The following is a 144,179-nucleotide window of genomic DNA, read 5'->3' on the forward strand; positions in this document are numbered from 1 at the left end:
GCTTTCGAGTATTCCTTTTGTCTATAGAGCAACCAGGCAAGAAAACCCCCCTTGATCATCCCGATATCGCCTACTTCTTCTCTTTACTGGTTGCATTAGAGTAGTGTAGCTGTTACTTATTGGTTTGATCCTATACTGCTGCATAGCATGTCCTTGTTGCTATTGTTGTTGATACCTTACCTGCTATCCTAAATGCCTAGTATAGGATGCTAGCTTATCATTAGTTACCCTACATTCTTGTTCGCCTGCCATGCTATACTATCAGGTCGTGATCACTCAGGAGGTGATCACAGGTATATACATGCATACATATTATAGTTCATCGGGTTGGCTTGTACAGTACCCGCGAGTGATTAACGAATGTGGGGGCTTAAGGGACAGGCGGTTCCACTCCAGGTTATGGTGGACCTGGGTTCCCGACGTGCCCCCCCCCTGAGTGATACCTTTTGGCAGAGTGACAGGGCAGGTTGAGACCACCCAATAGAGAGGTGGGCCTTCTCCCTGGTCGTTGTCTGTGGTTGTTTCAAAATAACATGCTTAACGAGATTTGGATATTTGATCTAAGTCGTTCTTTTTGCCTATACGCACTAACCACCACATGGGACAAGATATGGGCAACCGACGTCGTAGTATCAACCGAAGCTTTCCAGACGTCAGCGACAGAGTGGCGCGAGTCGGGTTGGATCGTGTAAAGCACCTGCCTTTGAAATGGAGGTTGCCAGGTCTGCTCACTGGCCGCGTACACAATGTGCAGGAGTGCAACGGGCGATGGGCGCAAGACCCCTGCGCGCTTAGGATTTAGACCGGTGTGTTGACCTCTCTGTTAGGCCTGGGTATGGATGTGATATGTTGATCTTTCGAGGCCGGACATGATCCAGGAAAGTGTGCCCGGCCAGAGGGAACGAGTGTGTCGGGAAATGTGTTGCACCCCTCCAGGGAAGCTTATCTATTCGAATAGTCGTGTCCACGGTAACAGGACGCTTATAGTTGTATTCCGACCTCTGACAACTAGATCCTGATACTTAATAAAAACACACCCAGATAAGTTGCAGAGACAACCCGGTGATCGCTTTCCCACAGGGCGATGAGGGGAGAATCGGCGAGTAGGATTATGCTATACGATGTTAATTGATGCTATACTTGCTACTCTCTCATATATGCTTCAAGATGGAGGATGCCTGAAGCGTAGTCTTCGATAGGACTAGCTACCCCCTCGTATTCTTGCATTCTGCATTTCAGTCCACAGATACTACCCATTTAATTGGTACCGATGCATATGTAGTGTAGATCCATGCTTGCGAGTACTTTGGATGAGTACTCACAGTTGCTTTGATCCCTCTTTTCCCCCTTTTCCATTCTTCTTGGATGTCGCACTCAAATGGTGGATCCCAGGAGCCAGACGCCACCATCAACGACGACTGATACTACCCCGGGGGTGCATACTACTACGTACAGGCCGCTGACGACCAAGAGTAGTTTAGGAGGATCCTAGGCAGGAGGCCTGCGCCTCTTCGATCTATATCCATCTTTGTGCTAGCCATCTTATGGGAACTTATTTAACTTATGTTTGTACTCAGATATTGTTGCTTCCACTGACTCATTCATGATCGAGCTTTTGTATTTGAGCCCTTGAGTGCCCTAGCTTGTAATATGAAGCTTGTATGACTTTAATTTGTGTCTAGAGTTGTGTTGTGATATCTTCCCACGAGTTCCTAATCTTGATCGTACACGTTTGTGTGTATGATTAGTGTATGATTGAATCAGGGGAGTCACAGCAATGAACATGGCTTACCCATCTACTATCAACTATGGGATAAATTATACCTGCTTCTAGAAGCTTTAATATTTCAGTTCTTACCACATCCTTCATCTTAGGATTCAACCGTCGTTGATGATCAACGACTGGCTTAGCATCAGTTTCCATATTAATCTTGTGTTGACATAGACTGGGACTAATGCCCTTAAGATCATCGAGAGTATATCCAATTGCAGCATGGTGTTTCCTCAAAGGTTTAGTAATCTCTTTTCTTCAAGCTCTGAAAGGTTAGCATTGATAATAACAGGATATATATCCTCTTTTTATCAAGATAAGCATATTTCAATGTATCAATTAATTTCTTAAGTTCAAACACAGGATCACCCTTTGGTGGAGGAGGACCTCCAAGAGTTTCAACATGCAAATTATGTTTAAGGATAGGTGCTCGATTAAAGAATATCTCATTTATTTCATTTCTTTCATTCATATGCATATCATTTTCATGGTCTAACAAGTATTGTTCTAATGGATCAGTAGGAGGTTCTCGAATAGAAGCAAGACCAATTATTTAATCCTTACTAGGCAATTCTTTATCATGAGTTTGTCTATGAAATTTAGAGAAATTAAACTCATGAGTTATATCAATGAAATTAACACTAGTTGTTTCCTTATTGCAATCAATCTTAGCATTAATTGTATTCAAGAAAGGTCTACCAAATATAATGGGACAAAAATCATTTGTTGGAGAACTAAGAACTAGAAAATCAGTAGGGTATTTTATCTTTCCACACAAGACTTCAACATCTCTAACAATCCCAAGCGATGAAATAGTATCTCTATTGGCAAGTAATAGTAACATGAATGTCCTCTATCTCAGCAGGTGCAATATCATTCATAATCTCTTGATATAAAGTAAAAGGGGCAGCACTCACACTAGCACCCAAATCACATAAACCATGGTAACAATGATCTCCTATTTTGGCCAAAACAACAGGCATCCAAACAATATGTTTATTCTTATCTTTAGTATTAGGCTTAGCAATTCTAGTTGCTTCATGACAGAAGTAAATAGCATGCCCATCAATATTATCAACCAAGAGAGTCTAGCTACTCTAATTTTACTTTTCTTAACAACAATTGAAACTTTAGCATGTTCCTTAATCCTAACAGGGAAAGGAGGTTTGTCAATATAAGTAGTAGGAACAACTGGATCAACATTGTAAATGATAGTTTCATCTTTAACTATAATGGGTTCCTCAATATTTTATTCAATAGGGGATGATATTTAAAACACTTATCCTCAGGGAGATCAACTTGAGTAGCAAATGATTCACAAAAGGAGGCTACTATCTCAGAGTTAAGTCCATATTTAGTACTAAACTTATGAGAAGCATTAGTTTCCATAAAAGATTTAACACAATCAAACTCAAGTTTTATACCTGACTCTTTACATTTGTCGAATTCCCAATCTTCAGATTTGCGTTTAATTATTTCAAGAAGACCCCACTTGCATTCAACAGTTTTCTTCATAAAGGAACAAGTAGAAGAAGAATCGACCATGGATTGATCATTATGAGAAAGCTGAGCATAAAAATTATGTATGATAATTTATGTTGAGAGCTCATCATTGGGGCATGTGTACATCATGTACTTAAGCCTCCCCCAAGCTTGAGCGATACTTTCTCTTCCACGAGGACAAAAATTATATATATAATTCTGATCGCGATCAACCAGATACATAGGATACAACTTCTGATGAAATTCCAATTTCAACCGGTTCCAATCCGACATTCCAATATTATCACATAGCCTATACCATGTCAATGCCTTTACCTCCAATGATAAATGGAAAACCTTCTTCTTAACTCCATCCTCGGATAAACCTGCAAGCTTAAACAACCAACAAATTTTATCCAAATAGAATAAGTGCATATCATGATGTAGTGTTTCATCTCCTAGATAAGGATTAGCTAGCAGTTTTTCTACCATACTCGAAGGAAGCTCATAATAAATATTTGCAATAGGTTCATTAGGTTGAGGGGAAACTCTAATTTCTTCTGGTCGATTCGAAGATACCCTGAACAAACCCCTCAGAGGATTAGTTTCTATAGTGACAAGTAATAGTAAATTTCAGCATGTAATATAAATGTTTCCTTACCAAATTCCACTCACCAAGGCGCTTTACTCCCTGGCAACGGCGTTAGAGAAGAGTCTTGATGACCCACAAGTATAGGTGATCAAAGTCCTTTTAACAAGTAAGAATGTCAAACCAAATGAGGAGCAGAAGGAAATGATAAGCGGTTTTCAGCAAGGTATTCTCTGCAGGCACTGAAATTATTGGTAACAGATAGTGTGATAGCAAGGTAAATTGTAACAAGCAACAAGTAGTAACGGTAACAAAGGTGCAGCAAGGTAGTCCAATCCTTTTTATAGCAAAGGACAGGTCGAAACGTTCTATTATAGTAAGCAAAGTGTTCTCAAGGACACATGGAAATTTCATCTAGTCACTTTCATCATGTTCATTTGATTCGCATTCGCTACTTTAATAATTTGATATGTGGATGGACCGGTGCTTGCGTCCTGTTCTTACTTGAACAAGCCTCCCACTTTTGATTAACCCCTCTCACAAGCATCCGCAATTAGGAAAGAAGAATTAAGATAAATCTAGCCATAGCATGAAAAATATGTATCCAAATCAGCCCCTTACAGAATAACGCTTAAACTAGGGTTTAAGCCTCTGTCACTCTAGCAACCCATCATCTACTTATTACTCCACAATGCCTTCGCTTAGGCCCGAGTATGGTGAAGTGTCATGTAGTCGATGTACACATGACACCACTAAAGGAAGCAACAACATACATACCATAAAAATATCGAACATATACAAAATTCACATGATTACTTATGACAAGACTTCTCCCATGTCCTCAAGAACAAAAGTAACTACTCACAAATCATATGCATGTCTAAGGTCAGAGGGGTATTGAATATCATCAGGGATCTGAACATATAATCTTCCACCAAATAAACCAACTAGCATCAACTACAAGATGTAATCAACACTACTAGTAACCTACATGTACCAATCTGAGGTTTTGAGGTAGAGATTGAATACAAGAGATGAAGTAGGGTTTGAGATGAGATGGTGCTGCCGATGATGTTGATGTAGATTGATCCTCCCATGATGAGAGGGTTGTTGGTGATGTCGATGGCTTCAATTTTCCCCTCCGGGAGGGAAGTGTCCCAGGTAGAATCGCTCCGCTGGAGATAAAAAGTGGTCCTACCCAGGTTCTGCCTCAAGACGGTAGCGCTTCATCCTGAAAGTCCTCTCTTGATATTTTTTTCCTAGGTCAAAACCCTTTATATAGGAGAAGATGGGGGTCGGAGGCCTACCAGTGGCCCCACAGGTCACTACCTTGTGGGCTACTGGTGGGTCCCCTCTAGTACTTCTTTGCCGCAGTGTTTTTCATATATTCCATAAAAATTCTCCATGAAATTTCAGCTCATTTGGAGTTGTGCGGAATAGGTATCTGGTCTGATATAGCTTTTTTAGGTCTAGAATTCCAGCTGCCGGCAATCTCCCTCTTCATGTTAATCTTGCAAATTAAGAGAGAAAAGGCATTAGAATTGCATCACAAAGTGTTGTAATGATCAAAAATATTATAAATAGCAGTAGGAAAACAAGATGCAAAATGGACGTACCAAGGCCTATCCTTTCGATCCAGTGTCGTTGTTTTGTTCAGCCTTCTTAGGCAAAACTTGTCTAACTATGTTTGTACTTGGATATATTTGGTTTCGTGACTAATGTATTATGGGTCCTAGTGACCCTAGCTTGTAATATAAAGATTTATGTTTAAATTGATATCATAGAATTGTGTCGTGATATTAAAGTGGGTCACCAATCGTGATCATGCATGATGCATGTATGGTTAGTGCACGACTATAAATGGGGGTGTCACATTGGTGTTGACGAACACCACGACCATGCTGCCCCTCATCTTCCCATGTTTGTCCATAGGTAGTGGAGTCTGGAATCCATGTTGAGGGATCACAAATGGGCTAGATGTTTCAAAGTTGTCTGAATCGAGAAGTGTCTTTATCCCGAGTGTGATAAAAACCAATAACACTATAGTGTGAATATAGCTAATCAAGAAGTGTCTTGATATTATTGGTGTAATCACAAGTGTGTTCAAATCGATGACACTATACTATGAATATAGTTAATCAAGAAGTGTCTTCATATAATTGATGTACTCAAGGTGTAATGGAACCAATGACCAGTATTATGAATATAGTTTATCAAGAGGTGTCTTGATATAATTGGTGTGATCCCAAGTGTAATGAAATCAATGACATTGTATTATGAATAATAGTGCCATTTTCTCAGAGCAACAGGAATCAAGTTCTACAAAAACAGACACTACTCACACAAATATAACGAGGTTTTGAATGTATCAAAACTGATGACGCACTCTCTACCATGAGCAAAGCATGAGCAACACTGGATAGCGACAAGTGTTAGAGAGACTATGAAAACTAGATTATTGACTCTAGTGCAAGTGGGAGACTGTTGGAAATATGCCCTAGAGGCAATAATATTTTATTATTATAATTCCATTTTCATAACTAAGAGTTATATTTCATGCTATAACTTTCGTGATACTGGAATATGTGATCCAATGGAAAACTCATATGCATGTGTGGAATGATAAATGGTGAAGTATAGGTTCCTGGTCTTGCCTCTAAGACTGGCTAAAGTGTTGTTGGTGATCATGTTTTCCAGATCTTATGATATTGTTAAGTGTAACGATAGTCCTAAAACAACATTAAGAGTATGACGTTAGAAGAACGATCATATTGAATCGACCCAATTTGTTTGTTATACTTTGAGATAATATCATTTGAAATCATTTGTTATAACACTGAGTGTTAGCATGTGTTTTAGTTCCTCGGACTATGAAAGTTAGTAGTCACTTCCTATCATACGGTGGACTTTGGGGTTGCTCAAACGTCATCAGAAACATGGTGATCATAATGACAACTTACAGGTTCATTGTAAAGTATGATAAGGGACTAGATAACTCGAAAGTGGGATTTGCTCCTCCGACGATGGAGAGATATTCTTAGGGCCCTCTCAGTGTGACGTCATTCATCATTGTCTGGCCAGACACACGTGTCGTGGGAGAACACGATCATCTATGGGGCCACTTGCCACTTTTTTATTCGGCAAGGGGGAGATCACATTGCACAAAGATCAGAGACCATGATGCAGCCCGACGATGGGACTTTGGTGATTTTTACCCAGGTTCGGGCCGCTCGGAAGCGTAAAACCCTACTCCTCCTTTGGTGGATTGAATGGAGGAACACAATGAACACGCAACGCTCAAACCCAGCAAGATGGCCTCGGGGAGAGTTGTTACGTGTGTACAAGTGTGCAAGGGTCCGAATCCCTTTCTAGGTAGCCTTGGACCTCGTTTTATAGCTCAAGGGGTAACCACAATGGCAAAATAATCATTATCCTGTGAATGGATAGCTAACAGTGTGATGTGGAGCATCCCTCGTCCATCCACATGGACACTCCATCACCACCACAAGCACCGAGAGGACTAATCACAAGAGCACGTGCACGCACCATCGAGAACAAGGTCAATTCCTTCCTCTTTGTGTTTCGTTCGGATTCACATGAGAATTGGATTCTACCTCAAAGAGACATGTTATGCATTCTTAGGTACTTCAGAGATGATCGCGAGGAAGCATGGAGAAATCACCAAGTCCACCCGAAGACCCATACACACACGGAGAAGGAGGAGGAGGGAAGAATCGAGATGCGCGAAGGAATGGAGCCTCGGGTCACCTCAGGGGCCCGGCGAACTTGGCCCCGGGCGCTCGGCCTCCACTGCCTGGGCGCTGCCCCGCCGGCCCGGGTGCCCGGCGAACTGGCCCCGGGTGCGCGGCCCCCTCCCACTGGGTGCTGGTCCCTGCCACCGGGTTCCCGGGCCACACACCCCGGGTGCCCGTCCCAACTCGAGTCGGCCCCTGCCAAGTCCGGGTGCCCGGCCCTCTTCACCCCGGGTGCCCGGCCGCACCTGACCGCAGGCCTTTAACCGATCCGGGTGCGCGGACCCCTTTACCCCGGGTGCCCAGACCCCTCCGAGAGTGCGTGCGTGCACTATGGGTTTTGACCCTTGTACCCTCGTTTTTCCCTAATCTCGTCCTTAGCCTTTGAGTACTCATCTCCTAGCTCACTGGAAAGGTTAGCAAAGTATGTGATAGACACTAGAGAGCTTTCCTCCTTGTATCCCCTCCTCTTGCAGATCAAGCCCCCCATCTTGGGAAGAATCCTTGTGGATTTTCAAGGCCTCCTCTTGGAGAAGATCAACATCAAGACCTCATCTCCTAGGAATGGGAAGAACTTAACCCTAGTGCTACTTTCCTTGAATTGTTCTTGTATGCTTGTGGATGGATGTGTTATTTGGGTTTGTTTGAGTGATTTACTCCTTGTGTTCTTGTGTGTTCTTCCTCTTTCCCCCCTCCAAGTGTGAAAAGATACCCTCTAGGGTTTCACCCTACAACATCTTGGTATCATGAGCCAGGTTGATTCACATCTTGGAGTCCCATCCCCCCATTTTCTAGCTTGATTTTGTTGTTTTTCGTCCTAATTCAAAAATCCCCACAAAAATAGCCTCAAATTTTTTTCTTGCAATTTGTTGGATCTTATGAGATTTGGTTGTTTTGGCCCATGAATTTGTTGGTTGGCAAGTGGATCTAGCCCCTACCCATAAATCCCCACCCTTCCCACCACAAAATCCACCAAATTTGGCCATTTTCCAAAGATTTCCGCCCAAATCGGAGACCACCAGGTGCCCGCACCCCCGGGCCAATTTCCCCTGACCACCCGGGCACCCGCACCTCCCACCCCCGGGTGCCCGCACCCCCCCCGGAAACAGCCCAACTACACAACATTTTGGCCATGACTTTCACCTCCCAAGTCCCTTTTTTGGGTTCTTTAGCTCGTTTGGAAGCTCTTGACATCCCCTGTCCACATATTCATTACCACCACCATTTGCCCCCATCAAAAATTTCACCACAAGAACTCCCACCTTCCGCATTTGACCAATTTTGAGTTGCGGATTCCGTTTCCTAAGGTTCTTCGGCTACTTAAGAACGTGTGACATCGACATCACCGCCACTCATCATCTCCCCGGAGTCGTCTTCTCCAACAATCTTCACCATTGACACCGCTAACCGTAAGGAAGGACGGTAACCTCGACAACAGTTAGTTCATTTCATTGCAATTGCATTGATAACCCGAGCCAATTTGCGTCACTTATCCATCGACACTAGCGAGTTGAGAATTGTCGGGCCATGCTATATTGTGCACCGTAGTGATATTGCTATCATCATTGTGCCCTAAGTCTCTCCTGTGCATATCTTACATACTTGTGTCATATCATACTTGGCTCGAGCATCAAGCATAGTGGAAAAAAAGCATTTAAGCAAAAGAGGAGAAACAAAGAGCTTGTAAGCAATAGCATTGAGCCATTTTGCATCGCTACATCATCTTGGTCATCACATACATAGCATAGTTGGGATTGAAGATGACACATTTATCTTATAGGTTGGTGCACAAGCATATCTTGCCCATTTGAGCAATCGAGCTAGCGTCTCCCTAGCATCTGTATAGCAAGAGCATTTTTCCTTGGTTACACATCTTGAGCTCACTCCTTGGTTGTGTGGATCCCATTATCTTCCGCGTGTGTGTGTGTGTGTTCCTAGTGATATTGTTGGGTTTAATCTATTTGCTTTACTTGCAATTTTGTGAACCTTCTCGACCTTCTTGATATCTTGACTAACATTTGCTTGAAATTTTTGTGCCACCGTCCTAACCAAGATCCTCCATAAGCTTTACCTGTATAGGTGTGGGAAACAAACCCGGTACCAACTCTCCTATTGTGGCACTACATTGAGCGATACTTGATACATCCACAATCCTCGGAAAAGGTAACTTCGGTATTGTTCTCTTATTTTCCTACTCACTCCACTTGGTTATGATGGATAGGACAAGTTCTTCGGTGAACCCACTTTTCAAGGAGCAAGGTGACGATCACGAATATGTCACCAAGAACCACTTCTTCATCGCCCAACGAACTCTACATCAAGAAAGTGAAGCTTTGGGTGAGCGCCTCGAGCCACTCGCCACCGACCTTCGCCAATCGGAAGCAAGGAACCGCGATTACCTCGACGGAAAGCTCACCACACAAATGAAAGAATTCTGCAACATGATCGTAAGCCGCGGGTCTTCCATAACCTCTTTGCCAAGACGACGCCAATCAAGCCGCCTCTCAAGTCGTCAATCTTCAAACTACTCTTCGTACGATGAAAGTCCTCCACAAGCTCGCTTTCCTCGACGTGATGCCCCTCAAGATCGCCATGCTCAAGAAAATTCATTCCATGGCAATGGTTTGCAAGACCGAGTGCGAGCACGTGATAGGGCGAGACACCAAACTCAAGAGGCTGAGGACCAAGAGCAACCTCCACAAGTGCAACGTCAAGCACCTCAAGATGGTGATGCACTCCGACAAGCACAAGAGCGTCGTGAAGCAGAAGCACTTGAGCATGAAGCACAAGCACTCGAAGCACAACACGCACTCCGAGAGGCCACTAGAGCCGTTGACGAGCGCAACAACCAAGTGTGTGAACAAGAGGAAGCACTTCATCAAGTACGACAAGAAGAAGCCGCCCGACTAGAAGAGCAACAAGAAAGGCGAAACCAAGTGCATATGCCTCGAACTCCCCACGACAAGAATGACCCCAAGTGGAACAAGTGTTTGACGAACCTCCTCCATAGCAAGAGCGACATCAATACCGCCACTATGATGAAGAACTCCGCTACGGCAAGCTCAAGTTCACCATGCCCAAGTTCTCTAGAAGCAATGATCCCGAGGAATATCTCTCATGGGCATTGAAGGTCGACAAGATATTCCGTCTTCACAACTACGACGAGGAAAAGAAGATAGCCATGGCATCCCTTGACTTTCAAGACTACATCCTCATTTGGTGGCAACAAGTGATCGAGCACCGACAAGCAAGAGGCAAACCACCCATCACAACTTGGACGGAAATGAAGGATGTCATGAGAGCTCGCTTCATGCCTACACACTACACCCGTGATCTTTTCAAGAAGTTGCAACTCCTCAAGCAAGGCACGAAAACGGTGGAGGAATACTACCAAGAAATGGAAATTTCCATGATAAGAGCCAATGTCAAGGAAGATGACGAGAAAACTATGGCTCGCTTCTTGAACGGCCTCAACCACCCAATCAAGCAGATTGCCGACTTCCAGCCTTACTCCGACCTTCTTGAGCTAGTTCATCAAGCGACCAAGGCCGAGCGACAAGTGCAAGATGACTTCAAATACGCCAAGTACTCTTCTAAGACCTACCACTCTTACCCTCAAGCTCCCGCGACTTTGGCACCTCCTACCTCAACTAGAACACCACCAAGTATCGGCGACAAGTCAAGTTCCAAGAAAGTTATGCCTTCCTCGACTCGTCCTCCGGAAAGCAAATACAAATCCAAAACTCCCTCATCTTCAGCACCACCAAATGACCCCTTCAAGACAAGTTCTATCAAGTGCTTTACATGTGGTGGCCGAGGACACAAGTCCTTTGAATGCACCAACAAGCGAACCATGATCTTCAACGATGATGGCACATATGACTCTGGCAGTTAGGACAAAGTGCATTAAGTGCACTTTTACGTGTTGTGCTGAGGGTGAAACCCGGCAACCCTGTCGTGTCGCTTAGTCATCTTCTGCTTATCATCTTGACGCGCCTCTGGACGGGTGTCAAATGGGTGTGATCTGTCTTCTAACAAGTTGCCACATATTTAGTGGAAGCCACTTAACCACTTGGGGGCTCGACACCACAGCGATAAGTGACTTGCGTCGCTGTGCGATGAAGCGGTGGTGCCTTGGCGGGATTCTTGGTCCTGGTGACCCCGGCAGGTCTGCCGGAGTTATCCTGGATTTCCTTCCGAGGCGGTCTCGACCTGGCCAAGCTCTCTTGCTCGACAAGGGAGGCCTCCCCAAGGTGATATCTTGTTGTCTTGATAATCTTGATATGCTCCTTGATCTCATAAAGAGCGGCTTCTCTGGCTTGGCCTTGCTTGGTATGCTTGTGCTGGACATATGATCGTTAGCATGCCTGTGTATAAGTATGGTCAACGAACGACATGATAGTTGTACCGACAGGCGCCGCCGGGCCTGGCCCGTACGTGCCGTTGGGCATCATTGGGATAGGCCCAACAAATACACAGGTGGACACGTCGCTCAGGTTGCAGTAGGATCCATATCTTCTCTCTCGATATCTTCTTTGCTTCTTCATTAACCTGTGAGTGATTCAGTCCCCAGTTTTCCCACGAGTTGTGCTGAACGACGTGGGGCTACCCACGTAATGGCCCTCGAACCACCTATATTCACGGGGAGGTAACTGCCATTTTACCCATCACACTATCCCTGTCGTTTCTGCCACGTACGCCGCATGCATTGTGCAGGGTTGGTGGCGGGTGCATAGGGTGCAAGAATGAGTGCCATGGCAGAAAGCTCGATGCCATGGATAGGCGTAGGAGGATGGTCGGTGATCCTGGCCACTGCCAATGATGCAGACGGATTAGATTGGCGGAGAGTGGCGGTTGCCAAGGGGTAGTGGGGATCCATCCCTTGGCGGCTCTCCGCTATAAAAAGGGAGTGCAGAGGCGGGCGAAAGGACTCACCCACGCATCCCTTCCTTCTTCTAGAGTTCCTCTTCAACCATGGTGAGGGGGAGAGGGCACGATTGATACGTCTCCATCATATCTATAATTTTTGATTGTTCCATGCCAATATTCTTCACTTTCATAGACTTTTTGGCAACTTTTTATATTATTTTTGGGACTAACTTATTGATCCAGTGCCCAGTGCCAGTTCCTGTCTGTTGCATGTTTTATGTTTCGCAGAATATCCATATCAAACGGAGTCCAAACAGGATAAAACCAGACGGAGCTTATTTTTGGAAAATATGGAAAAATATGGAAGAAAAATCCACACGAGACGGTTCCCGAGGTGGTCACGAGGTAGGGGGGCGCGCCCTCTACCCTCGTGATCCCACCGTAAGGCGGTTGATGCTATTCTTTTGCTGCAAGAAAGCTAATATTCAGAAAAAAATCACGGCGAAGGTTTCAGGCCAATCGGAGTTACGGATCTCCATATATACACGAAACTGTGAAACAGAGCCAGAACAGAACGCAGAAACAGAGAGATAGATCCAATCTCGGAGGGGCTCTCGCCCCTCCCAAGCCATGGGAGCCAAGGACCAGAGGGGAAACCCTTCTCCCATCTAGGGAGAAGGTCAAGGAAGAAGAAGAATAAGAAGGGGGGCTCTCTCCCCCTTGCTTCCGGTGGCGCCGGAACGCCGCCGGGGGCCATCATCATCACCGCGATCTTCACCAACATCTCCATCATCTTCACCAACATCTCCATCACCTTCCCCCTTCTATATCTAGTGGTCCACTCTCTCGCAACCCGTTGTACCCTCTACTTGAACATGGTGCTTTATGCTTCATATTATTATCCAATGATGTGTTGCCATCCTATGATGTCTGAGTAGATTTTCGTTGTCCTATCGGTGATTGATGAATTGCTATGATTGGTTTGAGTTGCATGTTTTATTATTTGTGCTGTCCTATGGTGCCCTCCGTGTCGCACAAGCGTGAGGGATTCCCGCTGTAGGGTTTGCAATATGTTTATGATTTGCTTATGGTGGGTGGCGTGAGTGACAGAAGCACAGACCCAAGTAAGTAGGTTGTTTGTGTATGGGATAAAGGGGACTTGATACTTTAATGCTATGGTTGGGTTTTACCTTAATGAATCTTTAGTATTTGCGGACGCTTGCTAGAGTTCCAATCATAAGTGCATATGATCCAAGTAGAGAAAGTATGTTAGCTTATGCCTCTCCCTCAAATAGAATTGCAATAGTGATTACCGGTCTAGTAACATAGTCAATTGCCTAGGGACAATTCCACAACTCCTACCACCACTTTTCCACACTCGCTATATTTACTTTATTGCTTCTTTATCTAAACAGCCCCTAGTTTATATTTACGTGTTCTTTAATTTCTTGCAAGCTTACCCAAAAACACCTACAAAGTACTTCTAGTTTCATACTTGTTCTAGGTAAAGCGAACGTCAAGCGTGCGTAGAGTCGTATCAGTGGCCGATAGGACTTGAGAGAGTATTTGTTCTACCTTTAGCTCCTCGTTGGGTTCGACACTCTTACTTATCGAAAGAGGCTACAACTATCCCGTATACTTGCGGGTCATCAAGACCTTTTTCTGGCGCCGTTGCCGGGGAGTCATAGCGTGGGGTGAATATTCTCGTGTGTGCTTCTTTGCTTTATCACTAAGTAATTTTTATTTGTTGTTCTTAGTTGTTTTCTATCTTTAGCTATGGGTAGGAAACGCAAAACACCAAAAAACTTAGTTGTACCTACTGCTCCAATGGTTGAAGAACCACTCAAAATCTATCACACTACTGAAGCTTTTTTACTTGGATCATCTTCGATCCCTATGTGCTCGTGCTGAAACCCCAACTAGCTTAGTTGAGGGCAAATCTTTAGATGAGCATGCTTGTTATGTGTGACACCATATATCTGAAAAAGGGAAACTATTATGGGGTCAAATTCAACATTTGCAATGCTATGCTTGGAATTTATGTGAAATATATGATGTTACTTGTTGTTCTGAAGACCCTAAGAAACACCTACCCTATCAATGCTTGTTTAGTGATAATGGAATCGTATCTTCGTATGCTAAGGGTGTTTACAATTACTATGATGTTCAACAAATTGAAGAATTTGTTGCTTTTAAGGGTGCTTATGAAATTGCTTCTTTGATTGAAACGTATGATGCTACTTTTCACAAATCTGAAAATTTTGCCATACTTGAATATTGTTATGAGAATTATGCTTCTAATGCCTATGTTAAACAATTTATTGAGGAAGTCTCCGCTGTCCAAGAAGAGACTAATATTTACCAGGAAGCTATGGAAGAAGAAATTGATGAAACTGTGAGCTCATTGGATGAAAAAGATGATGAGAAGAGCGAATAACAAAAGGAGGAAGAGAGGATTGATCACCTGTGTCCACCTTCCAATGAGAGTAACTCTTCAACTCATGCACTATTTAATTCCCCTTCGTGCTTACCGAAGGATGATTGCTTTGATGATTGCTATGATCCCTTGAATTTCTTTGAAATATCCCTTTTTGATGATGCTTGCTATGCTTGTGGCCAAGATACCAATATGAATTATGCTTATGGAGATGAACTTGGTATAGTTCCTTATGTTATGAATGAAATTGTTGCTATTGCACCCACGCATGATAGTCCTATTATCTTTTTGAATTCTCCAAACTACACTGTATCGGAGAAGCTTGCACTTATTAAGGATTATATTGATGGGTTGCCTTTTACCATTGCACATGATGATTTTGATGAATATAATATGAATGTGCTTGCTGCTCCTACTTTCAATTATTATGAGAGAGGAACTATGTCTCCACCTCTCTATGTCTCCAACACGATAGAATTGCAAGAAACTGCTTATACTATGCATTGGCCTTTACTTGGTGTGCATGAATTGTTCTTTTATGACATGCCGATGCATAGGAAGAGAATTAGACTTCATCATTACATGATTTATGTTACTTTGTGCTCATTGTTAAATTACAAATCATTGTTAATTAAAATTGGCTTTGATATACCTTGGGATCCGGGTGGATTCACTACTTGAGCACTATATGCCTAGCTTAATGGCTTTAAAGAAAGCGCTGCCAGGGAGACAACCCGGAAGTTTTAGAGAGTCATTTATTCTGTTGAGTGCTTTCATATAGTTTAAAAACAACAAAAATAAAGAGGGGAACCCAAAACTTTTCAAAAAGAAAAGTGAAAGTGAGAGAGACGAGCATTGTGAAAGTGGGGGACGTCCTTGAACTTTGTTCATGCCCATGGGAACTTTGTGAATCTTAATTACAGAAACTTTTAAATAAAAATAATTATCCCTTGTACAATTCCATTGTATTATAAAAATAATGTGCCAAGGTTTGCCTTTAGGATGTTTACAATGCTTGTTGGTTTGTACGGTGCAGGACAGAAACTTTGGCTGTAGTGCGCGATTTTACATTTTTAACTGGAACGTCAATTGGTTCTGATTCCTTTTGCACTGTCTTTATATACAACTTGTTTATTTTTATTAATTTTGGTATAATTTTTGGGGTACCATAAGTATTGTGGATGTTCATATTTCTACAGACTGTTCTATTTTAGACAGATTCTGTTTTTGATGCATAGTTTGCTTGTTTTGATGAAACTATCAATTTATATCAGTGGATTAAGCCATGAAAAAGTTATATTACAGTAGACAAAATGCAAAAACAGAATGTGAATTGGTTTGCAATAGTACTTAGAGTGGTGATTTGCTTTATTATACTAACGGATCTTACCGAGTTTTCCGTTGAAGTTTTGTGTGGATGTAGTGTCTAATCGAGGATGTTTCGATGTGAGAAGAAGGAAGAGAGGCAAGAGCTCAAGCTTGGGGATGCCCGAGGCACCCCAAGTAAATATTCAAGGAGACTCAAGCGTCTAAGCTTGGGGATGCTAGGGAGGCATCCCCTCTTTCTTCAACAAGTATCGGTATGTTTCGGATTCGTTTCGTTCATGCATTATGTGCAAGTCTTGGAGCGTCTTTTGCAATTAGGTTTTTATTTTTCTTTTATGCACCATGCTGGTATGAGATAGTCCTTGGTTGATTTATAGAATGCTCATTGCATTTCACTTAAATCTTTTGAGTATGGCTTTATAGAATGCTTCATGTGCTTCACTTATATCATTTGAAGTTTGGATTGCCTGTTTCTCTTCACATAGAAAACCGCCATTTTTAGAATGCTCTTTTGCTTCACTTATATTTGTTAGAGCGTGGGCATATCTTTTGTAGAAAGAATTAAACTCTCTTGCTTCACTTATATCTATTTAGAGAGATAACAGGAATTGGTCATTCACATGGTTAGTCATAAAATCCTACATAAACTTGTAGATCGCTGAATATGATATGTTTGATTCCTTGCAATAGTTTTGCGATATAAAGATGGTGATATTAGAGTCATGCTAGTGGGTGGGTGTGGATTGTAGAGACACTTGTGTTGAGGTTTGTGATTCCCGTAGCATGCACGTATGGTGAACCGCTTTGTGATGAAGTTGGGGCATAATTTTATTTATTGATTGTCTTCCTTATGAGTGGCGGTCGGGGACGAGCGATGGTCTTTTCCTACCAATCTATCCCCCTAGGAGCATGCGTGTAGTACTTTGTTTTCAATGGCTTGTAGATTTTTGCAATAAGTATATGAGTTCTTTATGACTAATGTTGAGTCCATGGATTATACGCACTCTCACCCTTCCATCATTGCTAGCCTCTTCGGTACCGTGCATTGCCCTTTCTCACCTCGAGAGTTGGTGCAAACTTCGCCGGTGCATCCAAACCCCGTGATATGATACGCTTTGTCACACATAAGCCTCATTATATCTTCCTCAAAACAGCCACCATACCTACCTATCATGGCATTTCCATAGCCATTCCGAGATATATTGCCATGCAACTTCCATCATCATCATATACATGACTTGAGCATTCATTGTCATATTGCTTTGCATGATCGTAAGATAGCTAGCATGATGTTTTCATGGCTTGTCCATTTTTTGATGTCATTGCTATGCTAGATCATTGCACATCCTGGTACACCACCGGAAGCATTCATATAGAGTCATATCTTTGTTCTAGATATTGAGTTGTAAGTAAATAAAAGTGTGATGATCATCATTATTAAAGCATTGCCCCAGTGAGGAAGGATGATGGAGACTATGATTCCCCCACAAGTCGGGATGAGACTCCGGACTTTATGAAAAATAAAAGAGGCCAAAGAAGCCCAAATAAAAAAAAGGCCAAAGAAGCCCACCAAAAAAAAGAGAAAATAAAAAATGAGAGAAAAAGAGAGAAGGGGCGATGTTACTATCCTTTTACCACACTTGTGCTTCAGAGTAGCACCATGTTCTTCATAGAGAGAGTCTCCTATGCTTTCAGTTTCATATACTAGTGGGAATTTTCATTATAGAACTTGGCTTGTATATTCCGATGATGGGCTTCCTCAAATGCCCGAGGTCTTCATGAGCAAGCAAGTTGGATGCACACCCACTTAGTTTCAGTTTGAGCTTTCATACACATATAGCTCTAGCACATCTGTTGCATGGAAATCCCTACTCACTCGCATTGATATCTATTGATGGGCATCTTCATAGCCCGTTGATACGCCTAGTTGATGTGAGACTTTCTCCCTTTTTGTCTTCTCCACATAACCTCCACCATCATATTCTATTCCACCTATAGTGTATATCCATGGCTCACGCTCATGTATTGCGTGAAAGTTGAAAAAGTTTGAGATTATTAAAGTATGAAACAATTGCTTGGCTTGTCATCGGGGTTGTGCATGATTAAATACTTTGTGTGATGAAGATAGAGCAACAGCCAGACTATATGATTTTGTAGGGATAACTTCCTTTGGCCATGTTGTTTTGAAAATACATGATTGCTTTATTGGGACACTCGAAGTATTATTGCTTTTATGTCAAATGATAGACTATTGCTTTGAATCACTCATGTCTTAATATTCATGCCATGATTAGACATATGATCAAGATTATGCTAGGTAGCATTCCACATCAAAAATTATTCTTTTTTTATCATTTACCTACTCAAGGACGAGCAGGAATTAAGCTTGGGGATGCTGATACGTCTTCGTCGTATCTCTAATTTTTGATTGTTCCATGCCAATATTATTCACTTTCATATACTTTTTGGTAACTTTTTATATTATTTTTGGGACTAACTTATTGATCCAGTGCCCAGTGCCAGTTCCTGTCTGTTGCATGTTTTATGCTTCGTAGAATATGCATATCAAAAGGAGTCCAAACGGGATAAAAACGGTAGGCGCTTATTTTTGGAAAATATGGAAAAATACGGAAGAAAAATCCACGCGAGATGTTGCCCGAGGTGGTCACGAGGTAGGGGGGCACGCCCCTACCCTCGTGAGCCCACCATCAAGCGGTTGATGTTATTCTTTTGCCGCAAGAAAGCTAATATTCGGAAAAAATTCACGGCGAAGGTTTCAGGCCAATTGGAGTTACGGATCTCCATATATACACGAAACGGTGAAACAGAGCCAGAACAGAACGCAGAAACAGAGAGATAGATCCAATCTCGGAGGGGCTCTTGCCCCTCCCACGCCATGGGAGCCAAGGACCAGAGGGGAAACCCTTCTCCCATCTAGGGAGAAGGTCAAGGAAGAAGAAAAAGAAGGGGGGCTCTCTCCCCCTTGCTTCCGGTGGCGCCGGAACGCCGCCAGGGGCCATCATCATCACCGCGATCTTCACCAACACCTCCATCATCTTCACCAACATCTCCATCACCTTCCCCCTTCTATATCCAGTGGTCCACTCTCTCGCAACCCGATGTACCCTCTACTTGAACATGGTGCTTTATGCTTCATATTATTATCCAATGATGTGTTGCCATCCTATGATGTCTGAGTAGATTTTCGTTGTCCTATCGGTGATTGATGAATTGCTATGATTGGTTTGAGTTGCATGTTTTATTATTGGTGTTGTCCTATGGTGCCCTCTGTGTCGCGCAAGCGTGAGGGATTCCCGCTGTAGGGTTTGCAATATGTTTATGATTTGCTTATGGTGGGTGGCGTGAGTGACAGAAGCACAGACCCGAGTAAGTAGGTTGTTTGCGTATGGGATAAAGGGGACTTGATACTTTAATGCTATGGTTGGGTTTTACCTTAATGAATCTTTAGTATTTGCGGATGCTTGCTAGAGTTCCAATCATAAGTGCATATGATCCAAGTAGAGAAAGCATGTCAGCTTATGCCTCTCCCTCAAATAGAATTGCAATAGTGATTACCGGTCTAGTAACATAGTCAATTGCCTAGGGACAATTCCACAACTCCTACCGCCACTTTTCCACACTCACTATATTTAGTTTACTGCTTCTTTATCTAAACAGCCCCTAGTTTATATTTACGTGTTCTTTAATTTCTTGCAAGCTTACCCAAAAACACCTACAAAGTACTTCTAGTTTCATACTTGTTCTAGGTAAAGCAAACGTCAAGCGTGCGTAGAGTCGTATCAGTGGCCGATAGGACTTGAGAGAGTATTTGTTCTACCTTTAGCTCCTCGTTGGGTTCGACACTCTTACTTATCAAAAGAGGCTACAACTATCCCGTATACTTGCGGGTCATCAGCGGTCGACCCCCAGTAGCGGCCACAAGGGCTTCCTCTAGGCACCGTACCCCTGCCCCCATTGGTGATGTAGGGGAGGGTCCAGTGCGCAGGGTGGAGCCGCAAGACACGGTCGTGGCTGGCATGGTGCTTGGGGCCGAGGGGGACGCAGCGGTAGCGTGGCTGCTCCCCCTCCAGTCGCCGCAGTTCCTATGGATGGCCACGTCAGGAACACGCCACTGGAGTTCATCATTAGGCTGCGCGAGGCCCCGCGTCGCCGTCTTTTTCTTCCCAGTCCTTTTGCAAGGGTGATGGACCTTGAACAACCGCACACACTGAAGTTGCACATGAGGGGTTGCTGTAATGGCAACATGTGGGTGGATGTGGAGTTCCCCACACCTCACACCATGCTTCTCTGGCTTGGCTGGAAAACCTTTGCTCGTGTCCATAGCTTGGCGGAGGGGCATGTCCTCCATTTTAAATTAATGGAGGCTGACTTGCTCTCCATCAAGGTCATCGGGTGTTTGGGTGCTCGCATAGGGTGTTGCGCGGAGGGCTCGACCGATGAAGAAAGCTCCTCCTCAAGTGATATTGGAGAGCAGGACACCGATGGGGAGGACGATGATGCCAAGCAAGAGGGCGGCGGCTCGGACTCCAGCTGATCGCCGGACGCACCGTCACCGTCAGCTAGGCACTAGCAGCACCATCATCTGAACCTGGCCTTTTCCCCGGTAGAGCGATTTGTCGGGGGTGCTAGGCATGGATGCCTTCGCCTCCGCAAGCTGGACCCTGGCATGCCTCCTCATGGACTATAGCTTCGTCTTCCCTGCCGGTGTCCCTCCTGTCATGTTCCTCTGGTCCTACCGGTGGTGACAGGGCATCGCCTAGTCGCTCCTTCCGTCCGTCATCTTCGTCTCTGCCCTCCCGATCTTGTCCGGCTGCGTCCCGCGGGCCCTGACGAGGTCAGGCTGGGCTTCTGCCCAGGCGCTCCTTTTGCACTCTTCACCTCCCACTATAGCTCCCAGGAGGAGAGGGACAAGAAAGGCATTATGGGGCACTTATCTTTTTTCAGTCTAAAACATGTAGGCACTTGCCAAACTTTATCTTAAATTATGTAATCTTCCATCCACGCATGTACTTTGTATGATGTGTACATGTTAATCCACGTATTAATGAAAAAAGAAATGCTTGTCTGGTAATTGTGCATGTATTATGTCCATGTTGAGGAAAGATCCATCAATACTTTCAAGTAAACAAGGGTTCCCGACAAGACATCTTTCCGGTTCCTTCCATTGCTACCACTGGATCCGGCCTGACAGGTCAGGAGTGTGGAAGGGAACTAGCCCCTCGCCAACCCCCTCCAAATGCAACTACGACCATCCCGACTGGAGTGAATCTTCAAATCAAAGGAAGGGAGCACATATGTTGAGGGTGGCGATATTTTTCTACGCCCAAGACTTTCATACAAGGACACAATTACGGATGGAGAGGAAAACTTATCTATGTTTGTTCTTCTTCTTATTGCTATGACAAGGAGTTGCGTCGACCGATATACTAGGCCGCTCTCACTCCTTCCCTCCCAGGATCTCATTCGCGGTAGGGGCCCTGTTGATACTACAGGGAGAAGACAATAGCATATGATCTAACTTATAGAAAAATCATAATTAATAAACATGCATGCAAGTTTTTTTAGATGTCAGCGCTTTGTTTTATTAACTTTGCACAGGGTCTGCGCCTGGCTTTGTACAAAGGGTTACATGCCTAGTGGCAATGCTTGTACAAAAGGTGGTTGCCGGGAACTAAGCCCGGCAGCCGCGCATTGTGATTAGAACTTACGAAGATGCTCAATATTCCATGAGTGTTGCACTTGGATGTCATCTTTGGTCTCCAGATGGACCGCGGTAGGTCTGGTGACAAATACTACCTGGTAAGGGCCTTCCCACTTTGGTGTCAACTTCTTAAAACCTTTGGCGGACTGAACACACCTAAGGACAAGGTCACCTTCCTCAAGGCTCTAGGCGAGGACCCTGTGGCTATGATAGCGGCGTAGAGCTTGCTGGTAGCATGCAGCACGCACAGCAGCCCAGAGACGATCTTCCTCGAGGAGCACATCATTGTCATGCCGTAGCTTCTCCCACTCTACTTCATCGTAGGCAAGTACTCGAGGTGACACGTACATGAGTTCCATGGGGAGCACTACATCTGCCCCATATACTAGGGAGAACGGAGTCTCGCCGGTAGCTCGATTTGGTGTCGTTCTGAGGGACCAAAGAACCACTGGCAGCTCATCATTCCAACACTTACCGCACCTGCGCAACTTGTCAAAAGTTCTCGTCTTGAGCCCTCGCACCACTTCAGCATTCATCCCCTCGGCTTGCCCGTTGCTTCGAAGATGAGCAATAGAGGCGAAGGAGACCTTGTTCCAAGGCTTTGGATGCATGGCATAAAGGTGCGGCTCGTGAACTGGGTGTCGTCATCGGTGATCACTCTGTTGGGAACTCCAAAGCGGCACACCAATCCTTTCAAGAACTTGATAGTTGATTGATGTAACGCCCCAAGACCGACGATCCAGAGGCCTTCCATGTATTTTGAGTTTCGTTGTGTGTGTTTTATTTATTTGTTACATTCATCATGTCATCATTTGCATTGCATCGGCACTCCGTTGCCGTCATGTTTTAAAAACTTGCATTCGCTCGTCGTTGCCATTTCTCCCTTTGCCTTCATCACCTCTCTTAGACCCCCTTGCTTGCTCGCCCGAAACTTCTCCGAACCCGACCCGCTCTGTTGTTACCAATGGATTCGGATCATCCCCAAACATCTATAAGATATCTTCGTTTTCTTAGTTGGACTCCCTAACCCATTTATTCCGGACCGCCCAATCGTGATCGGAGGATCCAAATCATCACCAATTTCGTATATATATAGACACCTAACCCTAGATGTCGTCCCATCCGTCAAATCCTCCCCTGCCCAGTCGGCCGCCGCCACCCTCTTCCTTGGCATCGCTCCCGATCCAAAAATCCACCAGCCAACCACTTCTCCTCGATCCAAATCCCCCCCGACCACCTTCCTTGTTTTCCGCGGATGCTCACGCCTCCACCAGACCCCTCCTGTCCATCCCTCGACCCACTCCACCCGAGGCCTCCTGCCTCCCTAACACCCTCGCTCCACACCGCAGCCCGCAGCTTCGTTTGAGGTCCAGATCGGGAGGAACCCGAGCTCTCGAGCAAGACCGAGCTCCCCCATCTTTGTGCACCGCCGACGACCACGAGCACAGCCTCGCCGGAGCCCCAGCAGGAACTGCTCGTCGCCCCTCTCCTTCCTCCCGTTCTTCTTCTCTCTTTGCTCTAATTTCCCTCTCTTCCTCATGTTCCCCTGTAGGAGCACCATACAATGGCCACCGTCCCGTGCCGTCAGACCTCGATGAGAACCTCGCCTTCCCACGCTGGCATGCCTGGCCTCTTCGCCGTGCTGTTCCCTACTTCTGCGTGCGAGGACGACTAGCGCCAAGTCCCTGCACCCCAGTCTCGTCCCTGCCTCCAGGTCGCCGCTCCACCGCCGGAGACCAAGCTACCGCCGTGCCTGACCCCTGCCTCGACCTGTTGTTGTTCCTGTTTTTCAGAAACGAGTAGAGCAGCTCGCCCGACCCCTCGCCCGTTGACCGATCCGGCTGGGTCACAGCCACCCCAGGCCCAGCGCCCCCCTTCTGGGCTCAACTCACCACCGACTGGGCCGAGCCCATGGGTGAGCAGCCTTCCAGCCCCTCTGCTCTGTTGGGCCAGTCAGATCCGGCCCGTAGTTATTTTTTTCTGCTGCTGTGAATTTGTCCAATTATCCAGAAAACTTCATGTTTACAGTTTGAACCATGTTGTTCATGCATATAATAAATCACCAACCATGCATGGGTTTAAAATGCTTTGTATATGTAAAATGCTTAGGATTTCATCTAGTTTCATAATTTGCCACTTTCATCCATGCTTAAGATGTTTAAACTTGTTGTTTGTTTAATTTTGCATAAATGCCATGTTAAAATGATTTATTTCATAAGTAAATAACCGTAGCTCCATTTTAAATAAACTTTATATGTAAATGGGGTGGAAAAATGCCTAGTTTAACATGGTCCACTTCATTTTGCTGTTTAACAACATTAAAATCGTGGTTAGGGCAGAACAGTAGCAAATTTGAAATATGCATATGAGGATTTACTGGAATTGTTGTTTTTTGTTTCCGGCCTCACTTAAACTTGCCTAAATAGTTAGTTCAATTATGTTTCACCTCTTGCCATGTTTAACAACATTTAATATTGTTGGGTACATAAACGAGAGAAAACTAAATAAATGGATGTGGTGTTTCGTCAATATGCAACTCCTTGCATATTGAGCTCCACTTAATTTGTAGTATTATTTGTTGCACTTTGCCATGCCATGCCTCTTTAAATGGACATGCATCAGACTTGTTTGTGCATCATTCCATGCTTATGCTTGCTTGTTTATCATGTTGTTTGCTTCTTTCCGGTGTAGCTTCTTAGTTCCGGTAACGTTGCGATTGTGAGGATTTGTTCGACTACGCCCGTTCGTCTTCTTCATGGAGTCGTTCTTTTTCCTATCGGGATTTCAGGCAAGATGACCATTACCCTCGATATCACTTCTATCTTTGCTTGCAAGTTGCTTCGTTCTATCGCTATGCTGTGCTACCTATCATTTGTTTATCAAGCCTTCCAAGTTGCCATGTCAGCCTCTAACCCACCTTTCAGAGCAAACCGTTGTTTGGCTAAGTTACCGCTTTTGCTCAGCCCCTCTTATAGTGTTGCTAGTTGCAGGTGAAGTTGAAGATTGCTCCATGTATGAACATGATTATGTGGGATATCACAATATCTCTTATCTTAATTAATGCATCTATATATCTTGGTAAAGGGTGGAAGGCTCGGCCTTATGCCTGGTGTTTTTGATGAGGACATGACTACCTTGGATATGACCAAAAATATTGCATATATGCATATTTGTCAGGTGATTTCTAGTGCAAACTATTCAATAATCTATTTATGTTATCCAGAACAAAAATACTTCACACACTTTTGTGTTTTGTCTAATTGCAGGTGTATGGGACATTTGTACAATCCACATATGAAGATAAGGAAGAAAGAGATGTTTATTTGCTGTCCAAAAAGTTCTCTCACGTCACTTTTGGCCCAAGAGAAGATAGAGTCCAAGTCTCTCACGTTCTGGATTCAGATTCGGACTGCACAGACATACCTGACTCAAAACGCACACCAGTTTTTCATACGGACTCCGAATTGGGTGATTCTTTTTTTGTTGGAAACTAGATTTCATGCACTTTCCAACCCAATTGGAATCACCTTCAAATTCGTCCGGAGCGTTGAGTTGTGAACGAAACAATCTGATGCTGCAGCAGAATCCGAGTCAAACTACAAGTCCAAAGATGTTACATCACCTCCACTTGGGACCATTGGCCTTGTACGACCTAGATTTGGTTTTAGGCTGCCTTGGGACGTCTTCCCACCTCCTTGGCCGCCACCCCTTGCTCCTATATAAGTAGATCCATCTAGTAGCTTTTCCTTGGGATTTGTTTAGTTAAAAGTTAGCCATTGCAACTTCGTGTACTTCGTTTGTGTCCAACGACCAGACCAAGACCGCTTACGGATCCCCACCTTTATCAATACTTCATATATATTCGCAATATTCAGATTGCTTTTATCATATTCTTGTTCGTTCTTCGATTGCTTGCAGGAATAGACCTTCGTGGTCAGGTTGATCGTGCTCCGGCGTGGTCAATAACCTCAGGAGATTGGTTTAGCGATTGCTAAGGCGCAACGTCGTGCACGTTTGTAGTCGGATCATCAAAGTCCTCTCCACCAAATCGGTAGTATCATCTCATCGAAAGATCGGGACACCCCCACCTCTGCCAAGTGGTATCAGTTTTCAGGTTGCTCGGTGAGAATTTCCTAGATTAGATTTATTTTCTTACCTATTGTCCAAGAAAAAGCCACAAAACAAAAGTTAGATCTATTCATCCTTTGTCCTAGCCAGACTGAGCCTTTGCAATTTTCTTTTCATTGTTTGCATTATTGAATTATCGGTTGCATCGCCGTGTCGAGTTGCTGGTCTTAGTGTCTAGTTCCTTTAGAGTTTCGAGTTCTGTTCACATTAGTCACGCAGCCGCTGCATCATTATCCCATCTGCTGTCCACCATCCCATCCACCAATTTCCACCACATGCTACGCACTGTTTATTGTCATAATCATAGTTGAGGTCACTCACATCTTCGCCTGATCGAATCTGCATCTTATCTAGTTTGTCTTGGAAAGAGGGAGAAAAAGAAGATAAAGAAAAAAAAAAGAAAAAAGGAAAGAAAAAAAAAAGAAAAAAAGGGAGAAGAAAAAGAAAAAAAAGCGTGAGAAAAAAAAGAGAGAAGAAAAAAAATTGGATCTATCTAGAATCAATCTCGTACCTGAATTCGGATTGGAATCTGTTTTGCGCACTGTTCAGTAAAACAGGTGTATATTCCTTATACGAAGTCCGTTTTGGCTCCGTGTGTACTCAAATTGAAGATAGCGACGAGCCGCATCTAAATAGTTGCAGAAGCTCGTTCAATATTTGACACCTCAAAATCGGCTTCTAAATAGGTCTTTTTGCCCTCCGAAGTTCGTGAACACAGCTTGTTCCAATTTTTCAGGCCAGTTTTAGAATTCTTTGACTCCTCATATCAACTCGGAATTGAGTGATTCTTTTTGCATTGGAAAGCTTGAGTTAGTAGCATTCTTTGAAAGAATTTATCAGAAAATTGTCTCAAACTTTTCAAGAGGAAAGTTGGAGAGAGAGTTGTTGTATATCCTGCTTGGCAGTTGTTTTTCATCATTATCTTCACTGCCTTTGTGATCTTCACTTATATCTTGCTGTCAAGAGCTACTTAGTATCCTTCATTGATGCTAGTTGTGCTACGCCGTGACCTTATTAGTGTTCTAGGCTCGCGTCTCTAGTCTGGTCTAGCCTAGGACCAGCACAGTACCGTCGTTGAGCGTTTATTCAACATTGCATCTTTGAATTGATTATTGCTAATCTTTTGCTACCATATATAGCCAACCCAGCTCCACATATTTCTACACTGTGTATACGTGCGCTCCCCTGGCAATCGCTTTACTCAATATTCGGAGTTACTTGACACCGCTGGTTGCTGATCACCGCCTGCTGCATGGTAAGAACTTGTAAGACATTGATATTTGCTTTACTGTGAGCATTTTACCACCACATCCTAGTAGTTATAGGAACATTATTTTTGGGTTTTGTTTCTTGCTCTACTAATCGTGACAGGATCCAGAGTCAATTCATGGGCTTTGTCGATCGTGGGAGACGTGCCACCACCTTTGCAAATACCACAACCGTCACGAGAGGTGCACAAACATCCAAATGCACATGATCAGGTTAATGTATCTATACCACCATTTAATGGCCATTTTAAACCTGCTTTATATATTGAATGGGAGTTCGACATAAAAAATATATTTGCTTCCCATAATTTCAATGAACATAAAAAGGTTAAGGTTGCGGTTGGTTCTTTCACTGGTTATGCTTTGGTTTGGTGGAGTGAATATTGTCGGTTACACCCTGATTATATACCTACTACTTGGGATGATTTGAAACTTGCCATGCGACATAATTTCGTCCCTGCTTATTATACTCGTGACAAGATTAAGAAGTTGCAACACTTAAAACAAGGTAGTGAAACTGTAACAAAATATTATGATGATTTACAAACTACCTTGTTGCATTCCTCTTTAGAAGAAAGTGAAGATGATTTTATGGATAGATTTTGGGGAGGATTAAACCGTGATATTCAAGAGATACTAATTCATGAAGAGTGTTATCCTATGGACCATTTGTTTCATCTTGCTTGCAAAGCTGAACAGGAAATAAAACGACGTGTTGGCCACGAGGAGAACAAGCGCACGGTGCACATTCCAAGAGTTGATATGATTGTTCCTTCAACTACTAGGCATACTATGACAACCACATCCGTTGTTGTCAGGACTACATCACCTCCACCATGTGACACATCGCCCCCGAGAGTGGCTACATCATCTGAGTTGATCATAAGAGGTAATGACAAAGGTACTGATCTTCCATCTCTACATGAGAATGATGAATGCCTTGTCAATTTGAATGCACCATCTGATGAGCTACCCACTACTTTGATCACACCACCTATTTTAGAGGACTACGTTGATAATTTGACTTTGCCATGTGATCAAACAACTGAAATACCAACAATTTTGAGTGCACCCATTGAATTAACTATTGATGCAAAAGAACCAATGTTTAATCATTTTGATATGACCTCTAATCTTGGTGATGATTCTGTGTTGAATGACTTATTGCATGTTTGCTTATTTAAGCATGTTGTAGCATGTAAATTTGATGCAAGTAAGGTTTATTCACCAATGTTGGGATGGTTTAATGATGAACATTGTCAATCTTTTGAAATGAATAAGAGCTTCACTTATATGTGCAAACTGAGTTGCAATATTTTCATGCCTTCTACTTCTTGTGCTAATTTTTTGGCTTTAAATTTTATGAACTATGCAAGTTACTCATCTATTCATGTGTCATATATGCAAAAATCAAGGGAAGTAAAAATGGATGACATATACATATACAACATGTACACCTTGTCTCTTTTGTTAGCCACATTTCAGATTAAGCAACGCCGAGGACGGCTTTATTTTCAAGAAGGGGAGGATGATGAGTACATGACTACCTTGGATATGACCAAAAATATTGCATATATGCATATTTGTCAGGTGATTTCTAGTGCAAACTATTCAATAATCTATTTATGTTATCCAGAACAAAAATACTTCACACACTTTTGTGTTTTGTCTAATTGCAGGTGTATGGGACATTTGTACAATCCACATATGAAGATAAGGAAGAAAGAGATGTTTATTTGCTGTCCAAAAAGTTCTCTCACGTCACTTTTGGCCCAAGAGAAGATAGAGTCCAAGTCTCTCACGTTCTGGATTCAGATTCGGACTGCACAGACATACCTGACTCAAAATGCACACAAGTTTTTCAGACGGACTCCGAATTGGGTGATTCTTTTTTTGTTGGAAACTAGATTTCGTGCACGTTTCAACCCAATTGGAATCACCTTCAAATTCGTCCGGAGCGTTGAGTTGTGGACGAAACAATCTGATGCTGCAGCAGAATCCGAGTCAAACTACAAGTCTAAAGGTGTTACATCACCTCCACTTGGGCCCATTGCCTTGTACGACCTAGATTTGGTTTTAGGCTGCCTTGGGACGTCCTCCCACCTCCTTGGCCGCCACCCCTTGCTCCTATATAAGTAGATCCATCTAGTAGCTTTTCCTTGGGATTTGTTTAGTTAAAAGTTAGCCATTGCAACTTCGTGTACTTCGTTTGTGTCCAACGACCAGACCAAGACCGCTTACGGATCCCCACCTTTATCAATACTTCATATATATTCGCAATATTCAGATTGCGTTTATCATATTCTTGCTCGTTCTTCGATTGCTTGCAGGAATAGACCTTCGTGGTCAGGTTGATCGTGCTCCGGCGTGGTCAATAACCTCAGGAGATTGGTTTAGCGATTGCTAAGGCACAACGTCGTGCACATTTGTAGTCGGATCGTCAAAGTCGTCTCCACCAAATCGGTAGTATCATCTCATCGAAAGATCGGGACACCCCGCCTCTATCAGTTTTGTTCCGCTCTTGCCGCCCTAGTTTCCATCATAACGGTATTACGTTCCTTGATTTTGCGTTCCTTACGTGGTCGGGTTTATGGGAACCGGTTGACAGTTCGCTTTGAATAAAACTCCTCTAGCAAGGCCCAACTTTGGTTTTCTATTTGCCTACCCAGGACCTATATTTTTCCCTAGGGAGTTGCCCTCCCGAGGGTCATCTTTATTTTAGCCCCCCCGGGCCAGTGCTCCTTCAAGTGTTGGTCCGAACCGAGCGATGTCCGGTGCCCCCTGGGCAACTAGGGTCTATGCCAACCCGACGTCTGGCTCATCCGGTGTACCCTGAGAACGAGATACGTGTGACTCCTATCGGGATTTGTCGGCACATCGGGCGGTCTTGCTGGTGTTGTTTTACCATTGTCGAAATGTCTTGTAACCTGGATTACGAGACTGATCGGTTCTTCCCGGGAGAAGGAATATCCTTCGCTGATCGTGAGAGCTTGTGATGGGCTAAGTTGGGACACCCCTGCAAGGTATAAACTTTCGAGAGACGTGCCCGCGGTTATGTGGCAGATGGGAATTTGTTAATATCCGGTTGTAGAGAACTTGACACTTGACTTAATTAAAACGCATCAACCGCGTGTGTAGCCATGATGGTCTCTTTTCGGCGGAGTCCGGGAAGTGAACACGGTCTTTGTGTTATGATTGTGCGTAAGTAGTTTCAGGATCACTTCTTGATCACTTCTAGCTTCTCGACCATTTTGTTGCTTCTCTTCTCGCTCTTACTTGTGTATGTTAGCCACCATATATGCTTAGTGCTTTCTGCAACTCCACCACATTACCACTTCCTACCCATAAGCTTAAATAGTCTTGATCTCGCGGGTTTTGAGATTGCCGAGTCCTTGTTACTCACCAGATACTATCACAACAGTTGCACGTGCCAATGATACCAGTGCAGGTGATGCAGCTGAGCTCAGATGGGAGCTCAACGAAGATTTTGGTCGTTGCTATGTTTCTTTTCCGGATGATCAGTAGTGGAGCCCAGTTGGGACAATCGGGGATCTAGCATTTGGGGTTGTCTTCTTTCTTTTGGATTTGTCCATACACGGACCTATGTGTGTGCTTTGAATGATGTATGAATTATATGTTCATTGTGTGATGTGGCGATTGTAAGCCAACTCTTTATCCCATTCTTGTTCATTACATGGGATTGTGTGAAGATGACCCTTCTTGTGACAAAACCACCATGCGGTTATGCCTCTAAGTCGTGCCTCGACACGTGAGAGATATAGCTGCATTGTGGGTGTTACAAGTTTGTAATCAGAGCCATCCCCGACTTAGGAGCCCCCTGCTTGATCGAATCGCTGACGTTGTTGAGTCTAGAACAAAAAAAGTTGTGAGTCTTAGGATTATATATATTGGAGAGTAGGATTCTTTTTACTCCCGCTCTGGTGAGGCCTCCTGACGTAGATGTTTTGTCTTTCCTCTCCTCAAATTTCACGGAATTTGTTTTTAGGATCACGCGGGTATCTTGGGATTGTTCCAATATTCTTGTGATGAGAACATTGTTCTTGGTCATCCTGACATTTAGGGGTTGTGGCAGTGTCCCGAGGAGTTGAGCTCCGAGGTGTTGTCGTCACAATTTTATCATTGCAGTTCTGGAATACCTGAGCTTCGCCGACATCGAAAATCTCTTTTATGCAGTTGTTGGTGAGATAACCTCGAGGCCACCCAGTACTTGGGCGGGAGTTCGGGAGTATTGCCATAACTCGTATAACGGATGCTTTTCGAAGGTTGAGGTACACGATTTTCGGAGTTTTCTTGGTTATGTGTTGACGGATGGATACAACTGGATGTAGGGATTGTTAGTTTAGGTGAGATATATTGCTTCCCCTATATCCCAACACCGGATTGCATAACCAGAAAGTTTCGGCTGTTTATAAGTGGGAATTCAAGTATCTCATAGGGTATCTTTCCAACAGACACATGATACGATATGGGATCTATCATATGTTTGTTTCCGGCTTATTCTGCAAGCCAAATCCTTTGCTTTTGTTTTGGTTTGTGGTATTCGAGTTGCTTCAATGTCAAGTGTTGATTCCATACCTTTCCTAAATGGTGTTCTCGTATTCCTATGTGGATACTAATCCTTCTTGATCATCAAGGTTGTCATGTTAATTCTTTTTCAACCAGTGTGCTTCTCTTCAAGTGGATCCGATCACATTCACAAGATCACCCCTCTGTTTTTCCAACGTTGTTCGTTTCATCCGTCCCCAAGTTGCCTTTGTTTTCCCACCCTCCCACCCTTTTTCTTCAAGGACTCGGATTTCCTAATCCGTTATCCATTCTATTGATGTGAACTCTCGTCATCCTTTTCTTTCAAGTTTCGATCCGGTGAATTATCGCAAAGATGCTAAGAAAGCTTAGAATTTATCATTCTTCATCCTCATGTTCTCTCCGGTGGATTCAATTCAAGTTTTTGGTGTTGATCATATCCCTTTCCTTGTTTCTAATGCTTTCTCATGCCGGTGCACCTCTTAATCGTTCATTCTCGTTATTCATTTGTTCTGGAGTGCTGAAGATATCCCAGAAGATTCAAGTTTCTATTCATAATCCTTTCAAGCTATTTCGAGGTCTTACCTTATTCAAGCCATTTAATTCAACCGGTGCAATCTCTCTTTTCAAGCAATCTTTTCAATGGTGTTTCTTTTGAGTGGGCCCTAACCCACAGGTTTTTTCCAGGATCTTACCCGACTCTTCTAATTTATCCGGAGCGATTCCCAAATCCTTTGAAAGTTTGACATAAGAATGATTTATCATCAGTCAAATGTATCCTCCAAGTTCGCTTTCATATTCTTTTCATCGTTGGTTCAACATTTCTATTCTTCGTTGTTCTGGAGTGCCTCAATAATTCATGGTGGTGTTTCTTGTCGTCATTCTCGGATTTGAAGAACGAAGAAGAGTTTTTCCTCCAAATCCTTACCCATTCTTCCAAAGATTCATGGTTCAAGCTTGATGCCATCCTCTTATAATTGTTTTCAATCTTGAGAATTCTTTCATACTCGTTCTAAGCATTTCATGAGTTCTTTCCATTTTATTCCTACGAAGGCCATCTTTTTGGTTTTATTCGTTCTCAACGTTCAGCTCTCATCCCCCAAATTGTTCCGGTGCATCATTCAAGTACTCTCTAGTCTGCTTGTCATCTCTTCAATCTCTTCTATCTAAATTCACTCAAGTATGTTCGTTCGTTTTCTAATTCTTCCCGGTGTTTCGTTATCTTTCCTTCGGTCGTTTTCAGTTCTTACGGTGGTTTGTTTAAGATTCCTCTTCCTATGTTCTCATATTAATGTATTCGTTTTTTCAATCCTACCGGTGGTTCATTGAAGACCTTCCCAAGTTGAGCAATATCTCTCTTCAATCCTTTCTACGGGAATAAGTAGTATGCCAAATCCGTTGCTTGTCATCAATTAAATTTGATGAAGGATAAGCATACAATAAATCTTATTCTTATTTCCTCGAGGTGACTCAATTCTTTTTCCGGAGATTATTCATGATGAATAAATTCTTGATTACAAGTGATTCATCTTTCTTTCCGGAGTTGGTCATCATATCACATTCTCGGTTCGAGATGCTTCATCTTTCTTTTCAGAGTTCCAAGCTCTCTCAATTATCTCATCGCGAAGCTCCATATAAATCATTGCAAGGGTTCACCTTGTGTTTTCAACTTCTCTTTCTTTTTATCATCCTTTTATTACCAGAGTTCTTCACGAAGGCTATACATGGTGGTTCGTCAAGGGTTCTTTTCATTCTTCAATTGTTCTTCAAGATTTCTCTCGAAGTTATGATCTGCCAAGCTATACTCTAAGATAAACATGATGTTCAACACATGTTTTGTTTTGAGGAGTTCAAGTAATCTTCATCTTGCATTCCAAAGTGCAATTTTTCCTACCTTATCTTTTGAGGTGGTGTTAGGTCATTCTGGATAATTTCCCTTCGAGTTTCATGATTCACAAAGTTTTCAAGAGTGACATATTTAAATCCATCATTTTATCTTCGTTCAAAAGATCTTTTCAACCAATCTATCTTTTCGTTGGAGTTAACTTGTGTCATATTCCACCTAAAGCCTTCCCTAACGAATGTTGCTATTGTGGTGCTTATCAATGATCCAAGTTATCTCTCTATCATCTTGGTGAAGAAGTTTTCATCTACTTGTTGATCTCAATCCAATCAACTGTTTCCGTTAGTGGCGGGTTGTCACCTCATAATTTTGAGATGTGTTCTATAAGCCCACAACAAGCTTGTTCTTTTCGTTGTTAGTTTTCCAACAACTCCGTTCTAACCTTCTTGGAAGAGTGCTTTCCAAGATCATTTGTGGCAGAAGTTGGTATTTTCTTCTCCATTCCTTTATTCCAATGATCTATCTTCTATTTTTTCTTCTGGAGGCATGGTGATGTTGCTCTCTTCGAATCATCATCTCGTTTTGTCAAGATCATGTTCTTTTCCTTGCTAATCCATTTAACCGGTGTGTGGTGTTCTCTTTTCAAGTTCTTTCCATCTTATCAAGTTTTCCTTCTCTTTTCTACCGGAGTGCTGTCCAAATTCTATCATTCTTGTTCCTTGGCTATCACGTTATACCGGTGGTTTCATATTCTCTTTGGTTCATTAAGCTCTGGTTTCATGTCTTTCAACCTACAAGGTTCTCATAATGTTCCTTGTTCCTCTCATGTAACGGAATGTTCTCAACTTCATTCATCTCCGCCGTATTATTTCCTTGAAATTGTTTAACCTCTCAAGGTTCGTGGTTTCACTCTTTTGTCAAAGGAGCAACTTTGTTTTACCTCTTGCTCTTCCGCTTCTCTCCGGTGCCATCCTTAGATCTCGGGACGAGATCTCTTGTAAGTGGAGGAGTGTTGTAACGCCCCAAGACTGACGCTCCAGAGGCCTTCCATGTATTTCGAGTTTCGTCGTGTGTGTTTTATTTATTTGTTGCATTAATCATGTCATCATTTGCATTGCAACGGCACTCCGTTGCCGTCATGTTTTAAAAACTCGCATTCGCTCATCGTTGTCGTTTCTCCCTTTGCCTTTATCACCTCTCTTAGACCCCCTCGCTTTCTTGCCTGAAACTTCTCCGAACACGACCCGCTCTGTTGTTACCAATGGATTCGGATCATCCCCAAACATCTATAAGATATCTCCATTTTGTTATTTGGACTCCCTAACCCATTTATTCCATACCGCCTGATTGTGATCGGAGGATCCAAATCATCACCAATTTCGTATATATATATAGACACCTAACCCTAGATGTTGCCCCATCCGTCAAATCCTCCCCCTGCCCAGTCGGCCGCTGCCACCCTCTTTCTTGGGATCGGTCCAGATCCAAAAATCCACCAGCCAACCACTTCTCCTCGATCTAAATCCTCCCCGCCCACCTTCCTTGTTTTCTGCGGATGCTCGCGCCTCCACCTGACCCCTCCTGTCCATCCCACGATCCACTCCACCCAAGGCCTCCTGCCTCGCCTGACGCCCTCGCTCCACGCCGCAGCTCGCAGCTTCGTTTGAGGTCCAGATCGGGAGGAACCCGAGCTCTCGAGCAAGATCGAGCTCCCCCATCTTCGTGCAGCGTCGACGACCACGAGCACAGCCTCGTCGGAGCCCCAGCAGGAATTGCTCGTCACCCCTCTCCTTCCTCCCGTTCTTCTTCTCTCTCTGCTCTAATCTCCCTCTCTTCCCCGTGTTCCCCTGCAGGAGCACCAGACCATGACCACCGTCCGTGCCGTCAGACCTTGATGAGAACCTCGTCTTCCCGCGTCGGCGCGCCTAGCCTCTTTGTCATGTTGTTCCCTACTTTTGCGTGCGAGGACGACCAACGCCAAGTCCCTGCACCCCGGTCTCGTCCCTGCCTCCAGTTCGCTGCTCCGCCGCCGGAGACCAAGCTACTGCCGTGCCTGGCCCCTGCCTTGACCTGCTGCTTTTCCTGTTCTTCAGAAACGAGCAGAGCAGCTCGCCCGACCCCTCGCCCGTTGACCGATCTAGCTGGGTCACAGCCACCCCAGGCCCAGCGCCCCCCTTCCGGCCTCACCTCACCACCGACTGGGCCGAACCCATGGGTGAGCAGCCTTCCAGCCCCTCTGCTCTGTTGGGCCAGTCAGATCCGGCCCGTAGTTATTTTTTTGGTACTGCTGCGAATTTGTCCAATTATCCAGAAAACTGCATGCTTACAGTTTGCCCCCTGTTGTTCATGCATATAATAAATCATCAACCATGCATGGATTTAAAATGCTTTATATATGTAAAATGCTTAGGATTTCATCTAGTTTCATAATTTGTCACTTTCATCCATGCTTAAGATGTTTAAACTTATTGTTTGTTTAATTTTTCATAAATGCCATGTTAAAATGATTTATTTCATAACTAAATAACCGTCGCTCCATTTTAAATAAACTTTATATGTAAATGGGGTGAAAAAATGCCTAGTTTAACACGGTGCACTTCATTTTGCTGTTTAACAACATTAAAATCGTGTTTAGGGCAGGACAGTAGCAAATTTGAAATATGCATATGAGGATTTACCGGAATTGTTGTTTCTTGTTTCCGGCCTCACTTAAACTTGCCTAAATAGTTAGTTTAATTATGTTTGACCTCTTGTCATGTTTAACAACATTTAATATTGTTGGGTACATAATGAGAGAGAACTAAATAAATGGATGTGGTGTTTTGTCAATATGCAACTTGTTGCATATTGAGCTCCACTTAATTTGTAGTATTGTTTGTTGCACTTTTCCATGCCATGCCTCTTTAAATGGACATGCATGATACTTTATTGTGCATCATGCCATGCTTATGCTTGCTTGTTTACCATGTTGTTTGCTTCTTTCCGGTGTTGCTTCTTAGTTCCGGTAACGTTGCAATTGTGAGGATTCATTCGACTACGCCCGTTCGTCTTCTTCATGGACTCGTTCTTCTTCCTATCGGTATTTCAGGAAAGATGACCATTACCCTCGATATCACTTCTATCTTTGCTTGCTAGTTGCTTAGTTCTATCACTATGATGCGCTACCTATCATTTGTTTATCAAGCCTCCCAAGTTGCCATGTCAGCCTCTAACCCACCTTTCCTAGCAAACCGTTGTTTGGCTGAGTTATCGCTTTTGCTCAGCCCCTCTTATAGCGTTGCTAGTTGCAGGTGAAGTTGAAGATTGCTCCATGTGTGAACATGATTATGTTGGGATATGACAATATCTCTTATTTTAATTAATGCATCTATATATCTTGGTAATGGGTGGAAGGTCGGCCTTAGGCCTGGTGTTTTGTTCCATTCTTGCCGCCCTAGTTTCCGTCATACCATTGTTATGTTCCTTGATTTTGTGTTCCTTCCGTGGTCGGGTTTATGGGAACCCCTTGACAGTTCGCTTTGAATAAAACTCCTCCAGCAAGGCCCAACTTTGGTTTTCTATTTGCCTACCCAGGACCTATATTTTTCCCTAGGGAGACGCCCTCCCAAGGGTCATCTTTATTTTAGCCCCCCCGGGCCAGTGCTCCTTTGAGTGTTGGTCTGAACCGAGCGATGTCCGGCGCCCCCTGGGCAACTAGGGTGTATGCCAACCTGACGTCTGGCTCATCCAGTGTGCCCTGAGAACGAGATACGTGCGACTCCTATCGGGATTTGTCGGCACATCGGGCGGTCTTGCTGGTCTTGTTTTACCATTGTCGAAATGTCTTGTAACCGGGATTCCGAGACTGGTCGGGTCTTCTCGGGAGAAGGAATATCCTTCGCTGATCGTGAGAGCTTGTGATGGGCTAAGTTGGGACCCTGCAGGGTATAAACTTTCGAGAGTCGTGCCCGCGGTTATGTGGCAGATGGGAATTTGTTAATATCCGGTTGTAGAGAACTTGACACTTGACTTAATTAAAACGCATCAACCGCGTGTGTAGTCATGATGGTCTCTTTTCGGCGGAGTCCGGGAAGTGAACACGGTCTTTGTGTTATGATTGTGCGTAAGTAGTTTCGGGATCACTTCTTGATCACTTCTAGCTTCTCGACCATTCCGTTGCTTCTCTTCTCGCTCTTATTTGCGTATGTTAGCCACCATATATGCTTAATGCTTGCTGCAACCCCACCACATTACCACTTCCCACCCATAAGCTTAAATAGTCTTGATCTCGTGGGTTTTGAGATTGCTGAGTCCTCGTGACTCACCAGATACTATCACAATAGTTGTAGGTTCCTATGATACCAGTGCAGGTGATGCAACCGAGCTCAGATGGGAGCTGAACGAAGATCTTGGTCGTTGCTATGTTTCTTTTCCGGATGATCAGTAGTGGAGCCCAGTTGGGACGATCGGGGATCTAGCATTTGGGGTTGTCTTCTTTCTTTTGGATTTGTCCGTAGAAGGACCTATGTGTGTGCTTTGAATGATGTATGAATTATATGTTCATTGTGTGAAGTGGCGATTGTAAGCCAACTCTTTATCCCATTCTTGTTCATTACGTGGGATGGTGTGAAGATGACCCTTCTTGCGACAAAACCACCATGCGGTTATGCCTCTAAGTCGTGCCTCGACACGTGAGAGATATAGCCGCATTGTGGGTGTTACAATTGTGCGGCTATCTTTCTCACTCGCTCCACCTTAGGCCACATTGTAAACTTGTCAATTGCCACATACAAGAATTCAAAGCCCCCGACAGCGCGAGGGAAGGGGCCCAAGATGTCGACCCCCCAAACCGAGAATGGCCAGGACAACGGGATCGTCTGGAGAGCTTGAGCTGGCTGATGAATGTTCTTGGAATGGAACCGAAAGGCTTCACACTTGGTGACTAGGTCAGTTGCATCCTGGAGGGCAGTGGGCCAATAGAAACCCTTCGAGAAGGCTTTTTTGACCATGGCTCTTGATCCAATATGGGAGCCCCACACGCCCTCGTGTATCTCTGCCAACAGCTTCAGCCCATCTTACCGGCAAATGCACTTCAATTTCACACCGTTTGGCCTCTTTCTGTACAGTGTGTCGTTGACAAACTGATACGTGCTTGACCGTCGGGCTACTTTCTTAGCTTCTTCTTGATCTTCGGGAAGTTTTGATGTTTGAAGGAAATGGACTATGTGTTGTGCCCAAGTTGGAGCCTATGGCTCGACAACAAGGAGTAACGGCACCTCGTCGTTCAAGGGAGCGCTCATCCCGACCGCAAGAACTTGTGGTTCCACTGGAGGGTGCTGCTCACCAACCGAAGTAGGGTTGTCCCCGACAGCATCTCTACCAGCGGCATCGGGAAGCCTGATAACCCACAAGTATAGGGGATCGCAACAGTTTTCCAGGGTAGAGTATTCAACCCAAATTTATTGATTCGACACAAGGGGAGCCAAAGAATATTCTCAAGTATTAGCAGTTCAGTTGTCAATTCAACCACACCTGGATAACTTAGTATCTGCAGCAAAGTATTTAGTAGCAAAGTAGTATGATAGTAATGGTAACAGTGATAAAAGTAACGGTAGTAGTTTTGTAGTGATTGTAACAGTAGCAACGGAAAAGTAAATAAGCAAAGCACAATATGTGAAAAGCTCGTAGGCATTGGATCAGTGATGGATAATTATGTCGGATGCGATTCCGCATGTAATAGTTATAACATAGGGTGACATAGAACTAGCTCCTGTTCATCAATGTAATGTAGGCATGTATTCCGAATATAGTCATATGTGCTTATGGAAAAGAACTTGCATGACATCTTTTGTCCTACCCTTCCATGGCAGCGGGGTCCTAATGGAAACTAAGGGATATTAAGGGCTCCTTTTAATAGAGAACTGGACCAAAGCATTAGCACTTAGTGAATACATGAAATCCTCAAACTACGGTCATCACCGAGAAGTATCCCAATTATTGTCACTTTGGGGTTCTCGGATCATAACACATAACAGGTGACTATAGACTTGCAAGATAGGATCAAGAACTCACATATATTCATGAAAATACAATAGGTTCAGATCTGAAATCATGGCACTCGGGCCCTGGTGACAAGCATTAAGCATAGCAAAGTCATAGCAACATCAATCTCAGAACATAGTGGATACTAGGGATCAAACCCTAACAAAACTAACTTGATTACATGGTAAATCTCATCCAACCCATCATCGTCCAGCAAGCCTATGATGGAATTACTCACGCACGGCGGTGAGCATCATGAAATTGGTGATGGAGGATGGTTGATGACGACGACGGCGATGAATCCCCCTCTTTGGAGCCCCAAACGGACTCCAGATCAGCCCTCCCGAGAGAGATTACGGCTTGGCGGCGGCAACGTATCGTAAAACGTGATGAAACTTTTTCTTTGATTTTTTTCTCCGCGGAACGGAATATATAGAGTTGGAGTTGAGGTCGATGGAGCTCCTGGGGGCCCACGAGACAGGGGGGCGCGCCCCCCACCCTCGTGGATAGGGTGTGGGCCCCCTGGCCTTGATTCTTTCGCTAGTATTTTTTATATTTTCCAAAATTTATCTCCATGGATTTTCAGGTCATTCCGAGAACTTTTGTTTTCTACACAATAAATAACACCATGGCAGTTCTGCTGAAAACAACGTCAGGCCGGGTTAGTTACATTCAAATCATGCAAGTTCGAGTCCAAAACAAGGGCAAAAGTGTTTGGAAAAGTAGATATGACGGAGACGCATCAACTCCCCCAAGCTTAAACCTTTGCTTGTCCTCAAGCAATTCAGTTGATAAACTGAAAGTGATAAAGAAAAACTTTTACAAACTCTGTTTGCTCTCTTTTTTGTAAATATGTAAAGCCAGCATTCAAGTTTTCAGCAAAGATTATGAACTAACCATATTCACAATAACACTTAGGTCTCATGTTTACTCATATCAATGGCATAATCAACTAGCGAGCAATAATAATAAATCTCGGATGACAACACTTTCTCAAAACAATCATAATATGATATAACAAGATGGTATCTCGCTAGCCCTTTCTGAGACCGTAAAACATAAATGCAGAGCACATTTAAAGAGCAAGGACTGACTAAACATTGTAATTCATGGTAAAAGAGATCCAGTCAAGTCATACCCAATATAAACTAATAGAAATGCATGCAAATGACAGTGTGCTCTCCAGCAGGTGCTTTTTAATAAGAGGGTGATGACTCAACATAAAAGTAAATAGATAGGCCCTTCGCAGAGGGAAGCAGGGATTTGTAGAGGTGCCAGAGCTCGATTTTAAAATAGAGATGAATAACATTTTGAGCTGCATACTTTCACTGTCAATGCAACAACTATGAGATCTCGATATCTTCCATGCTACTTACATTACAAGCAGTTCCCAAACAGAATGGTAAAGTTTATACTCCCCCACCACCAACAAGCATCAATCCATGGCTTGCTCGAAACAACAAGTGCCTCCAACTAGCAACAACCCTGTGGGAGTTTTGTTTAATTATTTCGATTTGCTTTGATCTTTTTTATCATGGGACTGGGCATCCCGGTTACCAGCCATTTTCTCGTAAATGAGGAGCAGAGTCCACTCCCCTTGAGAATAACCCACCTAGCATGGAAGATACAGACAGCCCTAGTTGAAACATGAGCTGCTCGAGCATACAAAACAGAATTTCATTTGAAGGTTTGGAGTTTGGCACATACAAATTTACTTGGAACGGCAGGTAAATACTTCATATAGGAAGGTATTGTTGGGGAACGTAGCAGAAATTCAAAATTTTCCTACGTGTCACCAAGATCTATCTATGGAGAAACCAGCTACGAGTAGAAGGAGAGTGCATCTACATACCCTTGTAGATCGCTAAGCGGAAGCGTTCAAGTGAACGGGGTTGATGGAGTCGTACTCGTCGTGATTCAAATCACCGATGATCAAGTGCCGAACGGACGGCACCTCCGCGTTCAACACACGTACAGCCCGGTGATGTCTCCCACGCCTTGATCCAGCAAGGAGAGAGGGAGAGGTTGAGGAAGACTCCATCCAACAGCAGCACAACGGCGTGGTGGTGATGGAGGAGCGTGGCAATCCAGCAGGGCTTCGCCAAGCACCACGGCAGAGGAGGAGGAGGGAGAGGGGCAGGGCTGCACCAACGAGAGATCAAATTGCGTGTTATGGGCAGCCCCATGCCTCAATATATATAGGGGGGAAGGGGGCTGCGCCCCCTTTAGGGTTTTCCCACCCCCTAGGAGCGGCGGCCAGCCCTAGATTGGTTTTGGGGTGCGGCCAAGAGGGGGGGAGGAGTCCATCCTCCCCAAGGCACCTCGGAGGTGCCTTCCCCCTTGAGGACTCTTCCCTCTAGGGTTCCCTAGGTGCATGGGCCTCTTGGGGCTGGTGCCCTTGGCCCATGTAGGCCAAGGCGCACCCCCTACAGCCCATGTGGCCCCCCGGGGCAGGTGGCCCCACCCGGTGGGCCCCCGGGACCCTTCCGGTGGTCCCGGTACAATACCGATGACCCCGAAACTTGTCCCGATGGCCGAAACAGGACTTCCTATATATAAATCTTTACCTCCGGACCATTCCGGAACTCCTCGTGACGTCCGGGATCTCATCCGGGACTCCAAACAACATTCGGTAACCACATACAAGCTTCCTTTATAACCCTAGCGTCATCGAACCTTAAGTGTGTAGACCCTACGGGTTCGGGAGACATGCAGACATGACTGAGACGTTCTCCGGTCAATAACCAACAGCGGGATCTGGATACCCATGTTGGCTCCCACATGTTCCACGATGATCTCATCGGATGAACCACGATGTCAAGGACTCAATCAATCCCGTATACAATTCCCTTTGTCTATCGGTATGTTACTTGCCCGAGATTCGATCGTCGGTATCCAATACCTTGTTCAATCTCGTTACCGGCAAGTCACTTTACTCGTTCCGTAACACATCATCCCGTGATCAACTCCTTGGTCACATTGCGCATATGATGATGTCCTACCGAGTGGGCCCAGAGATACCTCTCTGTTTACACGGAGTGACAAATCCCAGTCTCGATCCGCATAAAACAATAGATACTTTCGGAGATACCTGTAGTGCACCTTTATAGTCACCCAGTTACGTTGTGACGTTTGATACACCCAAAGCACTCCTACGGTATCCAGGAGTTACACGATCTCATGGTCAAAGGAAGAGATACTTGACATTGGCAAAGCTCTAGCAAATGAACTACACGATCTTTTGTGCTAGTCTTAGGATTGGGTCTTGTCCATCACATCATTCTCCTAATGATGTGATCCCGTTATCAACGACATCCAATGTCCATAGCCAGGAAACCATGACTATCTGTTGATCACAACGAGCTAGTCAACTAGAGGCTCACTAGGGACATATTGTGGTCTATGTATTCACACGTGTATTACGATTTCCGGATAATACAGTTATAGCATGAATAAAAAGACAATTATTATGAACAAGGAAATATAATAATAATACTTTTATTATTGCCTCTAGGGCATATTTCCAACAGTCTCCCACTTGCACTAGAGTCAATAATCTAGTTCACATCGCCATGTGATTAACACTCACAGGTCACATCGCCATGTGACTAATACCCAAGAGTTTACTAGAGTCAGTAGTCTAGTTCACATCACTATGTGATTAACACTCAATGAGTTTTATGTTTGATCATGTTGCTTGTGAGAGAGGTTTTAGTCAACAGGTCTGAACCTTTCAGATCCGTGTGTGCTTTACAAATCTCTATGTCATCTCCTAGATGCAGCTACCACGCTCTATTTGGAGCTATTCCAAACAACTGTTCTACTTGGAGCTATTCTAAATTATTGCTCCATTATATGTATCCGGTCTCTCTACTCAGAGCTATCCGGATAGGTGTCAAGCTTGCATCGTCGTAACCTTTACGACGAACTCTTTTACCACCTCCATAATCGAGAAAATTCCTTAGTCCACTAGTTACTAAGGATAACTTTGACCGCTGTCCTGTGAGCCATTCTTGGATCACTCTTGTACCCCTTGACTGTCTCATGGCAGGGCACACTTTAGGTGCGATACACAGCATAGCATACTGAAGAGCCTACGTCTTAAGCATAGGGGACGACCTTCGTCCTTTCTCTCTATTCTGCCGTGGTCGAGCTTTAAGTCTTAACTTCGTACCTTACAACTCAGGCAAGAACTCCTTCTTTGACTGGTCCATCTTGAACACCTTCAAGATCATGTCAAGGTATGTGCTCATTTGAAAGTATTATTAAGCATTTTGGTCTATCCTTATAGATCTCGATGCTCAATGTTCAAGTAGCTTAATCCAGGCTTTCCATTGAAAAACACCTTTCAAATAACCCTATATGCTTTCTAGAAATTCTACATCATCTCTGATCATCAATATGTCAACAACATATACTCATCAGAAATTCTATAGTGCTCCCACTCACTTCTTTGGAAATACAAGTTTCTCATAAACTTTGTATAAATCCAAAATCTTTGATCATCTCATCAAAGCGTACATTCCAACTCCGAGATGCTTACTCCAGTCCATTGAAGGATCGCTGGAGCTAGCATACCTTTTAGCATCCTTAGGATTGACAAAAACTTTCTGATTGTATTACATACAACCTTTCCTTACGAAAACTGGTAAGGAAACTTGTTTTGATATCCATCTGCCAGATTTCATAAATGCGACTAGTGCTAACATGAATCCGACGGACTTAAGCATTGCTACGGATGAGAAAATCTCATCGTAGTCAACTCCTTGAACTTGTGAAAAACTCTTCGCCACAAGTCGTGCTTCATAGATGGTGACATTACCATCCACGTCCGTCTTCTTCTTAAAAGATCCATTTATCTCAATGGCTTGCCGATCATCGGGCAAGTCCACCAAAGTCCATGCTTTGTTCTGATACATGAATCCTATCTCGGATTTCATGGTTTCTAACCATTTGTCGGAATTTGGGCCCACCATTGCTTCTCCATAGCTCGTAGGTTCATTGTTGTCTAGCAACATGACCTTCAAGACAGGATCACCGTACCACTCTGAAGTAGTACGCATCCTTGTCATCCTACGAGGTTCAGTAGTGACTTGATCCGAAGCTTCATGATCACTATCATAAGCTTCCACTTCAATTGGTGTAGGTGCCACAGGAACAACTTCCTGTGCTCTGCCACACACTAGTTGAAGAGACGGTTCAATAACCTCATCAAGTTTCCACCATCCTCCCACTCAATTCTTTCGAGAGAAACTTTTCCTCGAGAAAGGACCCGATTCAAGAAACAATTCATATTGCTTTCGGATCTGAATTAGGAGGTATACCCAACTGTTTTGGGTGTCCTATGAAGATGCATTTTATCCGCTTTGGGTTCGAGCTTATCAATCTGAAACTTTTTCACATAAGCGTCGTAGCCCCAAACTTTTAAGAAACGACAACTTAGGTTTCTCTAAACCATAATTCATACGGTGTCATCTCAATGGAATTACGTGGTGCCCTATTTAAAGTGAATGTGGTTGTCTCTAATGCCTAACCCATGAACGATAGTGGTAATTTGATAAGAGACATCATGGTATGCATCATATCCAATAGGGTGCAGTTATGATGTTCGGACACACCATCACACTATGGTGTTCCAGGTGGTATTAATTGCGAAACAATTTCCACAATGTCTTAATTGTGTGCCAAAACTCGTAACTCAGATATTCATCTCTATGATCATATCATAGACATTTTATCCTCTTGTCACAATGATCTTCTACTTCACTCTGAAATTACTTGAACCATTCAATAATTCAGACTTGTGTTTCATCAAGTAAATATTCTCAACATCTACTCGAATCATCTGTGAAGTAAGATCATAACGATATTCACTGCATGCCTCAGCACTCATTGGATTGGACACATCAGAATGTGTTACTTCCAACAAGTTGCTATCTTGTTCCATCTTACTGAAAATGAGGCTTTTCAGTCATCTTGCCCATGTGGTATGATTTGCATATCTCAAGTGATTCAAAATCAAGTGAGTTCAAACGGTCCATTTGCATGGAGTTTCTTCATGCATATATACCAATAGACATGGTTCGCATGTCTCAAACTTTTCAAAAAATGAGTGAGTCCAAAGATCCATCAACATGGAGCTTCTTCATGCGTTTTGTACCATTATGACTTACATGGCAGTGCCACAAGTAAGTGGTACTATCATTACTATCTTATATCTTTTGGCATGAAAATGTGTATCACTACGATCGAGATTCAATAAACCATTCAGGTTTAATACTAATCTTGATGGTAGAGGGAGCGTGCGATGCTTGATCATATCAACATTGGAAACACTTCCAACACATATCGTCAGCTCACCTTTAGCTAGTCACCGTTTGTGCCGTAGCTTTTATTTTGAGTTACTAACACTTAGCAACCGAACCGGTATCCAATACCCTGGTGCTACTAGGAGTACTAGTAAAGTACACATTAACATAATGTATATCCAATATACTTCTATCGACCTTGCCAGCCTTCTCATCTACCAAGTATCAAGGGTAATGCTGCTCCAGTGGTTGTTCCCCTTATTACAGAAGCACTTAGTCTCGGGTTTGGGTTCAACCTTGGGTTTCTTCACTGGAGCAGCAGCTGATTTGCCGTTTCATGAAGTATCCCTTCTTGCCCTTGCCCTTCTTGAAACTAGTGGTTTCACTAACCATCAACAATTGATGCTCCTTCTTGATTTCTACTTTCGCGGTGTCAAACATCGTGAATACCTCAAGGATCATCATATCCATCCCTGATATGTTATAGTTCATCACGAAGCTCTAGCAGCTTGGTGGCAATGACTTTGGAGAAACATCACTATCTCATCTGGAAGATTAACTCCCACTCGATTCAAGTGATTGTTGCACTCAGACAATCTGAGCACAAGCTCAACGATTGAGCTTTTCTCCCTTAGTTTGCAGGTTAAGAAGATCGTCGGAGGTCTTATACCTCTTGACGTGGGCACGAGCCTGAAATCCCAATTTCAGCCCTCGAAACATCTCATATGTTCCGCGACGTTTCGAAAACATCTTTGGTGCCTCTACTTAAACCATTTAACTGAACTATCGTAGTTATCAAAACGTGTATGTTCGATGTTCGAAACATCCACAAACGACTTTTGGGGTTCAGCACACTGAGCGGTGCATTAAGGACATAAGCTTTCTACTGATCGCATAATCGCTACTATCAACTTTCAACTATAATTTTCTCTAGGAACATATCTAAACAGTAGAACTAAAGCGCGAGCTACGACATAATTTGCAAAATCCTTTTGACTATGTTCAGGATAATTAAGTTCATCTTATGAACTCCCACTTAGATAGACATCCCTCTGGTCATCTAAGTGATCACATGATCCGAGTCAACTAGGCCGTGTCCGATCATCACGTGAGACGGACTAGTCATCATCGGTGAACATCTTCATGTTGATCGTATCTACCATACGACTCATGCTCGACCTTTCGGTCTCCGTGTTCCGAGGCCATGTCTGCACATGCTAGGCTCGTCAAGTTAACCCTAAGTGTTTTCGCTGTGTAAAACTGTCTTACACCCGTTGTATGTGAACGTAAGAATCCATCACACCCGATCATCACGTGGTGCTTAGAAGCGACGAACTGTAGCAACGGTGCACAGTTAGGGGAGAACACTTCTTGAAATTTTGTAAGGGATCATCTTATTTACTACCGTCGTCCTAAGTAAACAAGATGCATAAACATGATAAACATCACATGCAATCAAATAGTGACATGATATGGCCAATATCATTTTGCTCCTTTTGATCTTCATCTTCGGGGATCCATGATCATCATCGTCACCGGCATGACACCATGATCTCCATCATCATGATCTCCATCATCGTGTCTTCATGAAGTTGTAACGCCAACGACTACTTCTACTTCTATGGCTAACACGTTTAGCAATAAAGTAAAGTAAGTTACATGGCGTTCTTCAATGACACGCAGGTCATACAAAAAATAAAGACAACTCCTATGGCTCCTGCCGGTTGTCATACTCATCGACATGCAAGTCGTGAATCCTATTACAAGAACATGATCAATCTCATACATCACATATATCATTCATCACATCCTTTTGGCCATATCACATCACATAGCATACCCTGCAAAAACAAGTTAGACGTCCTCTAATTGTTGTTTGCATGTTTTACGTGGCTGCTATGGGTTTCTATCAAGAACGTTTCTTACCTACGCAAAACCACAACGTGATATGCCAATTGCTATTTACCCTTCATAAGGACCCTTTTCATCGAATCCGTTCCGACTAAAGTGGGAGAGACTGGCACCCGCTAGCCACCTTATGCACCAAGTGCATGTCAATCGGTGGAACCTGTCTCACGTAAGAGTACGTGTAAGGTCGGTCCGGGCCGCTTCATCCCACAATACCGTCGAAACAAGATTGGACTAGTAACGGTAAGCATATTGAACAACATCAACACCCACAACTACTTTGTGTTCTACTCGTGCAAAGAATCTACGCAATAGACCTAGCTCATGATGCCACTGTTGGGGAACGTAGCAGAAATTCAAAATTTTCCTACGTGTCACCAAGATCTATCTATGGAGAAACCAGCTACGAGTAGAAGGAGAGTGCATCTACATACCCTTGTAGATCGCTAAGCGGAAGCGTTCAAGTGAACGGGGTTGATGGAGTCGTACTCGTCGTGATTCAAATCACCGATGATCAAGTGCCGAACGGACGGCACCTCCGCGTTCAACACACGTACAGCCCGGTGACGTCTCCCACGCCTTGATCCAGCAAGGAGAGAGGGAGAGGTTGAGGAAGACTCCATCCAACAGCAGCACAACGGCGTGGTGGTGATGGAGGAGCGTGGCAATCCAGCAGGGCTTCGCCAAGCACCACGGGAGAGGAGGAGGAGGGAGAGGGGCAGGGCTACACCAACGAGAGATCAAATTGTGTGTTATGGGCAGCCCCATGCCTCAATATATATAGGGGGGAAGGGGGCTGCGCCCCCTTTAGGGTTTTCCCACCCCCTAGGGGCGGCGGCCAGCCCTAGATGGGTTTTGGGGTGCGGCCAAGAGGGGGGAGGAGTCCATCCTCCCCAAGGCACCTCGGAGGTGCCTTCCCCCTTGAGGACTCTTCCCTCTAGGGTTCCCTAGGCGCATGGGCCTCTTGGGGCTGGTTCCCTTGGCCCATGTAGGCCAAGGCGCACCCCCTACAGCCCATGTGCCCCCCCGGGGCAGGTGGCCCCACCCGGTGGGCCCCCGGGACCCTTCCGGTGGTCCCGGTACAATACCGATGACCCCGAAACTTGTCCCGATGGCCGAAATAGGACTTCCTATATATAAATCTTTACCTCCGGACCATTCCGGAACTCCTCGTGACGTCCGGGATCTCATCCGGGACTCCGAACAACATTTGGTAACCACATACAAGCTTCCTTTATAACCCTAGCGTCATCGAACCTTAAGTGTGTAGACCCTACGGGTTCGGGAGACATGCAGACATGACCGAGACGTTCTCCGGTCAATAACCAACAGCGGGATCTGGATACCCATGTTGGATCCCACATGTTCCACGATGATCTCATCGGATGAACCACGATGTCAAGGACTCAATCAATCCCGTATACAATTCCCTTTGTCTATCGGTATGTTACTTGCCCGAGATTCGATCGTCGGTATCCAATACCTTGTTCAATCTCGTTACCGGCAAGTCACTTTACTCGTTCCGTAACACATCATCCCGTGATCAACTCCTTGGTCACATTGCGCATATGATGATGTCCTACCGAGTGGGCCCAGAGATACCTCTCCGTTTACACGGAGTGACAAATCCCAGTCTCGATCCGCATAAAACAATAGATACTTTCGGAGATACCTGTAGTGCACCTTTATAGTCACCCAGTTACGTTGTGACGTTTGATACACCCAAAGCACTCCTACGGTATCCAGGAGTTACACGATCTCATGGTCAAAGGAAGAGATACTTGACATTGGCAAAGCTCTAGCAAATGAACTACACGATCTTTTGTGCTAGTCTTAGGATTGGGTCTTGTCCATCACATCATTCTCCTAATGATGTGATCCCGTTATCAACGACATCCAATGTCCATAGCCAGGAAACCATGACTATCTGTTGATCACAACGAGCTAGTCAACTAGAGGCTCACTAGGGACATATTGTGGTCTATGTATTCACACGTGTATTACGATTTCCGGATAATACAGTTATAGCATGAATAAAAAGACAATTATCATGAACAAGGAAATATAATAATAATACTTTTATTATTGCCTCTAGGGCATATTTCCAACAGGTATGGTGGACTCATATGGAATAACTTTGGGGTTTATGGAGTTTGGATGCACAAGTAGTATTCCCTCTTAGTACAGGTGAAGGCTAGCAAAAGACTGGGGAGCGACCAACTAAGAGAGCGACAACAGTCATGAACATGCATTAAAATTAATCAACATCGAGTGCCAGCATGAGTAGGATATAATCCACCATGAACATAAATATCATGAAGGCTATGTTGATTTGTTTCGTGAACATGTGCCAAGTCAAGTCACTCAAAATCATTCAAAGGAGGATACCACCCTATCATACCACATCACAACCATTTTAATAGCATCTTGGCACACAAGGTAAACCATTATAAGCTCCTAGCTAATTAAGCATGGCATAAGCAACTATAATCTCTAATTGTCATTGCAAACATGTTTATTCATAATAGGCTGAATCAGGAACGACAAACTCATCATATTTACAAAAACAAGAGAGGTCGAGTTCATACCAGCTTTTCTCATCCCAACCAGTTCATCATATATCGTCATTATTGCCTTTCACTTGCACGACCAAACGGTGTGTATAATAATAATAATAGTGCACGTGCATTGGACTAAGCTGGAATTTGTAAGCATTCAATTCAAGGGAGAAGACAAGGTAATATGGGCTCTTGGTTAAATAAACAAGTATGCATATGAGAGCCACTAAACATTTTCATTACGGTCTTCTCCTCTTGACCCCCAAAGGAAAGAAAAGAAATAAAACTATTTACACGGGAAAGCTCCCGGCAAGCAAAAGAAGAATGAGAAATCTTTTTGGGTTTTCATTTAATTACTACTGCCAGCATGGAAATTAAACTAACTAATTTTTTTTGGGGGGGGGTTCTTAAGGTTTATCAAACACATGAAAAGAAAGATAGAAAAAGAAATTAAACTAGCATGGATAATACAATGAAAAAGTATGAACACCGACAACTAGAATAAGTGTATGAACATGAATGTAATGTCAGTGACTGTCGTTGTCAAAATCGGCGAATCTCGGGTAGGGGGTCCCGAACTATGCGTCTAGGCGGATGGTAACAAGAGACAAGGGAGACGATGTTTTTACCCAGGTTCGGGCCCTCTCGATGGAGGTAAAACCCTACTCCTGCTTGATTAATATTGATGATATGGGTAGTACAAGAGTAGATCTACCATGAGATCGGAGAGGCTAAACCCTAGAAGCTAGCCTATGGTATGATTGTTGTTCGTCCTACGGACTAAAACCCTCCGGTTTATATAGGCACCGAAGAGGGTTAGGGTTACACAGAGTCGGTTACAATGGTAGGAGATCTACATATCCGTATCGCCAAGCTTGCCTTCCACGCCAAGGAAAGTCCCATCCGGACACGGGACGAAGTCTTCAATCTTGTATCTTCATAGTCCAGGAGTCCGGCCAAAGGTGATAGTTCGGCTATCCGGACACCCCCTAATCTAGGACTCCCTCAGTAGCCCCTGAACCAGGCTTCAATGACGACGAGTCCGGCGCGTAGATTGTCTTCGGCATTGCAAGGCGGGTTCCTCCTCCGAATACTTCATAGAAGATTGTGAACAAAAGGATAGTGTCCGGCTCTGCAAAATAAGTTCCACATACCACCGTAGAGAGAATAACATTTGGACGAATCTAATCTGCTGATGTATTCCGCAACGCGACATCATGTTGCGGCCAAGCCTTTATTCGAATCGTTTTATTGTCCCATCTTAGTGCGTTTAGCGAGGCAGTTTCCTTGGCACGTCTTGTCAAAGCAAAGATCGTGTCCCCTTATTCCGGGATTCTCATCAATACGGGCGTGGGTAACCCAATCGTGCCCGTTGGCACGCCCCCTCTATCGAGGGCGAGTCCCGAACGGTCACGGGGAAGGCTCTTGGTATTAAACCTCTTTATAAAGAGACCAAGGCCCCGCTCCTTTCTTTCAATCTCAATCGAGTCCGCCCCTCGCCTCGAGTTCCAACACCCAAAGCACCAGATTCATGCGCTTCGGACCTTCGATGATGTCCGGCTCCAACCTGCAAGGCCGGTGGATGCCTTCCTCCGTTACGGAGGAAGACGTGCTAAATTTAAGAGATGCCAGGTATCTAACTGGCGAAATTTCGCATAGGCTACCTGCCCAAGGGCAGGTTATCCCCACTCCCAAGCCCGATGAAAGCGTAGTGTTCGCGTCTCACTTTCTTCGGGGGCTAGGCTTCCCGACGGACCCCTTTGTGAGGGGGCTCATGTTTTATTATGGGTTGGAATTTCGTGACTTGGATCCGGAGTCCATCCTCCACATCTCATCGTTCATTGTCGTATGCGAAGCCTTCCTCCGCGTTACCCCTCACTTCGGATTGTGGCTCAAGACCTTCAACATGGAGCCGAAGATGATCAAGGGGCAGCAGGCAAAGTGCGGAGGGGCTGTTATAAGCAAGAATGCTGATGCTCCATGGCCCGAGGGCTTTTTTCAAGAGGAGCTCGGCCTATGGCAACAAGAGTGGTTTTATATCACTGTTCCCTGGGGCACCAAATGGGTGGCACCACCTGCCTTTCGCTCGGGTCCTCCACCGCGGCTGGCGTCATGGGTTAATAAAGGACTTGACTGGGGGCCATCCAAGGACGTGCCCTTGTTGCAGGGCCGCATTCGAGACCTCCTAGAGAGGGAGATCACTCTGGTCGTAGTAGCACAGGTCATGCTGATTCGTCGCATCCTGCCCTGTAAACGTCGCCCCCTCCGCCTGTGGGAATTTAACCCGGAGGGACCACGAGCTCTCCAACATTTTACGGGCGTGACGCCCGTGGAGATGTACAAGCTTCTCTTCGGATCACAAGTGATGTGTCCGGACTTGACCGAGGACGCAAGTCTGAGCTGCAATCGCCCGGATACTCAAGTAAGTAGCCCTGTATCCGAACACACTATCCCGTATTTATTATGAACTTTGCCCTTTAAAAGAGTTGTTCCTTGAACATGAGTGGATAGCGAAGGCAAAGTTAATCAGGTGTCCGGCCCCCCTCCCTGAGACCATGCCGGATCCCGTGTTAACCAGGATGCTGGAGGTTGCGCCTTCGGAAGAGGGCGAAGGGGGGAACAAGGAAGCTACCGCCTCCGCGAAGGAGGCTGTTAGGAGAGGGGGGATCGAGAATCCCTCCCTCCAAGGGAAGAGGACCGCCTCTGAAGACCCGGAGACCATGGTCTCAAAGCGGGGGAAGAAATCTTCGCCAGAGGGTCCTGCGCCGAGAGATGCCTCAGTCGCATTATGCCCCCAAGGGGATCAGCCCTCTACCGAGCCGTAAGTAAAAAAAGGGGAGTTTATTTTAAAATAAAGGATATCCCTGCCCAACTTCGGATGAAGATGACCGAAATTACCTTGTAGTTCAGATCTCAGCCCTTCTCAGCAGAGCTCATCTTCGGGGGTTCTTTGTCCGGAGATGATAGAGAGCGAAACGCCTCCCCCTGCCGTACCGTCTAGTGAGGCGGGCGACCCTGAGGTGTCGTCGCAGAGGGCTTCTCCGAGTCCGGCGGGGCCGGAAGGCAGTCACATGTCCCCTCAAAGCCCTCCGCGTCCGGCCTTCGTAAAAGGCCATCGGACGAGTCCGGCACCACCTGGTGTACGGTCGAAGGAGCTGAAGGATCTGCTCGGGCGAGCGTCTATCTCTGAAGATCACCGTGCGTTAATGGGTGCGGTGATTGAAAGGATCTCATCCGCTAAGAGCGGATTACACGAAGCCATCAGAAGTTTACTGACAGGCTTTGAGGTACGCAAAATGATGTACCCTATGACAGTTCCGCATATAACATGCGCCCTGTGTACATAGTAGCCCCTGAGGCTCGGTGTGTTGTCAAAAAGGACAGCGCGCCGAGGATCATAATCCCAGGTATAATGTGTCGCCCTTCCTATGTAGGTGGCGAAGGGTCCGGTGGCTAGCCGGACTGAGGAATTTGCCGAACTAAAGTGGCAACTTGATGTGGCGGATGCCTACATCGCGCTTGTCAATAAGCGACTTGACGAGTCACAAGGTATGCAATTTCTCCGCGGACACCTAGTAGGGGAGCTTGATGCCCGTGCCTTACAACATGTATGCTTGATGCAGATGGTGCCGCTGCCATGGAGAACCTATGGGCGGAGCTCGCCCGGGCCAAGGAATAGGCCAGAAAGAGTGATGCGGCTACCTTAAAGGCAGCCGAAGAGCTAAAAGCCGAACAGGCTGCTCACTGTCGAAGCAAGAAGGAAGTGGCTGAGATGGCCGTGAAGTTGAAGAATGTTGCCGACCGCTGTAAGCTTCTTGAAAAAGAAGATCGAGCGGTGCAAGAGGACCTGAAGAAGGCCACTACCGAGGCCAAGGATGCTCGCTCTGCGATGAGAGCTATGAAGGAGGAGCTGCGTCAGGCCGGAGATATCGCGGCTGGAAAGCCCTTTCTACTGCGGAGGAAATTCGTGGATCCTAAATGTGCTCAGTTGGACCAGCTGTGGAGTTCGGAGGATGCTTATCTGGACTTGGTGGCAAGTGCCGTGGACGCGGCCGAACACTTCCGAGATCAAAAGGATCACGAAATGGAAAAGGTTTTTTGGTCGCAGTTCCATAATCTAGAGCGCCCCCTTCCATTAACCGATCGCTTGGCCGAATGGGCGGAGCTGAATAGGTGATCCGGACTTGCCATGAAGGATGTCGTGAGTCTTTTGTGGCCGAGAAGGCCCGAGCCGAAGAGTTATTTTGGCTTGGTGCAGCAGTTCCTTGGTGCGGTGCCGCATATCAACGCAATGAGGAGGTCGGCATGCATAGAGGGTACGCGGATGGCTCTTGCCCGTGTCAAGACATACTGGGTGGAGATGAAGGCCACCGATATTGCATCCCAAGATTCGGACGAAAGCCGAGTACCTGTCGAGCATTATTTTCAGGAAGTTCTGCAGGGCGCTCGTTTAATAGAGACGCAGTGCTCGAAGGATATTATGTTCGAATAACATGTATTATTGTGAAACAATATAAGAGCTTTTTATACTTGTGCCTTTCAAGAATTAAAATACCTCCTGTGCGGCCGCTAGTGTATATGTATATATAACCTGAAAGATGGCAGTCTTCGGCTTCAGCCCCCACGCATATAATGCGGGGGTGTTTGCGAAAAGGCGCATTTTCACACTTGATCCAACGTCTTGGTCCTATAAAGGAGGTGGTAGCGCAGCAAACTAGGCAACCGGACTATAATGCTTTATCACTTTCACTTAGCCATAGGAGTTTGATAGTGGGGCTACGACATAGCCCCTAGGGGCACCGCGCTCACCCGAATTTGGGGCACGTATGTGCCTGACCGGGAAACGGCCCTTCGTCAATGCGGAGGAATCCTATAGATTCCGACGGGTCATCAAGTGGTTGACCAGTCTCACGCTATATCATGACAGTCAGTTTTCGGCTTTCTCTACTAAGGTGCTCGCCTGGCCGAACCGGGGCACAATCGCAGTAGTTCTCCTGGTGCCGCCTTAGCCGATAGAGTGGAACGTAAGGCAGCAAAACACAGGAGCCAGGCAAACCAAACATTTGGCCAAAGACATGATTCGGAGCTGATGCATATAATGCCTAACTCGAGACGCCGAACACTCCCTAAGGTATTCAGTCTTTATGAAAATGGGCCGAACAATGCCTGTGGTAATAAGCCCCTGGTGTCCAGGTACGCGCAAAATTCTGACAGGGTCCATGCCAAAACGTCAGCCTCCTCCTTGGTTATAGCAAGAAACCAGGGGATGTGTATCAACAAGAGACAGTAAAAAAGGTTTACGCAGGGTCTTAATCTGAAAAGAATCCTTGTCACGGGTCCCTACTGCATGTCTGGCCTGTGTCTCTGTTGTGCCGTATCCTGGACGGGTGTAGCACGGTGTTCATCTGGAAAAGAGAGGAACTTAGTTGAAAAAGATCATGCGAAAATGTACGTTATAAAAAAACAAAGTACAATTCAAAGAATGAATAAAATTGAGCCTTATTGTCTCTTGTTGTACATGCGCGGAGCCCCTTGTATGTTTACGCCGGACTCGTCTAACCGTGTCCGGGGTCGGAACGACCTACTTAGGTGCTTTTCTTAGTGAAGCTGTTTTAGTATGTGGCTGTCAAGGCAGTCACACAATCTTTCGCGCTCAAGGAACACTCGATATTTCCCTTTAAGGAGATGACGCCTCGTGGACCGGGCATTTTAAGTGTAAGGGATGCATAATGCGGTATTGCGTTAAAGCGGGCGACAGCTTCGCGTCCTAGTAGTGCTTGATAGCTACTTGTAAATGGGGTGAGGTGGAAGGTTAACTTTTTGCGGCGGAAGTTGTCGGGTGAGCCGAACACAACTTCTAGCAGTAGAGAGCCCGTACAATGGGCGTATGGGCCTGACATTACCCCTTGGAAGGAAGTGTTGCTATGGCGAATTTTGGTTGGGTCTATCCCCATTTTGCGGATTGTGCCCTGGTATAGCAGGTTTAGATCACTGCCGCCATCCATGAGGACTTGTGTAAATTGGATTCCGTCAATTATCGGATCTAATATCAAGGCAGTCCATCCTGCATTCCGGATACTTCTAGAGTAATCCTGATGGTCGAATGTGATTGGTTTTAATAACCAGTTGCGGGACTCCTCTGGGATAGGCCGTGTGGCGCGTACCTCTATGGGCACCGCTCTATTTTTCCCTTTTGTCATGTAAAGTGAGTTTACTGCTTTGACTTCTTGCAGGAAATTCTTTTGTATTCCGGTGCTCTGCTTGTGGGGTTCATCATCGTCCTTGCTTGATGTGTCAAGCCCCTTGTATTCGGCGTTGAGTTTGACAGACTGCTTGAAGACCCAACAATCCCTGTGGGTATGGTTTGCAGGCTTCCTGGTAGTACTGTGGATTTGGCATATCTTGTCCAAGATTTTGTTTAAGTTAGATAGCTCGTCCCTGTTATCCTTAAGGGGTAGTTTTTTATGATTCTGCCGAGAGCTTTTGAATCCGGCGTTGACTGCCATGCTCTTCGCGCTGTTTCCCTTGGTCCGGCACTGGTCCTTGCTGCGTCGCAGTTTCCCGTTTCCATCCCTGACTTCGGATGTATTTGGGTCGCTGGTACTGCATCTTGCCAGCCAGCTATCCTATCCCACGCAAAAGCGGGTCATGAGGCTTGTCAATGCGGCCATTGTTCTTGGCTCTTCTTGGCCGAGGTGTCTGGCGAGCCATTCGTCTCGGACATTGTGTTTGAAAGCTGCTAAGGCTTCGGCGTCCGAACAGTCGACTATTTGGTTCTTTTTAGTAAGGAATCTATTCCAGAATTTTCGGGCTGACTCTCCGGGTTGTTGAGTTATGTGACTTAAATCGTCTGCGTCCGGAGGTCGGACATAGGTCCCTTGAAAATTTTCCCGAAAAGCATCCTTGAGCTCTTTCCAACTTCTAATGGTGTTTTCGGGGAGGCTTTTGAGCCAATGCCGGGCTGGCCCTTTGAGATTGAGGGGTAAGTATTTTATGGCGTGGAGGTCATCTCCTCTAGCCATGTGTATGTGGAGGATGTAATCCTCAATCCAGACTCCGGGGTCTGTTGTTCCGTCGTATGCCTCTATGTTTACGGGTTTGAATCCCGTTGGGAATTCATAATCCAAAACCTCATCGGTGAAACATAGGGGGTGTGTGGCACCTCTATATTTAGGTGTACCGTAGCATTCAGATACTTGATGTGTTGTATTGCTTACTAGAGCTTTCTTTCTTGGCCCGTAGATAGATCTAACTGGGCCATATTTTAATGCGAATCCGTATGCGGATCGCGTGCCGGCTTGTGTGCGGCTTCTTTTGCCATTTTGTGTTTGCCATGGGGTCGTCTATCCGACCGGGTGGTCTCCCTGCTTTTTGATTGCAGGGGCTCTACGGCCTCCTCATCAAATTCGGGCAGTAGTTTTCGCTTCAGGTAGCTCTTCGTTCGGCGACTCTCACCGTATTTGTCTGTGGTGTTGAGTACTTTGCTCCATCTGATTCGGAGCGCCTCCTCCGCTGTTTTGAGCTTCCGCTTCTGCTTTTTCAGGCTACATGCGGTGGCGACGAGCCTTTTGTGAAGGTTCTTTTGCTCCAACAGCTTGTCCGGCGTTAGACCGTCCGGACTGTTATCTTCACCGGGGATGGATTGTTTATCTAGGTTGCCCTGTTCGGACAGTTGCGATATGGCATGTTCGTCGTCCACCGGTTCGCCCTGCTCTATGGCTGGGTCTGCATGGCTGCTCTCTTTGTCGAGGCGGGGTTTTGAGCGGCGCTTATGTCGCCGTTTTGACTGCTTTTCGGGGGAATGATCCCTCATGGCGTCCCATTGTTCCTCGTCATCGGTTCCTTTAGGTGTGTCCACCATGTGTACATCGTGAGATGAGGTGGTTGTCCAGTGCCTTATAGGGTGCTGGTTCATGCTTATCTCCTGCATCGTCGTCCATACCGTCAATGTCTTCAGAGTTGAAGTCAAGCACGTCGTTTAAACTTTCGACAGTGGCTACGAAGTGGGTGGTGGGTGGGCTTTGAATTTCTTCGTCGTCCGCATTCCAACCTTGCTGACCATAATCCGTCCGGGGCTCTCCTGATAAAGAGAGAGACTTTAGTGAATTCAGGATGTCACCAAAGGGCGAGTGCTGAAAGATGTCCGCGATGGTGAACTCCAGGATCGGCGCCCAATCGGATTCGACCGGTAGGGGCGCGGAAGGTTCGGAGTCCTGAGAGGAGTCCGGCACCTTGGAGTCACGAGCTCCGCAAAGGACAAGGTTGGTGTTCGGCGCAATCGCCATAGAGATAGCAGCCCCCGAGGAGGTGTCCAGCCACCTGTCCTCGGTCGGCGCAGTCGGATCCGAACTAAGGGTCGGAGCGGACACTTGTGCGGCCTCCAGGGCACTGTCCAGCGGCAGAGCTAGATCATGCCCATCGTGACAGTGCGGCGCGCTCAGCCGTGGCTCGAGCCCGTCGAATATCAAGTCTCCACGGACGTTAGTCATATAGTTCGAACTTCGAAATCTGACCTGATGGCCAGGGGCGTAGCTTTCAATCTGCTCCAGATGGCCAAGCAAATTGGCCCGCAATGCAAAGCCGCCGAATACGAAGATCTGTCCGGGGAGAAAAGTCTCACCCTGGACCGCATCATTGTTGATGATCGGAGGAGCCATCTGTTGGGGAACGTAGCAGAAATTCAAAAAATTTCCTACGTATCACCAAGATCTATCTATGGGGAGACCAGCAACGAGTAGAAAGGAGAGTGCATCTACATACCCTTGTAGATCGCTAAGCGGAAGCGTTCAAGTGAACGGGGTTGATGGAGTCGTACTCGTCGTGATTCAGATCACCGATGATCCTAGTGCCGAACGGACGGCACCTCCGCGTTCAACACACGTACAGCTCGACGATGTCTCCCACGCCTTGATCCAGCAAGGAGAGAGGGAGAGGTTGAGGAAGACTCCATCCAGCAGCAGCACAACGGCGTGGTGGTGATGGAGGAGCGTGGCAATCCTGCAGGGCTTCGCCAAGCACCTACGGGAGAGGAGGAGGTGTCACGGGAGGGAGGGAGGCGCCAAGGGCTCAGGTATAGATGCCCTCCCTCCCCTCCACTATATATAGGGGCAGGGGAGAGGGGGGAGGCGCAGCCTTGCCCCTTCCTCCAAGGAAGGGGTGCGACTAAGAGGGGGGGAGGAGTCCATCCTCCCCAAGGCACCTCGGAGGTGCCTTCCCCCTTGAGGACTCTTCCCTCTAGGGTTCCCTAGGCGCTTGGGCCTCTTGGGGCTGGTGCCCTTGGCCCATGTAGGCCAAGGCGCACCCCCTACAGCCCATGTGCCCCCCCGGGGCAGGTGGCCCCACCCGGTGGGCCCCTGGGACCCTTCCGGTGGTCCCGGTACAATACCGATGACCCCGAAACTTGTCCCGATGGCCGAAACAGGACTTCCTATATATAAATCTTTACCTCCGGACCATTCCAGAACTCCTCGTGACGTGCGGGATCTCATCCGGGACTCCGAACAACATTCGGTAACCACATACAAGCTTCCTTTATAACCCTAGCATCATCGAACCTTAAGTGTGTAGACCCTACGGGTTCGGGAGACATGCAGACATGACTGAGATGTTCTCCGGTCAATAACCAACAGCGGGATCTGGATACCCATGTTGGCTCCCACATGTTCCACGATGATCTCATCGGATGAACCACGATGTCAAGGACTCAATCGATCCCGTATACAATTCCCTTTGTCTAGCGGTATGGTACTTGCTCGAGATTCGATCGTCGGTATACCAATACCTTGTTCAATCTCGTTACCGGCAAGTCTCTTTACTCGTTCCGTAACACATCATCCCGTGATCAACCCCTTGGTCACATTGTGCACATTATGATGATGTCCTACCGAGTGGGCCCAGAGATACCTCTCCGTTTACACGGAGTGACAAATCCCAATCTCGATTCATGCCAACCCAACAGACACTTTCAGAGATACCCGTAGTGTACCTTTATAGCCACCCAGTTACGTTGTGACGTTTGGCACACCCAAAGCACTCCTACGGTATCCGGGAGTTGCACAATCTCATGGTCTAAGGAAATGATACTTGACATTAGAAAAGCTTTAGCATACGAACTACATGATCTTGTGCTAGGCTTAGGATTGGGTCTTTTCCATCACATCATTCTCCTAATGATGTGATCCCGTTATCAACGACATCCAATGTCCATGGTCAGGAAACCGTAACCATCTATTGATTAACGAGCTAGTCAACTAGAGGCTTACTAGGGACATGGTGTTGTCTATGTATCCACACATGTATCTGAGTTTCCTATCAATACAATTCTAGCATGGATAATAAATGATTATCATGAACAAGGAAATATAATAATAATCAATTTATTATTGCCTCTAGGGCATATTTCCAACAGTCTCCCACTTGCACTAGAGTCAATAATCTAGTTCACATCGATATGTGATTAACACTCAAGGTCACATCCCCATGTGACTAACACCCAAAGAGTTTACTAGAGTCAATAATCTAGTTCATATTTACCATGTGATTAACACTCGATGAGTTCTGGGTTTGATCATGTTATGCTTGTGAGAGAGGTTATAGTCAACGGGTCTGAACCTTTCAGATCCGTGTGTGCTTTACAAATCTCTATGTCATCTCCTAGATGCAGCTACCACGTTCTATTTGGAGCTATTCCAAATAACTGTTCTACTTGGAGCTATTCTAAATTGTTGCTCCATTATACGTATCCGGTATCTCTACTCAGAGCTATCCGGATAGGTGTTAAGCTTGCATCGACGTAACCCTTTACGACGAACCCCTTTACCACCTCCATAATCGAGAAAATTCCTTAGTCCACTAGTTACTAAGGATAACTTTGACCGCTGTCCCATGATCCATTCTTGGATCACTCTTGTACCCCTTGACTGACTCATGGCAAGGCACACTTCAGGTGCGGTACACAGCATAGCATACTGTAGAGCCTACGTCTTAAGCATAGGGGACGACCTTCGTCCTTTCTCTCTATTCTGCCGTGGTCGAGCTTTAAGTCTTAACTTCATACCTTACAACTCAGGCAAGAACTCCTTCTTTGACTGATCCATCTTGAACACCTTCAAGATCATGTCAAGGTATGTGATCATTTGAAAGTACCATTAAGCGTTTTGATCTATCCTTATAGATCTTGATGCTCAATGTTCAAGTAGCTTAATCCAGGCTTTCCATTGAAAAACACCTTTCAAATAACCCTATATGCTTTCCAGAAATTCTACATCATTTCTGATCAACAATATGTCAACAACATATACTTATCAGAAATTCTATAGTGCTCCCACTCACTTCTTTGGAAATACAAGTTTCTCATAAACTTTTGTATACACCCAAAATCTTTGATCATCATCAAAGCATACATTCCAATTCCGAGATGCTCACTCCAGTCCTCAGAAGGATTGCTGGAGCTTTGCATACTTATTAGCATATTTCAGGATAGACAAAACCTTCCGGTTGTATCACATACAACCTTTCCTCAAGAATCGTCGAGGAAACAATGTTTTGACATCCTATCTGCAAGATTTCATAAATAATGCAGTAATTGCTAATATAATTCCAACAGACTCTTAGCATCGCTACGAGTGAGAAAGTCTCATCGTAGCCAACTCCTTGAACTTGTCGAAAAACATCTTAACGACAAGTCGAGCTTTCTCAATGGTGACACTTACCATCATTGTCTGTCTTCCTTCCAAAATCCATATGTACCTAACAGCCTTACGACCATCAAGTAGTTCTTCCAAAGTCTACACTTTGTTTTCACACATGGATCCTCTCTCGGGTTTTATGGCCTCAAGCCATTTATCGGAATCCGGGCCCACCATCGCTTCTCCATAGCTCGTAGGTTCATTGTTGTCTAGCAACATGACTTCCAAGACAGGATTACGTACCACTCTGAAGTAGTACGCATCCTTGTCATCCCACGAGGTTTGGTAGTGACTCGATCCGAAGTTTCATGATCACTATCATAAGCTTCCACTTCAGTTGGTGTACGTGCCACAGGAACAACTTCCTGTGCCCTGCTACACACTTGTTGAAGTGACGGTTCAATAACCTCATCAAGTCTCCACCATCCTCCCACTCAACTTTTCGAGAGAAACCTTTCCTCGAAAAAGGACCCGATTCAAGAAACAATCCCTATTGCTTTCGGATCTGAATTAGGAGGTATACCCAACTGTTTTTGGGTGTCCTATCAAGATGCATTTTATCTACTTTGGGTTCGAGCTTATCAACCTGAAACTTTTTCACATAAGCGTCGTAGCCCCAAACTTTCAAGAAACGGCAACTTAGGTTTCTCCAAACCATAGTTCATACGGTGTCGTCTCAACGAAATTATGTGGTGCCCTATTTAAAGTGAATGTGGTTGTCTCTAATGCCTAACCCATGAACGATAGTGGTAACTCGATAAGAGACATCATGGTATGCACCATATCCAATAGGGTGCAACTATGACGTTTGGACACACCATCACACTATGGTGTTCCAGGCTGTATCAGTTGTGAAACAATTTCCACAATGTCTTAATTCTGTGCCAAACTCGTGATTCAGATATTCATCTCTATGATCATATCATAGATCTTTTATCCTCTTGTCACGACGATCTTTCAACTTCACACTGAAATTACTTGAACCTTTCAATAATTCAGACTCGTGATTCATCAAGTAAATATACTCAACATCTACTCGAATCATCTGTGAAGTAAGAACATAACGATATTCACTGCATGCCTCAGCACTCATTGGACTGCACACATCAAAATGTGTTACTTCCAACAAGTTGCTATCTTGTTCCATCTTACTGAAACCGAGGCTTTCAGTCATCTTGCCAATGTGGTATGATTTGCATGTCTCAAGTAATTCAAAATCAAGTGAGTCAAAACGGTCCATTTGCATGGAGTTTCTTCATGCATATACACCAATAGACATGGTTCGCATGTCTCAAACTTTTCAAAAATGAGTGAGCCCAAAGATCCGTCAATATGGAGCTTCTTCATGCGTTTTATACCGATATGACTTATGTGGCAGTGCCACAAGTAGGTGGTACTATCATTACTATCTTTTGGCATGAACATGTGTATCACTACGATCGAGATTTAATAAACCATTTATTTTAGGTGTAAGACCATTGAAGGTATTATTCAAATAAACAGAGTAACCATTATTCTCCTTAAATGAATAACCGTATTGTGATAGACGTAATCCAATCATGTCTATGCTCAACGCAAACACCAAATAACAATTATTTAGGTTTAACACCAATCTCTTTGGTAGAGGGAGCGTGCGATGCTTGATCATATCAAGCTTGGAAAAACTTCCAACACATATCGTCAGCTCACCTTTAGCTAGTCTCCGTTTATTCCGTAGCCTTTTGTTTCGAGTTACTAACACTTAGCAACCGAACCGGTATCTAATACCCTGGTGCTACTAGGAGTACTAGCAAAGTACACATTAACACAATGTATATCCAATATACTTCTATCGACCTTGCCAGCCTTCTTATCTACCAAGTATCTAGGGTAATTCTGCTCTAGTGGTTGTTCCCCTTATTACAGAAGCACTTAGTCTCGGGTTTGGGTTTTACCTTGGGTTTCTTCACTAGAGCAGCAGCTGATTTGCCGTTTCATGAAGTATCCCTTCTTGCCCTTGCCCTTCTTGAAACTAGTGGTTTCACCAACCATCAACAATTGATGCTCCTTCTTGATTTCTACTTTCGCGGTGTCAAACATCGCAAATACCTCAAGGATCATCATATCTATCCCTGATATGTTATAGTTCATCACGAAGCTCTAACAACTTGGTGGCAATGACTTTGGAGAACCATCACTGTCTTATCTGGAAGATCAACTCCCACTCGATTCAAATGATTGTTGTACTCAGACAATCTGAGCACAAGCTCAACAATTGAGCTTTTCTCCTTAGTTTGCAGGTTAAGAAAGTCATCGGAGGTCTTATACCTCTTGACATGGGCACGAGCCTGAAATCCCATATTCAGCCCTCAAAACATCTCATATGTTTCGTGATGTTTCAAAAACGTCTTTGGTGCCTCAACTCTAAATCGTTTAACTGAACTATCACGTAGTTATCAAAACGTGTATGTCAGATGTTCGCAACAACCACAGACAACGTTCGAGGTTCAGCACACTGAGCGGTGCATTAAGGACATAAGCCTTCTATGAAGCAATGAGGACAATCCTCAGTTTACGGACCTAGTCTGCATAATTGCTACTATCAACTTTCAACTAATTTTTCTCTAGGAACATATCTAAACAGTAGAACTATAGCGTGAGCTACGACATAATTTGCAAAATCCTTTTGACTATGTTCAGGATAATTAAGTTCATCTTATGAACTCCCACTCAGATAGACATCCCTCTAGTCATCTAAGTGATTACATGATCCGAGTCAAACTAGGCCGTGTCCGATCATCACGTGAGACGGACTAGTCATCATCGGTGAACATCTTCATGTTGATCGTATCTTCTATACGACTCATGTTCGACCTTTCGGTCTCCGTGTTCCGAGGCCATGTCTGTACATGCTAGGCTCGTCAAGTTAACCCTAAGTGTTTCGCGTGTGTAAATCTGTCTTACACCCGTTGTATGTGAACGTTAGAATCTAACACCCGATCATCACGTGGTGCTTCGAAACACGAACTGTCGCAACGGTGCACAGTTAGGGGAGAACACTTCTTGAAATTGTTGTAAGGGATCATCTTATTTACTACCGTCGTTCTAAGCAAATAAGATGTATAAACATGATAAACATCACATGCAATCAAATAGTGACATGATATGGCCATCATCACTTTGCTCCTTTTGATCTCCATCTTCGGGGCTCCATGATCATCATCGTCACCGGCATGACACCATGATCTCCATCATCATCATCTCCATCATCGTGTCTTCATGAAGTTGCCCCGCCAACTATTACTTCTACTACTATGGCTAACGGTTAGCAATAAAGTAAAGTAATTACATGACATTTAAGTTGACACGCAGGTCACAAATAAATAAAGACAACTCCTATGGCTCCTGCCGGTTGTCATACTCATCGACATGCAAGTCGTGATTCCTATTACAAGAACATGATCAATCTCATACATCACATATATCATTCATCACATCCTTTTTGGCCATATCACATCACATAGCATACCCTGCAAAAACAAGTTAGACGTCCTCTAATTGTTGTTTGCATGTTTTACGTGGCTGCTATGGGTTTCTAGCAAGAACGTTTCTTACCTACGCATGAACCACAACGTGATATGCCAATTGCTATTTACCCTTCATAAGGACCCTTTTCATCGAATCCGATCCGACTAAAGTGGGAGAGACAGACACCCGCCAGCCACCTTATGCAACTAGTGCATGTTTGTCGATGGAACCGGTCTCACGTAAGCGTACGTGTAAGGTTGGTCCGGGCCGCTTCATCCCACGATGCCGCCGAATCAAGATAAGACTAGTAACGGCAAGCATATTGAACAATATCGACGCCCACAACTACTTTGTGTTCTACTCGTGCAAAGAATCTACGCAATAGACCTAGCTCATGATGCCACTGTTGGGGAATGTAGCAGAAATTCAAAATTTTCCTACGTGTCACCAAGATCTATCTATGGAGAGACTAGCAACGAGGGGAAGGAGAGTGCATCTACATACCCTTGTAGATCGCTAAGCGGAAGCGTTCAAGTGAACGGGGTTGATGGAGTCGTACTCGTCGTGATTCAGATCACCGATGATCCTAGTGCCGAACGGACGGCACCTCCGCGTTCAACACACGTACAGCTCGACGATGTCTCCCACGCCTTGATCCAGCAAGGAGAGAGGGAGAGGTTGAGGAAGACTCCATCCAGCAGCAGCACAACGGCGTGGTGGTGATGGAGGAGCGTGGCAATCCTGCAGGGCTTCGCCAAGCACCTACGGGAGAGGAGGAGGTGTCACGGGAGGGAGGGAGGCGCCAAGGGCTCAGGTATGGATGCCCTTAACTTCGTACCTTACAACTCAGGCAAGAACTCCTTTTTTGACTGATCCATCTTGAACACCTTCAAGATCACGTCAAGGCATGTGCTCATTTGAAAGTACCATTAAGCGTTTTGATCTATCCTTATAGATCTTGATGCTCAATGTTCAAGTAGCTTAATCCAGGTTTTCCATTGAAAACACTTTCCAAATAACCCTATATGCTTTCCAGAAATTCTACGTCATTTCTGATCATTAATATGTCAACAACATATACTCATCAGAAATTCTATAGTGCTCCCACTCACTTCTTTGGAAATACAAGTTTCTCATAAACTTTGTATACACCCTAAATCTTTGATCATCATCAAAGCATACATTCCAACTCCGAGATGCTCACTCCAGTCCTCAGAAGGATTGCTGGAGCTTTGCATACTTATTAGCATATTTCAGGATAGACAAAACCTTCCGGTTGTATCACATACAACCTTTCCTCAAGAATCGTCGAGGAAACAATGTTTTGACATCCTATCTGCAAGATTTCATAAATAATGCAGTAATTGCTAATATAATTCCAACATACTCTTAGCATCGCTACGAGTGAGAAAGTCTCATCGTAGTCAACTCCTTGAACTTGTCGAAAAACATCTCAACGACAAGTCGACCTTTCTCAATGGTGACACTTACCATCATTGTCTGTCTTCCTTTCAAAATCCATATGTACCTAACAGCCTTATGACCATCAAGTAGTTCTTCCAAAGTCTACACTTTGTTTTCATACATGGATCCTCTCTCGGGTTTTATGGCCTTGAGCCATTTATCGGAATCCAGGCCCACCATCGCTTCTCCATAGCTCGTAGGTTCATTGTTGTCTAGCAACATGACTTCCAAGACAGGATTACTGTACCACTCTGAAGTAGTACGTATCCTTGTCACCCTACGAGGTTTGGGAGTGACTTGATCTGAAGTTTCATGATCACTATCATAAGCTTCTACTTCAATTGGTGTAGGTGCCACAGGAACAACTTCCTGTGCCCTGCTACACACTGGTTGAAGTGATGGTTCAGTAACCTCATCAAGTCTCCACCATCCTCCCACTCAATTCTTTCGAGAGAAACCTTTCCTCGAGAAAGGACCCAATTCTAGAAACAATTCATATTGCCTTCGGATCTGAATTAGGAGGTATACCCAACTGTTTTGGGTGTCCTATGAAGATGTACTTTATCCGCTTTGGGTTCGAGCTTAATCCTGAAACTTTTTCACATAAGCGTCGCAGCCCCAAACCTTTAAGAAATGACAACTTAGGTTTCTCTAAACCATAATTCATACGGTGTCATCTCATCGGAATTACGTGGTGCCCTATTTAAAGTGAATGTGGTTGTCTTTAATGCCTAACCCATAAACTATCCTGGCAGTTCGATAAGAGACATCATGGTATGCATCATATCCAATAGGGTGCAACTATGATGTTCGGACACACCATCACACTATGGTGTTCCAGGCGGTATTAATTGTGAAACAATTTCCACAATGTCTTAATTGTGTGCCAAAACTCGTAACTCAGATACTCATCTCTATGATCATATCATAGACATTTTATCCTCTTGTCACAATCTTCTACTTCACTCTGAAATTACTTGAACCATTCAATAATTCAGACTTGTGTTTCATCAAGTAAATATTCTCAACATCTACTCGAATCATCTGTGAAGTAAGAACATAACGATATTCACTGCATGCCTCAGCACTCATTGGACTGCACGCATCAAAATGTGTTGCTTCCAACAAGTTGCTATCTTGTTACATCTTACTGAAAACGAGGCTTTTCAGTCATCTTGCCCATGTGGTATGATTTGCATGTCCCAAGTGATTCAAAATCAAGTGAGTCAAAACGGTCCATTTGCATGGAGTTTCTTCATGCATATACACCAATAGACATGGTTCGCATGTCTCAAACTTTTCAAAAACGAGTGAGCCCAAAGATCCATCAATATGGAGCTTCTTCATGCGTTTTATACCGATATGACTTACGTGGCAGTGCCACAAGTAGGTGGTTCTATCATTACTATCTTTTGGCATGAACATGTGTATCACTACGATCGAGATTTAATAAACCATTCATTTTAGGTGTAAGACCATTGAAGGTATTATTCAAATAAACAGAGTAACGATTATTCTCCTTAAATGAATAACCGTATTGCGATAGACGTAATCCAATCATGTCTATGCTCAACGCAAACACCAAACAACAATTATTTAGGTTTAACACCAATCTCTTTGGTAGAGGGAGCGTGCGATGCTTGATCATATGAAGCTTGGAAAAACTTCCAACACATATCGTCAGCTCACCTTTAGCTAGTCTCCGTTTATTCCGTAGCCTTTTGTTTCGAGTTACTAACACTTAGCAACCGAACCGGTATCTAATACCCTGGTGCTACTAGGAGTACTAGCAAAGTACACATTAACACAATGTATATCCAATATACTTCTATCGACCTTGCCAGCCTTCTTATCTACCAAGTATCTAGGGTAATTCTGCTCTAGTGGTTGTTCCCCTTATTACAGAAGCACTTAGTCTCGGGTTTGGGTTTTACCTTGGGTTTCTTCACTAGAGCAGCAACTGATTTGCCGTTTCATGAAGTATCCCTTCTTGCCCTTGCCCTTCTTGAAACTAGTGGTTCCACCAACCATCAACAATTGATGCTCCTTCTTGATTTCTACTTTCGCGGTGTCAAACATCGCGAATACCTCAAGGATCATCATATCTATCCCTGATATGTTATAGTTCATCACGAAGCTCTAACAGCTTGGTGGCAATGACTTTGGAGAACCATCACTGTCTTATCTGGAAGATCAACTCCCACTCGATTCAAATGATTGTTGTACTCAGACAATCTGAGCACAAGCTCAACAATTGAGCTTTTCTCCTTAGTTCGCAGGTTAAGAAAGTCATCGGAGGTCTTATACCTCTTGACATGGGCACGAGCCTGAAATACCAATTTCAGCCCTCAAAACATCTCATATGTTTCGCGATGTTTCAAAAACGTCTTTGGTGCCTCAACTCTAAACCGTTTAACTGAACTATCACGTAGTTATCAAAACGTGTATGTCAGATGTTCGCAACAACCACAGACAACGTTCGAGGTTCAGCACACTGAGCGGTGCATTAAGGACATAAGCCTTCTATGAAGCAATGAGGACAATCCTCAGTTTACGGACCTAGTCCGCATAATTGCTACTATCAACTTTCAACTAATTTTTCTCTAGGAACATATCTAAACAGTAGAACTATAGCGTGAGCTACGACATAATTTGCAAAAACCTTTTGACTATGTTCAGGATAATTAAGTTCATCTTATGAACTCCCACTTAGATAGACATCCCTCTAGTCATCTAAGTGATTACATGATCCGAGTCAAACTAGGCCGTGTCCGATCATCACGTGAGACGGACTAGTCATCATCGGTGAACATCTTCATGTTGATCGTATCTTCTATACGACTCATGCTCGACCTTTCGGTCTCCGTGTTCCGAGGCCATGTCTGTACATGCTAGGCTCGTCAAGTTAACCCTAAGTGTTTCGCGTGTGTTCCGAGGCCATGTCTGTACATGCTAGGCTCGTCAACACCCGTTGTATTTGAACGTCTGAATAAAACACCCGATCATCACGTGATGTTTTGAAACAGCGAACTGTCGCAACGGTGCACAGTTAGGGGAGAACACTTCTTGAAATTGTTGTAAGGGATCATCTTATTTACTACCGTTGTTCTAAGCAAATAAGATGTATAAACATGATAAACATCACATGCAATCAAATAGTGACATGATATGGCCATCATCACTTTGCTCCTTTTGATCTCCATCTTCGGGGCTCCATGATCATCATCGTCACCGGCATGACACCATGATCTCCATCATCATGATCTCCATCATCGTGTCTTCATGAAGTTGCCTCGCCAACTATTACTTCTACTACTATGGCTAACGGTTAGCAATAAAGTAAAGTAATTACATGATGTTTAAGTTGACACGCAGGTCACAAATAAATAAAGACAACTCCTATGGCTCCTGCCGGTTGTCATACTCATCGACATGCAAGTCGTGATTCCTATTACAAGAACATGATCAATCTCATACATCACATATATCATTCATCACATCCTTTTTGGCCATATCACATCACATAGCATACCCTGCAAAAACAAGTTAGACGTCCTCTAATTGTTGTTTGCATGTTTTACGTGGCTGCTATGGGTTTTTAGCAAGAACGTTTCTTACCTACGCATGAACCACAACGTGATATGCCAATTGCTATTTACCCTTCATAAGGACCCTTTTCATCGAATCCGATCCGACTAAAGTGGGAGAGACAGACACCCGCCAGCCACCTTATGCAACTAGTGCATGTTTGTCGGTGGAACCGGTCTCACGTAAGCGTACGTGTAAGGTTGGTCCGGGCCGCTTCATCCCACGATGCCGCCGAATCAAGATAAGACTAGTAACGGCAAGCATATTGAACAATATCGACGCCCACAACTACTTTGTGTTCTACTCGTGCAAAGAATCTACGCAATAGACCTAGCTCATGATGCCACTGTTGGGGAACGTAGCAGAAATTCAAAAAATTTCCTACGTAACACCAAGATCTATCTATGGAGATACCAGCAACGAGTAGAAAGGAGAGTGCATCTACATACCCTTGTAGATCGCTAAGCGGAAGCGTTCAAGTGAACGGGGTTGATGGAGTCGTACTCGTCGTGATTCAGATCACCGATGATCCTAGTGCCGAACGGACGGCACCTCCGCGTTCAACACACGTACAGCTCGACGATGTCTCCCACGCCTTGATCCAGCAAGGAGAGAGGGAGAGGTTGAGGAAGACTCCATCCAGCAGCAGCACAACGGCGTGGTGGTGATGGAGGAGCGTGGCAATCCTGCAGGGCTTCGCCAAGCACCTACGGGAGAGGAGGAGGTGTCACGGGAGGGAGGGAGGCGCCAAGGGCTCAGGTATAGATGCCCTCCCTCCCCTCCACTATATATAGGGGCAGGGGAGAGGGGGGAGGCGCAGCCTTGCCCCTTCCTCCAAGGAAGGGGTGCGGCTAAGAGGGGGGGAGGAGTCCATCCTCCCCAAGGCACCTCGGAGGTGCCTTCCCCCTTGAGGACTCTTCCCTCTAGGGTTCCCTAGGCGCTTGGGCCTCTTGGGGCTGGTGCCCTTGGCCCATGTAGGCCAAGGTGCACCCCCTACAGCCCATGTGGCCCCCCAGGGCAGGTGGCCCCACCCGGTGGGCCCCCGGGACCCTTCCGGTGGTCCCGGTACAATACCGATGACCCCGAAACTTGTCCCGATGGCCGAAACAGGACTTCCTATATATAAATCTTTACCTCCGGACCATTCCAGAACTCCTCGTGACGTCTGGGATCTCATCCGGGACTCCGAACAACATTCGGTAACCACATACAAGCTTCCTTTATAACCCTAGCGTCATCGAACCTTAAGTGTGTAGACCCTACGGGTTCGGGAGACATGCAGACATGACTGAGATGTTCTCCGATCAATAACCAACAGCGGGATCTGGATACCCATGTTGGCTCCCACATGTTCCACGATGATCTCATCGGATGAACCACGATGTCAAGGACTCAATCGATCCCGTATACAATTCCCTTTGTCTAGCGGTATGGTACTTGCTCGAGATTCGATCGTCGGTATACCAATACCTTGTTCAATCTCGTTACCGGCAAGTCTCTTTACTCGTTCCGTAACACATCATCCCGTGATCAACCCCTTGGTCACATTGTGCACATTATGATGATGTCCTACCGAGTGGGCCCAGAGATACCTCTTCGTTTACACGGAGTGACAAATCCCAATCTCGATTCGTGCCAACCCAACAGACACTTTCAGAGATACCCGTAGTGTACCTTTATAGCCACCCAGTTACGTTGTGACGTTTGGCACACCCAAAGCACTCCTACGGTAACCGGGAGTTGCACAATCTCATGGTCTAAGGAAATGATACTTGACATTAGAAAAGCTTTAGCATACGAACTACATGATCTTGTGCTAGGCTTAGGATTGGGTCTTGTCCATCACATCATTCTCCTAATGATGTGATCCCGTTATCAACGACATCCAATGTCCATGGTCAGGAAACCGTAACCATCTATTGATTAACGAGCTAGTCAACTAGAGGCTTACTAGGGACATGGTGTTGTCTATGTATCCACACATGTATCTGAGTTTCCTATCAATACAATTCTAGCATGGATAATAAACGATTATCATGAACAAGGAAATATAATAATAATCAATTTATTATTGCCTCTAGGGCATATTTCCAACACCATCGGGCCTAAAGATGACGACATAGAGGAACTCTCAATGAAAGCACCAATGTCGGTGTCAAAACCGGTGGATCTCGGGTAGGGGGTCCCGAACTATGCGTCTAGGCGGATGGTAACAGGAGACAAGGGACATGATGTTTTTACCCAGGTTCGGGCCCTCTCGATGGAGGTAAAACCCTACTCCTGCTTGATTAATATTGATGATATGGGTAGTACAAGAGTAGATCTACCACGAGATCAGAGAGGCTAAACCCTAGAAGCTAGCCTATGGTATGATTGTTGTTCATCCTACGGACTAAAACCCTCTGGTTTATATAGGCACCAAAGAGGGTTAGGGTTACACAGAGTCGGTTACAATTGTAGGATATCTACATATCCGTATCGCCAAGCTTGCCTTCCACGCCAAGGAAAGTCCCATCCGGACACGGGACAAAGTCTTTAATCTTGTATCTTCATAGTCCAGGAGTCCGGCCAAAGGTGATAGTTCGGCTATCCGGACACCCCCTAATCCAAGATCCCTCAGTGAGAAATACGTACTCCCCCAAGCTTAGGCTTTTGGCCTATGTTGCTCTACGGCCATGGATAGCCTGGCTGATATCCGAAGTTATAACTGGAGTCGTACTGAGATGCAGCAGCCAATGCCTCCTGAGCTGCGGCATGTTGGTGAGCTACCTCCGCTCTCCTCTCGTGTTCGGTTGCCTCCTCCCTGGTTACAACATATCTTCTTTTTGCCTGGTAATCAAAAAGGGAAGGAGCAGGGAGAGTAACATGGACAGCGCGATGTCTGTCAAAGATTAGTCGATACTGGAGGAATTGTTCATTCCTCACAATAAAACGATGCCTAACCATAGCGTCATAATCTAAATAAGCGGAAGGCAACTCCATATCACCCTCACGTGGAGGTATATCAAGATAATTAGCAACACAGGTCGCATAAATGCCTCCAAAAAAATCTCCATCTAAACCATTATTATGCAACCTACGTGCAACAATCGCCCCCAAGTTCTAATCTTTATTACCTAATACAACACTCTTAAGGACACAAAGATTAGGGACACACATGTGACATGCTTCATCTTTACCATTAATGCATCTACCAATGAAGAGAGCAAAATAATGTATAGCAGGAAAATGAATGCTCCCTATGGTAGCTTGTGCTATATCTCTAGATTCTCCCAGAGTGATACTAGCAAGAAAGTCTTTATATTCAGATTTGTGGGTTTCATTAACATTGCCCCACTGTGGGAGTTTGCAAGCAGTTGTAAAATCTTCTAGGTCCATGGTATAACATTGATCATAGATATCAAACAGGACATTTTGAGAATTACGCGAAGATGTAAATTTAAACCTTCTCACGAATGAATCAGTCAATTGGTAGTATTGAGGACACTTATCTTGCATGAAGTCCTCAAGATCGGCATTACGCACATATGCGTCAAATTCATCCTTGATGCCTGCATTGACCATAAACTCTTCTGACGGCCATTCACAAGGCCGCACCTCAGCTTCCCTTGGTGGTTCATCGTCTTGCTCACGCATAGCACGCCTGGGTCCTCTCTTTGTTGAGGAACCACCTTGGTACATTTTCCTAGACATATTTCTTCCTCTGAAAAATTTCTGAAATTTTTAGTAACTTCAAAATAAAAGTGAATCAAACTCAACAAAATTGATAGTAACTACTCCCACAAGTGCCTAGAGCCTATATCATGCATTAAAATTACTTGAGACCTCATAAATTTGACATGCAAGCTCAAGAACAGGGTCACCTAGGCAGCAAAAATGTGCAATGAATAAAGCACTAGAACAAAAACTAATTGCACCATTGGAGGAGTCACATACCAAGCAACAATCTCCCAAAGCAGTTTTGTGAATGGAGCTTTGAGCAAGGAGATCAAAAATAGCAGCAAAATGAGCTAGAACTCGTGCTTGAGCTAGATGGGGATTTTTTTGGCAGTATGATGGAGTGTGTGGGTGCAGGAATAAGTGGAGGGGGGCACCATGGGCCCATGAGGCAGGGGGCGCGCCTAGGGGGAGGGGGCGCGCCCTGGACCCTCGTGGCCAGGTGCTTGCCCCCCTACTGTGTTCTTACTGCCTAAAATCCTCAAATATTCCATAAAAAATAATACTAAATTTGCAGGGCATTTGGAGAACTTTTATTTTTGGGATATTTTTTTATTGCATGGATAATTCAGAAAACAGACAGATAATACTATTTTTCTTTATTTATTCTAAATAACAGAAAGTAAAAAGAGGGTTCAGAAGGTTGTGCCTTCTAGTTTCATCCATCTCATGATCATCAAAAGGAATCCACTAACAAGGTTGATCAAGTATTGTTAATAAACTCATTTCGAATAACATGGAATCGGAGAAATTTCGAATAACACTAGGTTACCTCAACGGGGATATAAACATCCCCAATATAATAATATCATATTTTTTCTTGACAGTAGGAAGAGGAAATTCAAAACCTCCAATGATGATAGTTGGAACTTTTCCAATAGAATTGATGCTATGAACTTGAGGTTGTTTCCTCGGAAAGTGTACCGTATGCTCATTACCATTAACATGAAAAGTGACATTGCCTTTGTTGCAATCAATAACAGCCCCTGCAGTATTCAAAAAGGGTCTACCAAGGATAATCGACATACTATCGACCTCGGGAATATCAAGAATAACAAAGTTCGTTAAGATAGTGACATTTCCAACCACAACAGGCACATACTCACAAATACCGACAGGTATAGCGGTTGATTTATCGGCCATTTGCAAAGATATTTCAGTAGGTGTCAACTTATTCAGTTCAAGTCTACAATATAAAGAGAGAGGCATAACACTAACACCGGCTCCAAGATCACATAAAGCAGTTTTAACATAGTTTCTTTTAATGGAGCATGGTATAGTTGGTACTCCTGGATCTCCAAGTTTCTTTGGTACCCACCCTTTAAAAGTGTAATTAGCAAGCATGGTGGAAATTTTAGCTTCGAGTATCTTTCTTTTATTTGTAATGATATCCTTCATGTATTTAGCATAAGGATTTACTTTAAGCATATTAGTTAAGCGCATACGTAAGAAGATAGGTCTAATCATTTCAGCAAAGCGCTCAAAATCCTCATAATCCTTTTTCTTGGATGGCATAGGAGGAAAAGGCATGGGTTTCTGAACCCATGGTTCTCTTTCTTTACCGTGGTTCCTAGCAACAAAGTCTCTCTTATCATAACGTTGATTCTTTGATTGTGGGTTATCAAGATCAATAGCAGGTTAAATCTCTACATCATTATTATTGCTGGGTTGAGCATCAACATGAACATTATCATTAACATTATCACTAGGTTCATGTTCATCACCTGATTGTGTTTCAGCATCAGAAATAGAAATATCATTGGGATTCTCAGGTGTGTCTACAACATGTTCACTAGAAGCATGCAAAGTCCTATCATTTTTATTTTTCTTCTTTTTAGAAGGACTCGGTGCATCTAAATTATTTCTTTGAGAATCCTGCTCGATTCTCTTAGGGTGGCCTTCAGGATACAAAGGTTCCTGAGCCATTCTGCCAGTTCTAGTAGCCACTCTAACAACAAAGTCATGTTTATTATTTAATTCATCGAGAAAATCACTTTGAGCTTTAAGTACTTGCTCAGCTTGAGTGGTAACAATAGAAGCATATTTGCTAATGAGTTTAAGTTAACCTTTAACTCTAGCCATATAATCACTCAAGCGTCCAATCATGAAAGCATTACTCTTTAATTCTCTACCAACATAAGCATTAAAATTTTCTTGCCTAGCCATAAAATCATCAAATTCATCTAAACATTGGCTAGGAAATTTAGTAGACGGGATTTCAACTTTATCATATCTATAGAGAGAATTTACATTTACTACCTGTGTCGGGTTATCAAGACAATGTGTTTCTTCGACAGGCAGTATATTAAGACCATGTATTTCTTCAATAGGAGGTAAATTCTTAACATCTTCAGCTTTAATACCTTTTTCTTTCATAGATTTCTTTGCCTCTTGCATATCTTCAGGACTGAGAAATAGAACACCCCTCTTCTTCGGAGTTGGTTTAGGAATAGGTTCAGGAGCTGGCTCAGGAATTGGCTCAGGAAAGGTCCAATTATTTTCATTAGTCAACATATTATTCAATAACAATTCAACTTGGTCGACTGTTCTTTCCCTGAAAACACAACCAACACAACTATCCAAGTGGTCCTTGGAAGCATCGATTAGTCCATTATAAAAGATATCAAGTATTTCTTTCTTAAGAGGATGATCTGGCAAAGCATTAAATAATCGGAGAAGCCTCCCCCAAGCTTGTGGGAGACTCTCTTCTTCGATTTGCACAACATTATATATTTCCCGCAAGGCAGCTTGTTTCTTATGAGCAAGGAAATATTTGGTAGAGAAGTAATAAATCATATCCTGGGGACTATGCACACAACCAGGATCAAGAGAATTAAACCAAGTTTTAGCATCACCCTTTAATGAGAACGGAAATATCTTCAGGATATAATAATAGCGAGACTTCTCATCATTAGTAAACATGGTGGCTATATCATTTAACTCAGTAAGATCCACAACGGTTTCAGATTCATTGCCATAAAAAGGATCTGATTCAACTAAAGTAATAATTCCAGGATCAACAGAGAATTCATAATCCTTATCAGTAAAAAAAATAGGTGAAGTAGCAAAAGCAGGGTCATATTTCATTCTAGCATTCAAGGATTGCTGCTTCCAAATAGCTAATAACTTCTTAAGATCATGTCTATCATTGCAAGCAAGAATAGCTCTAGCAGCTTCTTCATCCATAACATAACCCTCAGGAACAACAGGCAATTCATACTTAGGGGGATAACCTTCATCATCACTATCATCAATAATTTCATCTTCAATAATTTCATTCTCTCTAACCCTAGCAAGTTGTTCATCTAGAAATTCACCTAACGACAAAGTAGTATCAAGCACAAAAGTAGTTTCATCATAAGTATCATGCATAGCAGAAGTGGCATCATTAATAACATGCGACATATCAGAATTCATAGCAGTAGCAGGTTTAGGTGCCGCAAGCTTACTCAAAAAGGAAGGAGAATCTAGTGCAGAGCTAGATGGCAGTTCCTTACCTCCCCTCGTAGTTGAGGGAAAAATCTTAGCTCTTTCGTCTTTGAAGTTCCTCATTGTGATCAGCAGATATAAATCCCAAGTGATCAAAGAATAGAGCTATGCTCCCCGCAACGACGCCAGAAAATAGTCTTGATAACCCACAAGTATAGGGGATCGCAACAGTTTATGAGGGTAGAGTATTCAACCCAAATTTATTGATTGACACAAGGGCAGCCAAAGAATATTCTCAAGTATTAGCAATTGAGTTGTCAATTCAACCACACCTGGATAACTTAGTATCTGCAGCAAAGTATTTAGTAGCAAAGTAGTATGATAGTAATGGTAACAGTGATAAAAGTAACGGTAGCAATTTTGTAGTGATTGTAACAGTAGCAACAGAAAGTAAATAAGCAAAGCACAATATGTGAAAAGCTCGTAGGCATTGGATCAGTGATGGATAATTATGTCGGATGCGATTCCTCATAAAATAGTTATAACATAGGGTGACACAGAACTAGCTCCAGTTCATGAATGTAATGTAGGCATGTATTCCGAATATAGTCATACGTGCTTATGGAAAAGAACTTGCATGACATCTTTTGTCCTACCCTCCCGTGGCAGCGGGGTCCTAATGGAAACTAAGGGATATTAAGGCCTCCTTTTAATAGAGAACTGGACCAAAGCATTAGTGCTTAGTGAATACATGAACTCCTCAAACTACGGTCATCACCGAGAAGTATCCCGATTATTGTCACTTCAGGGTTGTTGGATCATAACACATAATAGGTGACTATAGACTTGCAAGATAGGATCAAGAACTCACATATATTCATGAAAACATAATAGGTTCAGATCTGAAATCAAGGTACTCGGGCCCTAGTGACAAGCATTAAGCATAGCAAAGTCATAGCAACATCAATCTCAGAACATAGTAGATACTAGGGATCAAACCCTAACAAAACTAACTTGATTACATGGTAAATCTCATCCAACCCATCACCGTCCAGCAAGCCTATGATGGAATTACTCACGCACGGCGGTGGGCATCATGAAATTGGTGATGGAGGATGCTTGATGATGACGACGGCGACGAATCCCCCTCTTCGGAGCCCCAAACGGACTCCAGATCAGCCCTCCCGAGAGAGATTAGGGCTTGGCAGCGACTCCGTATCGTAAAATGCGATGAAACTTTTTCTCTGATTTTTTCTCCGTGAAACGGAATATATAGAGTTGGAGTTGAGGTCGGTGGAGCTCCAAGGGGCCTACGAGACAGGGGGCGCGCCCAGGGGGAGGGGGCGTGCCCCCCACCCTCGTGGACAGGGTGTGGGCCCCCTGGCCTTGATTCTTTCGCCAGTATTTTTTATATTTTCCAAAAGTTATCTCCATGGATTTTCCGGTCATTCTGAGGACTTTTGTTTTCTGCACAATATATAACACCATGGCAGTTCTGCTGAAAACAGCGTCAGTCCGGGCTAGTTTCATTCAAATCATGCAAGTTAGAGTCCAAAACAAGGGCAAAAGTGTTTGGAAAAGTAGATACGACGGAGACGTATCAAAGCCCCGCCGGGAGATACTTGCCAGAGTCCAACTTTCTCCTTTTTCTGGCCGCCATGGAAGGGGACACTGATGCTTGAGTTAGGTGGAGGCCAAAAGTTCCTAGTTCCACAGGGAGCTTTTGTCCCGCGCACTTTGACAGGTGATCAGCAATGCTGTTCTCTACACGTGGCACATGTTGTGCTTGTAACCCATCGAAGTGCTCTTCCAACTTTGTCACCTCCTCTACATATGCCTCCATCAACAGACTCTAATAATCCTTATTGACTTGCCTCACCACGAGTTGTGAGTTCCCACGGATGATTAATTTCTTGATTCCCAATGCCACCATAATTCTGAGCCCAGAAAGGAGTCCCTCATACTCAACAGTGTTGTTGGTGGCCTTCTCCTGAGGAAAGTGCATTTGAACCACATATTTGAGATGCTCTTCGTGGGTGCAATAAGAAGCATGCCAGCTGTCGGTGTCAAAACCGGCGGATCTCGGGTAGGGGGTCCCAAACTGTGCGTCTAAGGCTAATGGTAACAGGAGGCAGGGGACACGATGTTTTACCCAGGTTCGGGCCCTCTTGATGGAGGTAATACCCTACTTCCTGCTTGATTGATCTTGATGATATGAGTATTACAAGAGTTGATCTACCACGAGATCGTAGATGCTAAACCCTAGAAGCTAGCCTATGATTATGATTCTTGTTGTCCTACGGACTAAACCCTCCGGTTTATATAGACACCGGAGGAGGCTAGGGTTACACATAGTCGGTTACGGAGAAGGAAATCTACATATCCGAATATTCAAGCTTTCCTTCCACGCAAAGTAGAGTCCCATCCGGATACGGGACGAAGTCTTCAATCTTGTATCTTCATAGTCCAACAGTCCGGCCAAAGTATATAGTCCGGCTGTCCGAGGACCCCTTAATCCAGGACTCCCTCAGTAGCTCCTGAATCAGGCTTCTATGACGATGAGTCCGGCGCGCAGATTGTCTTCTGCATTGCAAGGCGGGTTCCTTCTCCGAATACTCCATAGAAGATTTAGGATATAAGAATCATGTCCGGCTCTGCAAAATAAATTCCATATTCCACCGTAAAGAGCATAATATTCCACAAATCTAAACTGTCGATAGCTTATTACGACATCACGCCATGGTCCGGTCTTTATTCGAACTGTTTTAATAACCAGCCACTACACGCGCGGCGAAGCGGTTTTATTGGCACGTCTTGTCGAAGCAGAGATCGTGTCCCCCTTATCATGGGATTCTCATCAATACAAGTGTGGGTAACCCAACTGTGTTTGTTTAATATGACTCCTCGATTTTAGGCAAGTCCCAAACGGTCACACGGGGGATGCTTGTTATTCGTCCTCTTTATAAAGGGGGCCAAGGCCTATCCTTTTCTTTCCACGCTCGATCCTTCCCCTCCCGCACCTCGAGTTCCAACACCCAAGGCTCAAGCTAAAGCACTTCGGTCCTTCGACCATGTCCGGATCCAATCAAGGCCAGTGGATGGCCTCCTCCGTCACAGAGGAGGACATCCGGAAGCTGAGGGAGGCCAGGTATCTCACAGCCGAGATTCCGCATAGCCTACCTGCTCAAGGGTAGGTCATCCCCACTCCTGAGCCCAACAAGAGCACTGTTTTCATATCCCACTTTCTTCGAGGGCTAGGTTTTAGCGTTGATACCTTCATAAGAGGGCTCATGTTCTACTACGGGCTAGATTTCCACTCTGGATCCCGTCCTTCACATCTCGTCGTTTACCATCGTGTGTGAAGCCTTCCTCCGCATCACCCCCCACTTCGGCATATGGCTCAAGACCTTTAATGTAAGGCCGAGGGTGATCGACTAGCGTCACGCGGAGTGCGGAGGCGCTATAATAAGCAAAGGCGCCAACGCCCCATGGCCAAAGGGTTCTTTCATGGAGACTTCTGATTTATGGCAGCGGGAGAGGTTTTACATCACCGCCCCCCGGGGTACAAAGCGGGTGGCCGCTCCAGCATTTCGCCCGGGCCCTCCACCGCAATTGGCATCATGGGTCAACAAGGGGCTGGACTGGGGGCCGGCTAACGACATGCTGACATTGCAAAGCCGCATCCGAGACCTCCTCAAGAGGGATGTCAGTCTCGTCAAGATAATGCAAGTGATGCTGGTTCGTCGAGTCCTGCCCTGCCAACGTCGTCCTCTCCGTATGTGGGAATTCAACCCGGAAGGACCGCGAACCGTTCAACAATTCTTCGGCATGACGCTCAAAGAGATGTATGAGTCATTCTTCGGATCACGAATAAAGTGTCCGGACACCACCGAGGACGCGGGTCTCAATTGTAACCGTCCGGATAGCCAGGTAAATACTTCTGTTACCGAACACACCATCCTTTTTGTTTATTATAACATCATTCTAAAAAATTGCTCTCTTCCAGGACTGGCTGAAGAAGGCAGAGAGGATTAGGTGTCTGGCCCCTCTTCCCGAAGGCTTGCCGAATCCTTTGTAGACCAATGCTTGACCACGCGACGTATCAGGTGCCATCAAGAGAAGATGAGGGGAGGAATAGAGAAGCCACAGATGGGCCTCATTTTTACACATCCAAATTGGAGGAGTAGGTGCCTCCATGAAGGAGGATAATCGGGGAGGGGAATCTAAAATCCCTTCTCCTCAAGGTAAGAAAAGGGCTGCCTCTGAAGATTTGGAAACGCAGGTTTCCAAACGAGGGAAGGAGCCCTCGCCAGAGGACCCTGCCCCAGAGGGTGTCCTTACCGCACAACGCCCGCAAGGGGGCCAACCCTCCACCGAGCCATAAGTGAAAGAGTACTTTGATAAACATATCCCGTTTTGTCTCTGAGGATAATGACCGGAACATATTTGTTGCAGTCCGGCTCGCAGCCCTTCCCCACAGGGTTCATCCTCGGGGGATCTTCCTCCGGGGATGATGGAGAGCGAGACGCCTCCCTCTGCCTCCCCGTCACATGGGGCGGACGACCCCGAGGTGTCGTCATGGAGGATTTCTCCTGATTCACCAAGGCCAGAAGTTGACACTTCGGCTGCCCGAAGTCTGGAATATTCGGCTCCCAAGGAGAGCTTTAGGAGGAGTCCGGGATTGTCCGGCACACAGCCGGACACACTTATGGGCCTTCTGGAGCGAGCGGCCATGTTAGAGACACATCGTGCCTTAATGGGTACGGTGGTTGAGAGGATTTCGTCCGCGAAAAGCGGTTTGAATGAATCTTTTATGAGTCTACTGAGAGGCTTTGAGGTACGCAAAAAATGTATTTTTGATGGTTCCGCACATGCTAAGTGTGCTCTGTATAGATAGTAGCCCTTGAGACTCTAGTTGCCATCAACGTGGCGGACAGAGGATCATAATCTCTGTTAATAATCGCGTTGCTTTATTTGGAGGTGGCTGAGGGTCCGGCGGCCGACCAATCAGCTGATTTTGCTGAACTAAAGCGGCAGCTGGACGTGGCCGATGCCGACATCGCGCTTGTTAACAAGCGGCTTGACGAGGCCCGGGGTATGTATATTCAGCTTGTCAGCAAATATTTAAGTGCAGCGTGATGCTAGTATCTATAATATGCTATGACTGCAGATGGAGATGCTGTCGTGGAGACCCTTCGGGCGGAGCCTGCCCGAGCCAAGGAGCAAGCCCGGATAAGTGATGCGGCCACTGTGAAGGCGGTCGAGGTGTTAAGAGCCACACAGGCTGCTCATCGCCGGAGCAAAGAAAAGATAGCCGAGATGGCTACTGAGCTGGAAAATGCCGCCAACCGCTGTGAGCTCCTTGAAAAGGAAAATCCAGCAAAAGCGGCTGACCTGAAGAAGGCCCTGGAGGCAGCCAAGGAAACCCGCTCTGAAATGAGGGGGATGAGAGAGGAGCTTCGTGATGCTGGAGATATCATGGCTGGAAAGCCCTATTTGTTGCGGATGAAATTCGAGGATCCTAAGTATGCCCCTCTAGATCAGTTGTGGAGTGCGGCGGACGCATATGCGGACCTGGCAAAGAGTGCTGTCGGTGCGTCCGAGTTTTACAAAGATCGGAAAGACCATAAGGCTGAGAGGTTATTCTGGTCGCAGTTCAGTGCCCCGACGCGTCCGCTGCCTTTAAATGAAAAGATGGTCGTATGGTCCGAACTCCACAGGTTGTCCGGGCTTGCTATGAGATCTGTTATGGATCATCTTTGGCCACAAGGACCAAGGCCAGACAGCTATTTTGGATTGGTCCAACAATTCCTTGGTGCTGTGTCGCATATCGATGCTGTGAAGAGATCGGCGTGCATAGAGGGTGCGCGGATGGCTCTTGCCCGTGTTAAAACATACTGGGCTAGGATGGAAGCCACCGCTATTGCAACCCGGAGTGCGGTGGACGGCCAGGACCCGGCCGAGCACTATTTCGAAGAAGTTTTAGAAGGCGCCCGTTTAATAGAGGCTCAATGCTCGAAGAGTGCCATGTTCGAATGACATGTATCGCAATTGTAAAGACAATGCTATTTTGATTATAAAGGTTGTGTTTATACTTTTGCCCGAAAGTATTATAATGCCTCCTGTGTGGCCGTTTATGTATATATATAACATGAAAGTTTGCAGTCGTCGGCTTCAGCCCCCACGCATATAATGCGGGGGTGTTCGAGAAAACGCGTAGTCACACATGATCCAACGTCTTGGTCCGTTAAGGAGGTGATAGCGCGGCGAACCAGGCAATCGGACTATATAGCTTTAACACTTTCACTTAGCCATAGGAGTATCGCGATGGTAGGTATTTCCCTCAGTGATGAGACCAAGGTTATCGAATCAGCAGGAGAACCTCCTCACACCACATAAACAACACATGCACACAAATAATAGATACTCGCAACACGACGTGTTAAAGGGGTTGTCAATCCCTTTCGTGTACGGCGCCTCAAGATAGGCGAACGTGAGCTAAAAGTGGTAGATAGGATAAAAAGATCGTGGAACAAATAAATTATAGCAAGGTATTTTTGTATTTTTGGTTTGATAGATCTGAAAATAAATTCAAAGGAAAATAGATCGCAAAGGCAAATATGATGAAAAGAGACCCGAGGGTCGTAGGTTTCACTAGTGGCTTCTCTTGAGAAAAATAGCAAATGGTGGGAAAACAATTACTGTTGGGCAATTGATAGAACTTCAAATAATCATGACGATATCCAGGCAATGATCATTATATAGGCATCACGTCCAAGATTAGTAGACCGACTCCTGCCTGCATCTACTACTATTACTCCACACATAGACCGCTATAAAACATGCATCTAGTGTATTAAGTTCATGGAAAAATGGAGTAATGCAATAAGAATGACGACATGATGTAGACAAGATCCGTTATCTATTGCAAAGATATAGATCCCATCTTGTTATCCTTAGTTGAAATGATACATACGTGTTGGTTCCCCTTCTGTCACTGGGATCAACCACCGTAAGATCAAACCCACTACAAAGCACCTCTTCCCATTGCAAGATAAATAGATCTAGTTGGCCAAACAAAACCCATATATCGGAGAAGAATTACGAGGCTATAAGAAATCATGCATATAAGAGATCAAAGAAGACTCAAATAACTTTCATGGATAAAAACATAGATCTGATCATAAACTCAAAGTTCATCGGACCCCAACAAACACACCACAAAAGGACTTACATCATATGGATCTCCAAGAGACCATTGTATTGATAATCAACAGAGAGAGAGAGAGGAAGCCATCTAGCTACTAAATACGGACCCATAGGTCTACAAAGAATTACTCATGCATCATCAGAGAGGGACCAATGGAAGTGGTGAACCCCTCCATGATGGTGTCTAGATTGGATCCGGTGGTTCTGGACTCTGCGGCGGCTGGAATTGATTTTTGTCGACTCCCCTAGGGTTTCTAGAATATTGGGGTATTTATAGAGCAAAGAGGTGGCTTAGGAGGCACGCGAGGTGGGCACAACCCACCAAGGTGCGCATGGGCCTCCTGGCGCGCCCTGGTGGGTGCTGCTCCCCTCGGGGCATCCATCAGGTGCTTCCTTGGCCCACTGGACGTCTTCTGGCCCAAAAAATCCTCCAGCAGTTTCGCTGCGTTTGGACTCTGTTTGATATTGATTTCCTGCGATGTAAAAAACATGCAGAAAACAGCAACTAGCACTAAGCACTATGTCAATAGGTTAGTACCAAAAAATGATATAAAATGACTATAAAATGATTGTAAAACATCCAAGAATGATAATATAACAACATGGAACAATCAAAAATTATAGATATGTTGGAGACGTATCAGCATCCCCAAGCTTAATTCCGGCTTGTCCTCGAGTAGGTAAATGATAAAAACGGAATTTTTGATGTGGAATGCTTCCTAACATGTTCATCACATTTCTTTTCTTTATAACATGGACATATGGACTTTTATATGATTCAAAGCAATAGTCTAGTTTTGACATGAAGACTTTAATACTCAAGCATACCAACAAGCAACCATGTCTTTCAAAATATCAACACTAAAGCAAGTTATCCCTAGCCCATCATGCTCAATCATTAATCCATTCATGAAACACACTCGAATATTAGCTAAACCCAATGCTCAAATACGATCATAGTGCCCCTTAGTTGGTGCTTTATAAGAGAAGATGGAGACTCAAATTCAAAACGAAAATTGCATAAGTAAAAGAAAGGCCCTTCGCGAAGGGAAGTAGGGATTTGTAGAGGTGCCAAAGCTCAAAGCTTAAATTGAGACATAAAAATATTTTTGAGAGGCATAATTTTCCCATCAACGAAACGACTTAGAGATCTCAACACTTTCCATGCTAGATATATCATAGGCGGTTCCCAAACAGAAAATAAAGTTTATTCCTTTTTCCACCATTACTTTCACTTTCCATGGCTAACCGTATCCACGGGTGCCCTCCATACCAACACTTTCCAAAGAATTTATTATTTGACAACATAAAGTAAATTCGTTATTCATTTTGGGACTGGGCATCCCTAATACCTTTGCTGTATTCTCGTGCAATGACAAGTGAATAAACACTCATCGTGAGAATAACACATCTAGCATGGAAAATTTTGGTCACCCTTCACCGCCTCGCGAGCGGTAGAGCACACAAAAGAGAAATTTATTTTGAAAATTAGAGATGGCACATGCAAATTTGCTTAGAACGGCATGAAATACTGCATATAGGTAGGTATAGTGGACTCATATGGCAAAACTGGTTTAAGGGGTTTTGGATGCACAAGTAGTGATCATACTTAGTGCAAGATGAAGGCTAGCAAAAAGATTGAGAAGCGACCAACCAAAAAGCAAAAAATCCCATACCCAAGCATTAAGCATAAGTAACACCAAATAATGCACCATAAGTTGGATATAAATTTCATTCCACAACTATTGACTTTCGTGCTTGCATAGAGAATCACAAACCTTAACATCAATATTCTTACTAAAGCACAATTACCCATCAACATGACTCACATATCATATCGTCATATCTCAAAACCATTACTAAGAATCAAGTTTATTTTGTCCAATGATCTTCATGAAAGTTTTTATTATATCCTCCTTGGATATCTATCACTTTGGGACTATTTTCATATGTTGCTTTTGATAAGCTCAAACAAATATAAGTGAAGATCATGAGCATAATTTTTTCTTTCTCTCAAAATAATCTAAGTAAAGCAAGAGAGAATTTCTTAAAAATTTACTAACTCCCAAATAAATCTAAGTGAAGCATGAGAGCAATTCTTCAAAAATAACAAAGCACATCATGCTCAAAAAGATATAAGTGAAGCACTAGAGCAAATCCATGGCTCTAAAAATTTAAGTGAAGCATAGGAGCAAGCATAGCAAATTTTTTGGCTCTCTCAAAAGGGTGTGTTAGCAAGGATTTGACACTTAAAACACAAAGCAAAACAAGAAAAGACTCATATCATACAAGACACTCCAAGCAAAACTCATATTATATGACGAATAGAAATATAGTTTCAAGTAAAATACCGATGGTTATTAGAAGAAAGCGGGGATGCCACTCGGGGGCATCCCCAAGCTTAGTTGCTTTCTACTTCTTTGAATATTATCTTGGGGTGCCTCGGTCATCCCCAATCTTAGCCTTTTGCTAATCCTTATTCCTTCATCCATCATAAGATCACCCAAAACTTGAAAACTTCAATCACATAAAACTCAAACAAAACATTCATGAGATCCGTTAGTATAAGAAACCAAACCTCTACTATAAGTACTATTGAAAACCTATTTTTTGCATTATATCTACTTATTCCAACTTTTCTATGGCAAAAACCGTCAAATAAAACCATAGAATCATCAAAAACAAGCACACAACGCAAAGAAAACAGAATCTATCAAAAACAGAACAGTCTGTATCAATATGAATATATACAATACTTCTGTATCTCCAAAAATTCTTAAATAAATTGGTGGACAAGAGGAATTTGTCTATTAAGCTTCTGCAAAAATAATCAACTCAAAATCACTCTTGTGTTAAAAATGACAAATAATCTCGTGAGTGCAAAAGTTTCTGTTTTTCAGCAAGATCAAATCAACTTTCACCCAAGTCTTCCCAAAGGCCTTGTTTGGCACAAACACTAATTAAAACACAAAAAACACAATCATAACAGTATAATAATTTTGCTAACACACAAGAACAGAAAGCAAAAAGCAAAAAATAAATTTTATTCATTGGGTTGCCTCCCAACAAGCTATCGTTTTATGCCCCTAGCTAGGCATAACGCGTAGGATCTAAATGTTGTCATCTTTATCCAATTTTTTGATCGAACACTTAGGATTCTTCAAGAATTTTGCATATAAATTCTTAGCGGCAAATCTTCTAGGCATGAGATTGAAAAACTTATTTTCGCAAAAAGGGTCTCTTATGACTTCAATAAAGTTGCGATGGATACTAATCATCTTAAGATCTCCTTTATCATTGCTTGAAGTTGCACCTTTGTTTTTAGTGACTTGAGTAGTCTTACTAATTTTCACGGGAGTTTTAGCGGAAGCAAAAGCCGTTCCTAGATTAGAGAAATTTTCTTCCAGTTTATCAATCCTAGACGGGCTTTCCTTGATTCTTTCATGAATTATAGTTCCCTTTTCTTTTAGCAACTTAAAAACGTCTCCTGCTTTTGACCCAACCTTAGTAGCACAACTTTGCATTTTTCTATCCAAGTTTTCAGTATGTTCTATGGTAAGCACTTTTAAATTTTCTCCTCCCCTTTGTTAAAAGTTGAGAACCTCGTTCTCGGGGGTGCATGCAACAGAAGAAGAGAAATCATAATGATAAAAAGTGATAAACAAGATTGCACATGAAAAACAGATCCGACGAGAAAACAACAAACGAAAAAGAGGGCGAATAAAACAGCAAATTTTTGTGAAGTGGGGGGGGGGGGAGGAAAACGAGAGGCAAATGGCAAATAATGTAAATTGAAAGGAGATGAGATTTATGATTAGGAACCTGGTTGATGTTGAAGATCCTCCCCGGCAACGGCGCCAGAAATGGCACGTTGATGGGAGACTATCTTGAGGTGATCCTCCCCGGCAATCGCGCTAGAAATACTTTTTTATGTCTGCTAGAACTATGTCAGTATTTCCCCAAAGAGGAAGCGATGATGCAGTATAGCGACGGTAGGTATTTCCCTCAGTGATGAGACCAAGTTTATCGAACCAGGGAGAACCTCCTCACACCACGTAAATAGCACATGCACACAAATAACAAATACTCGCAAATAACGTGTTAAAGGGGTTGTCAATTCCTTTCGGGTACGGCGCCTCAAGATTGGCAAATAACGTGAGGTAAAAGTGGTAGATAGGATAAATAGATTGCGGAACAAATAAATTGCAGCAAGGTATTTTTGAATTTTTGGTTTAATAGATCTGAAAATAAATGCAAAGGCAAATATGATGAAAAGAGACCCGGGGGCCGTAGGTTTTACTAGTGGCTTCTCTCAAGAAAAACAGCAAACGGTGAGAAAACAGTTACTGTTGGGCAATCGATAGAACTTCAAATAATCATGACGATATCCAGGCAATGATCATTATATAGGCATCACATCCAATATTAGTAGACTGACTCCTACCTGCATCTACTACTATTACTCCACACATCGACCGCTATCCAACATGTATCTAGTGTATTAAGTTCATGGGAAAACAGAGTAACACAATAAGAACGATGACATGATGTAGACAAGATCCATTTATCTATTGCAAAGATATAGATCCCATCTTGTTATCCTTTGTAGCAACGATACATACGTGTCGGTCCCCCTTCTGTCGCTGGGATCAAGCACCGTAAGATCGAACCCACTACAAAGCACCTCTTCCCATTGCAAGATAAATAGATCAAGTTGGACAAACAAAACCCAAATATTGGAGAAGAAATATGAGGCTATAAGCAATCATGCACATAAAAGATCAAAGAAGACTCAAATAACTTTCATGGATAAAAACATAGATCTGATCATAAATTCAAAGTTCATCGGACCCCAACAAACACACTGCAAAAGGACTTACATCATATGGATCTCCAAGAGACCATTGTATTGCTAATCAACAGAGAGAGAGGAAGCCATGTAGCTACTAACTACGGACCTGTAGGTCCACAAAGAATTACTCATGTATCATCGGAGAGGCACCAATGGAAGCGGTGAACCCCTTCATGATGGTGTCTAGATTGGATCTAGTGGTTCTGGACTCTGCGGTGGCTGGAATTGATTTTTGTCGACTCCCCTAGGGTTTCTAGAATATTGGGGTATTTATAAAGCAAAGAGGCGGTTCAGGGGGCACCCGAGGCGGGCACAACCCACCAAGGCGCGCCTGGGCCTCCTGGCGCACCCTGGTGGGTGCTGCTCCCCTCGGGGCACCCCCCCCAGGTGCTTCCTTGGCCCATTGGATGTCTTCTGGCCCAAAAAAATCTTCCAGGAGTTTCGCTGCGTTTGGACTCCATTTGATATTGATTTCCTGTGATGTAAAAAACATGCAGAAAATAGCAACTGGGACTGGGCACTATGTCAATAGGTTAGTACCAAAAAATGATATAAAATGACTATAAAATGATTGTAAAAATCCAGAATTATAATATAACAGCATGGAACAATCAAAAATTATAGATACGTTGGAGATGTATCACTCTCCTACTTGGCAAGGGAGGCCTCCCCAAGGTGATATCCTGCTATCTTGATACTCTTGATGCGCTCCTTGATCTCACGAAGAGCAGCTTCTCTGGCTTGGCCTTGCTTGGTATGTTTATGCTGGACATATGATCCTTAGCATGCCTGTGTATAAGTTTGGTCAACGAACATGGATGTTTGTTGTACCGACAACAGGTGACTACGTCACGAGTATGCCGGAACACTTCAATGAGAACAACAACAAAACCGATAATGAGGGTGATGGTATAGTGAGCATGTGCATGACTCAGGAGGATACCTGCACTCCCCCGGTTTTGTAAAGTATTGCAAAGAAACAGGAAATTCACATAATAACCAAAGATTCACTCGAATGTCATTCATGTAATCATAGGGGTCGATATGGATGTCCATGGTTCCGCTATCGGTCATTGAATGAAGGGTTCATTTATATGATGTACCGAACCTACGAGGTCACAAGCTTCAGGTAACCAAGATCTGCTGAATACTACTAGGATGAGACTATCGAGGATATATTTCTCAAATTGTTTCATTAATATTCGAAATAGATTCCGGAGGAACCAGAAGCATTTCAGGGTCACCGGAAGGGTTTTGGAATTTATCGGGCAATACAGGATATTTTGGATAAATAATATATAGGTGGAATGTGCTTCCAGAGATGTTAAATTATATATAAAGGCTATAGTAATTTCTATAAGGCTTTTATAATTAATTAAATATCAGCAAGCCTTAAAAGGCCAAGAGGAGGAAGGCTACTTGGTCCCCAAGGGCCCAAGAGAAGGAGGCGTGTGACGCCCCCGAAACTAATCATGCACTAAACATCCATGGAGCATGAACGATCAAGATCAATGACTCATGATATAATATCACATCACAACTCTACGACTCAAATTTAAACAAAGAAACAATATATATTACAAACCAGGGTCACAAGACCAAAAATTACAGCAAGAGTTAGGTCTATCTACAGACATTTAGAAAGGTGCCTTAAGAAGGGGAAAACAACCAACAGATCTAGATCAAAAAGTCAAGGCCTCCTGCCTGGGACCTCTGAACTACTCCTCGATGTCGAACTCCATGAAGAAATCATCAGCGATCCTACATCTGGGGACACTACTATCTGATAGCAGCAACTGAGAAGAAGAAAGAGGGTGCAAAGCAACGGTGAGTACTCATCTGAAGTACTTGCAAGACTTACATCAGATCTATACTACATGTGCATCGGTCTCAAAGGAATGGGGTATATGTGTGGACTATACTGCAGAAATGCCAGAACAAGAGGGGGAAGTTCTACGCAACACAAGTGCCATCATCTTGCAGGAATAGACAAGAAGAGCGAAGATCATCTTGCAACAAGGGAAGAAGTATGAGTGCATATGATATCAACTTGTAATTAACACAACAATACAATAGCCTAAGATCCTTTCTCGACTCCTTGCGAGAAAACATTTGCGGCATTCCATATTTATTAAGCAATGTATTTCAGGAAGTGTCTGGTTCAAGTTGTATAAGATCGAGATACTGTCATATATCCAAGCTTCTTGTTACCGTGGACACGACTATTCAAATAGATTTACTCCCCTATAGGGCTGCACCACATTAACCAACACGCTTGATTACCTCTGGCCCGACACACGTTTCCTGGTAATGCTCGGCCTCGGATAATCAACACGTCGTAATCCTACCTAGGCTCCGCACAGAGGTCCCCGCCAATCTACGTCCTAAGTGTGAAGCGGTCATGGGCCAATCATCCTAAGCAATTCGGGTCGTTGCACACATGGCAGATCTAGGCACCACCTATGTCCTGGATGGCGCCCGCCCAGTCATGCCGCAGTGTTGAACTTGATCTCTAATGGAGCTTTTGGGAGAATATACGACACCGAATGCCCATAACTTATCCTGCGTGGTGGTTACTACAAAAAGGCCAGAGGCCTACTCAAATCACATATCCAAACCTGTTAGTGTATTAGTAGCTCGCAGACACGATCAGTGCTCATGTCGCCCTGTCTTGGGGGTCTTACTACAAGGGACCAGGCCCACCTCTCTCCTGGGTGGTCTCTTCCTACCCGGTCATGACGCATAAATAACTCTCGCGGGTACCCTTGGAATTGGCCCGACTTATCAAGAGACTGTGGGGAACTCAGGTCCACCTCTACCAGGACGGTACCACCTATCCCTTCAATCTCGCATTAACAGTTAACGGGGAATAGTTAGCATAGTTCTGGGTCCATAACATCAAGGTGAGCTCAGAGGAATCACCCTCGGTAGGTTCATACCTAAGGAAAAATGTCAAGGTGAACTTGGAGGAATCACCCTTGATGGGTTCACGCTTCAGGAGTTGCACGACAGAGACATCATCGGAAGTGGTGAGTGAGGAATCACCCTCTGTTAACCACACTCGATGTGCTACAGTACAGAGATATCATCGTAAGTGGGATATGAGGCATCACCCTCAGCACTTGATAGTAGCTCTATAGAGTCGTACAATCAAGGGGGGTGATGGTGTGTGTTCGGTCTCTGCACCTCGATCACATGGATCGTATCACCAGTAGTAGATCAAGGCAACACAGACAATATTGTGGGGCCTCTGATGGATCACTAACTAGCCTATACTAAGCATATAGGACAATAGGTAAAGTATCAACAACAGGTTACAAAATCAGGCTATGCATCATAATAGGAGCTATTGAATATAGTAGCAAAATCTAATACAAGCATGGGAGAGAAAGAATTGGCTATATAGGAACGATCAAGGCTTTTTGCTTGCCTAGAAGCTCTGCTGCAAGTGGCTGAACATCTGCCGCGTAGTCATACTCAGTGGCGTCAGCGTTAGTCTCGGGGTCTACCTTAGAAGAAGAGGGGGAGGAAACAGTAAATATAAAGCACACAAATGCAGCACGATGCATGACATGGTAGTATGCAATGCTAGGGGTGACCTAATGTAGTGCTAAGTGTTATAGACGGGGTGAGAAAATATCCAGAAACATTTTCCCGGCTCTAGCCATTTATCAGTTAGACGATTCGGAGGGGAAGGTGTTGGGGAACGTAGCAATAATTCAACATTTTCCTATGTATCACCAATACCAATCTAGGAGATTCTAGCAACAAGAGAGAGAGAGAGAGAGAGAGGATGTGCATCTTTGTACCTTTGAAGATTGTTAAGCGGAAGTGTTACTAGAACGCGGATGATGGAGTCGTACTCACGGCGATTCAAATCGCGGAAGATCCGATCTAGTGCCGAACGGACGGCGCCTCTGCATTCAACACACGTACAGCCCGGGGACGTCTCCTCCTTCTTGGTCCAGCAAGGGGAGAGGATAAGTTGAGGGAGAGCTCCGGCAGCACGACGGCGTGGTGGTGGAGCTTGCAGTTCTCTGGCAGGGCTTCGCCAAGCACTACAGAGGAGGAGGAGGTGTTGGAGAGGGGGAGGGCTGCGCCAGGGGAAGGGTGTGGCAGCCCTCCCACCTCCCCACTATTTATAGGGGCAAGGGAGAGGGGGGCCGACCCCCTCCATATGGATCTAGAGGGGGCAGCGGCCAAGGGGGGAGGCTTGCCCCCCAAGCCAAGGGGGCGCCCCCTTTAGGGTTTCCCCCAACCCTAGGCGCATGGGCCCTAGGGAGAGTTGGTGCCCAGCCCACCTAGGGGCTGGTTCCCCTCCATATCCAGCCCATAGGGCCCTTCGAGGCAGGTGGACCCTCCCCGTGGACCCCCGGAACCCTTTCGGTGGTCCCAGTACAATACCGATAAACCCCCGAACACTTCCGACGACCGAATAAGGACTTCCCATATATAAATCTTCATCTCTTGACCATTCTGGAACTCCTCGTGATGTCCGGGATCTCATCCGGGACTCCGAACAATATTCAGTAACCACATACTAATTCCCATAACAACTCTAGCATCACCGAACCTTAAGTGTGTAGACCCTACGGGTTCGGGATTCATGCAGACATGGCCGAGACATCTCTCCGGCCAATAACCAACAGCGGGATCTGGATACCCTTGTTGGTTCCCACATGTTCCACGATGATCTCATCGGATGAACCACGATGTCGGGGATTCAGTCAATCCTGTATACAATTGCCTTTGTCAACTGGTATGTTACTTGCCCGAGATTCGATCGTTGGTATCCCAATACCTCGTTCAATCACGTTACTGGCAAGTCTCTTTACTCGTTCTGTAATGCATGATCCCGTGACCAACTCCTTAGTCACATTGAGCTCATTATGATGATGCATTACCGAGTGGGCCCAGAGATACCTCTCCGTCTTACGGAGTGACAAATCCCAGTCTCGATTCGTGCCAACCCAATAGACACTTTCGGAGATACCTATAGTGTACCTTTATAGCCACCCAGTTATGTTGTGACATTTGGTACACCCAAAGCATTCCTACGGTATCCGGGAGTTGCACAATCTCATGGTCTAAGGAAATGATACTTGACATTAGAAAATCTCTTAGCAAACGAACTACAGGATCTTGTGCTATGCTTAGGATTGGGTCTTGTCCATCACATCATTCTCCTAATGATGTGATCCCATTATCAATGACATCTAATGTCCATGGTTAGGAAACCATAACCATCTATTGATCAACGAGCTAGTCAACTAGAGGCTCACTAGGGACATGTTGTGGTCTATGTATTCACACATGTATTATGGTTTCCGGTTAATACAATTATAGCATGAACAATAGACAATTATCATGAACAAGGAAATATAATAATAACAATTTTATTATTGCCTCTAGGGCATATTTCCAAAAGTCTCCCACTTGCACTAGAGTCAATAATCTAGTTACATTGTGATGAATCGAACACCCATAGAGTTCTGGTGTTGATCATGTTTTGCTCGTGGAAGAGGTTTAGTCAACGGATCTGCAGCATTCAGATCCATATGCACTTTACAAATATCTATTTCTCCATCTTGAACATTTTCACGAATGGAGTTGAAGCGACGCTTGATATGCCTGGTCTTCTTATGAAACCTGGGCTCCTTGGCAAGGGCAATAGCTCCAGTGTTGTCATAGAAGAGAGTCATCGGGCCCGATGCATTGGGAATAACTCCTAGGTCGGTAATGAACTCCTTCATCCAGATTGCTTCATGTGTTGCCTCCGAGGTTGCCATGTACTCCGCTTCACATGTAGATCCCACCATGATGCTTTGCTTGCAACTGCACCAGCTGACTGCCCCACCATTCAAAATATACACGTATCCGGTTTGTGACTTGGAGTCATCCAGACCTGTGTCGAAGCTAGCATCGACGTAACCCTTTATGATGAGCTCTTCGTCACCTCCATAAACGAGAACCATATCCTTAGTCCTTTTCAGGTACTTCAGGATATTCTTGACCCCTGTCCAGTGTTCCATGCCGGGATTACTTTGGTACCTTCCCACCAAACTTACGGCAAGGTTTACATCAGGTCTGGTACACAGCATGACATACATAATAGACCCTATGGCTGAGGCATAGGGGATAACACTCATCTTTTCTCTATCTTCTGCAGAGGTCGGGCATTGAGCCGTGCTCAATTTCACACCTTGCAAAACAAGCAAGAACCCTTTCTTGGACTAATCCATATTAAACTTCTTCAATATCTTATCAAGGTATGTGCTTTGTGGAAGATCGATGAGGCGGCTCGATCTATCTCTATAGATCTTGATGCCTAATATGTAAGCAGCTTCTCCAAGGTCCTTCATTGAAAAATAGTTATTCAAGTAGGCCTTTATGCTTTCCAAAAGTTCTATATCATTTCCCATCAATAGTATGTCATCCACATAAAATATGTGAAATGCTACAGAGCTCCCACTCACTTTCTAATAAACACAGGCTTCTCCATAAGTCTGCATAAACCAAAACACTTGATCATTTCATTAAAGCAAATGTTCCAACTCCGAGATGCTTGCACCAGCCCATAGATGGAGCGCTAGAGCTTGCACACTGATGTCTACTACACAACCTTCTTCTTGTAGACGTTGTTGGGCCTCCAAGTGTAGAGGTTTGTAGGACAGTAGCAAATTTTCCTCAAGTGGATTACCTAAGGTTTATCAATCCGTGGGAGGCGTAGGATGGAGATAGTCTCTCGCAAACAACCCTGCAACCAAATAACAAAGAGTCTATTGTGTCCCGAACACACCCAATACAATGGCAAATTGTATAGGTGCACTAGTTCGGTGAAGAGATGGTGATACAAGTGCAATATGGATGGTAGATATAGGTTATTGTAATCTGAAAATATAAAAACAGCTAGGTAACTAATGATAAAAGTGAGCACAAACAGTATTGCAATGCTTCGAAACAAGGCCTAGGGTTCATACTTTCACTAGTGCAAGTTCTCTCAACAATAATAACATAATTGGATCATATAACAATCCCTCAACATGCAACGAAGAGTCACTCCAAAGTCACTAATAGCGGAGAACAAACGAAGAGATTATTGTAGGGTACGAAACCACCTCAAAGTTATCCTTTCTGATCGATCTATTCAAGAGTCCGTAGTAAAATAACATGAAGCTATTCTTTTCGTTTGATCTATCATAGAGTTCGTACTAGAATAACACCTTAAGACACAAATCAACCAAAAACCCTAATGTCACCTAGATACTCCAATGTCAACTCAAGTATCCGTGGGGTATGATTATACGATATGCATCACACAATCTCAGATTCATCTATTCAACCAACACATAGAACTTCAAGAGTGCCCCAAAGTTTCTACCGGAGAGTCAAGACGAAAACGTGTGCCAACCCCTATGCCTAAGTTCATTGAACCCACAAGTTGATCACCAAAATATACATCAAGTAGATCACATGAATATCCCATTATCACCGCATATGCACGACAAGACATACATCAAGTATTCTCAAATCCTTAAAGACTCAATCCGACAAGACAACTTCAAGGGGAAAACTCAATTCATCACAAGAGAGTAGAGGGGGAGAAACAACATAAGATGCAACTATAATAGCAAAGCTCGCGATACATCAAGATCGTATCACCTCAATAACACGAGAGAGAGAGAGAGAGATCAAACACATAGCTACTGGTACATACCCTCAGCCCCGAGGGTGAACTACTCCCTCCTTGTCGTGGAGAGTGATACGTCCATTTTGCATCATGCTTTTATATCAATATTTATTGCATTATGGGCTGTTATTACACATTATGTCTCAATACTATTGGCTATTCTCTCTTATTTTACAAGGTTTACCATGAAGAGCTCGAATTCTTGCTGGAAAAGGAGAAAATATTGGAAACCTATTCTGCACAACTCCAAAAATCCTGAAACTCCACGGAAGTCAGTTTTGGAATTAATAAGAATTATTGAGCGAAGAAAATACCAGAGGGGGCCCACACCCTGGCCAGGAGGGTGGGGGCACGCCCACCCCTACTGGGCGCGCCCCCTGTCTCTTGGGCCCCTGTCACGACCGGTTTTCCAATAAAAATATTTATTGAGAAACCAATCTTTTGAGTCCAGTATGAGAGAAATCCTCCTCACTGGTAGACAATTTCTTGATACAATAAGCCAGTAGCATAAAATATATTACAGGGTCGAACTGCGGTTGCTCAACCAAATTATTACAAGCACGCCAATAATTATACATAATGGCGGACATGACACAGTGGTGTGGAGACATACTACTGACTCAAGGATAGGGTGGTGGTGGAAAAACACAGCGGGGAGAGAAACACAAGACTCTAAGTCTATCATCTCATAGAGCGTCGAGGTGAGGCTCGATGAATTTATTTGGTAGCGGAAGCGGATATAAAACAGTGACCAAATCCAGGGTCGCACGAGACTGACTGGGACTCCTCTAAGTGTCGGACTCGCTATCAAACTCTTCATCCATGAGATCGCCTTCGTCAGCATCTGGCCAAATCAACAAGCCAGTGAGTACTTTGAAAGTACTCGCGAGACAGTTCGGACGTAAGATATAACAAATGCATGCATGGATGCGTCACGAATAAATTCATCAATGTACATTCAAAAATTAGCATGACAAGGTAAGTAAAAGGGAAACGGCGGTAGTCCGCCTGAAATCCCAACAGAACATAAATAACTACCGATCGGGTGTCTGAAGCGACGCCTCGAAAGGTGAACAAATAATTATAAGGAAATGATGCCACAGTCGGGCGTCTTAGCGACACCACATAAAGGGCTTAAAAAGAAATACCACAGACGGATGTCGGGGCGACATCACAGAAAGGGCTTTAAAAGAAATGCCACAGTCGGACGTCGGGGCGACATCACAGAAAGGGCTTTAAAAGAAATGCCACAGTCGGACGTCGGGGCGACATCACAGAAAGGGCTTGAAAAGAAATGCCACAGTCGGACGTCGGGGCGACATCACAGAAGGGGCTTGAAAAGAAATGCCACAGTCGGACGTCGGGGCGACATCACAGAAGGGGCTTGAAAAGAAATGCCACAGTCGGACGTCGGGGCGACATCACAGAAAGGGCTTTTATGGACAGGTAAATAATAATCATAATAAACTTTTAATTCATAAGAATAAATGGGTTAGTCCATCCACAGGAATATCATTTAACCGGAGTTAGCATTCGAGCGAATCACCGGAGTCTCTGCCATCAAAACTGACATTTGATTAGGATAAGATAATATCGATCTGGGACAGGGAATAGATGATTTGGAGGAATATATGACTCTGCAGAGTTTGTACAAAATTATTCCCACAGCCAACGGATTTCCGTAGTCACGAAGGACTAGTTCCGTTTACGGTATTTCGGAAGAAAACACAGCTAACCAGTACACACCCATCCTACCTCTCGATGCTAGGAATCACCCTAGACATCGTCCAAGAAAAACTTTTGAGACGGGGAGATCACAATCTCGAATAGCATGGGATCAAATTTATATACGCGCGCTCTAAGGGGTGCCCCCCTCTCGGTCCCAACCGGAAACACCCATGCCCCCTGACCGGATGACTGGCTTTAATCCAGGGCCATGGAACCATCATCACGGCCTCTCCTTTTGGTGTGTACCAGGAAAGCGGTTTACAACTTACTAAACCATATTCCTTGCGGAAAACATGTGGTAGTACAGGGAAGGGAAATGAAAGGAACTGGAATGATACGAGTTGACATTGAAGTCACGTAGTCTGGCATAAGTCTGGCATGCTACAACACTGCCATCTTACCCATCCTTATGCCAACACATGGCCATTCATACTCACATCCATCCACTTATGGATCATCGAACTCACTTACCTCATTATCGCATAAAATAACGTTCATCGATATGCTTATCAACATGCCATGAAACTAACTAAATGCAAAACATGCCAAGACACTCATCATATCAAAAGTTCAAACATGCTTGCCTGGTTCAGAGTAGTCGGAGCCTAGCTCGGTGAAGTTCGCGGCTCCGTCACCTCCTTCGGTATCTACGGTATAAAGAAAATATATGCTCTATCGTAAATACCAAGGAGGTGCACAAAAAGTATACCAAATATTTTTCAAATAAATATGATAAAAAACTAGACAAAATTTTAAAGAGAACAGAAAAGAATCAATCAAAAATACTTTTCTGCTTAAAAGTTATAAAGGTTTTAGCCCAGGGACTCATCTGTAATGAAACAGAAAGTTTCCAGGGGCTAGCTTATAAAAACAGAAAACGTTTCGGCAGAAACTACGCCATCCCAAAGGGAAAGCGTATTTGGCAGAAGATGTTTTCATAAAACGCTTCGTTTAGGAAGGACAGAGAGGCTGACAGCGGGTCCCGCTTGTCAGGTTTGAAAATATGAACGGGACGGCAGATCTCGCCGGTGCCCGAGAGCCGCAGTGGTCGCCGGCGGCGATCCACGGCGAGGCAAGGGGATCGGAGGGTACCTCCGTGCTCAGGGCACCCTTCCGCGTCGATTGGTGGTGGTGGTGGTCGCCGGCGAGTACCACATCGACGGCGAGCTTTGCTCCGGCGGACGGCGGCTCGGGTGGTCGAGGACTTCGTCGGAGAGGGCTGCAGAGATCAAATTGAGGAGGGGGTTAGGCTCCTGGTAGCTAGAGGGAGTGACGGACGGGGTTTGGGTGCCGGAGATGGCCTCACCGGAGCGAATCGTGGTGGAGGCCGAGGCGGATCAGGGCGGCCGGAGTTGAGGGGGAAGACCTCCTCGGGGTCCCCCTAGTGGCCTGGCGTGGCGTTGGTGAGGAGAGGGGATGAGGCGTGCACGAGGGTGAGCTCGGGGGCCCTTTATATAGGCGGCCCGAGGCGGTTGCCGTGAACGGGAATCTCCGGCGAGTGATTACGGCGGCGCAGGGCTCGGTCGGGGTAATTAGGACGTTGAGCGTCATCATGGAGGTCCACGGTTCCGTTTTGGTGCTAATCGAGCTGGAGTTTGGTGCTTTGGGGGTGAGTTTGACAGAACGGGCCGACGCGGGCCCGTCGGCTGCAGGGAGCGCGTCCCGTGCTTGCCGGCCACGGTGGCGGTGCCACAGGCGTGCGCTGGCACGCATGAGGCCACGCGGAGAGTAGAGGGGCGATGGGCGGTGCGGAACGGCGTTGAGCCGCCGTTCTTGTCCCCTGTCAGCCGCCACGGGAGGTCCCGACGCCGCAGAAGACTCCGGCGAGGGCGGGCCAGCGTGCCACCGATGCCAGGAAGAGGCCAAGTGAGCGTGTGGTGCTCCAGACAGTAGGAAGAGGCGGAGAGGAACGTGCCAAATGCACTGTGAACGCGTGAGTGAAGCTGACGAACGAAAGATGACACTGAAGACTGAATTTTTCTGAATTTTGAACAGTAACAGTGCCCGCAAGGTGTTCGACAGAAAGAATTTGGCCTCTGGTGATTTTTCCTTGAGCTGAAACTTGGTGGAGTGGCTTCTCATTGCTCAAGTAGGCTGCCTGAATTTTGGTGGAATTTTTGGGGAAGTGTAGATATGAATTTCATCAAATTTGGCAAATCTGGTCCAAACTTGCAGAGACTGAATTTTGAAAATTTTGAAAAGAGGAGGAGTGGATCAAGATGGTTCTGGGTTGTGGGTACAAAGGACTATCCAGGAGAGTTGGTTTGAGGTCAAAACTCAAATGCAATATGGTACTTGCTTTGAAAATCATTTGGGCTCAAAATAATTTTCAGATTTGTTTTGAGAGGAAAAATAATTAGAATAAAATCCAAAACTTGTTTGGATTAGTTGGGACAGAGGACTTAGGTTGATCACAAGGTGTAGGGGAGGTTTTGGAGGGGTTTTACCACATGGGAACAATGCAAAGTCAAGGGTGGTTCTAAGATATGAAAATCCCCAAATTTTCATGGAGTTTCATTTTAAAAGAAAACAAATTAAAACTCCAAAAATAAATTTGAGAGAGAACCAACAGAGAAGAAGTTCCAAAAGATCAAACACCAAAGTTTGAAAAGAAATAAAATCCTTGCCAAAGCAAAGAAAGTTTTTAAGTGGAAGGTTTTTCTGAAAAAGAAAAAAAAAATTAAAAAGGCCTCTCCTCAAAAACCACAAAGTTTTTGATAAAAACCAAATAAAATTTTTGGAGTGTCACAACATCTACCCCCTTAGGAAAAATCTCGTCCCCGAGATTTCAGCTGATCCTTAAATAGGTGTGGATGCTCAGTCCGAAGAAAATCCTCGCTTTCCCAAGTTGCTTCACTGTCGGTGTGATTGCTCCACTGGACTTTGAAAAACTTGATGGTCTTCTGTCGGGTCCTCCTTTCAGATTCCTCTAATATTCTTACGGGACGTTCTCGATAAGTGAGGTCTGGCTGCACATCAATGTTTTCATGGGATACTTGTTTCTCTGGGTTGTTTACGTACTTCCTTAATTGAGAGACGTGGAACACGTCGTGAATGTCGGACAAGTCTTCGGGTAAGTCTAGCTGGTAGGCTACAGTGCCTCTTCGTGCCACTATGCAGAATGGTCCAATGAATCTTGGTGCTAACTTTCCTTTAATCTTAAACCGTTGCAATCCTCTCATCGGGGACACTCTCAGGTATACGAACTCACCTGGTTCGAAGCTGACCCTACGATGTTTCTGATCATAATAACTCTTCTGTCGACTTTGAGCGGTCTTAAGTCGGTCTCTGATTAGCTTGACCTTTTCCTCGGCTTCTCTGAGCAGGTCTGGCCCGAAGATGCGGCTGTCCCCGGTCTCTGACCAATTTAACGGGGTACGACATCTTCGTCCGTACAAAGCCTCAAATGGTGCCATTTGTAGGCTGGCCTGGTAGCTATTGTTATACGCGAACTCGGCGTATGGCAGGCTTTCTTCCCAACTGGTTCCATATGTGAGGACACATGCCCTCAGCATGTCTTCTAAAACCTGGTTTACGCGTTCTGTTTGTCCATCAGTCTGTGGATGGTATGCGGTACTGAAGGCTAGTTGGGTTCCCAGAGCCTGTTGTAAATGCTCCCAAAATCTTGAGACGAACTGAGTGCCTCTGTCGGATATTATAGTCTTCGGGACACCGTGCAGACAAACTATGCGGGAAAGATAAATCCTGGCAAGCCTCTGAGTGGTGTAGGTTGTCTTCACTGGAATAAAGTGTGCCACTTTGGTTAACCTGTCAGTGATGACCCATATGGCATCATTCCTGTGTCGTGACCGAGGTAGTCCGACAATAAAATCCATCCCTATTTCATCCCATTTCCACTCAGGTATTTTGTTTAGTTGCAGTAGTCCGGCTGGTCTCTGATGTTCTGCTTTTATGCGTTGACATGAGTCGCAACATGCAATGAAGGCGGCTATGTCCCTCTTCATACCGTGCCACCAAAATCTTTCCTGAATATCCTTATACATTTTGGTTCCTCCAGGGTGGATCGAATATGGAGTGGTGTGTGCTTCAGCTAAAATTTGCTGTTTAAGGTCTTCTATGTTTGGCACGCATAGCCTTTCTCCGTACCATAATATTCCTTCATTGTCTATGACGAATTCCGAGGCCTTGCCCATACTCAATTTTCTTTTAATTCCTTCAATGCTGGGGTGACCGGGCTAGCTTCTTTAATTTTCTCCACAAGGTTGGGTTGTATTTCCAAGTTTGATATGGTGCCTTCTGCTACCATTATCAAGTTGAGCTTGGCAAATTCTTGATGGAATTCGGGCCTCAAGCTGTGCAGATAGTTTCCGTCGGAGCTGGGGTTCCGACTCAGGGCATCGGCCACTACATTTGCTTTCCCTGGATGGTAATGGATCCCAACATCATAATCCTTTACCAATTCCAACCAGCTTCGTTGCCGTAAATTTAGTTCTGGCTGCGTGAAAATATATTTGAGACTTTTGTGATCCGTATATATTTCACATCGATTCCCAAGTAAGAAATGCCTCCATTCCTTGAGTGCATGAATAACTGCTGCCATTTCTAAGTCATGAGTGGGATAATTTTCCTCATGCTTGCGAAGTTGCCTTGAAGCGTAGGCGACAACCTTGCCTTCTTGCATCAACACGCATCCGAGACCCTTTCTGGACGCGTCACAATATACTTCAAAATTCTTGTGTATGTCGGGTACAATTAATACCGGTGCTGTTGTTAACTTCCGCTTTAGCTCTTGGAAACTTTTCTCGCAGGCTTCTGTCCACTCAAACTTCTTATCTTTCTTGAGCAACTGTGTCATAGGCTTGGCTATGGTGGAAAATCCTTCAATGAATCTGCGGTAATATCCTGCCATTCCCAAGAAACTCCATATGTCCGTTACGCTGGCTGGTGATTTCCAGTCAAGTACGGCCTTGACTTTCTCTAGGTCCACTGCGATACCGTCTTGAGTCAGCACGTGGCCTAGAAAACCTACTTGTCTTAGCCAAAATTCGCACTTGCTGAACTTGGCATACAATTGGTGTTTTCTTAGCTCTCCTAGCACAATCCTGAGATGTTCTGCGTGCTCTTCTGGTGTCTTGGAGTATACTAGAATATCATCGATGAATACCACGACGAACTTGTCCATAAACTTCATAAATACTTTGTTCATGAGGTGAACAAAATATGCTGGGGCGTTAGTTAATCCAAATGGCATCACTGTGAACTCATACAGCCCATATCTGGAGGTGAAGGCTGTTTTGGGGATATCTTCCGTTCGTACCTTCAGTTGATGGTATCCTGACCTTAAGTCAATTTTTTAGAATACCTTGGCCTGAGCAAGTTGATCAAACAAATCGTTTATCCTTGGCATCGGGTATTTGTTTTTGACTGTGACCATGTTAAGTGCTCGATAGTCAATACACAATCTCAGCGTTCCATCCTTCTTTTTGGCAAATAAAATTGGTGATCCCCAAGGTGAGGAGCTGGCTCGAATGTATCCTTTTTCCAGTAATTCCTTTATTTGCTTCTTCAACTCGATCAACTCGGATGGTGCCATTCTGTATGGTTTCTTGTATATGGGGGTGGTTCCTGGTGCTAGCTCAATGCGGAATTCTATTTCTCGGTCTGGTGGCATGCCTGGCAGCTCTTCAGGGAATACATCTGGAAATTCACACACTACTGGAACCTTGTTTAGCTCAGAAACGTCCACCTTATTTAATCTCGGTTGCCGGGGTATTTTTCCTTCCTTGGCTGATACTCTTATTGTCTTCCCTTGGTGGTGTGTGAGAATTACGGTCCTGTTGAAACAGTCGATAAAACCCTTATTGGTGGTTAGCCAATCCATCCCTAGGATGACATCCAGTCCTTTATTTTCCAATACAATAAGATTTGCGTGAAACTCCAATCCTTCGAACTCAACGACCACATTCTGACAGTAATTCTGAGTAACTTGCTGAATCCCAGGGGACTTGATGGTTATGGATTTCTCCAAAGGAAGCATCGAAAAATTATTTTGCAAAGCAAAACTTTTCGAAATGAAAGAGTGAGAGGCTCCAGAATCAAACAAAACCATTGCAGGTATTGTGTTGACAGGAAACGTACCGAGTACGATATCCGGAGCATTTTGTGCCTCCTCTTTGGTTACATGGTTCAGATGACCCTTCCTGTGGTTATTGTTGGGATTGAAATTGTTTCGCTTGGGCGCTGAATTATTGCCGCCGTTGTTCGGCTTTGGGGTTGAACTCCTTGGCTTGGGGCACTGTTTGGCATAGTGCCCTTCTTCTCCACAAGCGTAACAAGTAACGCCGGGGCGATAGGTGAATTCCTTGTCCCTTGCATGAAAATTCTTGATTGGGCGTGAGACATTGGATGAGAATTTGTGTGTCCCACCCTTTTGAAAATCTGTCTTGCTTCGGTGATTGCGAGCGTGATTAGTCTGGTCCCTTTTTCGCTTGCGGATATCTTCCAGACTGCGTCTCTCATTTTCCAGAGTAATGGCCTTGTCTACCAGTGTTTTAAAATCAGGAAAAGTGTGCACGACCAGTTGGCATTTAAGCGCGGGCGCCAGACCGTCAAGGAATTTCTCCATCTTCTTGATTTCAGTCATACGCTCCTCATTGGCGTAGCGGGATAATAGGGTAAATTGACTGTTGTAATCTGACACTGTCATGTTCCTTTGTTTGAGGTCATCGAATTCTCTCTTCTTGATTTTCATAATACTCTTAGGAATATGTGCACCACGGAAACCTTCCTTGAAATCATCCCAGGTTATGTCATTTTCGTTGGGATGCATGTGCAGAAAATTCTCCCACCACGATGCGGCTGCTCCTGTGAGATAGTGTGGAGCATATAGTACTTTCTCGAGATCTGAACACTTTGCAATAATTAATTTCCTCTCCATATCTCGAAGCCAGTCCTCGGCTTCAAGAGGCTTGTCAGTGTGAGAAAATGTTTGAGGACGTGTCTTCTGTAGCTCAGATAACTTGGAATGCTGCTGATACTGTCCATGATGATTTCCCATGTTGATGACTTGGTTCATCATTTCACGATGTTGTTGCTGACTCTGCTCATAAAGGCGGCACATTTGTGAAAGTGCCGATTCACTGCCCTGTTGGCTTGACTGTCCCTGAGTGAACTCGTTGTTGGGTTGTGTATCATAATTTTCCTCTGGTGGAGTTGGCATGGAGCGTGTCCAAGGACGAGACATTTTTCACTTTGGGGATATATTTTGTAAAACTCATAAGAAAAGCGGAAAGAGTCGCAATACAAAACCATAAATGCATAAAGCTGGCAAATAGAAATAAATAACTCAGCTTACTTAAGAAAAAACAAATCGACTTGCGCACGGAGAAGGACTGCTCATTACATATCTTACACGCGGGCGGTAATTATACAATACATCACTCAGGATATGCGTACATAATCCTGACATGTTATTTAGGCTAGTGCACTTCTCCAGATCCTACATGATGCGCAAACAGGCTACTTCTCACAACCTACGTACATATCTTACAAAGCGGTGCAATACACGGCAGCTAAGCGTACTCAGGCAGAGATGTTGACGACCTCCTTTGCCCTGCCGAGAGCGAGGCGTAGCGAGGTTGGGGACTCGACTTCCTCCTCGCTAATAGGCTCCATACGTGTGGTGTTGCGCAGAGTGGACGGAGCGGTTGCCAGGGGCGGAGCAACACGTACAGGAGTGGGCGCGAAGGGTGGTGCAGTGCGCGCTGAAGTGGGTGCAATGACTTGGTTGAATTCTTCGGTAGAAGGCAGGCGACGAGTAGGCGTATAAGATGCTGAGGACGAGACCAAAGTCAGTGGCGGTGCGATGGGTAGGAGCTCCCTCCTGTTGGCAGCACAGCCATGGACTGAGTCCATGCGGGTAGCTACGAAGTCGTCCACCAGGTTGTCGAAGGCTGCCTCCAGGGCCCGGAGATACTCAATGAGCATCTCAAAAGCCTCGTCTCGTTCTCCTCTGGGGCAGGAGTATGCGTAGTGACAGGTGTAAGGCACATGGCACGGAAGATAACGGTAACGACGAGTCTTCATCACGGGAAGGACATCCCTGAGACGGGCTATCGCCTCGCGGGCTGCCATCTGCATAGCATGCCTCTCCGTAGGCATGGCTCTTCCCACGAACCGGAAGCGGCGTAACTCACCACGCCCTCCCTTGAACTGTACCGCGGCCTGGTGCATGGTCAGACTGTCGTTGACTCGGTGCTGGCAGAGTGTGAAGACTGGGCGCACGGATGGCCCCATCGCGACCTGAACGATGAAAGAAAGAAGCTTGACGAACCCATCGGGCACGTTGGCGAAGGTCTGAGACTCGCAGCTGTTGTCGGCCATCTACAAAAGTAGGTAAAAATTCTGCAGGGTCAGATCATAAATTTATGCTGACTGACAGAAAATGACTACAATTGCAAAAATATAAATTAGCTCTATCATGCTAATAACTAATTAGCGATCGCACCTAGTGGCTTCCTACAGTCAGCCTGGCTCTGGTACCAAGCTTGTCACGACCGGTTTTCCAATAAAAATATTTATTGAGAAACCAATCTTTTGAGTCCAGTATGAGAGAAATCCTCCTCACTGGTAGACAATTTCTTGATACAATAAGCCAGTAGCATAAAATATATTACAGGGTCGAACTGCGGTTGCTCAACCAAATTATTACAAGCACGCCAATAATTATACATAATGGCGGACATGACACAGTGGTGTGGAGACATACTACTGACTCGAGGATAGGGCGGTGGTGGAAAAACACAGCGGGGAGAGAAACACAAGACTCTAAGTCTATCATCTCATCGAGCGTCGAGGTGAGGCTCGATGAATTTATTTGGTAGCGGAAGCGGATATAAAACAGTGACCAAATCCAGGGTCGCACGAGACTGACTGGGACTCCTCTAAGTGTCGGACTCGCTATCAAACTCTTCATCCATGAGATCGCCTTCGTCAGCATCTGGCCAAATCAACAAGCCAGTGAGTACTTTGAAAGTACTCGCAAGACAGTTCGGACGTAAGATATAACAAATGCATGCATGGATGCGTCACGAATAAATTCATCAATGTACATTCAAAAATTAGCATGACAAGGTAAGTAAAAGGGAAACGGCGGTAGTCCGCCTGAAATCCCAACAGAACATAAATAACTACCGATCGGGTGTCTGAAGCGACGCCTCGAAAGGTGAACAAATAATTATAAGGAAATGATGCCACAGTCGGGCGTCTTAGCGACACCACATAAAGGGCTTAAAAAGAAATACCACAGACGGATGTCGGGGCGACATCACAAAAGGGCTTTAAAAGAAATGCCACAGTCGGACGTCGGGGCGACATCACAGAAAGGGCTTTAAAAGAAATGCCACAGTCGGACGTCGGGGCGACATCACAGAAAGGGCTTGAAAAGAAATGCCATAGTCGGACGTCGGGGCGACATCACAGAAGGGGCTTGAAAAGAAATGCCACAGTCGGACGTCGGGGCGACATCACAGAAGGGGCTTGAAAAGAAATGCCACAGTCGGACGTCGGGGCGACATCACAGAAAGGGCTTTTATGGACAGGTAAATAATAATCATAATAAACTTTTAATTCATAAGAATAAATGGGTTAGTCCATCCACAGGAATATCATTTAACCGGAGTTAGCATTCGAGCGAATCACCGGAGTCTCTGCCATCAAAACTGACATTTGATTAGGATAAGATAATATCGATCTGGGACAGGGAATATATGATTTGGAGGAATATATGACTCTGCAGAGTTTGTACAAAATTATTCCCATAGCCAACGGATTTCCGTAGTCACGAAGGACTAGTTCCGTTTACGGTATTTCGGAAGAAAACACAGCTAACCAGTACACACCCATCCTACCTCTCGATGCTAGGAATCACCCTAGACATCGTCCAAGAAAAACTTTTGAGACGGGGAGATCACAATCTCGAATAGCATGGGATCAAATTTATATACGCGCGCTCTAAGGGGTGCCCCCCTCTCGGTCCCAACCGGAAACACCCATGCCCCCTGACTGGATGACTGGCTTTAATCCAGGGCCATGGAACCATCATCCCGGCCTCTCCTTTTGGTGTGTACCAGGAAAGCGGTTTACAACTTACTAAACCATATTCCTTGCGGAAAACATGTGGTAGTACAGGGAAGGCGGAATGAAAGGAACTGGAATGATACGAGCTTGACATTGAAGTCACGTAGTCTGGCATAAGTCTGGCATGCTACAACACTGCCATCCATACCCATCCTTATGCCAACACATGGCCATTCATACTCACATCCATCCACTATTGGATCATCGAACTCACTTACCTCATTATCGCATAAAATAACGTTCATCGATATGCTTATCAACATGCCATGAAACTAACTAAATGCAAAACATGCCAAGACACTCATCATATCAAAAGTTCAAACATGCTTGCCTGGTTCAGAGTAGTCGGAGCCTAGCTCGGTGAAGTTCGCGGCTCCGTCACCTCCTTCGGTATCTACGGTATAAAGAAAATATATGCTCTATCGTAAATACCAAGAGGTGCACAAAAAGTATACCAAATATTTTTCAAATAAATATGATAAAAAACTAGACAAAATTTTAAAGAGAACAGAAAAGGAATCAATCAAAAATACTTTTCTGCTTAAAAGTTATAAAGGTTTTAGCCCAGGGACTCATCTGTAATGAAACAGAAAGTTTCCAGGGGCTAGCTTATAAAAACAGAAAACGTTTCGGCAGAAACTACGCCATCCCAAAGGGAAAGCGTATTTGGCAGAAGATGTTTTCAGAAAACGCTTCGTTTAGGAAGGACAGAGAGGCTGACAGCGGGTCCCGCTTGTCAGGTTTGAAAATATGAACGGGACGGCAGATCTCGCCAGTGCCAGAGAGCCGCGGTGGTCGCCGGCGGCGATCCACAGCGAGGCAAGGGGATCGGAGGGTACCTCCGTGCTTAGGGCACCCTTCCGCGTCGATTGGTGGTGGTGGTGGTCGCCGGCGAGTACCACGTCGACGGCGAGCTTTGCTCCGGCGGACGGTGGTTCGGGTGGTTGCGGACTTCGTCGGAGAGAGCTGCAGTGATCAAATTGAGGAGGGGCTTAGGCTCCTGGTAGCTAGAGGGAGTGACGGACGGGGTTTGGGCGCCGGAGATGGCCTCACCGGAGCGAATCGTGGTGGAGGCCGAGGCGGATCGGGGCGGCCGGAGTTGAGGGGGAAGACCTCCTCGGGGTCCCCCTAGTGGCCTGGCGTGGCGTTGGTGAGGAGAGGGGATGAGGCGTGCACGAGGGTGAGCTCGGGGGCCCTTTATATAGGCGGCCCGAGGCGGTTGCCGTGAACGGGAATCTCCGGCGAGTGATTACGGCGGCGCAGGGCTCGGTCGGGGTAATTAGGACGTTGAGCGTCATCATGGAGGTCCACGGTTCCGTTTTGGTGCTAATCGAGCTGGAGTTTGGTGCTTTGGGGGTGAGTTTGATAGAACGGGGCGGCGCGGGCCCGTCGGCGGCAGGGAGCGCGTCCCGTGCTTGCCGGCCACGGTGGCGGTGCCACGGGCGTGCGCTGGCACGCATGAGGCCACGCGGAGAGCAGAGGGGCGATGGGCAGCGCGGAACGGCGTTGAGCCGCCGTTCTTGTCCCCTGTCAGCCGCCGCAGGAGGTCCCGACGCCGCAGAAGACTCCGGCGAGGGCGGGCCAGCGTGCCACCGACGCCAGGAAGAGGCCAAGTGAGCGTGTGGTGCTCCAGACAGTAGGAAGAGGCGGAGAGGAACGTGCCAAATGCACTGTGAACGCGTGAGTGAAGGTGACGAACGAAAGATGACACTGAAGACTGAATTTTTCTGAATTTTTGAACAGTAACAGTGCCCGCAAGGTGTTCGACAGAAAGAATTTGGCCTCTGGTGATTTTTCCTTGAGCTGATTTTTGGTGGAGTGGCTTCTCATTGCTCAAGTAGGCTGCCTGAATTTTGGTGGAATTTTTGGGGAAGTGTAGATATGAATTTCATCAAATTTGGCAAATCTGGTCCAAACTTGCAGAGACTGAATTTTGAAAATTTTGAAAAGAGAAGGAGTGGATCAAGATGGTTCTGAGTTGTGGGTACAAAGGACTATCCAGGAGAGTTGGTTTGAGGTCAAAACTCTAATGCAATATGGTACTTGCTTTGAAAATCATTTGGGCTCAAAATAATTTTCAGATTTGTTTTGAGAGGAAAAATAATTAGAATAAAATCCAAAACTTGTTTGGATTAGTTGGGACAGAGGACTTAGGTTGATCACAAGGTGTAGGGGAGGTTTTGGAGGGGTTTTACCACATGGGAACAATGCAAAGTCAAGGGTGGTTCTAAGATATGAAAATCCCCAAATTTTCATGGAGTTTCATTTTAAAAGAAAACAAATTAAAACTCCCAAAAAATAAATTTGAGAGAGAACCAACAGAGGAGAAGTTCCAAAAGATCAACCACTAAAGTTTGAAAAGAAATAAAATCCTTGCCAAAGCAAAGAAAGTTTTTAAGTGGAAGGTTTTTCTGAAAAAGATTTTTTTTTTAAAAAAGGCCTCTCCTCAAAAACCACAAAGTTTTTGATAAAAACCAAATAAAAATTTTGGAGTGTCACAGCCCCCTGGTGGCCCTCCGGTGCCCATCTTCTGCTATATGAAGGCTTTTACCCTGGAAAAAATCATAAGCAAGCTTACGGGACGAAACTCTGCCACCACGAGGCGGAACCTTGGCGGAACCAATCTAGGGCTCCGGCGGAGCTGTTCTGTCGGGGAAACTTCCCTCCAGGAGGGGGAAATCATCACCATCGTCATCACCAACGATCCTCTCATCGGGAGGGGGTCAATCTCCATCAACATCTTCACCAGCACCATCTCCTCTCAAAATCCTAGTTCATCTCTTGTATCCAATCTTGTATCAAAACCATAAATTGGTACATGTGGGTTACTAGTAGTGTTGATTACTCCTTGTAGTTGATGCTAATTGGTTTACTTGGTGGAAGATCATATGTTTAGATCCTTAATGCATATTAATACTCCTCTGATTATGAACATGAATATGCTTTGTGAGTAGTTACGTTTATTCCTGAGGACATGGGTGAAGTCCTGCTATTAGTAGTCATGTGAATTTGGTATTCGTTCGATATTTTGATGAGATGTATGTTGTCTCTCCTCTAGTGGTGTTACGTGAACATCGACTACATGACACTTCACCATTATTTGGGCCTAGAGGAAGGCACTGGGAAGTAATAAGTAGATGATGGGTTGCTAGAGTGACAAAAGCTTAAACCCTAGTTTATGCGTTGCTTCGTAAGGGCTGATTTGGATCCATATGTCTAATGATGTGGTTAGGTTTACCTTAATACTTCTTTTGTAGTTGCGGATGCTTGCAATAGGGGTTGATCATAAGTGGGATGCTTGTCCAAGTAACGGCAGTACCCAAGCACCGGTCCACCCACATATCAAATTATCAAAGTACCAAACGCAAATCATATGAGCGTGATGAAAACTAGCTTGACAATAATTCCCATGTGTCCTCAGGAGCACTTTTCTCATTATAAGAAATTGTCCAGGCTTGTCCTTTGCTACAAAAAGGATTGGGCCGCCTTGCTGCACTTTATTTACTTTCATTGCTTGTTACCTGTTAGAATTTATCTTATCACAAAACTATTTGTTACCTACAATTTCAGTGCTTACAGAGAAAACCTTACTGAAAACCGCTTGTCATTTCCTTCTGCTCCTCGTTGGGTTCGACACTCTTATCGAAAGGACTACGATAGATGCCCTATACTTGTGGGTCATCAGAGAGCGTCAGGATGATGAAGATGGCCACCAGTGAGGGATCCCCCCTCTGGCAGGGTGCCGGAACAGGATCCCGATTGGTTTTTCTTGGCTACAGAGGCTTATGGCGGTGGAACTCCCGATATATGGTGATCCTCCATGTTTTTAGGGTATATGGACATATATAGGCGAAAGAAGTCGGTCAGGAGAGCCACGAGGGGCACACGAGGGTGGGGGGCCGCCCAGGGGGTAGGGCACGCCTCCCTGCCTCATGGCTTCCTTGTTGCTTCCCTGACGTATACTCCAAGTCTCCTGGATTGCTTCCGTTCCAAAAATAACTCTCCCGAAGGTTTCATTCCGTTTGGACTCCATTTGATATTCCTTTTCTCCGAAACACTAAAATAGTTAAGAAAACAACAATATGGGTTGGGCCTCCGGTTAATATGTTAGTCCCAAAAATGATATAAAAGTGTAAAGTAAAGCCCATAAACATCCAAAATAGGTAATATAATAGCATGGAACAATCAAAAATTATAGATACGTTGGAGACGTATCAAGCATCCCCAAGCTTAATTCCTGCCCGTCCTCAAGTAGGTAAATGATAAAAATAGAATTTTTGATGTGGAATGCTACCTAGCATATTTCTCAATGTAATTTTCTTTATTGTGGCATGAATGTTCAGATCCAAATGATTGAAGATAAAAGTTCATATTGACATGAAAACAATAATACTTCAAGCATACTAACAAAGCAATCATGTCTTCTCAAAATAACATGGCTAAAGAAAGCTATCCCTACAAAATCATATAGTCTGACTATGCTCTATCTTGATCACACAAAGTATTTAATCATGCACAACCCCGATGACAAGCCAAGCAATTGTTTCATACTTTTATGTTCTCAACCTTTTTCAACTTTCATGCAATACATGAGCATGAGCCATGGACATAGCACTATATGTGGAATAGAATGGTGGTTGTGGAGAAGACAAAAAAGGAGAAGATAGTCTCACATCAACTAGGCATATTAACGGGCTATGGAAATAACCATTAATAGATATCAATGTGAGTGAGTAGGGATTGCCATGCAACGGATGCACTAGAGCTATAAGTGTATGAAAGATCAATCAAAAGAAACTAAGTGGGTGTGCATCCAACTTGCTTGCTCACGAAGACCTAGGGCATTTTGAGGAAGCCCAGCATTGGAATATACAAGCCAAGTTCTATAATGAAAAATTCCCACTGGTATATGAAAGTGAAAACATAGGAGACTCTCTATCATAAAGATCATGGTGCTACTTTGAAGCACAAGTGTGGTAAAAGGGTAGAAACATTGCCCCTTCTCTCTTTTCTCTCTTTTTTTGGGGCCTTTCTCTTTTTTTATGGCCTTTCTCTTTTTTTATGGCCTTCTCTTTTTTATGGCCTTTCTCTTTTTATGGCCTTTATTTAAGTCCGAAGTCTCATCCCGACTTGTGGGGGAATCATAGTCTCCATCATCATTTCCTCACTTGGGACAATGCTCTAATAATAAAGATCATCACACTTTTATTTACTTACAACTCAAGAATTACAACTCAATACTTAGAACAAAATATGACTCTATATGAATGCCTCCGAGGTGTACCAGGATATGCAATGAATCAAGAGTGACATGTATGAAAGAATTATCACGGTGGCTTTGCCACAAATACGATGGCAACTACATGATCATGCAAAAGCAATATGACAATGATGGAGCGTGTCATAATAAACGGAACGGTGGAAAGTTGCATGGCAATATATCTCGGAATGGCTATGGAAATGCCATAATAGGTAGGTATGGTGGATGTTTTGAAGAAGGTATATGGAGGGTGTATGGTACCGGCGAAAGTTGCGGGGCACAAGAGAGGCTAGCAATGGTGGAAGGGTGAGAGTGCGTATAATCCATGGACTCAACATTAGTCATAAAGAACTCATATACTTATTGCAAAAATCTACAAGTCATCAAAACAAAGTACTACGTGCATGCTCCTAGGGGGATAGATTGGTAGGAAAAGACCATCGCTCGTCCCCGACCGCCACTCATAAGGAAGACAATCAATAAATAAATCATGTTGCAACTTCATCACAAAGTGGTTCACCATACATGCATGCTACGGGAATCACAAACTTCAACACAAGTATTCCTCAAATTCACAACTACTTAGCTAGAATGACTCTAATATCACCATCCTCATATCTCAAAACAATTATCAAGCATCAAATTGATCATAGCATCCAATTAACTTTCTATGATAGTTTTTATTATACCCAACTTGGATGCCCATCATTCTAGGACCAATTTTATAACCATAGCAAATACCATGCTGTTCTAAAAGACTCTCAAAATAATATAAGTTAAGCATGAGAGTTCATCTATTTCTACAAAATAAAACCACCGCAGTGCTCTAAAAGATATAAGTGAAGCACTAGAGCAAATGACAAACTACTCCAAAAGATATAAGTGAGGATCAATGAGTAGTCGAATAATTATGCAACTATGTGAAGACTCTCTCTCATCTAAGAATTTCAGATCTTGATATTTTATTCAAACAGCAAGCAAAACAAAACAAAATGAAATGACGCTCCAAGCAAAACACATATCATGTGGTGAATAAAAATATAGCTCCAAGTAAAGTTACCGTTGGACGAAGACGAAAGAGGGGATGCCATCCGGGGCATCCCCAAGCTTAGGCTCTTGGTTGTCCTTGAATATTACCTTGGTGCCTTGGGCATCCCCAAGCTTAGGCTCTTGCCAGTTCTTATTCCATAGTCCATCGAATCTTTACCCAAAACTTGAAAACTTCACAACACAAAACTTAACAGAAAACTCGTAAGCTCCGTTAGTATAAGAAAATAAATCACCACTTAGGTACTGTTATGAACTCATTATAAATTCATATTGGTGTAATATCTACTCTATTCCACTTCTCTATGCTTCATACCCTCCGATACTACTCATAGATTCATCAAAATAAGCAAACAACACATAGAAAACAGAATCTGTCAAAAATAAAACAATCTGTAGTAATATATAACTCTAGAATACTTATGTAACTCCAAAAATCCTACCAAATTAGGAAAACCTGAGAAATTTGTGTACCAATCCAGAGCAAAAATAATCAAACCAAAAGCACATTTCTGTGAATTATCAAAACTAATTTACTGGGTGCAAAAGTTTCTGATTTTCAGCAGGATCAACACAACTATCACCGTAAGCTATCCTAAAGGTCTTACTTGGCACTTTATTGAAACAAAAGCTATAAAACATGATTACTACAGTAGCATAATCATGTGAACACACAAAAACAGTAAAGGTAAATATTGAGTTATATCCCAACAAGCGCTTTTCTTTAATGCCTTTCTAGCTAGGCATGATGATGACAATGATGCTCACATAAAAGATAAGAATTGAAACCTAACGGGAGCATCATGAAGCATATGCCTAGCACATTTAAGTCTAAACTACTTCCTATGCATAGGGATTTTGTGAGCAAACAACTTATGGGAACAAGAATGAACTAGCATAGGAAGGTAAAACAAGCATAGCTTCAAGATTTTCAACACATAGAGAGGAAACTTGATATTATTGCTATTCCTACAAGCATATGTTCCTCGCTCATAATAATTTTCAGTAGTATCATGAATGAATTCAACAATATAACCAACACATAAAGCATTATTTTCATGATCTACTTGCATAGAAATTTTACTACTCTCCACATAAGCAAATTTATTCTCATCAATAGTAGTCGGAGCAAACTCAACAAAATAACTATCATGTGAAGCATAATCCAATTGAAAATTAAAATCAAGATGAAAAGTTTCATGGTTATCTTTATTCTTTAAAGCATACGTGTCATCACAATAATCATCATAATAGGAGGCATGCTTTCATCATAATAAATTTGCTATCAAAACTTGGGGACAAAAAAATATCATCTTTATCAAACATAGCTTCCCCAAGCTTGTGGCTTTGCATATCATTAGCATCATGGATATTCAAGGAATTCATACTAACAACATTGCAATCATGCTCATCATTCAAAGATCTAGTGCCAAACATTTTATAGACTTCTTCTTCTAGCACTTGAGCACAATTTTCCTTTCCATCATTCTCACGAAGGATATTAAAAAGATGAAGCGTATGAGGCAAACTCAATTCCATTTTTTATAGTTTTCTTTTATAGACTAAACTAGTGATAAAACAAGAAACTAAAAGATTTGATTGCAAGATCTAAAGATATACCTTCAAGCACTCACCTACCCGCCAACGGCGCCAGAAAAGAGCTTGATGTCTACTACACAACCTTCTTTTTGTAAACGTTGTTGGGCCTCCAAGTGCAGAGGTTTGTAGGACAGTAGCAAATTACCCTGAAGTGGATGACCTAAGGTTTCTCAATCCGTCGGAGGCCTAGGATGAAGATGGTCTCTCTCAAACAACCCTCCAACCAAATAACAAAGAGTCTCTTGTGTCCCCAACACACCCAATACAATGGCAAATTGTACAGGTGCACTAGTTCGGCAAAGAGATGGTGATACAATTGCAAAATGGATGGTAGATATAGGTTTTTGTAATCTGAAAATATAAAAACATCAAGGTAACTAATGATAAACGTGAGAACAAACGGTATTGCAATGCTTCGAAACAAGGCCTAGGGTTCATACTTTCACTAGTGCAAGTTCGCTCAACAATAATAACATAATTGGATCATATAACAATCCCTCAACATGCAACAAAGAGTCACTCCAAAGTCACTAATAGCGGAGAACAAACAAAGAGATTATTGTAGGGTACGAAACCACCTCAAAGTTATCCCTTCTGATCGATCTATTCAAGAGTCCGTAGTAAAATAACATGCAGCTATTCTTTCCGTTAGACCTATCATAGAGTTCGTACTAGAATAACACCTTAAGACACAAATCAACCAAAACCCTAATGTCACCTAGATACTCAATGTCACCTCAAGTATCCGTGGGTATGATTATATGATATGCATCACACAATCTCAGATTCATCTATTCAACCAACACATAGAACTTCAAAGAGTGCCCCAAAGTTTCTACCGGACAGTCAATACGAAAACGTGTGCCAACCTTATGCATAAGTTCATTGAACCCGCAAGTTGATCACCAAAACATACATCAAGTAGATCACGTGAATATCCCATTGTCACCACAGATAAGCACGGCAAGACATACATCAAGTGTTCTCAAATCCTTAAAGACTCAATCCGACAAGACAACTTCAAGGGGAAATCTCAATTCATCACAAGAGAGTAGAGGGGGAGAAACATCATAAAATCCAACTATAATAGCAATGCTCGTGATACATCAAGATCGTATCACCTCAAGAACACGAGAGAGAGAGAGAGATCAAACACATACCTACTTGTACATACCCTCAGCCCCGAGGGTGAACTACTCCCTCCTCTACATGGAGAGTGTCGGGATGATGAAGATGGCCACCGGTGAGGGATCCCCCTCCGGCAGGGTGCCGGAACGGGGCCCCGATTGGTTTTTGGTGGCTATAGAGGCTTACGGCGACGGAACTCCCGATCTATGGTGCTCCTCGATGTTTTTAGGGTATATGGACATATATAGGCAAAATAAGTCGGTCAGGGGAGCCACGAGGGGCCCACGAGGGTGGGGGCGCTCCCAGGGGGGTAGGGTGCGCCTCCCTGCCTCGTGGCTTCCTCGTTGCTTCCCTGACGTATACTCCAAGTCTCCTGGATTCCTTCCGTTCCAAAAATAACTCTCCCGAAGGTTTCTTTCCGTTTGGACTCCGTTCGATATTCCTTTTCTTCAAAACACTGAAATAGGCAAGAAAACAGCAATATGGGCTAGGCCTCCGGTTAATAGGTTAGTCCCAAAAATGATATAAAAGTGTAAAGTAAAGCCCATAAACATCCAAAACAGGTAATATAATAGCATGGAACAATAAAAAATTATAGATACGTTGGAGACGTATCACACACCTTGTCAACATTCTTAGGATCGACAAAACCTTCCGGCTGCATCATATACAATTCTTCCTTAAGGAAACCGTTAAGGAATGTCGTTTTCACGTCCATTTGCCATATCTTGTAATCATAAAATGCGGCAACTGCTAACATGTTTCGGACGGACTTCAGCTTCGCTACAGGTGAGGAAGTCTCATCGTAGTCAACTCCTTGAACTTGTCGATAACCCTTAGTGACAAGCCGAGCCTTATAGACGGTCACATTACCATCCGCGTCAGTCTTCTTCTTAAAGATCCATTTATTTTCTATGGCTTGCCGATCATCGGGCAAGTCTGTCAAAGTCCATACTTTGTTTTCATACATGGATCCTATCTCAGATTTCATGGCTTCAAGCCATTTGTTGGAATCTGGGCCCGCCATCGCTTCTTCATAGTGCGAAGGTTCACCGTTGTCCAACAACATGATTTCCAGGACAGGGTTGCCGTACGATTCCGGTGCAGAACGTGCCCTTGTGGACCTATGAAGTTCAGTAGCAACTTGATCCGAAGTTCCATGATCATCATCATCATTAACTTCCTCTCTACTCGGTGCAGGCACCATAGAAACATCTTCCTGAGCTGCGCTACTTTCCTATTCAAGAGGCAGTACTTCATCAAGATCTACTTTCCTCCCACTTACTTATTTCGAGAGAAACTCTTTCTCCAGAAAGGATCCGTTCTTGGCAACAAAGATCTTGCCTTCGGAACTGAGGTAGAAGGTATACCCAATGGTTTCCTTAGGGTATCCTATGAAGACGCATTTTTCCGACTTGGGTTCGAGCTTTTCAGGTTGAAGTTTCTTGACATAAGCATCGCATCCCCAAATTTTTAGAAACGACAGCTTAGGTTTATTCCCAAACCATAAGTCATATGATGTCGTCTCAACGGATTTAGACGGTTGTAACGCCCCGAGACCGATGCGCCAGGTGTCCGCCAGTTATTCACCGCCATTGCCATGTCATTTGCTTGCGTGTTGCATTTTGCCATGTCATCATCTGCATTTCATCCGCATGTTTTTCAAAACTTGCATCCGTTCGGGTTCCTCCTGGTTCTCTCCGTTGTCCGTTCGGTGTCCAGACCACACTCGCACGCGCCCGCGGCACCCCCGAAATATTATTTTATAAGTGGCCGAAAAATGTTCTCGGAATGGGATGAAACTTGGTGTGCGGTCTTATTATAGTGTAGACAGGCCGCCTGCCAAATTTCGTCGCATTCGGAGTTCGTTTGACTGCCCAACCGTTAAATATATAACCGCGATATAGTCGGTATATTCGTCGGGTGTTTTCGGTCTTCGAAAACCGTTGCCGGGCCTCTCTCCCTCTTCTCTCCTGCAGCCCATGGTCTCTACACAGCCCACTAATCCCTCCCGCAGCCCTCTAACCTCCCCCTCTGACCAGAGCCGCACGATCGCGATCGTACGGTCCAAAAGCGGCCCCAAACCCTCAAACCCTAGCTCCTTTCTATATATAGACGCCTCCCATGCCATTTTTGGCCTCCACCAACCTCCTCCCTCAATTTCCGCGCAGCCAGCCACCTCCCACCTCGGTTCCGCCGCCGCCAGCCGCAGCCCGCCACTTGGCGCCGCCGCCGGCGCGCCCCGGACCAATCCACGCGCGCCACGTCGCCCCTTGGCCGTCTCCAGCCACTGCCCCGCCGCCATGTGGCATCGCCACCTCACCCCGCTCCTCCCCGCCGCCGAGGCCCGTAGAAGCCCGCATCCGGCCCGCCCCGGGCCGATCCGGACCCGATGAGCCCGCAGCCCCGTTCGCCGCCGCTCCCGAGCGCTCTGCTCGATCTGGATCGGGAGTTCCCCTCCTGCTCGCCCGATCCCGCCGCCCTCCGCGCCCTCCGGCGAGCCACCGCCGTTGACCTCGAGGCCTACCCCGTCGCCCTGCCCTTCCATCTCTCCCTTCTCCCTTGGTTCCATCTCCCTCTCACCCCGCCGACCTTTCCTCTCGCAGGTACCCGTCGTTGCCGCCGTCGGAGTTGCTCGCGCCGCCGCCCTGGGATCCCACTGCCGCTGCCGCCACCGGGAATGGGTTTCCCGGGACCAGATCCACCCTCTCCGGTCCTTCCCGCTGCCCTCACCGGCCGGAGTTGCTGCTGCCCCGCCGTTGACTTCGGGCACCGCCGTCCCCTGCATCTTGCCCGTGCGCCTCAGGCACGAGGAGAACGACACCGGCGCCTCATCCTCGTGCGTAGGCCCGATCCGCCAAGGCCCAGCCACAGCACCCAGCGCGCCCCCCTTCCGGCCTGCCTCAGCCTCCTCCACCGAACGGGCCAAGGCCCAAGGGTGAGCAGCCCCCAGAACCATTTCCCTGTGCACTGCTGGCCCAGCCAGTTTCGGCCCATACTGTGTTTTTTTTAGCGTCTGCGAATTTGCCTATTATTCAGTGATTTTACTGATTTACAGAAAACCCCTCCATGTTCATGCATTTAATAACTCACTAACCGTGCATCGGATTAAAATAATTTATATATAAAACTTGCTCAGAATTTTGTGTAGATTAATAATATCCAACTTTCATCTATGTTTGAGATGATAAAAATGTTGTTTGCATTAATTTGCTCCTATGCCATGCTAAAATGCTTTATTTCATAACTAAATAACCGTAACTCCAATTTTAATAAACTTTATATGTAAATGGGGTAGAATTTTGCCTAGTTTATCATGGTGACCTTTATTTGCATATTAAACAACTCTAAAATTGTGTTTAGGGCAGAACAGTACCTAATCTAAATATGCATATGGGGAGTTTCCGGAATTGTTGTTCGTTGCTTCCGGCCTCATTTAAACTTGACTAGATAGGTAGTTTTACTTTGCTTCACCCTCTTGCCATGTTAACCAACATTTAATATTGTTGAGTACATAAATGAGATCAAACTAAATAACTTGTTGTGGTGCTTCGTCAATATGCAACTCGTTGCATATTGAGCTCCACTTAATTTGTAGGATTGCTTGTGCACTTTGCCATGCCATGCTTCATTAAACCGGACATGCATCATACTCGATTGTGCATCATGCCATGTTGATGTGTGGTTGTTTACTATGTTGTGTGCTTCTTTTCCGGTGTTTGCTTCTTCGGGTTGGTTCCGATAACGTCGAGGTTGTGAGGATCCATTCGTCTCCGTCCGTTTGTCTTCTTCATGGACTCGTTCTTCTTCCTTGCGGGATTTCAGGCAAGATGATCATACCCTCGAAATCACTACTATCTTTGCTATGCTAGTTTGCTCGCTCTTTTGCCATGCCAATGCTACGATGCCTACCATTTGCTTGTCAGCCTCCCAAATTGCCATGTCAAACCTCTAACCCACCATGTCCTAGCAAACCGTTGATTGGCTATGTTACCGCTTTGCTCAGCCCCTCTTATAGCGTTGTTAGTTGCAGGTGAAGATCGAAGTTTGTTCCTTGTTGGAACATGGAGATGTTGTTCCTTGTTGGAACATGTTTACTTGTTGGGATATCACAATATATCTTACTTAATTAATGCATCTATATACTTGGTAAAGGGTGGAAGGCTCGGCCTTATGCCTGGTGTTTTGTTCCACTCTTGCCGCCCTAGTTTCCGTCATATCGGTGTTATGTTCCCGGATTTTGCGTCCCTTACGCGGTTGGGCTATAATGGGAACCCCTTGACAGTTCGCCTTAAGTAAAGCTTCTCCAGCAATGCCCAACATTGGTTTTACCATTTGCCACCTAGCCTTTTCTTTTCCCTTGGGGTCGCGCTCCTGAGGGTCATCATTATTTTACCCCCCCCCCCCGGGCCAGTGCTCCTCTGAGTGTTGGTCCAACCTGTCAGCTGCCGGTGGCCACCAGGGGCAACTCTGGGTTGGCCTACCCGTACCTTGGACAATCTGAGTGTGCCCTGAGAAAGAGATATGTGCAGCTCCTATCGAGATTTGTCGGCACATTCGGGCGGTGTTGCTGGTTTAGTTTTACCCTGTCGAAATGTCTTGTTGTACCGGGATACCGAGTCTGATCGGAATGTCTCGGGTGGAGGTCTATTCCTTCGTTGACCGTGAGAGCTTGTGATGGGCTAAGTTGGGACACCCCTGCAGGGTATTATCTTTCGAAAGCCGTGCCCGCGGTTATGGGCAGATGGGAATTTGTTAACGTCCGGTTGTAGAAAACCCGAAGTTGACCTTAATTAAAATACATCAACCGTGTGTGTAACCGTGATGGTCTCTTTCCGGCGGAGTCCGGGAAGCGAACACGGTGTTGGAGTTATGCTTGACGTAGGTAGTCCAGGATCACTTCTTGATCATACCTTTATCGACCGTGCTTTGCCTTCTCTTCTCGCTCTCATTTGCGTATGTTAGCCACCATATATGCTAGTCGCTTGCTGCAGCTCCACCTTATTACCCCAGCCTTCCTATAAGCTTAAATAGTCTTGATCTCGCGGGTGCGAGATTGCTGAGTCCCCGTGGCTCACAGATACTTCCAAAAACCAGTTTGCAGGTGCCTATATTACCGAGCAGGAGACGCAACCAAGCTCAAGGAGGAGCTCGATGAAGATCTTGCCCTTTGTGTTGTTTCGTTTTAGTTGATCAGTAGTGGAGCCCAGTTGGGGTCGATCGGGGACCTTTGTCGCATTTGGGGTTCTTCTTTTATTTTGGTTCCGTAGACGGACCTTGATTGTATCTGGATGATGTAACGCTTTATTCATGTAATTGTGTGAAGTGGCGATTGTAAGCCAACTATGTATCTCTTTCCCTTATGTATTACATGGGTTGTGTGAAGATTACCTCTCTTGCGACATTGCTTTCAATGCGGTTATGCCTCTAAGTCGTGCTTCGACACGTGGGAGATATAGCCGCATCGAGGGCGTTACAAGTTGGTAATCAGAGCCTTCCCCGACCTTAGGAGCCCCACTGCTTGATCGTTTTTAGCGGCCGAGTTGTGTCTAGAAAAATATTTTGAGTCATTTAGGAATTATATATCGGAGAGTTAGGAATTCTTTTTACTCCCAGTCTCTTCATCGCTCTGGTAAGGCATCCTGACGTAGAGTTTTGACTCTTCTCTTCTCAAATTTCATTAAAAAAATTTAGGATCACGCAGGTATCTTGGAATCGTTCCGATGGTTTTATGATGAGAACATTGTCTTGGTGCCTCCTGTCAGGGGTTTAGTGGAAGTGTCCTGGGGAGTTGAGCTCTGAGGTGTTGTCGTCATAATTTTATCGTTGCAGTTCTGGAATACCTGAGTTTAGTACGCCGACATCGAAAATCTCTTTTATGCAGTTGTTGGTGAGATAACCCCGATAACCCAGTACTGAGGTGAGTACGGGAGTATTGCCATGACTTGTATAACGGATGCTTTTCGAAGGTTGAGGTAGACGATTTCCGAAGGTTTCTTGGTTATGTGTTGAAGGATGGATACAGCTGGATGTAGGATTTGTTAGTTTGGGTGAGATATTATGCTTCCCCTGTATCCCCAACACCTGATTGCATAACCGGAAAATTTTGGGAGTTTCATAGGTGGGAATTCAAGTAGCTCTTAGGATATCTTTCTGACGGATGTATGATATGAAATTGGGGTTCGACGTCTAGTGGTCCGCCTATTCACGGTCGATTTTACAGTGGTCTCGTTGTGTCTTAAAGAGTCCTTGGCTATGCCGACTCGGGGACGCTTCGTATGTCATGTGCACTGCCTTGTACATGATGGTGCTGTACGATCGAGCCCGTGTAGGCCCCACCACAAAAACTTCGGACGAAATCTCTATCATATGTTTGTTCTGGCTTATTTTGCAAGCCAATCCTTTGTTTTGTTTTGAGTTGTGGTATTCGAGTTGCTTCGAAGTCAAATGTTGATTCCATACCTTTTCCAAATGGTGTTCTCATATTCCTATGTGAATACTAATCCTTCTTCATCATCGAGTATGTCTTGTCAATCCTTTTTTTTAACCGGTGTGTCTCTCCTCAAGTGGATCCGTTCACGTCAACATTTGCAAGATCATTTATCACTTCTTCTCAACGGTGTTTGTTTCATCCGTCTCCAAGTTGCCTTTGTTTTTCCCACCCTCCCTCCCTTTTGTTTTTCTTCAAGGACTAAGATTTCTTCTTCAAGTATCCATTTTATTGATGGGAAGTTTCTCCATTCTTTTCCGTCAATGTTCTTATCCGGATTCTCATGAAGATTCTAATGGAGCTTCAAGTTCGTCATTCCTCGTTCTTTTCTTCTCCAGTGGATTTAATTCAAGCTTTGGTATTAAGCATACTCCTTTTCTTTTTTTTCCAATGCTTTTCTTATGCTGGTGCACCTCTTAATCATCCATCTCTCGCTATTAAATTGTTCCGGAGTGCTCAAGATATCTCGAAGATTCGTGTTTCCACTCTGCATTCGTTCAAGCTCTTTCGAGATTGGTATCTCATTCAAGTCATTTAATTCAACCGGTGCATTATCTCTCTTCAAATTGTTCAACGGTGTTTCTTTTGAGTGGGCCCTAACCCACAGGTCTTTTCCCAGGATCTTACCTGACTCTTCTATTTTCCTAGAGCTATCCTAAATTCTTCTCCAAGTTTGACGTAAGAATGAGTTATCATTAGTCAAATGCTTTTCTCCAAGATCTTCCAAATTCTTTTCATAGTTGGCTCAACCTCTTCGCTTTTGATTCTTCCGGTGTGCCTCAATAATTCTTGGTGGTGTTTCTCGTTGTCATTCTCATCATTTGAAGACCGAAGAAGAGTTTCTCTTTAATCTTGCTCTATTCTCTTCAAGATTCATGGTGCTAGCTTGTTGCCATCCTCTCATAATTGTTTTCGATTGTGAGAATCTTTTTCACCCATCAGGAGATATTCAAGAGTCTTCTCAGTTTGTCATCCGGAGTCCATCAATTCAGGTTTATTCATTCTCAGCTGTCAGTTATCATTCTCCTATCTTGCCGGTGCATCAATCGAAAATATCCTCTAATCAGTTCTTGCTCTCTTCGTTCTCATGTATCTAAATACCCTAAAGTATCTTCATTCATTTTGCAATTCTTCCCGGTGATTTGTGCATTTGCTACGTTCAATTTCAATTCTTACGGTGGTTCGTTCAAGAGTTCTCTTTCTTTGTTATCATATCAATTCATTCGTTCTTTCCAAATCCTACCGGTGGTTCGTTGAAGACCTTCTCAAGTTTACGCCATATCTCTCTTAATCCTTTCTACAAGAATAAGTGGTATGCCAAATCCGGTGCTTGTCATCAATTTAAATTGGTGAAGGATACGCATAACATAATTCTTATTCTAGTTTCATCCAAGTGATTAATCCTTTCCTTGAGAGTTTGTCCAGGAGGAATAAATTCTTGGCTTCTTGTTGTTCATCTTTCTTCCGGAGTTCTAAGTTTTCCGCATTATCTCGTCGCGAAGCTCCATCTAAATCACCGCAAGGCTTCACCTTGTGTTTTCAACTTCTCTTTCTTTTTATCATCCTTTTATTACCGGAGTTCTTCATGGAGGCTCTACATGATGGTTCATCAAGGATTATATTTCTTCTTGAAGTGTTCATCGAGATTCTTTTCCAAGAAACTCAAGCATTCTTCATCTTGCTATCCGGAGTGCAATTTCTTTCTACCGTATCTTTGGAGGTGGTATTATGTCCTTCTTGATAATTCCCCTTCATTGCTTCGTGAGTCACAAGTTATCAAGAATGAGATATTTTAAATCCATCAATGTCTTCTTTGGAGTTATCTTGAGTTATATTTCACCTAAAGCCTTCCCTAAGGATTGTTGCCATTTATGGTGCTTGTAAATGATCCAAGTACTTCATTTATCCTCCCGGTGAAATAAGTTTCTCGTCTCCTCGTTCATATCAATCCAATTCTTCTTCCCGTGAGTGGCAGGTTGTCATCTCATAATTTGAGATGTATTTCATAAGACCATATCAAGATTATTCTTTTCGTTGTTGGTTTTCAACAACTCCATTCTAGCATTTGTTGTATCTGTGATCTCTCAACATCTTGTTTCCCTTCGTTCCGGAGTCATTGTGATGTTGCTCTTTTCAACCCATCATCTCGTTTGTCAAAGATTATGTTCTTTTCGTGCTTATCCATTTAACCAGAGTGTCGTGTCCTCTGCTCAAGTTCTTTTCATCTTATCTAGTCTTGTATCACTTTTCAATCGGAGTGCTGTTCGAATTTGGTCTTTCTTGATCCCCTTCCTTAACCGGCGTGTTTTCAATATATATCTTCCCTTCAACCTCAAGGTTTCACAATGCTCTTTGTCCCTAGTTTCTAACGGAGTGTTTTCGACTTTGTTCTCCTTCATTCTATTCTTTTCTCGAATTAGTTCAACCTCGCAAGGTTCTTTGGTTTCACTCGTTCGTCAAAGGAGCAACTTAGTTTTACCTCTCCTCTCTTTCTCTTCCGTTGTCCCTCCGGCGCCATTCTAGATCTCGGGACGAGATCCTCTCATAGTGGTGGAGTGTTGTAACGCCCCGAGACCGATGCGCCAGGTGTCCGCCAGTTATTCGCCGCCATTGCCATGTCATTTGCTTGCGTGTTGCATTTTGCCATGTCATCATCTGCATTTCATCCGCATGTTTTTCAAAACTTGCATCCGTTCGGGTTCCTCCTGGTTCTCTCCGTTGTCCGTTCGGTGTCCAGACCACACTCGCACGCGCCCGCGGCACCCCCGAAATATTATTTTATAAGTGGCCGAAAAATGTTCTCGGAATGGGATGAAACTTGGTGTGCGGTCTTATTATAGTGTAGACAGGCCGCCTGCCAAATTTCGTCGCATTCGGAGTTCGTTTGACTGCCCAACCGTTAAATATATAACCGCGATATAGTCGGTATATTCGTCGGGTGTTTTCAGTCTTCGAAAACCGTTGCCGGGCCTCTCTCCCTCTTCTCTCCTGCAGCCCATGGTCTCTACACAGCCCACTAATCCCTCCCGCAGCCCTCTAACCTCCCCCTCTGACCAGAGCCGCACGATCGCGATCGTACGGTCCAAAAGCGGCCCCAAACCCTCAAACCCTAGCTCCTTTCTATATATAGACGCCTCCCATGCCATTTTTGGCCTCCACCAACCTCCTCCCTCAATTTCCGCGCAGCCAGCCACCTCCTACCTCGGTTCCGCCGCCGCCAGCCGTAGCCCGCCACTTGGCGCCGCCGCCGGCGCGCCCCGGACCAATCCACGCGCGCCACGTCGCCCCTTGGCCGTCTCCAGCCACTGCCCCGCCGCCATGTGGCATCGCCACCTCACCCCGCTCCTTCCCGCCGCCGAGGCCCGTAGAAGCCCGCATCCGGCCCGCCCCGGGCCGATCCGGACCCGATGAGCCCGCAGCCCCGTTCGCCGCCGCTCCCGAGCGCTCTGCTCGATCTGGATCGGGAGTTCCCCTCCTGCTCGCCCGATCCCGCCGCCCTCCGCGCCCTCCGGCGAGCCACCGCCGTTGACCTCGAGGCCTACCCCGTCGCCCTGCCCTTCCATCTCTCCCTTCTCCCTTGGTTCCATCTCCCTCTCACCCCGCCGACCTTTCCTCTCGCAGGTACCCGTCGTTGCCGCCGTCGGAGTTGCTCGCGCCGCCGCCCTGGGATCCCACTGCCGCTGCCGCCACCGGGAATGGGTTTCCCGGGACCAGATCCGCCCTCTCCGGTCCTTCCCGCTGCCCTCACCGGCCGGAGTTGCTGCTGCCCCGCCGTTGACTTCGGGCGCCGCCGTCCCCTGCATCTTGCCCGTGCGCCTCAGGCACGAGGAGAACGACACCGGCGCCTCATCCTCGTGCGTAGGCCCGATCCGCCAAGGCCCAGCCACAGCACCCAGCGCGTCCCCCTTCCGGCCTGCCTCAGCCTCCTCCACCGAACGGGCCAAGGCCCAAGGGTGAGCAGCCCCCAGATCCATTTCCCTGTGCACTGCTGGCCCAGCCAGTTTCGGCCCATACTGTGTTTTTTTTAGCGTCTGCGAATTTGCCTATTATTCAGTGATTTTACTGATTTACAGAAAACCCCTCCATGTTCATGCATTTAATAACTCACTAACCGTGCATCGGATTAAAATAAGTTATATATAAAACTTGCTCAGAATTTTGTGTAGATTAATAATATCCAACTTTCATCTATGTTTGAGATGATAAAAATGTTGTTTGCATTAATTTGCTCCTATGCCATGCTAAAATGCTTTATTTCATAACTAAATAACCGTAACTCCAATTTTAATAAACTTTATATGTAAATGGGGTAGAATTTTGCCTAGTTTATCATGGTGACCTTTATTTGCATATTAAACAACTCTAAAATTGTGTTTAGGGCAGAACAGTACCTAATCCATAAATATGATATGGGGATTCTCCGGAATTGTTGTTTGTTGCTTCCGGCCTCATTTAAACTTGACTAGATAGGTAGTTTTACTTTGCTTCACCCTCTTACCATGTTAACCAACATTTAATATTGTTGAGTACATAAACGAGATCAAACTAAATAACTTGTTGTGGTGTTTCATCAATATGCAACTCGTTGCATATTGATCTCCACTTAATTTGTAGAACTGCTTGTGCACTTTGCCATGCCATGCTTCATTAAACCGGACATGCATCATACTCGATTGTGCATCGTGCCATATTGTTGTGGTGGTTGTTTACTATGTTGTGTGCTTCTTTTCCGGTGTTTGCTTCTTCGGGTTGGTTCCGATAACGTCGAGGTTGTGAGGATCCATTCGTCTACGTCCGTTTGTCTTCTTCATGGACTCGTTCTTCTTCCTTGCGGGATTTCAGGCAAGATGATCATACCCTCGAAATCACTACTATCTTTGCTATGCTAGTTTGCTCGCTCTTTTGCCATGCCATTGCTACGATGCCTACCACTTGCTTGTCAGCCACCCAAATTGCCATGTCAAACCTCTAACCCACCATGTCCTAGCAAACCGTTGATTGGCTATGTTACCGCTTTGCTCAGCCCCTCTTATAGCGTTGTTAGTTGCAGGTGAAGATCGAAGTTTGTTCCTTGTTGGGACATGGAGATGTTGTTCCTTGTTGGAACATGTTTACTTGTTGGGATATCACAATATATCTTACTTAATTAATGCATCTATATACTTGGTAAAGGGTGGAAGGCTCGGCCTTATGCCTGGTATTTTGTTCCACTCTTGCCGCCCTAGTTTCCGTCATATCGGTGTTATGTTCCCGGATTTTGCGTCCCTTACGCGGTTGGGCTATAATGGGAACCCCTTGACAGTTCGCCTTAAGTAAAGCTTCTCCAGCAATGCCCAACATTGGTTTTACCATTTGCCACCTAGCCTTTTCTTTTCCCTTGGGAGTCGCGCTCCTGAGGGTCATCATTATTTTACCCCCCGGGCCAGTGCTCCTCTGAGTGTTGGTCCAACCTGTCAGCTGCCGGTGGCCACCAGGGGCAACTCTGGGTTGGCCTACCCGTACCTTGGACAATCTGAGTGTGCCCTGAGAAAGAGATATGTGCAGCTCCTATCGGGATTTGTCGGCACATTCGGGCGGTGTTGCTGGTTTAGTTTTACCCTGTCGAAATGTCTTGTTGTACCGGGATACCGAGTCTGATCGGAATGTCTCGGGTGGAGGTCTATTCCTTCGTTGACCGTGAGAGCTTGTGATGGGCTAAGTTGGGACACCCCTGCAGGGTATTATCTTTCGAAAGCCGTTCCCATGGTTATGGGCAGATGGGAATTTGTTAACGTCCGGTTGTAGAAAACCCGAAGTTGACCTTAATTAAAATACATCAACCGTGTGTGTAACCGTGATGGTCTCTTTCCGGCGGAGTCCGGGAAGTGAACACGGTGTTGGAGTTATGCTTGACGTAGGTAGTCCAGGATCACTTCTTGATCATACCTTTATCGACCGTGCTTTGCCTTCTCTTCTCGCTCTCATTTGCGTATGTTAGCCACCATATATGCTAGTCGCTTGCTGCAGCTCCACCTTATTACCCCAGCCTTCCTATAAGCTTAAATAGTCTTGATCTCGCGGGTGCGAGATTGCTGAGTCCCCGTGGCTCACAGATACTTCCAAAAACCAGTTTGCAGGTGCCTATATTACCGAGCAGGAGACGCAACCAAGCTCAAGGAGGAGCTCGATGAAGATCTTGCCCTTTGTGTTGTTTCGTTTTAGTTGATCAGTAGTGGAGCCCAGTTGGGGTCGATCGGGGACCTTTGTCGCATTTGGGGTTCTTCTTTTATTTTGGTTCCGTAGACGGACCTTGATTGTATCTGGATGATGTAATGCTTTATTCATGTAATTGTGTGAAGTGGCGATTGTAAGCCAACTATGTATCTCTTTCCCTTATGTATTACATGGGTTGTGTGAAGATTACCTCTCTTGCGACATTGCTTTCAATGCGGTTATGCCTCTAAGTCGTGCTTCGACATGTGGGAGATATAGCCGCATCGAGGGCGTTACAACGGTGCCCTATTTAAAGTGAATGTGGCTGTTTCTAAAGCATAACCCCAAAATGATAGCGGTAAATCGGTAAGAGACATCATAGATCGCACCATATCCAATAGAGTGATGTTACGATGTTCAGACACACCATTATGCTAAGGTGTTCCAGGCGGCGTGAGTTGTGAAACAATTCCACATTTCCTTAAGTGCGTACCAAACTCGTGACTCAAATATTCTCCTCCACGATCTGATCGTAAGAACTTTATTTTCCTGTCACGTTGATTCTCTACCTCACTCTAAAATTCCTTGAACTTTTCAAAGGTCTCAGACTTGTGTTTCATTAAGTAGACATACTCATATCTACTTAAGTCATCAGTGAGGGTGAGAACATAACGATAGCCACCGCGAGTCTCAACACTCATTGGACCACACACATCAGTATGTATTATTTCCAAAAAGTTGGTTGCTCGCTCCATTGTTCCGGAGAACGGAGTCTTGGTCATTTTGCCCATGAGGCATGGTTCGCACGTGTCAAATGATTCATAATCAAGAGACTCCAAAATTCCATCCGCATGGAGTTTCTTCATGTGTTTGACACCAATGTGACCAAGGCGGCAGTGCCACAAGTATGTGGGACTATCATTATTAACCTTACATCTTTTGGTATTCACACTAGAACGCGGATGATGGAGTCGTACTCGCGACGATTCAAATCGCGGAAGATCCGATCTAGCGCCGAACGGACGGCGCCTCCGCGTTCAACAAACATACATCCCAGGGACGTCTCCTCCTTCTTGATCCAGCAAGGGGAGAGGATAAGTTGAGGGAGAGCTCTGATAGCACGACGGCGTGGTGGTGGAGCTTGCAGTTCTCCGGCAGGGCTTCGCCAAGCACTACGGAGGAGGAGGAGGTGTTGGAGAGGGGTAGGGATGCGCCAGGGGAAGGATGTAGCAGCCCTCCCACCTCCCCACTATTTATAAGGGCAAGGAAGAGGGGGGCCGGCCCCCTCCAGATGGATCTAGAGGGGGGCGACGGCCAAGGGGGGAGGCTTGCCCCCCAAGCCAAGGGGGGCGCCCCCTTTAGGGTTTCCCCCCAACCCTAGGCGCATGGGCCCTAGGGGGAGTTTGCGCCCAACCCACCTAGGGGCTGGTTCCCCTCCATATTCAGCCCATAGGGCCCTGTGAGGTAGGTGGACCCTCCCGTGGACCCCTGGAACCCTTTCGGTGGTCCCAGTACAATACCGATAAACCCCCGAACAGTTCCGGCGACCGAATAAGGACTTCCCATATATAAATCTTCATCTCCTGACCATTCCGGAACTCCTCGTGACGTCCGGGATCTCATCCGGGACGCTGAACAACATTTGGTAACCACATACTAATTCCCATAACAACTCTAGCATCACCGAACCTTAAGTGTGTAGACCCTACGGGTTCGGGAATCATGCAGACATGACCGAGACATCTCTCTGGCCAATAACCAATTGCGGGATCTGGATACCCGTGTTGGTTCCCACATGTTCCACGATGATCTCATCGGATGAACCACGATGTCGGGGATTCAATCAATCCCGTATACAATTCCCTTTGTCAACTGGTATGTTACTTGCCCGAGATTTGATCATCTGTATCCCAATACCTCGTTCAATCTCATTACTGGCGAGTCTCTTTACTCGTTCCGTATTGCATGATCCCGTGACCAACTCCTTAGTCACATTGAGCTCATTATGATGATGCATTACCGAGTGGGCCCAGAGATACCTCTCCGTCATACGGAGTGACAAATCCCAGTCTCGATTCATGCCAACCCAATAGACACTTTCGGAGATACATGTAGTGTACCTTTATAGCCACCCAGTTACTATGACATTTGGTACACCCAAAGCATTCCTACAGTATCCGGAAGTTGCACAATCTCATGGTCTAAGGAAATGATACTTGACATTAGAAAAGCTCTTAGCAAACGAACTACACGATCGTCTGCTATGCTTAGGATTGGGTCTTGTCCATCACATCATTCTCCTAATGATGTGATCCTGTTAACAATGACATCTAATGTCCATGGTCAGGAAACCATAACCATCTATTGATCAACGAGCTTGTCAACTAGAGGCTCACTAGGGACATGTTGTGGTCTATGTATTCACACATGTATTATGGTTTCCGGTTAATACAATTATAGCATGAATAACAGACAATTATCATGAGCAAAGAAATATAATAATAACCATTTTATTATTGCCTCTAGGGCGTATTTCCAACTGAAGGTTCTATATTTGCAGTGTTGGGGGCATGTGATAGGTATGTGGATGGTATATTCAGATTCGCCTTGTTTTTCTAATTATTTTTCATATATAAATTATTTTCATCTCAGTTACGGTTGAAATTATATGAATTTTCAAAGTTTTAAACAATTTCTGAAATTTTTTGGATTTTTTTATTTCGAAAATAATTAAATATAAATTGCTAGATGCACCAGAAGTGTACCCAGCAAAGGGTACAGAGGGGCTGACAGTGGGTGACTCAGCATAGTCAAGAGTCAACTGTTGACTGGTCAAACCTGCGTAGTGGGGCCCAGGTGTCATTGACAGGGCTGTTAACAAGTTTTATTAGTTGATTTAATTACGATAATTTGCACGGATCCCACTTGTCAGGGGCTAATTAGTTTTAGTTAGTTAATTTAGTTTGTTAGCAACTAATTCAAACAGTCGGCCCCACATGTCAGTGGCACAAGGCCAACAAAGAGAACTGCACACGGGTGTGGATTTATCCTAACTAGTTGTGGGCCAGACATGCAGCGTATTCCTGCGCATGTGATATATCTGGTGTACGTATAAGGATCCGTATTGCACCCTATGTGGGCCAGCTGGCTATAGATTCCCCTGCCAGCTAGTACTTCTAGCCCACCTTTAGATTCGTCCCATGCGTGGCTCCCTGTAATACCCATGCCAGCATAATAGGAAAGCATTATATGGATGTGCTTAGAGGCTGCCGACTAATTACTATCTCGCATGAGTATTGCCTGGTTGTTAATTAAATTGTAGCCCCAGACAATTTTTTTCTGGCAGGTTGGCCATAAAAGTTCTGTAGAGAAGTACAGTGAAGTGCATAGGGGCATACCGCCCAGTCTTTATCCTCACACCTCCACCGCTTCCTCCCTTGTATCCATCTCCTCCAACCTCGGATCCTCATCCGCCATGCCGCCGATGCTACGCCGTAGATTCAGAGGCTATGCCGACAGTGGCGGGGAAGATTGAATCCGGGGAAAGTCGACCCGGCAAATCATATAGGTAAGAAAAACAACACAAGTTGTCGGATCCTTATTCGATATGAAATCCACATGTCCATATTGATTCAGATTCCATCTTGTAGTCCCAAAATCCCCGCTGAGTTATGCTAAAACAATTGGGGGCGGAGCGCGCGGCCATCTACGTGGCGATGACGGCGAGCGCCTGACAAGCCGTGGTTCCCGTATCGTCTTCTGTCGCCCTGTTTTAGCTGAAGTTCAGGGAGATAATTTATACACCTCCGACTGCTCTGTTTTTGGAGCAATTCCTTTAATTGTTTTCATGCAAACCACTTCCTATTTCTCAATCTTGTTCTCGCATGCGCGAGCTAAGATGTTATACTTCGGATATGTGGTCATAGTTTGGATATCAGTGTGCTACCACTAAGCATTATTAATTTGTTGCAGCAAAAAATTCATCATTTTTGCCTCAATCATTCAGACGAACACACTTGCAAAGAGCAAGGACTGTATACAGAGTTCATGTGGAGACATTCTTGGGTCTGCAAGCCAAAGTTAGTCTTATATATGGGTTCAGATGACGGTCTATCATGCTGGGTTCTGAAACATCCGACAACAAGGTAAATGTGGCCATTGTCTTCAAACATATATAAGCAATAGGTTCTCTTACTAAATGGTTCATGCTTGACTTAAGAAATTCGTACACTCCGCTAATATAAAGTATGTTCGACTCCCCAAAAGCATAAAGCTTGCAGATTAATTTGTCTCGTACATATAAAAGTTCAAACTACAGCTTCGATTCTCGACCAAATAATCTCAGATAGTCTTATAGAGCAATAATCATCATGCAGCCTCCTTGTTCCTGACAAGGCATTTCCTGTATCTCTCAGTCAAGAGTCCAATGTTCCCCTCCAACACAAATAGATCTACCAGTATGTTCATCCTGGAATGGAGCCCTCCATCGTTTTATTGGATAGTTTCGAAAAAAATGAAATATCAGTTCATAGTCACATGTTTTAAGCAATATATAGTATAGCAGTTTGTATCAGTTGCCTACGAACCGGGTTCAGGTCCCTCTTGAATTTGCTTCCCATCCAGTTTCGGCCGTAGTGCAGTGCATATACCCCACTGTTTGGCCTGCACAAAGTTGGATAAAATGTAAACACATGCATGCAAGTCACTGTAATAAGTTTTGTGCCAACAAAATTACCAGCTGCATAGACCAACATTTATCCCCTTTGGGAACACTGTATTCCATCTCATCATGTCAGGAGCCCAGCCTTGAAAAAATGCTTTAATGCACCCTTGCAATGCTTCATGAAGACTTTTCGCAACCTTTCTGTGCCTACTCTGGATGACTTTGTCAGACTCGTCTCCGTTGTTCATTGTTGGGTCAAGAACGATTATCCTCCTCTTTACAAAATCCCAAATGTAGGTCGACCATGCGAAGTTGAACTTGACAGGTAGTAAGAACTGTAGAACAAATAAAACATGTATGTGCATTCAGTATAAATTATCCATCCTATATATAAGAACCAGTCATGCTATCACAATTTATTTTTCTCAGGAAATACCTCTGTGCATCTGTGCACGTCATACTTGATATGTTCCCCGATGAACATGTCCTGGACATACCTCACGATCACATGGTTCTGTTAAACAAATATCTAACAAAAACGATGTGTTGCTTGAGCATGAAAAAACACGGTGTATCTACATGAATTGTTGTGCTCACCACAAAGTCTGGCTCAAGCCAATGTCGCCAGCACCCTTCATCTTTATCCAATGCAAAAATATAGTCAATTTGCTGGTATCTTCTAACTGCTACTGTCATCAAATCATTCTCTATCACACCCCCTTGCGAAAGGTTCGCCCTGATTTGCTCGGCTGTGAGCTTGATATATTTTTGGCTGGGTGCTAATAACCCAATTGCTGCAAATGTAAGCACGCATAATAAAGTAAGAATCATGCATGACAAGCATCCCAGAGGGAGATTAAAAATTATCGACATCTTGGTGGATGTGGCATAAATACCACATACTCTTTCCTTGCAGCCGCAGGCTCTTTCATAAACATCTTGAAGACATTTTCAATGTTAGCTGGTGCTCTTACAGGAGGATCATATCCTAGAACGAAAGGGGACCGTGCAGCCTTGCCTGGCTTAACTGTTCTTTTTCGCTGTGGCTGTGTAGTGAGCCCATCTTGTGTCTGAGTAACGTTCAGGTTGATTGCTGCCTCCTCCGACTCCTCACGCATGTCTAGCTCATGTGCCGCGATCTCTTTGTTCAGGCTAACAGGTGTTGTTCCCACCGCCTTATTCGGCTCTATCACCTTGTGCACGGGGGTGCAAATTATGTCGAGCCCTGTCCCTGCAATGCACATTTTCCAAACATTATCAGAACCAAAGTCAGAGCATTAGCTATGGTCTTAGTATTATTAATCACATGTTCTATCACCTTGGGGTTCATTTTTTTCATCTGTTGATGCAGGTGTTGACCCGAAAGTTGAATGGTGAGGTGTCATACATCTCATGGGACAGTTTTTTTACCTTCTAGTGTCACCGCTTCGCTGAAATCATCCATCAGGTCTTTGCTCCTAAAAACCTGTGAAATCTAATTTGAATCTGCTTGGACCAGTAATTTGAATCTGCTTGGACCAGCCTGGGTAATGTCATGCTGAATGTGAACCGGGTGTTGTTTTGTAGCCACAATTGTCAATTCCCTGCCCGACGACAGGACTGGTTCATCGTTGTCTATTCCGAGGTCATATGAGGGAACCTCTGTGTTCAGCCCTGAATCAGGGCCATAAATCCATCGTCTACCATCTGCTGATTTGGCCTGAATTGGCATCTGTTCATGCAATTCAGTATCATTGGTTACATCATTTCCTTGGTTTGCTGCTGCGATTAGTTCGTCTAGATTCTTAATTTTCGGGTCAGGATCCTCCTCTGTCTCTTCGACCCTTGCTCTCTGATGACCCACAAGTATAGGGGATCTATCGTAGTCCTTTCGATAAGTAAGAGTGTCTAACCCAACGCGGAGCAGAAGGAAATGACAAGCGGTTTTCAGTAAGGTATTCTCTGCAAGCACTGAAATTGTAGGTAACGGATAGTTTTGCGACAAGATAATTTGTAACGGCTAACAAGCAATGAAAGTAAATAAAGTGCAACAAGGTGGCCCAATCCTTTTTGTAGCAAAGGACAAGCCTGGACAATTTCTTATAATGAGAAAAGCGCTCTCGAGGACACATGGGAATTATCGTCAAGCTAGTTTTCATCATGCTCATATGATTCGCATTCGGTACTTTGATAATTTGATATGTGGGTGGACCGGTGCTTTGGTACTGCCCTTTATTGGACAAGAATCCCACGTATGATTAACCTCTATTGCAAGCATTCGCAACTACAAAAGAAGTATTAAGGTAAACGTAACCATAGCATGAAACTAGTGGATCCAAATCAGCCCTTACGTCACTCTAGCATGAAACGTAACCATAGCATGAAACGTCACCATAGCATGAAACTAGGGTTTAAGCTTTCGTCACTCTAGCAACCCATCATCTACTTATTACTTCCCAATGCCTTCCTCTAGGCCCAAATAATGGTGAAGTGTCATGTAGTCGATGTTCACATAACACCACTAGAGGAGAGACAACATACATCTCATCGAAATATCGAACGAATACCAAATTCACATGACTACTAATAGCAAGACTTCACCCATGTCCTCAGGAACAAACGTAACTACTCACAAAGCATATTCATGTTCATGATCAGAGGAGTATTAATATGCATTAAGGATCTGAACATATGATCTTCCACCAAGTAAACCAATTAGCATCAACTACAAGGAGTAATCAACACTACTAGCAATCCACAGGTACCAATTTGTGGTTTTGATACAAGATTGGATACAAGAGATGAATTAGGGTTTTGAGAGGAGATGATGTTGGTGAAGATGTTAATGGAGATTAACCCCCTCCCGATGAGAGGATCATTGGTGATGACGATGGTGATGATTTCCCCCTCCCGGAGGGAAGTTTCCCAGGCAGAACAGCTCCGCCGGAGCCCTAGATTGGTTCTGCCAAGGTTCCGCCTCGTGGCTGCGGAGTTTCGTCTCGTAAGCTTGCCTTTGATTTTTTCAGGGTAAAAGCCTTCATATAGCAGAAGATGGGCACTGGAGGGCCACCAGGGGGCCTAGGAGACAGGGGGCACGCCTAGTAGGGGGGGGGCGCCCCCCATCCTTCTGGCCAGGGTGTGGGCCCCCTCTGGTATTTCCTTCGCTCAATAATTCTTATTAATTCCAAAAGTGACTTCCGTGGAGTTTCAGGATTTTTGGAGCTGTGCAGAATAGGTTTTTAATATTTGCTCCTTTTCTAGCCAGAATTCCAGCTGCCGGCATTCTCCCTCTTCATGATAAACCTTGTAAAATAAGAGAGAATAGCCATTAGTATTGTGACATAACGTGTAATAACAGCCCATAATGCAATAAATATCGATATAAAAGCATGATGCAAAATGGACGTATCAACTCCCCCAAGCTTAGACCTCGCTTGTCCTCGAGCGGAAGCCGAAATCGAACAATATGTCCACATGTTTAGAGATAGAGGTGTCGATAAAAATAAAATACGGACATGAGGGCATCATGATCATTCTTATAACATCAACATATATTGATTTTGTCATATGATTTCTCATGCTCAAGTAACAATCTATTCACAATGTCAAGTATGGATCATAAACTTCATTGAGAACTAACAAACTAAAATCTCAGTCATTGAAGCAATTGCAATTTATCATAACATCGGAAAGAGTCAAGAAAAGAGCTTTTCAGCAAGTCCACATACTCAACTATCATGTAGTCTTCTACAATTGCTAACACTTACGCAATACTTATGGTTATGGAGTCTTAATCGGATACTGAGAAAGATAGGGGCTTATTGTGTTGCCTCCCAACGTATTTACCTTTGGGTGATGTCAACTGTCAGTGTCAAAACCGACGGATCTCGGGTAGGGGGTCCCGAACTGTGTGTCTAGGCGGATGTTAACAAGAGACGAGGGACACGATGTTTTTACCCAGGTTCGGACCCTCTCGATGGAGGTAAAACCCTACTCCTACTTGATTAATATTGATGATATGGGTAGTACAAGAGTAGATCTACCACGAGATCAGAGAGGCTAAACCCTAGAAGCTAGCCTATGGTATGATTGTTGTTCGTCCTACGGACTAAAACCCTCCGGTTTATATAGGCACTGAAGAGGGTTAGGGTTACACAGAGTCGGTTACAATGGTAGGAGATCTACATATCCATATCGCCAAGCTTGCCTTCCACGCCAAGGAAAGTTCCATCCGGACACGGGACGAAGTCTTCAATCTTATATATTCATAGTCCAGGAGTCCGACCAAAGGTGATAGTTCGGCTATCCAGACACCCCCTAATCCAGGACTCCCTCAGTAGCCCCTGAACCAGGCTTCAATGACGACGAGTCCAGCGCGCATATTGTCTTCGGCATTGCAAGGCGGGTTCCTCCTCCGAATACTTCATAGAAGATTTTGAACACAAGGATAGTGTCCGGCTCTGCAAAATAAGTTCCACATACCACCGTAGAGAGAATAATATTCACACAAATTCAATCTGCTGACGTATTCCGTGGCGTGACATCACACCGCGGCCAAGTCTTTATTCGAATCGTTTTATTGTCCCACCTCAGCACGTTTAGCGAGGCGGTTACCTTGACACGTCTTGTCAAAGCAGATATCGTGTCCCCTTATTCTGGGATTCTCATCAATACAGGCGTGGGTAACCCAACCGCGCCATTGATTACGGCGCTTGGGAGATAAGCGAGTTTTACCAGGCTGGCGGGGACGCATAGCTTTGTCCGCCCATATAAGGGGATAAGGATCCACTCTTTCCATTTACGCCTTCTTCCTCCTTTGCTTATCCATCTCCGTGCACTCGAGCTCCAACGCCCAAGCCCGCACTTCCCACCTCAACCTTCTCCAGTCATGTCCGGAGCGGGAGGCAGGTGGATGGCCTCCTCTGTCACAGAGGGGCACATCAAAAAGTTGAGGAAGGCCGGATACTTGTCCAGCGACATCGCGCACCGGCTCCCAGATGAGGGGCAGCTCATCCCCACCCCTAGGCCCCATGAGAGGGTGGTGTTCCTCACCCACCTCCTCCGCAGACTAGGTTTTCCACTTCACCGATTTGTTCGGGGGCTCATGTTCTACTACGGCCTGGATTTCTATGATCTGGCCCCGAATTTCATCCTCAACATCTCGGCGTTCATCGTCGTGTGCGAGGCCTTTCTCCGCATCCAGCCCCACTTCGGCTTATGGCTGAAGACCTTCAATGTCAAGCCGAAGGGAGTGGGCGGCCGCCAAGCGAAGTGCGGAGGCGCCATGGTGGGCAAAATGCCCAATGTCACATGGCTCGAGGGCTCCTTTGTGGAAATCATCAAGGGGTGGCAATCGGGGTGGTTCTATATCACCGAGCGGCACGACCCTGAATGGGCAGCGGCCCCCGAATTCCGATCTGGCATCCCCACACGGCTCACCTCTTGAAAAGAGACGGGCCTGTCGTGGGGTAATTCGGAAGAGGTGACCGGACTCCAAACCTGCGTCCAAAACCTAATGGACAAGAAGGTTAAACTCGTCACCGTAGTCCAGGTCATGCTCTTCTGCCGCATCCTCCCGTGTCAACGACGGGCCTTTAACCTGTGGGAATTCGACTCGGCCCAGCACCAAACTTTGTCCAGGCTTTTCGACACAACGCACGAAGACGCCTGGAAGGTACTATTCAAGGGCTCCGAGGTTCACCCTCCCACTACCGAGGATCGCGGATTCTGCGTGAAACGCCAAGCCAGCGCGGTAAGTTCATTATGCCCATCACAGGATATTTACTTTTCATAGTTTGACTCTATGCGGGATCTAAGCTCCCGTTTCTTTGACAGGACTGGCAGAAGAAGTCCGGACAGGTCGACTGTCCAGCTCCTTTGCCAGAAGACCCAGCGGACGCCCGATTGACGGGGCTGCTGGTTCCGGCACCTCACGTGGTGCCAGAGAAGAAGGCCAAGAAGAAGACCACGGGAACTCGAAAGAGTTCCCGGTGCCAGGTGTTATCGGACTCATCGTCCGATGACCCTGAGGCGGGCTCCTCCCGTGAAGACGAGGAGGAAAAAGAGGCCTCTCCCCCAGCGGGGGGAGAAGAAAAGGAAGGCCGCCCCAACTGGGGAGGCCGGAGGGTCCAAGAAGGGAAGGACCCTTCCTCCGGACTTTTCCACCGGCGCCGACGACGGCGAAGAGGAGTGGCCACCGAGGGATAAGCCTCCGGCGACATCTTAAGTGCACGGATACCAGAATAACTCATGGTGTTTCGTTTGTCATATAGGGTCTCCTAACACCGTAGACAACCCTGCAGTCCGCCCAAGGACGGGCTCGACACTTCAACGAGTGGCTCCTTGGCTCCGTCGGACGTGAATAGTACTTCACTTCTGGCCGCCTCCTCTCCTCGCGCTGCGGACGATGCCGGGGTGGGGTCCCAAAAGGGGCCCAGCTAGGAGGAGGAGGTCCCGGAGGCGCCGCAAGGCAACCTCCCGGACTCCGGGCATAAGGGGTATCAAACCCCAAAGGGCTCTAAGTCGGGCCCTGGGTCGGACTCCACACCGGAACCTTCAGTGGTTCCGGAGTCCGGCAGGCGACCCCTTCGTAAGAAGGGCGAGACTGTGACACCGGTGACCTCCGTCCAACCGGAGGCACCGGATAATTTGCTGGAGGCGCTTAACGGCGCCTCCATCGACGAGGGGCACCGCACTGTTGTGAGTGTGGTGATCCAGAAAGTCCAGTCCGCCAAGAGCGGGCTGACCGAAGCCTGTGCCAGCCTTCTAACAGGCTTTGAGATATGTATTTAAGATATGTAAAAATATTATTGCATAGACAGTAGCCCCTGATGCTCAGTTTGGTGTTCAGAAAGAAAAGCTGAACTGAGGATCTAAAAAGATGTACGCAGGAGTCTAACATAGGTATGTCAATATGGGGAATGCAGGCTGTGCTGCTGACCTCTGCCGCACTGACTGCGGAGGTCGATGCATTGAAGCAGAGCCTCGAGTGGTCTGAGAACGAACTCGGCCTTGCCAAAAAGCGGCTCGAGGACAAGGAAGGTAAGTTGTACCTTATGGAAGTATATAAAAGATATGGTTGCAAAAAATAGCAGGAATAACGTGAGAATTGCAGGGGCCACGAACGAGGTGGCGCCCCTGAAGGAAGCGGTGTCCAAGGCCGAAGGCAATGCGGCCGCGGAGCGCACCGAGCGAGAGAAGCAGGAGGCGCGGGTGGCGGAGGTACGGCAAGAGCTCCAGGCTCTCGTGGAAAAATACGAGAGTTTGGAGCGTGACTCAAAGACTCAAGAGTCCGAGCTCGCCTCGGCTCTTGAGAGCGCCAAAGCCGCTAAGGCCGAAGCCAAAAATCCCTCCAGGAAATTGAGGCGATGAAGAAGATAGCGGCGGGTAAGGCATTCTTCATGCAAAGCAAACACGTGAAAGTGAATTACTTGTTACTTACCCGAATCCGGAGCTCTCCAGGAGTATTCGCAGATCTGCCCCGCAGTGTGTCCGACGCTGCCGCATTCTACCGGGCCAAGGAGGGTAGCTCGACGGAGAAGGTGTTCTGGTCTTAGTATGCTGAAGCCGGACACCCGGTGCCCTTGAGCGGTCAGCTGAAGCAGCTGGTCGAGCTCCATAAGGTGGCCGAACAGGTCATGAAGGGCCTCATAGTTCGGCTGTGGCCTAAGAAAGCCATTCCTGGGAGCTACTTTGGGCTGGTAAGGCGGCTTGTGGATGCCTGTCCATGGATTGAAGTCGTCAAGCGCTCCGTCTGTATCGGAGGTGCCCGTAGGGCCCTTGCCCATGCTAAAGTGCACTGGGGCAAGATGGATCCTGAGAAGCTTGTGACGGACGCTCCACCGCCGGGCAAAGAGTATCGCACGCCCGAGATGTATTATGCGGGCGTCCTGAAGGGTGCCCGCCTTATAGCGGGTGACTGCTCCAAAGATGTAATTTTTGAGTAAACTCGCATTTGTTATCCTGTACGCTTGAAAACTAGTTCATATGCGGTAAGCAACGCTTGTGAATTTAAAATATTACCTTCTATGCAGTCGTTTATTAATTTTGAGAGATGGCGAGTCGTCGGCTTCTGCCCCCGTGCCGCGAGTGCTGGGGTGTTCGGGATAAACTTGAGCGCTCTTTTTCCCATTCTTGGGTCCTTCGAGGGAGGCGCTCAACGCAACGAACAAGGCAACCGGACTATAATGCTTGAACACTCTCACTTAGCCATAGAATTCTATAATTTTAAATTTCGGCGAAGCCCCTAGTATTCGTAAGACCGAATTCGGGGCGCTATCCACGACTGGGCCGGACAAAGCCGGCTCCTCGCTCTAAGCGGCATAA

At 45.0% G+C, this 144,179-nt stretch overlaps 1 long non-coding RNA gene across 1 annotated transcript; it reads left to right on the forward strand.

Moving 5' to 3' along the window:
* Window positions 1-134,419: 134,419 nt before the first annotated feature.
* Window positions 134,420-137,808, forward strand: LOC123045032 (uncharacterized). The gene is made up of 4 exons (XR_006420961.1): window positions 134,420-134,780; window positions 134,863-135,357; window positions 137,227-137,322; window positions 137,442-137,808. It is a non-coding gene; the product is annotated as an uncharacterized lncRNA (long non-coding RNA).
* Window positions 137,809-144,179: the final 6,371 nt, after the last annotated feature.

This window comes from Triticum aestivum, chromosome 2B (genome assembly GCF_018294505.1).
Source record: "Triticum aestivum cultivar Chinese Spring chromosome 2B, IWGSC CS RefSeq v2.1, whole genome shotgun sequence".
Taxonomy (NCBI): Eukaryota; Viridiplantae; Streptophyta; class Magnoliopsida; order Poales; family Poaceae; genus Triticum; species Triticum aestivum.